The following is a 144,179-nucleotide window of genomic DNA, read 5'->3' on the forward strand; positions in this document are numbered from 1 at the left end:
ACCCCTTAATCACTGTAGCATTTAATAACCACTATAGTAATTAAGGGGTTTACCCCCATAACTCGCTACCCACCCGGGTGGCCTAACCACCAACCCTGGACCCACTATACCCACCCTGTACCCATTGATTGACACAGTTCTATATCATATCCATATACCCTATTTCCTCGATTCTAAGACGCAACATTTTTCTGATTTTCACATCTGAAATCAATGTGCATCTTAGAATCGATGTATTAAAAAAATAAAAAATAATTTAAAAAAAAAGTGTCTACAGTACTAACCCCCTCTTTTCACTTACCATGTTTCAGGAGAGGTCCCAATGTCAGCGGAGGATGAAGCGGGTGGAGGCGGCAGGAGAGGTCCCACATCTGCAGATAGTTGAAGATGGACAGCAGGCAGGAGTGCAGCAGCAGGACATGTCCCAAGTCTGCAAGTGAATGAAGATAAGAAGACAACAGGCGGGCGGGCATGCAGTAACGGCGGCGACAGGAGATCATATTAGCAGGAGAGCTAAGCAGGAGCAGAGCGGCATAGGGGAACGGCTTGGTTGGTGCACACTGTAACACCAGAAGTTGACCGGTGTCTGTTTTCCAGTTACAGTGTGCATCTCCCTAGCCGTTCCCCTATGCCACTCTGCTCCTGCTCAACTCTCCTGCTATTATGATGTCCTGCCGCCACTGCACACCCATCTGCTGTCTTCTTATCTTCAAACACCTGCAGACTTGGGACCTGTACTGCTGCTACACTCCCACCCGCTGTCCATCTTCAATGATCTGCAGACGTGGGACCTCTCCTGCCGCCGCCACCCAGTTCATTCTCCACTGACATGAGACCTCTCCTGAAACAAAGTAAGTGAAAAAAGTAATTTTCCTCGATTGTAAGGGCCACATTGATGGTGCGTCTTACAATCGATTGCGTCTTACAATCGAGGAAATATGGTAATATGGAAATGATAGACCACTATATCACTAAATGGTTAACCTAATAAAAAAGCATGAAGGCCAAACATACACACTAATAAAATATATACTGTACACAAACACTTAAACACTCCAATTCAAGAAATAAAAGCACTAGCCAACCAATTAAATAAATAACAGCATTAGCCAACCAATAAATAAATAACAGCACTAGCCAACCAATTACATACATAAATAAAAGCACTAACCAACCAATTAAATACATAAAAAAAAGCACTAACCAACCAATAAATTAATTAATTATGCCACTAGCCAACACATCAATTAATTAATAAAACAACTAGGCATCAATTAAAACCAGTAGCCAACAAAAGAAATCATTAATTAAAAACGCTAAAAAATCGCAAAATTAAATAAAAACAAGCCATCAAAATTAAAAACAATTTAAGCCAAAGAATAAACTGATAAATAAAAAACACCAATCAATAGAAAAAACACTTTTGCCAAAAAATGGATTGGCTATCACTGTATTTATCTGTACCCTAAAGGTAAACTTTATTTATGCTGACTGGCTAATGTTTTATTTAATAATGGGCAAATTAGCTATTTTTCATATCTGGATAATAGTTATTTTGCCCATTACTGTACTGTATGTGTTGGGGGTGGGGGGGAGGGCATAATTATTTTAATGTATTGCAAAAACAATTTTTGCCACAGGACTGGTACCGCAGGCCAGCGGGTATCAGCAGGAACAACCTGAGGACCCACGGACACCTGCAGGGACCACATGAGGGCCCCCAGACACACGCTGGGGTCACACGATGACCCTCGGACACCTGCAGGTACCACCCGAGGGCCCACATACACCCATGGGACCACCTGAGAACCCCGCAGGGACCACCCGAAGGCCCACATACACCCATGAAGACCACCTGAGGAACCCGGACACCCACGGGAACCGCCTGAGTTCCCCTGGACACCGACGGCTTTTGGTATAAATCATGTGGGGGTAGAGGAGGTGGGTATTAGTGTTTATTGTGGGTAGTGGGGGTGGTGAAGGGGGTATTTGGCCATTGTGGGTAGCAGGACGGTTTAACCCCTTCGTTGTCATAGCTGTTTGCTTCTAAAGTAATGAAGTTGCCTGTAAATGCATTTGTATTGCATAGGATTCATGCCGGGGTCTCCGATGCTGATATTAATGGATATCAGGAAACGGAGGGCGGTGCACAGCCAAAGAAAACTCCCCCAGGGAAGGTAAGTGCAGTCAAACTTCTATTTATTGGCACATATGGGTTAAAAAACACTCTAACGAGTTTCGCCTGGGAGGCACTTTATCAAAGAGACTATGGATCCTAATGTTCTTTCCCTGCTTTAGTAGTGTGTCCTCTCCGTCTCGCCCCCCCCCCTCAGACCAATCTCTGTTCACCCCACTCAGCTGTAGCCTTGTGTGTATCATGATCATGACTCCTTGATGCAGAGAGCAAGTACTACCATAATGCATAGAACAGATGTGCATACCCTAAACAAATGTAAGGCACTACCGTAATGCATAGAACAAATGTGCATACCCTAAACAAATGTAAGGCACTACCGTAATGCATAGAACAGATGTGCATACCCTAAACAAATGTAAGGCACTACCGTAATGCATAGAACAAATGTGCATACCCTAAACAAATGTAAGGCACTACCGTAATGCATAGAACAGATGCACATACCCTAAACAAATGTGACAGGCAGCATAAATAAACACAAGCAGAAAGGAAGGGAACAGGGAAAAAAAACATTATACTGATGTAGCCGTGACCCCTGATTCACCCCGAGAAATGGGAGGTTGCGCTTGCAAAGAGTAGTTGCAGAGCCCGCGAAGGGGGAGAGTACAATTTGGCAGGAGAGGAGCAGTCCCTTGACCCAGCAGCCCTACAGGGAAGGTCAGGTGAGAGCGGTTAGCCTATGGGAGGAGGAGTTGCCAGACATATAGGCAGGGGTTGCGCGCACGTGGAGTTAGAGCTTCGTGGAGAGACGAGGTGATGGAGATACTGCGCTGGGAGGTTGTACTCCCAGGCGCAGGCCAGGTGCCCCTGGCCCAGTTAGCCCTGAGTCACCGTAGAGACAAGCTGAGCTAGGGACACCCTGGTTAGGGTTTTACCCCCTAACTATTAGTATTGTTCGGGACTATTCTGTCGAGAAGGAAATCAGGCTCAGACCTCCGTAGAGTGACCAGAGTTCGAGAGGAAGCGCCCCGGATCCTAGTGAGGGCAAGAGCGTGGTACCTTCAGAGACACTTTTCGTAGCAGTTCTGAGCACCGAAGGGCTCGGCAGGTATTTCATCAAGTGCACCAACTCTACTGTACCATTCAATCACCTGAGACATAGTGGCTGCGCAGTCACCCCTACACATACATAGACCTGTGGGAACGGGAGAACTGACTAGCGTATTTGGACACGGGGTGGGATCACCCAGTGGCGGGATTGGGGAAAGTGTTGTTGGCGTCCGCCGAGGCGCAAGTTATTGTTGGCGTCCGCCGAGGCGCAAGTATCTTGACGTCCTCCGTGGCGTGTTAAATGATGTGTACCAGCATACCGGAATGCCATGGCATGTAACGTATCGTAAGGTTGATCTATCAGTAAACGAGATTGGTTTTAGAACATGGTCGTGTAAGAGTAATTCTTGTATAAACGTCCTGCGAAGACTAACTCCCCCTTTTGCGGGATCTGTCACAGGTGTATGCACCCAAGGCTCTCCGTGGCAGAGGCTCGGGCCCTGTGAGCCAGCAGGTAACACAGCACAGAGTAACAGCTTGCCAAGCAATAGGAAGCAGGGTTACATTTGGAGGCGCTGCTGAGATTTTAGGTGCCCCCGAACCTAAATTGTGATCACCATGTCTTTGCCCACCCGTCAAGAGATACGAGACTGGGCCCGTTAAGTATGCACTCCCACTCGTCGCGCCATAGCGCTGTCCCAAGTACCCATGGCCTTGCCCCTAGAGACTTTACAGACGGCCTTGCGACAACTCCCGGGGTTTGCCAAAGCTCGCCTGGTAGATGTAATGATAGACCACGACTTCAAGTGGAATACTTTACTTGTAGACTGTCGGCGTAACCTGTTGGTGTTGGAAACTGCCGTTACACAATCCTTGGTCTTGCCCGATACACCTCCCGGCGGTAGTCCTTTCGTTTACCCCATTCGGAACCCCTTCGTATGTTCGTTGGGGGAGGACGATCCCACCCTCCCATTGATCCACTATGCCGAGAGTGAGGTCGGAAGCTTCCGTTCCATGTCCAGTAACCCGGAATCCAGCGCATCTATGGAAGCGGGAGTGAGTAGTAACCTGCTAAATAAACTGAATGACAAAATAGACCTGCTATCTAGCCCCCCCAGTTTGCCGCCGCTAGTCGAAGCGCTTACCTTAGCCACCCATGCTCAGAACTACCGGAAGCTAAAAGCCTTCTCGGGGACCCTCCTGGTGCCTGCCGGGGCAGATGGGGTAGAGACGTGGAAAGAGCACACGCGGAGAGTAATGGAGGAGAGGTCATGCACAGATGTAGTAAAACACCAGCGGCTCATGGAGTGTCTGCGGCCCCCGGCTGCCACGCTGATCGGAATACACCGTGAACAGTACCCCGATCTAACCTCTCGCTTGATGATAGAATTCCGGGCCGAAGCCTATAGTGCGAAGGAGGATGACGGGGCCTTGTGGGCCAAGTACTATGCCGTAAACCAGAAGGAAGGAGAAGAGCTATCCGCTTATATACACTGTGTGCACATATCTCTTGGCCTGCTGCTGCATTATAAATACGTACTACCCTCCCAGATGGATGAGTATCTTCGGAAGCAGTACCTCCGCGGATCCTGTCCTTCTCACCCAATAGCCACCATGATTCGTGATCACCTCACTCGGCCCCCCCCCCCCCCTCATTCATCCAACTGCTGCAACAGGTGAAGGAAGACGAGACGCATCTAATGCTACACTCTCCTCAGAGACCAAAAGTTAGCAGCGGCGCTAAATCCAGAGGAAGTACAGAGAAGAAAGAGGAACCATCGGACCAGCCTGGTTCCGAGAAATCGCTTTCCGCGGGACGGTCGTCCCCTCCGCCGGATCGCCAGGCTATCCCCAGAGATATGTCCTGCTACAAGTACGGGAAGCAGGGACATCTATCCTACGATTGCCGCCTGGGCACTTCTCTACCCCAGAGCCCTTCACCCCCGAAGTTCCCGTCCCAGACTATGGTCTGCGGGGTGTATGCGGCAGAGGCTGATACAGACGCCACCCCGTCTGGAGGGGCCAAATCAATAGAAGATGGGAATCGAGTGGGACCGGTGGCGCTGATCTGAGTTTTAGTGGATGGAATCTCTTCTTCTTCCCTGCTAGACACCGGATCCCAAGTCACCCTCATATACCGAGGGTTCTATGATCGTCATCTTCAGTAGCGTCCGCTGTGACCGGCGGATCACATCAAGGTACGCGGGTTTAGCAATGACAACTATCCCATCGATGGGTTAGTGACCATGGATCTGGAAATCCAACAGCTCAACACGGGAAGGTCTCACCCCATGAAGGTGGATGTCTTGGTATGTCCGGAACCCTGAGACACCCCCAAGTACCCTATTATCCTCGGCACCAATACCGATATTGTACAAGCGGTCATCCGGGCTTATATACATGAAACTAAAGAGCTCCCTATGTCAAGTCTGCAGCTGCAATTGGTTCAAACCGATCCAGCCCAGCCTTCCCCCCATCCAGATGACTACGGACTGCTGTTCTGTGGGCGAAAGGGGTGTACAAAGCTGTTTCCCGGAGAAACGCAAAGAATTAGCGCCTGGTGTGCTTATGCAGAGCGTCAAGCCGAAGACCAACAATTCTCACTTGAAAGTACTCCCGGAGAAGATGTGAGGCGAGGGTATTGGCTCGTACGCGAATTTCGCTATTGGCGGGGCGCCCTCCTGGAAGGATTGATGTGATGGTGCAGAATCTATCACCCTTCTCCCTGGTCATTGATGTGGGCCAGCAAATAGGAAGAATCTATCCGGTTAGTTCAGTGGAAGAGGCAGTGCAAGCAAATACGACCCGAGTGAAAGAAACAGGGACGGTCCTGGACTTCGATTTCGGCTCGGCCGAATTGCCGGGAACCTGGAAGAACCGGTTACGGGCGCAACTAGAGAAAAGACGTTCCGTATTCTCTACCGAGGAAATGGATGTGGGGTGCAGCCGCAACGCCCAGCACACCATCCGCATGATGGATGAGAAGCCCTTCAGAGAACGTTCGCGCCGGCTCGCTCCCCGGGATGTGGAGGATGTGAGAGCCGCTATCCATGACATGGAGGCCGCCGGGATTGTCACTGAATCCCGAAGCACCTATGTCTCTCCCATTGTGGTGGTGAGAAAAATAAATGGAAATGTGAGGCTGTGTGTAGATTACCGGACGCTGAACAATCGGACGGTACCGGATCAGTATAACCTCCCTCGTATAGAAGAGATCCTGGATGCCCTACACGGGAGCCAATGGTTCAGCGTACTGGACCTACGGTCTGGATACTATCATGTCCCGATGAGCCCGGAGGATCAAGAAAAGACTGCCTTCGTCTGCCCCCTTGGGTTTTATCAGTTCACTCTCATGCCTCAAGGCATATGCGGAGCGCCCGCCACCTTCCAGCGATTAATGGAGAAAACATTGGGTGACCTCAACCCCCGAGAATGCTTGGTATACTGCTGCGGCCAAGTTTATTCGAGCATTTGCCCGTTCTTGGCCGCAGCAGTAGCCTGGCGCGCGCCCGAGAGTGACGGGCGCGCGCCGAAGCAGCGGAAGAGCGCCCTCCGATCGGGGCGCTCTCCCTACCGCTGCCGGGTCCGCCGGGTCCCCCGGAACCCCCTGCCGCCGTCCCGCAATCGCGGGACACCAGGGCTCCCTCGGGGAGCCCTGGACGTGCGTGCAGGGGGCGCACGCTCCCGAAGAAGCGTGACCGCGCGTCTATGACGCGCGGCACGCCGAGGGGAGGCCACTAGCAAGCCGGGAAATCTCCCGGCTTGCGGATCTGGACGCAGTGCGATAAACTGTGTCGCCACTGTACTTAGATGACATCATAGTCTTCGGGAAAACTTTGGAGGAGCATGAGAGTCGTCTCGTGAAGGTACTGGATAGGCTGTCCGCAGAAGGCCTCAAACTCTCTCTGGACAAATGTCGGTTCTGTCGGACCTCAGTAACGTATGTAGGACACACCTTGTCCGGTGCCGGAATCGCCACTGATCCCGCTAAGATAGAAGCTGTCGTTAACTGGCCTCGTCCCGAGAATGTGGGGGAGCTACGCTTGTTCCTGGGTTTCTGCGACTACTATCGGTGCTTTGTGGAGGGGTATTCACGAAGGGCCAAAGCCCTCAACAGTCTGCTCCGCATATACCCGTCTGAAATGGGCCAGAAGACCCACTCTGCCAAACAGGCCTTCGGGGATAAATGGACCCCCGAGTGTGACCAAGCCTTCCACGACCTGAAGCAGAGTCTGACGGCTGCCCCGGTCCTGGCCTACGCCAACCCCGACCAACCCTACATCCTGCACGTGGACGCCAGCCTGAGCGGTTTAGGAGCCGTCTTGCATCAGAAATATCCTGAAGGGTTACGGCCCGTAGCGTACATCAGCCGCAGTCTCACCACTAGTGAACAGAACTATCCGGTACATAAGCTCGAATTCTTGGCCCTTAAGTGCGCCATAGTGGATAAACTTCGGGACTACCTGTACGGGGTGTCATTCGAAGTACGTACTGACAATAAACCTCTAACCTACATCATGACCTCCGCCAAACTGGATGCGACCGGACATCGTATGTTGGCCGCGCTTTTCAATTACAACTTCACCTTAAAATACAAACCTGGGCCTTTAAACATTGGAGCGGACGCTTGTCGAGGCGACCGGGGTTGATCCCTACCAACGATGAAGATCAGTGGGAAGAGATCCCCGGACCGGGAATAAGAGCCCTCTGCGGCACGGCAGCCATCATAGATGAGCAAGTAGCCTTTTCGGAGTTAAGGGTGGCTGACTCCCTAGGGTGTGCAACCACCGCTATACCGGCAGCCTATCGAGACCCGAGTGGAATGCATGTTGCCCCCGATCAGATAATTGCTTGGGAAGATATGGTACGTTATCAAGAACAGGATCCGGTTGCAGGAACTATCCGGGATGCCCTTCGACAAAAGCGACGGGGACTGCTTCGCCAGACTCCCGAGGATGTCGAAGGTATACTAATGTGGGAGGCGTACAAATTTGAAATTCAAGATCGGTTGTTATACCGAGTGGTGAAGTATCATGACCACCCGGATCGCCGCCAACTAGTGTTGCGAAAACGACTACAATACTTAGTGCTGAAAGCTCTCCATGATGAACACGGGCATCTGGGGGTGGACAAAACTTTCGGACTAGTAAGAGATAGATTTTTTTGGCCAAAAATGAGAGAATCCATAGAGCATCACTGTCATAGGTGTGTGCGGTGTATCCAGTGCAAGACTCTGCCCACCCGAGCTGCCCCCATGGGTCATCTAAAGAGTACGGGACCTATGGATTTAGTCTGCATGGACTTCTTGTGCATCGAACCCGACACCCATGGTATAGAGAACGTGCTGGTCATCACTGATCATTATACCCTCTATGCCCAGGCATTTCCGACCAAGGATCAAAAAGCTATTACGGTGGCTAAAGTCCTCTGGGAGAAATATTTCATGCATTATGGGCTACCTCAACGTCTGCACTCCGACCAGGGACGGGACTTTGAAAGTAGACTAATAAAAGAATTGCTGAACCTCTTGCACATTAACAAGTCCCGTACTACTCCTTACCACCGAGAAGGGGATGCTTTGCCTGAACGTTTCAATCGCACTCTGCTGGACATGCTGGGCACACTAACAGGTGTCGAGAAGACTAAGTGGAGTCGCCATGTGGAAGCTCTAGTTCATGCTTATAATTGCACCCGACACGAATCTACCGGGTTCTCCCCCTACTTTCTTATGTTTGGCCGTGAAGCCCGCCTACCAGTGGATATACAGTTAAGATTCTCCACCAATGGGGTGCGCAATTCCAATCATTTTCGCTACGTACAAAGATTGCAAGAGAATTTGCAGAAGGCCTATGGGCAAGCCGAGAGATCCACTGAAAAATTGAATGCCGGGAACAAAAGGCGCTATGATCACAAAGTAAAACATAGAGACATTAAAACTGGCGATGCCGTACTGCTCCGCAACCTGGGAGTACTGAGAATGCATAAATTGGCTGACCGCTGGCGAGAAGGGGTATACGAAGTGGTTTCTCAAATGCCTGGCCTTCCTGTCTACCGGATAAAAGACTCGGAGGGTCGGATAAAGACGTGGCATCGAAATCATCTGCTCCCCATTCCCCAAATAGAAGAAGGAGTGGTAGAGTGGCTTACATCTCCCCTGAGTGGGGAACTGTCATCAGGATATGAAAGTCTGGACGATCCAAAGGAAGGAACCTCTCAAAGGGGCCTTCTGGCCGCGGGGGCATCTCCCGAAGGAGCTACGGGCAAAGAACCCCTTGGCCCCATGACAGAGACACTGACTCCAGTGAGTCCGCCACTAAATCCCCAAAGCCTGTGCTTTGTATCACAAAGAGACTTTACAGACCTACCCTGCCCCTCAAGGGTCGAGTTGGAGACACCCGATGAGCATTGCTACTCCCCCAAGGAGGTAGCGTAAAAGCCAATTCGCAGAAGCCAAAGAACCAGCCACCCTCCCACGAGGTTGGCTTATGATCAGTTCGGGGCACCTCATTACGAGTCTCAGCAGTGGGCAAGCAGCCGGGTGCAATCAGTGATTATCATGTTCAGTGAAATGTACAAGTTGATAGGGGACCCAATGTATTAGTGTTTTTCATTATATAATGGCTGTGTTGTTGTCATTTTCAAAGCGGGGCCGTTGGAATCCACAGGGGGGAGGATGTAGCCGTGACCCCTGATTCACCCTGAGAAATGGGAGGTTGTGCTTGCAAAGAGTAGTTGCAGAGCCCGCGAAGGAGGAGAGTACAATTTAGCGGGAGAGGAGCAGTCCCTTGACCCAGCAACCCTACGGGGAAGGTCAGGTGAGAGCGGTTAGCCTATGAGAGGAGGAGTTGCCAGACATATAGGCAGGGGTTGCGCGCATGTGGAGTTAGATTTTCGTGGAGAGACGAGGAGACAGAGATACTGCGCTGGGAGGTTGTACTCCCAGGCGCAGGCCAGGTGCCCCCGGCCCAGTTAGCCCTGAGTCACCGTAGAGACAAGCTGAGCTAGGGACACCTTTAGTAAGGGTTTTACCCCCTAACTATTAGTATTGTTTGGGACTATTCTGTCAAGAAGGAAATCGGGCTCAGATCTCCGTAGAGTGGCCAGAGTTCGAGAGGAAGCGCCCCGGATCCTAGTGAGGGCAAGAGCGTGGTACCTTCAGAGACTCTTTTCGAAGAATCGTAGCAGTTTTGCAGGTATTTCATCAAGTGCACCAACTCTACCTTTCAATCACCTGAGACATAGTGGCTGCGCAGTCACCCATACACATACATAGACCTGTGGGAACGGGAGAACTGACTAGCGTATTTGGACACGGAGTGAGATCACCCGGTGGCGGGATTGGGGAAAGTGTTGTTGGCATCCGCCGAGGCGGAAGTTATTGTTGGCGTCCGCCGAGGCGCAAGTATGATGACAACCTCCGTGGCGTGTTAAATGATGTGTACCAGCATACAGGAATGTCATGGCATGTAACGTATCGTAAGGTTGATCTATCAGTAAACGAGATTGGTTTTAGAACATGGTCGTGTAAGAGTAATTCTTGTATAAACGTCCTGCGAAGACTAACTCCCCCTTTGGCGGGATCTGTCGCAGGTGGAGGCGCTGCACCGAACCTATATATTGTATGCACCCCAGGCTCTCCGTGGCAGAGGCTCGGGCCCTGTGAGCCAGCAGGTAACACAGCACAGAGTAACAGCTTGCCAAGCGATAGGAAGCAGGGTTACACTAATAAAAAAATACATAAATAGATCTCATATGTTTAGTAAAAAGTCTTCATCTTTGTGCATTTAACTCTGTTATGTTATGGATAAATAACTAGTTATTTCAACTTGAACTTTCAATTTCAATGCACTATTATCTTCTACTGTATATACTCCATTTGTATTCTAAATCCTATAATCAAGCAAGCTTTATGTAGTCATGTCTAACAATGCCTACTGACATCTCTCCTGCTGGCAGCAAGACCTGGTAAGTTACAGGAATGCCAGTAGTAATTATGGAGGTTTGTCCTCACACCCTGGTGAGGTGCCCTATGTATGGATGGGAGTGGCTACATGTTCTGAGTCCATTATTAGTGACCTCAGAGATGTGCCTGCCTCCTGAGGTATATAAGGCACTGCACTGCCTAAAGTTAGTGTGGAAAGTTGCAGAGTGTGGTTACTGCTAGTTGATGATGCAAGGTGAAGAAGCAAGTTAAAGGGGCCCACTAGTTCAGTAACTAGTGGCACCAAGTTATAATCAAACCAGAGAAGGCCAACTGTATCCAGGGACCTGGCACAGGGGTGATCTCCCTACGGGGAGAGGGAATCCCACTCCATTGGGAGGGCGTACCTTTTAAAGGAATCACGGCAGAATGTGCGGCTGAGACCATGATTGTGAGGGGCATCTGGCCCTTATCACCACGCACAATAAATATGGCTTGTTTACCAAGAACCCCATGGTGTGAGTCTGCAATTACTCTCCTGTGGCCCTCACCACCAAGAAGGAGTTCCTCATCAGGAACATCTACCTGCATCCGCATAGATCCTGATGAGGTGGAGGCGCTGTACATGATGTAAGTAGGACTCGTCACCCACTACCTCAGATACCTGTAGTGCTTGACATCCCCCAAAACCATCAAGCGGGAGACTCAGGAGTCCTGTTGCCTACAGGTGCACCACCATACACAGACATGTAACGGGGCTGGATAGACCACAGGAGCCAATGTGAGATTGGGTGGGTCAGACCAGACACGATTACCCGTTACATTTATATATCCAGTTACTGCTATACATTTTGTATGGACATTTACCTGTGTTGAAGGTTTAGATGCACTGTTAGGGTTTTCTGCATAGTTAACCCTGGTAATCATATTAATGGATATCAGCTCCAGAGACTCCTGACATGAATCTGATGCAGTAAAAATACTTTCCTTTTTTTTCCCTCAAAGTCCTGTCTCACCGCATCTCACAACCTTCACACCAACTTTTCCTGGTGTGAGGATTTTGGGCAAAACTCGCCATTCTAGAGCCGCTATTAGCCTCGATAACCTAATCGTGGCAACTAGAAATGCACGAGTTTCAGGACCTAAGTGCTTATCGGCGCTCACCCGGCGATTTTTTTTATGACGGCTGAAATTTTTGGTGATTCAGGCCTTTATCACCCACTTATTGAGGCTTACTGTATAGCAGTAGGCATTTTGGCCGATAAGTGCTCGATAAGTGGCTTATCGGCGCTTATATAGCATATGCCCCTATAAATCATGCCTTGCACATTACAGTAAGGTATCAATCTGTATAAAGTTATCCTTTACCTTTTTATAGGATCATATAACTTCTCAATCACAATAACACTTGTTTAATCTACAGTTAAAAGGTCTCAATATCTCAAATAGTTAATATCAAACCTGATCATCTTATTAAAGGTATCTAAACACCCACTGTACCCTGCACTTATCTCCTAAGATTCACCATCAACCATCTGCTTATAGTCTTAAGGGTCACATAATCATGCAGGAGAAACAGACCTTCAAAGACTGAGACAGCACTAGCAGGTTAAAGCCAGAGGACTTTCATAATTGACTGCTCAGCTTCCTCATTAAAGGCCTTTAAAAAGCCTAAAAAGCCTGCAGTGGTCACTGCAGGTCTCTGACACAGGACACTTACTACACCTGGACCCTGCAAGAAGGATTACCCTGCACAAGATAGTCAGACACTTTGGACCGCTGTGGCAGAGGACTACCTTTCCCTTGGACTTTCTAAACCCTAGCCTAGCAAGGAGGAAGCCAGGGGCCTGAAATTAAACCTTAATCCACACTGAATTTATGTTATTGTTGGTTTAGCCCTCCACCTCACTAAGTTCTTGTGTTAGTCAGTGCTCCACCTACAGTAAAGCTAGATATGTATCTTGGCTGCTTCTTTTTGTTTGCTGAACATAAGCTCTATTTTTGTTGTTAAAAACCCTGGCAAATAAAAGCCTGTTTCCCTTCAACACCATCTCCTCTTTAAACCCTCTTCAGGCATCTCCTACAGGTGACTGAAGAATCTTGTTGTTAGTCCTTCTGATAATTGCCAATCTGCTTTAGCTATTTACCTGTGTCCTTCAAATCATCTTCCTGTCTAAAATCATTCCAGACATCGGGTGTTTTCCATTCGGAACTTGTTATAAATAGGCTGTTTTAAAATACTTAACATAACTTTGTGTCCAGGATGTACCTGAAGATGAGAGTGAATGCTAAATGTAATTGTTGCACAAAAGGGTGATAAACTGTTGCATGCCTCGGCTCTCGTTCATATGCATGAGAGCAAAGGTCTTCTAAAGATTAGAGGCAGTTTGTGGATCAGGACCTTTATGTACAGTAGTCCTGCTAAAATGTTCTATAAATAAAGAGACGTTAAAAAATGGTGGTGTATGCAAGCCCACTCTTTCAAAGTGTGCTTATACATTCACAAGTTCTGTTTCACTGTCTTTGATTATATTATTTCACTTTTTTATGAAAGACCGTCATGCAGACAGCCCTTGCCGGAGATGGCAGAGCATGTGGAGGAAGACCAGGGTGAGGAGATCGCCCTAATACAAATCGTGTTTCCCAACTCCAGTCCTCAGAGAACCTCAACAGGTGATGTCTTAAGGATACCCCTGCTCCAGTACAGGTGGCTCAGCCACTCAATGACTGAGCCACTGATTGACCCACATTGCTGGAGCAGGGATGTCCTTAAGACCTTACCTGTTGGGGTTTCATGAGGACTGGAGTTGGGAAACACTGCCATAATACATTCTGAAGCTCCTCCTGAGGTGTATGATGCTGCCTCTCCACCTGCTCCTGCTGCAGCTCCAGCTGCCTGAGCCCCATCCCCCCTTGCCCTAGCTCCTGCAGCTCCTGCACAGCCCCAGCTCCATCTCCAGCCGACACCGCTGCTCCTCCAGCTTATCCTGCCGCTGCGCCTCCTGATGCTCCAGCTTCACCCATGTGTTCTACTACAGCACCAAGTTCAGATCCCTTCGGGAGGCCACCCTTTGGCTGCATTTCGCTGCATATGGAATGAGCTGGCGATCATGGCGCAAACATCAACATGGCAGTTCCGGATCATGCACCTGATGCATCTGTATTCGACCTACTGTATGAGCCCCTCAATTCTAATGATACCAGTAGGATCAAGTGAGTCCCAGCCCACATCAGGGGTCTCCATGGTGAGGGCCACCACCTCCCCCTCATTTCTCAGTGGAGTTGCCCACCCCACCTCAAGAGTCAGTGGCAAGATTGAGCTGTGAGAGGCCTCACAGTAGGGTACCCAGTGAGCCTGGCATTTATGTTTCCAAAAAGAGGAAGCAGTATAGTTCTTCTGCATTTATTTTTCACACTGTTTTTTATTCACTACTTTTGTTTCTTGGTAATTATTGGTATAATATGTAGACACATTATTGTACATTATACTTAATACAGTCAAGATTATACGCCATACTGTATTACAGTTACAAATATATCCTACTGTACGTATAATTTAATCACTATAAACAATAGTATTGTTTATTACAAGACACTATCAGATGCATCTCTTAATGTGTTTTAGACATTATATCATCCATAATATATACTGTTAAACAACATGTAATGAAAGGGTTAAGTCCCATACTCAGTACCTCTTTTTAGAGTGATAAACAGGGATATACTAAATACATAGGTTGAACTTGATGGACATATGTATTTTTTCAACCGCATCCTCTGAAATTCATCCTTGAAATAATTCATTATCTGAACTAACGCGCTCCATAAAATATGTGCTAGCATGAAGAAGAAAGCGTATTTTATATGTAAGAAGTACAGAACGATCTAAAGTTTCACAACTGCATATTCGGAGTTGTCTGTGTGGCTGAGCCGCTGTGGCACGCGATTGGACGGGACACGCTGAGAGTGTTGGATTGACGCATAATGAACCTCTTCTGGTTCCTCTTTCTGGTTTCTCTGAAAATGGGAGAGAGAAAAAAAGATACCAGTTTATTTGTGTCTTAATGTTAACCCCTTCAATGCTGGGCAGGCCTGCAATGCATTGCACAGCACAGATAGATACACAACTCTAGAAAGCACATTCCTCAAAAGTACCAATCAATACTGTGCAGGGTATGCACAAAGCAGTGATAAGTGTTTTTAAGTGAGATAAATGCCTTTATGGCACAATTTATGGTGAAATTTTTTTTCAATGACTGTGTTGTGGTGATAAAAAGCCTTTTAAGCGCAATACTGCAGTATTATCATTGCTTCGTGAATCACGGTGCACGCAATATTGCACCATTAAGGCATTTATCTGACTTAAAAACACTTAGGGCCTCATGCAGTAAGCACCGAAAAAGCACTCTCGGCAGGGGTTGAATATCGGCATGATTTTGGCGATTTGCCCTCGCAGTATTCAGGAAGGGCCGAATCCCTGGCGAACCACTGCGAAAGCAAAACGCAGGGTAGCCGGTTGCGAGACAGTCTGTCTGCCGATAACCTGGCGATATGCCGCCCCCTGCCGAGATGTGTTTGCAGCAGAGAGAGATCCGCCACTCTCTCTGCGCAAACAGCGGCATAATAAAAAATATTTCAAAACAATTTTCACTCATAGTGTACATGTGCAGGGGGTCTCCGGAGATGAACCGCATTGGTTTCAGGTCCGGGACACCCTAATTCCCGAGATACAGGCGGTATTAACCGCTAAGGTCATGAAGGGGTTAAGTCCACCCGCAAACCCCCCCCCCCTCCCGCAAGCCCTAAACAGCCACCAAGGGCCAAAAACTCCCTTCACCCACCCCCGCTACCCACAATAAACCTGGCACGGCTGATAACCCCTTCATTGCCTTAGCGGTTTGCCGTTAAGGTCATGAAGTGGGCTTTAAATGCATTTTTCCTGCCTCGGATGAATGCCGGGGGCCTCCGGTGCTGGTATTAATGGGTATCAGCTCTGGAGATCCCTGGCATCAATCCCAGCCAGGAAAAAGGCCTGATTTTTTCAAAGTGTCGACCTTGCCGATGCTTCTCCCCCAGCAACTTGCCAACTTTAGTTGGCGGGCTGGATTGGCGTTAAAATCTCAATTGTAGAGTGCAGATCAGCAGCGAAAAGCAGATCGGGGCTACTAGAATTTAGCCGGTTTCAGAAAGTGCCGATAAGTGGCGAAAAGTGGCTTATCGGCACCCGGCTGCCGAACAGTTTTTTTCGGGGAAAAAAAATGCCGATTTTTAATCGCCTTATCGGCACTTTCTGAATCTGGAAGGCAATATTGGCGAGAAAATGGCGAAAAAAGCCTTTTGGGCACTTACTGCATAGAGCCCTTACAGTATCACTGCTTTGTGCATAGCCCCCATTGTGTTAGGACTATCTTCAGGATGCATGACTATATTTATTAAGAAGTGTTACTCTGTTAGAAATCTTCCAGGCTGAAAAACACATTGGGGTAGATTCTCAGAGGTTCGTTAAACCTGGAGTATAAAAGTGACGTTCCCTAAACAGCTAACGTCCGTTAGTTTTCCCCAGTTTATTGGGGATCCAAAAAGCTAATGACACCTGTATGCTAAAACAACGGCCGTTACGCCAAGTGCCTAATTACAGTATGATACAGTAGCTGTATTAATGGGGATTTTTGTTGCGCATTAACCAATACACTGGAAAAACTGAAATGTCCATTCCAATGAAGGCACATGCATTACAGACAGTTTTGTAAATAAAGAAATGAGAGGCTTTTCTGTAAATATTGTTCATGTTATTGGATCTGCCAATGTGCACATTATTGTACATTATACTTAATACAGTCAAGATTGTATACCGTATTAGGTCAGACAAACAAATCCTACATTCACTTTAATCACTAAACACCATAATACAGTATACTGTAGTTTATTACATGAACGTGAAACATTATCAGATGCATCTCCTGATGGATTTCAGACATTTCTATGTTCCATAATATAGCTATGAATGACACATGTAATGAAAGGGTTAAGGCTTATACTCAGTACGATTATTTGGATGGCAGGTAAGACCTGTCCTTTCTGCTTGTAGGCTATTCCTAGAAATAACACTCTGATAATCGTGGACTGGATGTGGGTAACGGAAGGCTTGGGTGTGACCTAATTAGTGTAACGTTACCGCATGGAAATAACATAAACAGAGTTATGGGGATCAGTGATGTTAGGTTAACGGCTCATTAGCCCATGATTTGCATAAGAGTAAGTCAGACTTGCATTAAAAATTAATGATCAGATGTTTGTCAATGCGCGGGCATCATAACACTAATCCCCTTTGTGCATTACGATTATCGATACGTTAAATGGGATAAAATCCCGAAAAAGATTTAATGGACATCTGAGGATCTACCATTTACGGCTCCATATTTAGGATATATGACTATATTTATTAAGCAGTGCTACTCCATAAGGTAACTTCAAGGCTACAAGATCCTTTATGGCTTCATTAAAGTGAATGTTACTCCATGACACACCTTCCATGAGACGTCTTACAGCCCACTCATTTTGATGTGCTGTAAAGGGCCATATTTATTAAGCAGTGTTAGGAGGCATCCCATGAAGTCACACTGTCAGTAAATATGATGGAAAATATTATATGTATTTGCTCAGAAGAAAGTCTGTTCATTTTCATAATGTTATTTATTAAATTATTTATTCAACATTTTCATATGAGATTTTCTAGTAATAAGTAGTTTGCTGTTGAGCAGGATGCTAAGAACACGAGATTAACATTGAGATAGACAGGTTTTAGAACTTGTTTGGTCTGTGTAATTGTTATAGAGGGTTGTTCCTACCAGATACCATAAATGAATGGTAACAAAGGCTTCCTAAATTCAGGCCTGCATGGGGCTGCATAGTTTCAATTGTACAGGGGTTCCTGACTTAAGAACCTTTTTCAGGATCACAGTAGCTTACGGCTGACATTCGGGTGGGAAGGTGGATACCTGTGTGACACCTCTAAGACCTGTCAGTGTTCGTGACGGCCTTTCTTCTGCATAGATGATTTTCATTAGAATGTGACATAACGTTTCTTCTAGCACCACACGGTGTCTTATCCTAACGTCACTTACTATATATGGCCCATGTGGCACATGGATAAAGTGCTGGTACGGGATAACACACCCGTTCCAACATTAACTCCCATTCAAGTCATGGGGTGTGTGACAGAAACCAGGGGATGGTAATAAATTCCGTATATAGGGCTCCCAGGATACTAGACAGTTTCTATCCTGTTTGGCCTGGGAGTGCAGCCTTATAATACATACACTCCATCCCACAGTTTGGCAAGCGCTGAAACTGAGGGATGAGAGATCCAGACCAGAGTTTGTCTGCTGCCTGATTTCTGTCACCTGTCATGCTAATTAGGAATCAGGTATGAAAGACTGATTTCCTGTTTGCTCGGGTCTCCCCACAAGAGCCAGGAGGCTGGAAGGCTGCTGAACTACAGAGGGGAGAAGCCTCTTCCCCAAACAGGTTCAATCTTTCTGTTCATTTGTGTAAGACTGCAAAAGTACCGTGTTTTGATGTTGGAAGTGGAAAAGCCACTTCCAACCCTGAATCAGGGATATCTAAGTTAAGTTATCGCTCAGGTGAGCAGCTTTTGTTTTGATCTGTTTTCTGTTGTATGCACTGTGGCAGTCTCAGTGCCTGGGACTGAATAAACCAGGCATAGCCTGTTTAAAGGAACAGTACGTGACGCCTCATCATTTAACCTACCCTAAAAGACCGTGTTCTAAACAGTCCCGGACAAACGACGGAGCCCCGGAGTAAGCCGTTTGTCACAGGTGTTATCGCCAGAATGGGGGTAATAAGCCATACAGGCACTTGATGGATGTGGCCGTATTTCGTGCATATAGATGTAGCAAGACTTACTGCTACCATTGTTACGCGAGGTTGCGACGCCAGAACGCAGCCCGGCCGGGGCTCGAACTCAAGCAAGAAAGCAGAAAGCTGCCTGGCTAGATTAACTCAGTGGGGGTCCCTGCTTCTGAATTGGACCCCAGAAGCGTGAATCATCTCAAGCCCGATGAAGGGGTCTCTCTCTCTCTCTCTGTGTCTCCCTGAGCAGCTAATACAGCGATCCAATGTTTTATTCTTTTTATTTATGAATACTGCATTGAAGCAGAGCGTCTCCTGAGGTGAACCCCATTCATTTGAACCCCTACTTCTGTTACACATGCTCCGCTCCCTGTAGTCCAAAAATAAACGATGGCTAAGATTAATGGTTAAGGAAACAGAGAATGCTTTACAATTATCTGGCAAAAACGTTGCTTCATGAAATCAGTTGACAATCGTGTATTTTCTATGTGTCAGGTAATTATTCTCACCTCTGTACAGTTAATGCATAATATGCCAGCCCCTGAGAACTAGCTATGGAATATGGGATGTTATGATCACAGCAGCATTACTTACCTGAGGCGTGCTGTAAAGTGCGTCTTCTTCCTCTCTGCTTAAGTTATTGGAGTCTCCCGCCAAAGGTTGCCTGCAATATATATAAATATGTTCCTGTTTTGGTTTCTTTTTCTGGAACTCAATTGGATTTGTACAAAATTAGGAAAAAAGACTCAAAATATACATGAATCATAAAATGTTCAAATTTTTTTAAATGTGATTTTTTTATGCAAACGTTTTATTCAATTGTTAAATAAATATTTGCCCAGTTTATAAATAAAAATAATCAGGGATGATCAATGGGTTTCTGCTTGAACAGACGAAGTGGGCCCTCCGAAGCACTTGCATGTGTTTAATATTCAATGGATCCACGTTCCAGTCCCCTTGGAACCTTGCCAAGATGATTTGATGATGATATTCATTCACATATATTCAATCCATCATCATCCATCATCATCAAAGCTAATATACTGCTGGGTGAAGGCTTCCCCAAAATCTTCCAGGTGCAGCAGTTGCAAGCCACTTCTGCATTTTGCTCCAACAAATATTCTTATTTCATCCTCCCATCTTACCTTTGGTCGTTATCTTGGTCTTTTGAAATTCTCTTGTAATTCAGTCAATACTATCTTTGTCCAATGATGGTCATGTCTCCTTGTAATACGACTGGCCCACTGCCATTTTAATTTCATCAACAATGTGATGATGTCACTGACTTTTGTTTGCTTTCAAAATGCATTCATCGTATTTCCTGTCTCTTTAGGTAATACCCAACATATTTATGTGAGTTGTCTAGAGCCTAATATTTATCTTCACATTTAAGGTTCAAGTTTCACATGCATACATATATAGATTTTTATTTCTTCTAGGTCTATTCCGTTCATTTTCATATTTGAAGAGTTGAGACCTTTGTTGAACTTCACTTTGGTCTTGCTGAGAAACATACCAGTAGAGGTCCACTTTCTTACCTGTTTTGGTGAGGTCTCTGATTAGTTGCAGGAGGTCTTCTGGGCTTCTGGCAAAAATAGCAATGTTTTCTGTAAATTATAGGTGACTCAAATATTTACTGTTGATCTTAATTCCTTTTTCATCCCCATTAAGTTTATAAAAAAAATCCTCAAGTGTTGCTGTGAACAGCTTTGGTCACATGGTGTCTCCCTGTCACTTTAATACTGATTCTTATCTTGATTGTATCGTCATGTTATCTATTGGTTGGTGTGGCACTCTCATAAAATGTTCCTTCTAATATCAATGTACAGTACACTTCTCCAACACTTTCTCTTCCTAATGCGTTTAAAATGACTGAGGTGTATACAGAATCAAATGCTTTTTTGTAAGCTGTGAACCCCAAGATAAGTTGTAGATAGTATTTATTTGGGGTAATAACTTCTTGTACATCTTGCATGCTGTCCATTTGGTTGTATCCACTGCAGAATCCCTTTTGTTCTAAAAAGTCCATGTTATATTGCAGACAATTATTGAGTATCTTAGAAATACTGATGGGGATTGGATGTTGAATCTGTGTTGGTTTTGAGGTCCGATAAGGAAGAAGATCCTGGCACTCGGGCTTGGCAAAAAGATGATTTATTACAGCCAAAAAATACAACGTTTCGACTGCCACGCAGTCTTTATCAAGGTGACGGCTAGTTTTGAGGTCCCTCTTGTTTCCTTTCTTATGGATTTGGGTAACTATTGCTTAGCTTCCTTGTTCTGGAATTATCCTGTTCCTTAAGCAGCGTGTAAAGAGTTTTGCAAGAATTTTCTCTACTTCTTCCAAGATTTTATCTTTCCTCTGGGGCCTTCCGATTTTTCATGGATTTTATTGCCTTTTGGTGCTGTTTCTGGAAGGACACATTTTAAATCATAGATCATCTTGTCTCACTCTTTCTCTGATGGGTTATGTCCTATATTATCTGTTACCTTGTAAAATCTTCAACTATCTTTATGATACATTTATTTAATTATTAATCCAAAGTCTTGTTTGAGTGCAATCATTTGCTTCTTCCCAGTCCTAAGTCACTGCTTTGTCTTTCTTAAACTTTTGTTTCTGTATCTCTCCTCACCATATCGCAGGTACATTTTCCTACATGTTCAGTTATACACTTGCGGATTATCTTGCACACCTCTGTATATTCAGTTTGTATTCCTGTTTTATTTGTTTAAGTTCCTTCTTTAACTGCTTTGTCTCATCCGATATTTTTTTCCTATTTTTAATTATTTGTTAAAGTATCCCTCCCTGTGTGTCTTGAGCTAGCTGAAGCAAATTTTCAGCTCTAATTAAAACTCTTTGTCATTATTTTAGAGGTTCTCAATGTGGATTGTTTTGGGCTTCTTTTTAATCAGTGATGACTTCTCATTGGGACATACTCTTTTATTTCAGTACCAAGTGACCTATATACCTCCCCAAACACACCTTTTATACAACACGTGGAGAGACACTGGTGCACAAAAATGAGCACACCTCAGATTCCTGGGAGATATGCTAATTAGGATAGTTAAAGTATTTTCAAATTACATAAATTAGCATATTTCCCAGGTATCTTACATGTGCTCCTTTTTGTGCACAGGTACCTCTCCATGCACAGAATTGCATAAAGGTGTGTTTGGGGAGGTTTAATAAGTCACTTGGTCCTCTATTAAAATACCACAGGTCAGATATACTTAAAGAGAGTGGTGTTATTTCCACTAATGCAAGGCTGTACTAGTTAACATTGCATTAAGAATATGATAATGAGATATACTGTACAACGGACGTTGTTTTTGCATACGTATATATAGCTTTGTGAATATGTCTTGGCCGTAGTGGAGAAAAATGATGGTTAATGAATTTTATAATGTCCATTATTAGCAGAAAGGAGATTGGATGGAGTGCGTTTTGAAGAAACAAGATAATGTTTCAAGGGAACCTTTCACTGTGTCTTAAGAGTAAAGTGTTCACCCAGTGTATGCCTATGATCACGTATGGATGTGAAACTTGGACCCTAAATGCAAAGACGGTTAAAAAGCTTCAGACAACATAATGAAGTGCGGAAATGTATATGCTGGTTATTACCAGAGGAGACAGAAGAAATAATGAATGGATTCTGAAACAAACAACATTCTGTAAAATTATCACAAGGATGGAGAAATTAAAATGTCAGTGGGTCGGTGATACCAAAAGAAGAAATGATCATCTCTGGACGAAGATGATACTTGACTGGATAACAAAGGAATTAAAAAAACCAAGGAGATTACCAAAAGTTAGATGGGATAATGAAATTAGGAACATTGTTGAAGCAACCTGGAAAAGCAAGTCTGTCAACCTGAAATCATTGTGGGGTCTTCATCCAGCAGTGGTACGAAAAGGGCTGATTATTATGATCCAGCATATGTTAACATTAATTAGGCTTCCACACGTGACATTTTACATGGTGATTTATCACCAGAGTCCTTTATTAAAGTAAAGTGTACTGTAGCAAGTAATATACTTTAACAGCGAGGATGAGGGTCTGCGTTGGTATTTTGCTGCTGCTGTTGCATGCATTGTAATTATAGTAGAGAAATGATGGGACTCAGGGTTTGCAAAATATCAAAGTTGTTTTGTTAAGTGCCATTGTTTTTCTTCTATATTTTTCGTTAATGATAGCAGTGCACACTGGCAAGTGACTACCAGCTAACATGTATTGGTCATAATAAAACAAACACATTGCATATGATGAGTGAGCTTGTCATGATCATTGTATTCAGTACATTAAAAGTATATGATTTATGGTCTAACTTCTACTCCCGTGTGATTCTGCGAGATGAGGTACCACAGTAGAAATGTATGGCACAACCTTCCACCATTTCTGTTTCCAATTAAATCCACAGTAAATAAAGCAGTAAATTACTGATGGTTATCCTTTCTCCCTATTAAACTGGTGTGTCCACCTGGGGAGGGAATTAAGATGCAAGGTCCCAGGTAAAGGCCAGCAAAAATCCTATGGCGAATTAAGATTTAGAGATCTCCATCAGATTATGAGGCTCAATCAATAAACTCAGTAGTGTCCGATCGCCCTACGAATGGCTGAAAACTTCCTTTGACTTGAATGGGAGTTTTTGGCCAACGACTACATGAATAAGCTCCTACATTATATTATAAATACTGATGCTAAAATCAACTTAGGATCTTTGGCACTCCTCATACTGTAACTTAATAAACAGATGCAGTTCATTTAAAAGTCACTGTGACTAGGGGCAACTGCAGCCCCACTCTCCAGCCACAGGACATTCAAATAACTGAGTGGGGCACCCGTAGTGTCACAAGAGACATTTAAATGGGCTGCACCTGTTTGCTGAATCATGCAGTTAAATTGTATCCAATCACATACAAACATATGGAATGGAACATGCATATAGCTCCACAAACAGTGGGAGGTCTCACTACTAAAGGAATAGTTTTAAGTCTGTATGAGCATGTTAGCATCATGCTAACTATGGACTTAATAACGACTGAAAACCAAGCTGCTGTTGTCATAGAACTCACTGTGGCCTGATGGAATTTGGAGTTGACATGTGGTTGTAATATTGCTCAGGCTGCTGGTTCTCATACAGGATCTCATCCATTGGTATCTCATCCTGGTTACTCATGTGCTGCATGGAGTAGAAACACAATGATTGGGATCATTTGAGATCAGGGAACTTGTGTAAGGTCTCAAAACCCTTTGTTCTGTTAGCTTCTTTTATTTTTGAAATCTTCAAGTACACTGTGTAATTCATTTGCATAGTATAAGATAATTTATAAGCTGAACAAACAATGTATAAAGATTTTATTTTTGAAAAACTATGCATTGCCTCTAAAAATCATTTTATCACTTAATATCCTTAGCAGCATATGTTAGTATGTGATTATTCATGTTCTTACATTTCACACACGTCTCCTTATTCTTAGTTCGGTGTGCATCATGTTCATTCAGAATATATAAATGCATTAACACTTGTTTGTGTCTGCATGCATGTGTCTTTTACCCCAAGAAAATTTGACAGACAATCTTGACAATTTCCTGGCACACAAAACTGGCCCCTACTTGCATTTTATTATACATATCAGTAACATATGGCTGACAAAGAAAACATCCAAACTCTGCCTCTAACTCAACCTTTTATCGTCAATCATTTGTTAGTGAAAATGAGTTGACGCACATTCTGCACAGCACCTCAAATCTGGATATATAGATTGGTGTTCTTCGGTGCGTCACTTTTATGGGAAAATTGCTTTTAGCAACGATTTATACATAGGCATAAATGTGATTACATGCCTTCGCAGTGCAATATGAGAAATACGGCACACCTCTACAGGTGCTCCTGGTCTAGGGATCTCTGAGTGGTATTCCAATCTACTATAGAAAGGTAGAAAGAGCAAGGCACTACGGATGTTATGTTAATGCAAATTCATTGCCAAAGATCGATATTTAGTCTTGAAAAAGGCCAATTTTAGGCCGAAACGTCGATTTATTGGCAATACATTTGCATTACATGCCTTTAACCATTTACACTTGGGTGCTATAGATAATTTATTCTTGGCCTCGATAGGTAGGAACATTGTTTTCACAGAATTACAATTAAGGACAGCGCAATATAGGATATTGTAACCACACAATATGGAAGGCTTTGTATAGGATTTATTGGTAATATTGGAAAAATGCATCACAATATATAGCATTAAAGTGGCTAATGATAAATCTCACTTTATATGATTAGACTGTTTGAAGATACATTTTAATTACTGTAGCTGGTACACTACATAATTTATATGCAAAAAAAAACATTGCATGCAGATAATTTATTTTTTTATTAAAATGATTACGTGTAACAGAATAGCCAAAATACATAAAATAAAAGGTAGCAACATTTCAATCTCTCTTAAATTTTTGAACATATTTTGGATCTTGCCTTGGGATAACATACAAATATATATTTTTTATTTTGGATGATGACTTATATATTCCCTCTTTAATATGGGAAGACCTGCAACTTTCTATTTCCTGCCAAAAAAACAATACAACATTCAACAAAATATAAAATACAGATGTAGCAAGACTTAAGGTTTCTGGCACCCAAGCCACCCAAGAAGGGGCTGGAGAATTAACACTGCAGAGGGGTCATATCCAGAACCATGAAACCCCAACAGCGCGACCATGGCAGACACTATCTCAGGTGCTGCAGACTTTCACTGTTTTGGCTCCGCCTTCAGAGACCGAAAGTCTTTCTACATCTGTTGGGACTCTAATACAAGGTACATTGGCAGAGAAATGTATAAACGTAGGTATGGATCTCACCTGAGCACTGGTTTTAATCTCGATTCTTCCACTTTCTGGAGAAGATGGAGATGTTGACTTCTGTGTATTTTTCCATCTAAAAGTTGCATAACAAGTCAGATGACGTGTAACACAAGGACATTATTAGAAAGCTGTTTATAGATCTTTAGAATGGTTGTTAGCACAGTACAATATTGAAGAGTAACATACATGGTATGTACAGATAAATCAGTAAATAATATAGAGATAATTACTACTTGTGACGTTTTGCTTTAGCTTTTTCATTGTTTTCCAGTTTGTGTTGGTTTTGCCTAAAGTGGGATGGTTTAGGGTTATGGTGTGAATACTGTGCGTGAATGTAATTACAACAAATTATTCGACTTTACCTCACACTGTTTTTGCTTTATACACAGATGTAGCCAAGCTTACCTTCCCCAAAGCTGTGAGGGGTGAGGGTGGAGCAAGCCCTTTGCTGTAGCTCCGGAGAAGGTAAGAGCAGTAAGCAACCATAGGGATGAGGCATTCTTCCCTATCCCCCACCCTGTAGTGTTAATCGCAGATGCCGGGGAATGTCAAAGTTTATTTACTGCGGCTTTCCCCAGCATTGAAGAACATAATTGTGGCTACACCTGTGAATATTATTATTTATTTATATCGGATTTAGAAAATATTCATATACAGTACACCAGGGCTACTTTGTTATTTACTATTGTACACATTATTATGTGCCATTTATGCAGTATTGGGACTGGAGGCCCTTTAGACCAATTAGGATTTTGCTTGTTTAGCCCTCCGGGGTGAGCTCCCATTTGTTTTTTCCACTTATGCCATTTCTTAGGTTTACATTATTCTTCTGATTTTGCTTTTGGTCCTGTCTAATAGCAAACATATACTATTCTTTCTGGAATATTATTTACATTAATTTCAGTTGTTGCTTGTGTCTTTCATGGCACCCAGAGTTCTGTGTCTGCCAGCGTGCGGCAGTATCTCTCTCTGGCATCTGCTGCAAGGTATTGATAGAACTAATGAAATGGAAACCAGAGCAACAGTATCTTGAAAAAAGTCCCAAACTGATCTGAAACGCCAATATTTAAGTAAAGGACTTCACTGAACATCAAGTCTTGTGAGTGCCTGCCTTACAATTATTTCTTATATATACCTGTACATATATATTTATATATAATAAACCCCTCTTTGGATATATAGATTATTATTTAAATTTTATTTCAATAACAGATGTAACATAGGTTGTTGCTCCCACTGCTGTGTTATGATGGGAATCCTATGGAAACTTTGGTATATTCTGGTTATAGTGATATACATTTAGCCCCCACTGTGATGAGCTCCTCATACTCACAGTGCCCCCTGACAGGTTCCTCTCCAATGTGCTTTGGATGTGTGACTTTAATGGACATGAGAGCAGCTAATGATAAAGGCCTTTAAAAGCGGTCATGTGGAATCAGATCTGTGTGGACCTGAGGGTTATCAGGCTCGATCAAAGATTGCAGAGTGTGCACAAGGCAGCAGGAGCAGAGATATACAGTCCGGACGTGATCGAGAGTTCAAAGGAGGGGACCCTCAATGGCTATAAAGCCCAGAAATACAGAAGCATCCTTTTCGTAGTAAAGGTCTACAACAGTTAGTGCCATGAGCTCCCAAGGTGTACTGGCACCATCATATAGTAAGTCAACATTCCCAGGATTGAGTGGCTAATACCCCCCTGACACTGATTCACACCCATGCAGCATCATTGGGGACTGTGTTACATTGTATACTGTCTAAATAAACAATACAGACCGGCGCCTTAAAGTCCAAATGTAGGAATATTGAAACAAAGGTAGTGTCCAAAGAGTAGCTGCAGTGTCCAAATGGAGGATGTTCAAATCTTTAGACTGCAGGCTCCACAACAGCATACATGGAATATAATGCAAGGGAGACAAAAGAACAAATCATAGTGCAACAAGGTATAAACAAAACATATAACACATAGACAAACAGACAAACCACAAAGACAGATAGGCTAACAAATAATTAAAGAGTTTTTAATATAACACGTTTAAAAGGAGTGAACCAATACAGGGCTGATGTTGGATCCGGTGTGTAAAAATCAGAATCCTACTTACAGGACCACCAAAAGGTACAGGCAGGGATAATCAGTGTCTGTGATCCGGCTGCAGCTGCTGGTGGCATACCCCCTGAAGAAGTGCGCATGCGCACGAAACGCGTTGGGCAAGTGAGTGTGGAGAGTTTGTAGTGCACGATTGAGAGCTGATCAACGCAGGAGTACAGCAGAGTACAGAAACAGGAGAAGGGATTTCGGAGAATTGTCCCGCCCTTTGTGACGTGTTTCCGGTTCCGGAGTGACGGGCAGCATCAGGAGAAGCACACCACAGCTAGGCACATCCCAGTGCAGAGCCAAGAAAGTGTTTGCAATCTCTCCCGATCGCCGCGTGTCCACCAGCAGCTGCAGCCGGATCACAGACACTGATTATCCCTGCCTGTACCTTTTGGTGGTCCTGTAAGTAGGATTCCGATTTTTACACACCGGATCCAACATCAGCCCTGTATTGGTTCACTCCTATTTAATGTGTTATATTAAATACTCTTTCATTATTTGTTAGCCTATCTGTCTTTGTGGTTTGTCTGTTTGTCTATGTGTTATATGTTTTGTTTATACCTTGTTGCACTATGATTTGTTCTTTTGTCTCCCTTGCATTATATTCCATGTATGCTGTTGTGGAGCCTGCAGTCTAAAGATTTGAACATCCTCCATTTGGACACTGCAGCTACTCTTTGGACACTACCTTTGTTTCCATATTCCTACATTTGGACTTTAAGGCTCGGGTCTGTATTTTTTATTTGTGTTTTTCACTAGCTGTGTTTGGGTTAGTTTTATCCAGGCAGCCTTTATTCACATAGGTGATTTATTTTGAGTAATATCTCTATATATATTGTTGTACACTTGCACTGAATATCAATTTATTAGGTTTTTTTTTGCGCTAAATACACCAATCTTTTTCTAGTTATTGTATACTGTCTGTAGTGATCCTCATATGAGGATCAGAGGTTACCTGAGTTAGTTAGTAGTGGCTAAGTAAACTTTTTGTATCACCGTATACGTCTCTGTATTCTTCCTGCCGTCTGACTGTAGGTACGTGTGACCCAGTAAAGTATCAATATGGACTCTGGTCCACAACTCAGCAATAGTCATAAGCCTGAGAGCTAAAAGTAGAGGGGGTTACATACGGTATGATGTCTTATCAGAAGGAGAAATGAAGTCTGATACAGAGTACATCAGAATTTTTATTATCTATATTATTGTTCAGATAATAAAGAGTCTTAATAAATAAAATTCGACTGGGTCGTTAAAAACTATTTATATTTGTTAAATATTTGTATATCTTACAGTACTTCAAATATTGGCTGATGCTATAACTGCATAATGTTATGTTATTGTTCTGTGAAGATGCATCTTTAGGCTTAACGTGACAAGTTAGGTTAACATACAGTTCTGTCACTTAAAAGAGATCTGTGAGAAAGACTAAAACTAGTGCAATACTAAATTGTAAGATGTAATGTATTATATGATTATGATAAAATTGGCAAATAAAATAATATCAAGGCAGACATGTTTTTATTTTTTGTATTTTATAAAATGAAAATAAAAATAAAACTACTGAGTAGGATAGAAGCTCAGTAACGGCAATACTGCAGAACAGCAGAAGCAGCAGTGATCACACCATGTCCGAGAAGGAAGAGGACATGGAGGGAGCAGCATGAGGATGTAAGGATAGTAAGGAATTGTGCAACAACCTACTCCACCATTCATTCAAAAAATAAATGATGGTACATCCCACCACAGTCAAAGATGAACAATTGCCAAAATGCAACCAGGGTCAGGAGCAAATACACGTGTCCTCCAGTATCTCCTGAATATCCACCACATCACTAGCACCTACTGAGGGTTCCTCTGCTGAAGGTAGAGCAGAACCAGCAGCAGTAGACGTGCTGCTAGGCATAAGGTCAGGTAGTGCAGCTGACACTAGAGACAGGGATACCAATGTAAAACCTGTGATGGGATAGAACTGGGCCCTGTTCCAATGTCCTTGTTTCCACACTGGCCTGCATCCACATGCAACACATACTGCAGCATTTCCTGTTCACGCCTCTGTCCAAACAAGAGATGTGCGTGGCAGAGGACACCCACAGACACCACCAAACAGAACCTGTAGAGGATCATAACATAAAGTGGCACAGAATCTTAATCTCTGTATATATTATATACACAGTATATAAAAAAAAGTCTCTCTAGTATCCTGCCAGCCAGTGCCGGCCAACACCCAGCTATCTTGGCAACCTGTTTGCTCCTTCCCCCTCACAACACTGACAGGGTAGAACTGCGGCAGATATGCTTATATAGCACTTTCCTCAAACTTTGTATCAAAATGTTTGAGCAAAATAAAAAAAATACATTTAATAAAGCTGTGCTGCTATTTTATTACTTTATAAAAGCAAAATAGAAAATTGTTGATGAATTTTGCTTATTTTCTCTCCAAAATTTCAATAAAAACTGTGGTGGGTTTCTGAAACTTTTGGAAAAGTTTGGTCATATCTCGGCAAGATCACACATCTGTAACATTGAATAAGGGCGTCAGACATCCAGAATCGTGTTTTTGTTAGTATCGATTGTGTTCTGGGTTACAGTATTCACATTTCTCTGGTTTGTTTTGTTTTTTTCTAACTTATCTAAATGTTTTCCGTACATACCGAATATAAATGTATATTACCAGAACCAGTAGTATGAGAACTATAACTCCAGCTACACTTGCAAGAATTACATTCATGTCTACTTTGTGGCTTCCAGCTGTAATAAAAGAAAAAGAAGACTTAATAGAGCACTTTATATCATTTATTTATTTTATTTATTTATTAAATATTTTACCAGGAAGTAATACATTGAGAGTTACATTTCGTTTTCAAGTATGTCCTGGGCATAGGAGTTAAAATGACAAATAATATATGGTTACAAATACAGTTACATAAGTTAACAGGGTATACATTATATACAGTACAAGACATTGCATGCACAGTTAAAGGTAATATATTATAGGTGTATGAAACAGTTACAGACCAGATTAAAATGTGAGACAGCTTTGGTTTTGAAAGAACTTAAACTGGTGGTGGATGTGAGAGTCTCCGGTAGGTTATTCCAGTTTTGGGGTGCACGGTAAGAGAAGGCGAAGTGGCCGGATACTTTATTGAGCCTTGGGACAATGAACTGTCTTTTGGTGTCAGATCTCAGATAAGTGCAGCATGTGGTAGGGGTGAGGAACTTGTTCAGATAGATGGGTAGCTTGCCCAGAAAGTATTTGAAGGCAAGACAGAAAAGGTGAACTTTGCGCCTAGACTCAAGTGATGACCAGTCTAGTTCTTTGAGCATTTCACTGTGATGTGTTTTGTAGTTGCATTGGAGAACAAATTGGCATATTGAATTGTAGAGGGTGTCAAGTTTGCTAAGGTGGGTTTGGGGTGCCGAGCTGTATACTATGTCTCCATAGTCGATAATTGGCATTAGCATTTGCTGTGCTATACACTTTCTGACCAGCAGGCTTAGGGAGGATTTGTTCCTGTAGAGTATACCTAGTTTGGCATAGATTTTGGATGTCAGGGTATCAATGTGCATCATGTTAAGTGGGAGTCAAACCATATGTCCAGATATTTAAAACTAGTAACATGAGTTAGGGTGGTGTTAGCGTTGGTTCTGATCTGGAGCTCAGTCACTGGAAGCTTTAAAAATGTAGTCTTGGTCCCAATACCGTTATTACAGTCGTGTCAGTGTTTAAAAACAGTTTGTTTTGGGAAATCCAGTATTCAAGTCTCAAAAAATCAGACTTAAGTATGTGTTCAAGGTCGGAGAGGCTATGGCTGTGTGCATATAGGATTGTGTCATCTGCATACATGTGTATTGAGGCTTCCTTACAAGTTGTGGGAAGATCATTGATGAACACTGAGAAGAGTAGGGGGCCCAGAACAGAGCCTTGCGGGACACCACAGGTGATATCCAAGGGGTTGGAGTTAGAGCCTGAGATGGACACATGTTGGGATCTACCTTATACTGTAGTAGGACTGAAACCAGTTTAAAGCATGCTTCTCTATTCCAGAGCAGTGGAGTTTGGTAAGCAGCATAGCATGATCAAAAATATCAAAAGCCTTTGAAAGTTCTAGGAATATTGCACCAGTGAGTAATCCCAGTTGCATTCCACACTGTATTTCATTTCAAACTTTTAGCAGGGTAGTTACGGTGGAGTGTTTGGGGCGAAAGCCAGATTGGAATTGGCTAGGGCAATTTGTCTTGGTATAGTAATTGCTTAATTGGGAGTGAACACATTTTTCCATGACTTTGGATAGTATTGGTAGAAGAGAGAATGGCTTGTAGTTTGAGACAGTGTTCCCACTTTTGAAGATTGGGACAACTCTGGCAGTTTTCCAGGTTTTAGGGATATGGCCCACAGATAGGATAGAGTTTACTATGGAAGCAATTGGTTTGGCAATGGCTGGGGCACCAAGTCTTAGGAACTTAGATTGCAGTAAGTAAGTCAGGTCCATATTGGCTGGTTAGTTTTAATTTGAGGAGCACTTGTGTAATCTCCTCTTTGGATACTGGGCCAAATTGAAAATTGTGGGCAGTATTGGGAGGGGGTGGGGCTATATGGGTACTCCCAGGATGAGATTCCTGTTTGTGGTTCGGGTTGCGTTTCGCTAATAAGTTAGTAGCCCACCCCACAAAGTAATCATTGAATGCATTTGCAATGTCAGTGGAGTTTGTCAGAGTAATAGCCCCTTTAGTGATTTTACATGGTTGTTGATAGTTAGAAGGCTGGAATATGTTGTTGATAACATTCCAGAAGTTAGCTGGGTTTGATGTATTCTGGAGGAGATTGTCAGAGTAATATTGTTCTTTTTCATGCCTTGTTTGCCTTGTGCACATGTTCCGCAGGCATCTGTAGTGATTGAGATCCTTGGTAGTGCCAGTTACTTTGAAGCTTTTCAACAAGGCATCCCTGTACTGGTAGAGTGCTGAAAGGTCAGTTGTAACCCATGGAAGGTGCCCCCCCCCCCCCGTACCCTTATTCTGCGTAGTGTATTATGTCATCTAAATCCTGTGAATATACTTTTAATTTTCAAATTAGCATATTTCACAGGTACTAGTTGGGAATCACAGATATCTCTCCACATGACATATAGAGGAGTGTTTTGCGAAGTATATACAGTAGAGTAAGACAATGGGTGCTCGTCTCCTTCCTTCCTTCCGTCCTTCCTTCCCTCCCTCCCTTATTACAGGACAGGGAAATCCATAACGTGATATTTTGGAGAGATGTGATTCAAACAAACATAATCTGCACCAAAAGTAATGGGAGAAAAGATGTTATGTTATCTGTGATCTTCTAACACATTAGCGGTTATAATAATGGGCGCAACATCACTACATCTGTACTTACTGTGTGTGAAGCAATAAAGTGCGGAGGGAATTTTAGCGTCAACTCCATATAAATAAATGAATGAAATACAACATGTAAAACTCACATTCAGTAAATGGTGCAGGATAACCTCATTTCTTCGCGGGAACTTAATTCCTGAAAAATTCATCTATTTACACTGACAGAATAACTAAAGTGCATCTATTGTAATGTACAACCTGCTGACACTAATTACACTGAGCTTGAGAAGTAAAAGATGTGTCTTTTGCCATTTTATTTTGCCAAAACGATGGAGTGTGGTGACCTGGTTACAAATGTGCAATGTTTAACCTGCTTTTAAATCTGTCTACATTGCAAAACAGCATTAACAAGTGGTAATAATTATATGAGATATGATGTTTTTAAGGAGTGTAAGGGAGTCACATATAATAAAATAATCACATCTGGTTTAAAATGCAACATTGAAATATATATGTTAGGCCCGCAATACTTTGCTGCATACTGTAGTACTGTACATTGCCAGTCTTATGTATTTTAGATACTCACATGTTGCAGTAATAGTGACACGTAAAGATGAGGAACTCCCAGCACTATTGTGTGCCGCACAGCTATAATTCCCAGATTGTATTGGTTTAACATATAGGATTTGGCCAGTCTTGTTTGTTACGGGGATCCCATCTATATACCAGGTGTAGTGTGTTGGTGCTGGTTTACTTCCTGAGAACTGGCACTCAAGTTCCATGTCGTCTTCTTGGAGATGCTCGGGTTTTTGGATGATCCGGACTCCTTTGGCAGCATCTATGGAAAGTGATTTAGGAACAACTGGCTCAGCGTGAGATTATTCATACTGTAGGTGTTGAGTAAAATACCTTTAAACCTTATTCTGTAGATGGACCGGCAATGCATTAAGATCTCCCAAGGAGCTGAAAGACTTTTGGGTCCAAAAAAGGGGAATCAGTATGTGCAAAAAGAAATCTAATTAATAATTTACAAGTAAGAGTTATAAGTAGTTAAAAATTATAAGCCATACAAACACACATTCTCCCAAAATAAATCCATTATTCTTGTATTAACTACATACTGTACTGTACTTATATATGGTACAGATGTTATAAATGCTTATAATACAATTATTTTCAAGTCTTTAAATGAACCTAAAATGACATTTCTATAATATAATGGCTCTTCTGTGCCAAAGTAATAAAGTCTAAATTGTGTGAATATATTGCTTGATTTTAGTTCTTATAAAGGCAGTGCCATGTTTAACATGTTTAATGGGGTAGACAGTAGGCAGGCAACATTATTTAAAAAAATAAAAAAACAATTATAAATAGTTTCAAATAATTGTTTAAGCTGTCAGCGTTTTAATGGAAATAAAAGGCTTATATTTTACCTAATGTGTTTATGTTAAGATGTCATGGGAGAGATTCACTAAAGATCAATATTATTGCGTAACATTATATTGTTCAATGTATAGAATGAGCTGTTCACTAAAGCTATATCGCCAGCACTAAGGCAAGGGAAAGTATATATTTTTCTTAAATTCCGTACTCCAAACAGCTCTGGCCGATGCTGCACACACAGACCACACTCCAGAACCCTGCACTTGGTATCAGCAGAATGGACCTGAGGAGACACTGTCAGCTCTTTCTTTTGCAGGGGCTCTGCCAGTTCCCCATGAGTACACTGAGCTTTCTCCAAGATAACTAGCTTGAGGCTGGGGAGAAGGAGTATATATACCCCCTGTCTCAATCAGATACGATCAGTCTCAGAGAAACAATAGTTCAGGTCTCTGCACACGGCCCTGGCCCGATTAATGGGATTAAAGGGGAAACAAGGCAATGCCCATACATGGACTTCCCCCTCCCAAGACATACAGTCCCTGATATAGCCCCAGGGTTTACAGCTCTCTGAAAGAGCAAATCCCCTCATCAAATCACGTGGTCGAATTCTCCTGCTTCCTCAACAATGGGCCTAATCCAATCACAATGTCCAGGTATAAAATGCCAAACTCTGATATAATTAACTCTGATGTTACTACAGCTCCATTTGCAAGAGGGAGTTAACCCCTGCAGGTCCATAATCTGGAACAGAGCTGTGCATCACTGTTTTAAATACTTTAAGAATACGATACCTCACAGTACATAGAATTACATTAGGATAATGCAGTACTACTGCATTCACAGACTGTAAAGGCACCAAATGCATTACAGTGCAAAAAAATATACATTAGAATCAAGCATGACCATGACTTTCATATATTGCATAACACAAGGTACAGTACATTGAAACACAAGGGCAAAATTCATGTGCATGGTTGTCGATTTCGTCACAATCATATTTACCCCTAAACATCATTTACTTACACATCACTGATATCTTCAGTATGGAGGAATCGCCTCTTCCCACGTCATTCATTGCAGAGCAGTAATATTTCTCATTCTCCCAGCTCACGTTCCTCAGAGTTATGTGCTGACCGTGGTCCTGTAACACAATCTGTGTGTCATTCCCAACTTTGTACCATGTGTAAGCATTCACATCGGGGTTAGCCTGGCTAGTACACATTAAAGTCACATCATCTCCTTCCTTTATCTCCTTGCTCTGCAGTAATGTAATTGTTGTGTTCTTAGGAGAATCTGCGGGGAGAAAAAGTATCGTATAAATATTGCTTAATGTTACAATTAATATTCAGTAATTAAATATCAATCTAATTTGACTGGAATCAGTGTGTAAGGACGGCTATTCCCACAGAAGGGGTTAAATGTAGAATTTGCCACGAGTTCCGCTTATACTATCAGAATCATTGCAGCTGGTCAGCATGTCTATGTGATAATGATCCTTCTCCCAATCCAGGGGGGTCATGGGAGAAAAATCTACAAAAAACTATATCTAAGTACAGATGTTTCTTAATAAAAACAGAAAGTACACGTGAGTCTTGGTTCCTACGAAGTGCCTACTCACAGTTTGCTGAAAATAAAAGTGCAACTACAAAAATGTGGCTAAGTCTATGCTTGTGTAGATTCTCAGGAGAGATGTACCTCAGTGCAGGAGAGAAATACAATCCATAGCACAGATCAGTAAATAAAAGTATTTTATATTAAAAGAAAATAAGAATTGCACTTACAGTGTATACGATAATAAAAGGCAGGTATCACAAATATCTGGACATCGTGAGTTGAACCTCTCACATGCACTTTCTGTTTTTATTAAGAAACATCTACAATTGAATATTTTTTGTTGTTGATTTTTCTCCTATGCTCCTCCTGGATTGTGAGAAGAATTGCAATGTTTGGGACCAGTGAAGACAGTCCCAAACAGAGATACCCATGCTCCACTACGCATAATAAGTATACAGGGGGCCCACCTTCCATGGGTTACATCAGACCTTACGGCACTCTAACAGTTCAGGTATACCTTGTGGAAAAGCTACAAAGTAACTGGCACTACGAAGGATCTCAATCACTACAGATGCCTGCGGAATATGTGCACAAGGCAAACAAGGCACGCAAAAGAACAATACAAATCTTCTCCAGAACACATCAAACCCAGCTAACTTCTGGAATGTTACAAACAGTATCCTCAGGGCTGATAGCCATCACCCCATGAATCTGATTAGGAACATTCCAGTGGGTCAATTCCTTCGAATTAGACGTAACTGTACTACACTTTCATAATTTGAAGAGCAAGCAAAGCCCATGAAAGAGAGATTCATGGCTCGTGCCTAAAGTATGAACTCTATAAAAAGGGCCTACAAGAGGGCCAAAAGTACCCCTAAGGAAATTCTCCTTAAAGATAAGGAACATGATTTTGAGCCGAAGACCATTAGATTCATTGGAACCTTCAACTCCCAATGGGAAGAATCCAGAAAGGTGTTACAAAACAACTGGCATATTTTAAGAGAAGATTCAGATTTACAAGAGATACTTAAAACTTACCCTGACATGACATCAAGAAAAGCCAAGAACCTTAGGGACATTTAGTTAGCAGTAACTATGAAGGAGCCAAAAGTCAAAATACTTGGCTACTGGATAAACCTAAAGGATGCTTTAGCTGTCACAACTGCAAGGCATGTAGGTCTATCAAAACATCAAAGACATTCCAAAATTGGGACAATACAAGAACTTTCGAAATCAAGCAATTTATTAATTGTAAATCATCAGGTGTGATATACATGGCCATCTGTAACTGCTAAAAGAAATACGTGGATAAAACTAGAAGACCATTCAGACACAGCGTGTTAGAACATCTTGGCACCATACGTAATCAAATGGACACACCAGTGACCAGACATATCCAGGAATGCCACAATGGGGACAGCAGTGTCCTTACGTTTATTGGTATTGACCAATTTTCACTTGGTCTGAGAAAAGGAGACTGGGATGAGATTCTTTTGCAAAAAGAATCCAGGGGCATCATGCAATAAGCGGCAGAAAGGCACTTTTCGCCACTTTCCCGCCAAAAAAGCCTATCCGTATTCAGTAAGGGGTGAGAAAGTGGCAAAATTCAAAAAATTCGCCTTTTTAGTTGGCGGTTTTTTTTCCCGCCGGTGGCGAGGCGAGAAGGCACTTTCCGCCAAAAAATGAAACATTTTCCGCCACACTGTATTCTAGTAGTGGCGAGTAGCTAAGCGGAGCTATTCGCCACTCTAGAATGGCGTTTTAATGGCGGATCAGCCACACAAGAAAAAGTTGGCAAGTTGATGGTGAGCGGCTACGGATGAGTTGCGGATCGGCACTTAGAAAAATTCTGGCCTTTTTCCTGGCAGGGATTGATGCCGGGGGTCTCCAGAGCTGATACCATTAATACCAGCACCGGACCCCCCCAGCATGCATCCGAGGCAGGAAAAATGCATTTAAAGCCCACTTCATTACCTTAGCGGCTAACCGCTGAGGCAATGAAGGGGTTAAACAGCCGTGCCTGGTTTATTGTGGGTAGCGGGGGTGGGTAAAGGGGGTATTTGGCCCTTGTTGTTTGTTTAGGGCTTGCGGGGGGGTTGCAGGTGCACTTAACCTCTTCACGACCGTAGCAGTTAATACCGCTACCCACCCGCAAGCCCTAAACAAACCACTGTTGGGGCTAATACCCCCTTCACCCACACCCGCTACCCACAATAAAAAGAAAACACACACACCAGCCCCACACTAACTAAAGAAATATATATATATATATATATATATAAATATATATATAAAAAAAAAAAAATATATATATATATATATATATATATATATATATATATATTTAAAACCAGAGACATAACATAAAACACAGACAAAGCTCAGTGCACATCCAGAAAATCTTATATACGGTACAGTGCCTAAATATACATGTATAAATAACTAATAAATAAAATGGTCTTTTAGTTTAACATTTTGGCCAAATTGTTGTAAGCCCTTGAGCCAAACTTCACGGCAGACCACGTTTCAAGGGTCCCTACACTAATATAAATTCTTAATAACCTGTGCATTGCCAGGAAGAATGATTTATAATAAATCTGTCAATATAAGTTGCAAAAGTTCTAAGTCTGATTGAAGCTTTTATTAACCTGTACATTACCAGGAAAAACACTCTGTAATAGATTTGTCACAATCACACTGCATGCAGGCAAGTTCCCCTGATAGTTGGAGATGCCATGGAGTGAGCTTTTAACCATTTAAATGTGGGAGGGAGTGAGCTTCAATTGGATATTGGAGCTTCAATTCAATTCAGGCGAAGAAGTTTACTTTGGTAAACGAAACGCGTCGCGACTGTTGTGGCTGGCGGTTTTACTACCCACCACCAGTACACATTCAAGTGTATCGTTTCTGCCCATTCCCGATCGTTTCTACGCTATCAATAACGGACAGGCATCCTAAGGACACCTATAGAGGGCTCCGGTTCCTGCGCATGCGCGCTATACTCCTCACCACGCTACCACACGTGGAGGATAGGAGACAGAACGGGGACAGCCCCTCCGCGCGGGTCTGATCTCCCAGAACTGAGACTGCCCATCTATTTCCTATGTGATGCACTACTCCTGTGATAGACATCAGAATCGGGGATTATTAAAGACATTTTATGTGTAAGTTACTATTATTTTTATTTGTTGCTAATACAATTTATATCTCTCATCTTGGTGCGCTTTTTTGTTTCTTCTTTTTTGCTAAAATAGCATTACATCACAAGAAGTATACTATGTAATCCAATAAAGTCACCATCAATCAATTAACATACATGAATCACATCCCAAAACAATTAAAATAGTATCCATACCAATTACACAATTAATTATAGCAACCGTTACAGAAAACAAGTTAGCATCATACAAAATAGGACACCAACAATTACAATATACTAAAGCAAGCCTCTCCATTACCTACAGTACAGCATAGAAGCCCAAACTTTACATCTCTCTAATAATAAAATACATTTAACACACATCTATGCATAGCAGCATAGCCAAAATCATTTACAATACTGCAAAGAAAGCTTTTACAACACTATCATTTCTTAACCTGTATGTATATATCTCTCTAGACATACATACATACATACAGTGGCAAGAAATGATGTACAATTAAAACACATGAAAAAGCAAAAAAAAACACAGCTACATTACATACATTTCTTTAGTTAACTTACCATTACTTGACCCACTCACCGACTCCCATTGATCAGCTTACTCACGAACCAATCCACGAACAGGAACCCATAAAATAATAAACCATAAAATAATAAACATTAAAATAATAAAACACGACAATCCAGGGGTCTTCTAGTATTAATCCATGTTCATCTGTATTCTTCTATCTTCTTCCGGGGTCTTCTTCCCATCTTCTGCCACGCCCTGGTCTTCTTCCTTCTCCGGGGGTCCTTCCTCCTCGGCGTCTGGCTTCAAAATGAGACGACATAGGCTTTTAAAGGCCTATGACGTCACATTTTCATCATGGTTCCCACGGCCCTGATTGGGCCCTGAAAACCATGTGTTTTGGCCGACAAAAAAAAAATGATGACGTCACTTAAAGGCAATGAAACAACAGCCAATCAGAATGGCTTTGCTTCAATTGCCTTTAAGATGACGTCATTAAAAGAAACATGGCTGGCCTCACATGGTACGGCAGCCAATCAGAACGTGGGAACTCAATCCCAACTCTGATTGGTTCTAGTACCATGTGACAGGCTTTCAATGACTTAATATCCGTTCTTCCCCAAGCCTCAGTCACATGGTCTACTAGAGCCAATCAGAGTTGGGATGAAGTTCCCACGCACTGATTGGCTGCCGTACCATGTGAGGCCGGCCATGTTTCTTTTAATGATATCATCTTAAAGGCAATTGAAGCAAAGCCATTCTGATTGGCTGTGCTTTCATTGCCTTTAAGTGACATCATTTTTTTTTTTGTCGGCCAAAACACATGGTTTTCACGGCCCAATCAGGGCCGTGGGAACCATGACAAAAATGTGACGTCATAGGCCTTTAAAAGCCTATGTCGTCTCATTTTGAAGCCAGACGCCGAGGAGGAAGGACCTCCGGAGAAGGAAGAAGACCAGGGCGTGGCCGAAGACGGGAAGAAGACCCCGGAAGAAGATAGAAGAATACAGATGAAGATGGATTAATACTAGAAGACCCCTGGATTGTCGTGTTTTATTATTTTAATGTTTATTATTTTATGGTTTATTATTTTATGGGTTCCTGTTCGTGGATTGGTTCATGAATAAGCTGATCAATGGGAGTCGGTGAGTGGGTCAAGTAATGGTAAGTTAACTAAAGAAATGTATTTAATGTAGCTGTGTTTTTGTTTGCTTTTTCATGTGTTTTAATTTTTTTAATTGTACATCATTTCTTGCCACTGTATGTATGTATTGTGACATAGTCCAAAGATGTTAGGCAGCTTTCTGCCCCATTTTAGAGCAGAAAGTGCAGGAATAGTTACAAATGATCCGTTCCACAGCTTCCCATTAACTCAGGCAGCTGGATGGAAAATCCAGACCACAGATTACCATGGCTCTAGTTCTCCCTCACCTGCTCTTCTAATCACATGCACAGGTATTTAGAGCAGAGAGGTTTTGCATTTCTCTCTCTCTCCTTGGAGCCTGGGGGCTGGGGGTGTCGCTACTCTCCTGCATCCAGTATCGAGGTTGACGGCCTCTCCACGTATGACAGTACCAGAGGATTTGCCTGGACACCCCAAACAGATAAGACAAACAAATGGTTACTGCTGTTGCTAAAAGACTGTGCTGTATCTTGTGACCCTAAATGAGAGAGCATTGTTTTAAGCTGGGGAACCAGTTTAGTTGGCCAGCAGCTGTTAGAGAGACTGATTCTGATGTGTAGTTAGATCCCTGAAAGGGATAGGATTTGCTTATATGATTTTGGTTTTATTTCTTGAAATAACAGTGTGGGAAATATTGTAACACTGAAATGTGTGAACTGCTGAATGAAAGTATCTGAGTACCTCTAACCTACACATGTTAAAGCTGCAGTACCTTACTTGGATGAAAATAAAGCAGGCAGAAGCCTGAGTTAAGCAGCATAATACTTTGCATGATCCTGTTTGTTGTATAATTAACCCTAGAAGACTGTGTCGGGAAGAACCCAGACAGACGTCAGCACTACAAAAGAGGGGCGTTTGTCACATATGGTGGAGAATGCGGGTCGACACTAAAAAGTCTGTGGGTTTGCAAATAAATGCGGGGGTTTAAAATGGCCGCCGAGCTGAACTAAAGTACAGATGCTATGAGTGAAGTCTGTCCCAATGTGTATATCAGTTGTGCTTCTAGCATACACAGAGAATGTGCGAAGTGTGGATGCAATAGCACCCTGAACCCAAACAGAAAACCAAAATGTTTTGCTGAAGAAGAAAAAAAAAAAAATTGCATCTAGCAAGTGCTGTTTGTAAAGCTAATGCATTTTGCTGAAGTGAGTGAATTTGCAGCTAGCAAGTGCTGTATGCAAGTTGCTGAAGGGAGTGAAATTGCAGCTAGCAAATTGTTCCTGCCGGGTTTCTAAAATGGCCGACGTGAAATGTTTATTTTGTAATGTACATAATCATGAAAAACAGTGTCCCTTCAGGCCATACGATGATGATGATGATGATGACGACTCGTATGTGGCCCCTGGAGGAGAGCTGTACCCACAGATGAATTTAGTATGCTGGGCCTGTCATAAAGTAGGTCACATGGAAGATGTGTGCCCCAAAATTTTCAAAGACAAACAGCTGCAAAAGCAAGCAACGCCCTATGTGTGCAAGCAAGATGTGGAAGCTGATACCAGTGAGCGTGTGCCCAGTACCACTGATATCTCTGGAGCTAATAAAGCAAAAAGAAAGAAGAAGAAAAAGAAAACTGTCCCTCAAGTCACAGGGGAAGTGACCGAGCCACTTGAACCTGCGCTGTCAGGACATGCGTCAGAAAGGCGCCGAGATGTGCTGCAGACCGGAGTGATCGGCAGAATTGTCACGGGAACAGTGGCAAAGGAAAAGGAGGAGCAGAGGGAAGCTGAATCCTTGAACCAGGATAAAGAGGCTTTGGTTTCTGCACTCCAAGCTGCCCGCCATAATTATGAAGTCCTGTGGCAGGATTTGGTGAAGGAGCGAGAATGTTGGAAGAAGGAGCAAGAATCTAACAATAAGGTGCGAGAAGCGAACGCCGAGTTACAGAGGTGTATACTTCCAGCTTTACAAGAGCACGAGGCTTTGAAGAAAACAGAGTCTCTCTTACGGAGTGAGCTGGAAGAGGTGACGACTAGTCTGGAAAAGGCCAACACCGTAATTGTCACCATGGATGAAAAACAGATTAAGTCTGACAAATTGATTGCTATCCTAAAACAGAAATACGGGAAGGCTCTACAAGAGGTTCATGCGCTCAGCACAGAGGTGCAACACTTGCGCCTGGAGAGCCACGGTCTGAACACAGAGCTGGGAATGTTGAAGCAAACCCATGAGATTGCCCTAAGTGATTTAGAGACTGTAAAAAGAGAGAATGTAAGTCTGACACAGAAAAATTCAGACTTGACTGACCAGATCAGTGAAGGTGATGAGAAGCTTCACCAAGCAGAAAAAGTGGAGAAGCAATTGATCCAGGAAAAGTTAGAAATGCAGGAAGCACTGCAGAATACAGAATCAGCGGTGATCCAGGCAACACAAACTGCAGAGCTCCAAAAAATGGAGGCGCTGATGCAAACCCAGAGCAAGCACCAGATAGAGGTGAAGACCCTGAGGGAGGTCTGGCACGATCAGGTTGAAGAGCTGCAGAAGCAGATGGCTGAGCGCGAGATACAGTGCGCCAAGAGAGAGGAGATCTCCGTCCGTCAGGTGGTCTGCCTGACATTGCGCTATGAAAGCGAGATGGCCGATATCTACAAGCAGCTGGACCACACGGCAAATGAGGGGGCCCGGCTGCAGCTGGAGCTGGACAAGACCCAGAAGGAGCACCTGCAGCTGCAGGTCAAGAATAAAGAAAATGAAACAGAGTTAAACCTCGCTCTGAAACAGATGACGGACATGGGAGAAGCGGCTAAAGTGGTTCAGTCGGGCTATCAATCCTACCTCCTAACCAAGCAAGCTGTACGTTCCTATACGTGTATCTTCAATGCTGTTGCAATATTACGATTTGCTATAAAGATGAAGTTGGAGAAAGAGATTCCAAGGCTAAAAGAGACACGGTCACAAAAGGAGACCAGGGAACGTAAACTCAATGCCCTCACTGATGACAAAGAGGAAGGAGAAAGAATTGACTTTGATTGTGCTGCTGTTATTCCAGAAACAGATAGGCACCCTCCTGAGAATATTCTCCCTGATCTGGGATTCAAAAATCCAGATCCTCAATTTCATTTACGTTGTCCAGAAGATTATCAAACTAGTGGACACACCCAGGACACCACAGAAGATGTTTTAGCCAAGTGGGTGGCAGTTCCTGAAAACACAAACTTGTTGACAGATCCTGATGACGTGGTTAATATGGACTACGTTTGTACAGAGGCAACTAGGTCTCCAAAACCCAAAGGCCTGGTAATGGCCACAAAAGGGAAATCAAAGATTGAAAAGAAAAAACAACGAAGGTTAACACGGCGCCTGAATAGTTCCATATCTCACCAATCTGGACCACACTGTGGAGCCAAGGAGAATCCGGTCCAAGGGTCTCATCAGAAGCTAAAGAAACAGTCCAGTCATTTGCAGGTTGCAGCGGGCTATGAAATAAAGTCAAAGAATGCAATAGACTGGAAGTCAAAAAAAAAAAAAAAAAAAAAAAAAAATATGTTTGGGGGAACTGACCGATTTATTTTTTTATTACACGTGTGGACTATGTCACGGACACTTAACTATGCAAATAAGCATTTTGTCAATATTACAATGTTATATTGGTTCTCTGTGTTGAAAATGTAGCTAAACTACAAATTAATATACAGGGTTGATGGCCCTTAAGATTACAAGGCTGTAGTATAAGGAAAAAAAAATATTGGTAGCTTACAATATGGAAAAAAAAATTTGGTTTTTGCGGTTGGTAAATTTATAATGAGGTTCATATTCTAGAGTAGAAAAACCCAGGGAGGTAATAGAAATTGTCTGGTTTTGTGAATATATTTAGCAGATCCTGGGTTGTAAGAATGTGTGCTAGACATTTATTTTTCAAAATAGTTCCCTAATAGAAAAAAAACAAAAAAAAAAAAAATATATGTTTGCCAAGTATAGTCTCTTATAACGAAACCTATTGTCCATAATTGCCATGGAAAAAGTTCATATTCGTGTCATGTGAATACTTAATGTTGTACTGAGGAGTTAGCTCAAGTATTTCAGGTAGGACGCTCACCCCAGTGAGGTCCATGGCCGCTCACCCCAGTAGGTGTGAGCTGGGGAGGGGGATATGTGACATAGTCCAAAGATGTTAGGCAGCTTTCTGCCCCATTTTAGAGCAGAAAGTGCAGGAATAGTTACAAATGATCCGTTCCACAGCTTCCCATTAACTCAGGCAGCTGGATGGAAAATCCAGACCACAGATTACCATGGCTCTAGTTCTCCCTCACCTGCTCTTCTAATCACATGCACAGGTATTTAGAGCAGAGAGGTTTTGCATTTCTCTCTCTCTCCTTGGAGCCTGGGGGCTGGGGGTGTCGCTACTCTCCTGCATCCAGTATCGAGGTTGACGGCCTCTCCACGTATGACAGTACCAGAGGATTTGCCTGGACACCCCAAACAGATAAGACAAACAAATGGTTACTGCTGTTGCTAAAAGACTGTGCTGTATCTTGTGACCCTAAATGAGAGAGCATTGTTTTAAGCTGGGGAACCAGTTTAGTTGGCCAGCAGCTGTTAGAGAGACTGATTCTGATGTGTAGTTAGATCCCTGAAAGGGATAGGATTTGCTTATATGATTTTGGTTTTATTTCTTGAAATAACAGTGTGGGAAATATTGTAACACTGAAATGTGTGAACTGCTGAATGAAAGTATCTGAGTACCTCTAACCTACACATGTTAAAGCTGCAGTACCTTACTTGGATGAAAATAAAGCAGGCAGAAGCCTGAGTTAAGCAGCATAATACTTTGCATGATCCTGTTTGTTGTATAATTAACCCTAGAAGACTGTGTCGGGAAGAACCCAGACAGACGTCAGCACTACAAAAGAGGGGCGTTTGTCACAGTATGTATGTATGTATGTATGTATGTATGTATGTATGTATGTATGTATGTATGTATGTATGTCTAGAGAGATATATACATACAGGGTAAGAAATGATAGTGTTGTAAAAGCTTTCTTTGCAGTATTGTAAATGATTTTGGCTATGCTGCTATGCATAGATGTGTGTTAAATGTATTTTATTATTAGAGAGATGTAAAGTTTGGGCTTCTATGCTGTACTGTAGGTAATGGAGAGGCTTGCTTTAGTATATTGTAATTGTTGGTGTCCTATTTTGTATGATGCTAACTTGTTTTCTGTAACGGTTGCTATAGTTAATTGTGTAATTGGTATGGATACTATTTTAATTGTTTTGGGATGTAATTCATGTATGTTAATTGATTGATGGTGACTTTATTGGATTACATAGTATACTTCTTGTGATGTAATGCTATTTTAGTTGGAATATTGTATTGTTAACATTGATTTGTTGCGTCTACATGCAGCTTACATTTTAGGCAGCATGTATACAATGTAAATGCAAAGTTTTAAGTGGCATTTGAGAATATGGATTGGCATTTGATGCTTTAGATTGAATAATTACATTAGATTTGTTTAGGAAATTGCATTTTAATTCATTGAGGATGTTATGGATAAGTGGTGTTGCCATTGCAGGATGGCTTAACCCCTTAATTACCTTTGAGGTTAGTATTCGTTAAGGTGATTAAGGGGTTCATTGATATGTGAATGTCATTGAAATGTATTGGCTATTTATTATTTTGGCAACGTAACACAATGATGATGCTGGCGACGGGGCCTTCTTATTGAAGAGGTTAGTAGATTTTTCTTTATTTTACTATGGTATTTAATGTGTTTAATAATGGCCAAATAATGTATTATCCCTATGTGGATAATAGTTATTTGGCACATTATTGTACTGTATGTGCTGGGGGGAGGGGGTATTGGCCCCAAGGATATGTGGTAGGACTCCATCGTGGGTAGTGGGTGAGGGTGGTTAGGCCTCAGGGGGTGGGGGGTTAGTGGGGGAGGGTATGTGGGTGATGGTGGGTTAACCCCTTAATGACTGTAGCGGTTAATAACCGCTATGGTGATTAAGGGGTTAGGGGACATTACATGGGATGTTTTTATTCTTGTGTCTGTTTTGCAGAAGCAGATGGGGCATGGGCAGGATGAAGATGAGGGTGGCCTTCATCGTGGCAGCCGGACATGGGTGAGTGCTATATGTATTTAATGTCTTTATTGTTCTGTATGTATTTTAAATGGACAACTGCACTATTATCCATTTGTGGATAATAGTAATATTGCCCATTACTGTATTGTATGGTGTGTATTGCTGCTATGTTTATTGGGGGCAATTGTCCGCAATAAACATACTATTATGCGTTAACCCCTTCATTGCCTTAGCGGCTATCCGCTATGGTAATGAAGCAGCATTTATGTATTTTTAATAATATTGTGCGGAAGCAGGGGGTCCCTTGAGCTGAACCGCATTGATTTGTGGCTCAGGGACCCCCTGCTTCCCGAGTTACAGGCCCCGGTTTGGGGCATCGGTTACAGTGTCGCCACCATCTTTATTGCGGGCACGTAGTGTATGGGACGCGATAAAGATGGCGGCGACACTGCCCACCCGATCACACATTCCGGGGCCTGTAACTCGGGATGCAGGGGGTCCCTGGTCCACAAAGCAACGCGGTTCAGCTCAGGGACCCCCTGCTCACTGTACAGTATTATTAAAAAAATATTCATGCTGCTTCGCTACCATAGCACATAGCCGCAAAGGTAAGGAACGAGTCATTATTGATATGTGTGTTTTATTCATAGTGCAGATGTGCAGAGGGTCTCCGGAGCTGAACCGCTTTGGTTTTAGGTCCGGGGACCCCCTGCTTCCCGAGACACAGGCCCTTTTAGGGGGTGCCGGTATCCCTCTGCTTTGTTTACATTCCGCGGTCACGTGATCAGGACCTTTAAATGCAGAGGGATACCGGCACCTCATAAAGAAAGCAGGGGGTCCCCGGACCTGAAACCAATGCGGTCCAGCTCCGGAGACCCCCTGCACATGTACACTATGAATAAAAATGGTTTTCAAAATAATTTTTAATGTGCCCATGTTTGCGCCGAGAGAGCAGCGGATCTCTCTCTGCTGCAAACACAACTCGGCAGGGGACGGCTTCTCTGCAGTTTCTCGCCAGGCAGCCGTCCCGCCACTGGGTACTCGCCATTTTAGCAAATGGTGGTGGCATATTCATTCGCCAGGGATTCGGCCCTTACAGTATACAGCGAGTTTAACAGGCCAAAAACATGGCGAATTGCAAAATTGGCGAATGCATTTTTTTGCCCCTTACTGCATGATGCCCCAGGTGGATTTACACCTTAGGCACGCTCTCACCTCAGGGTTTAAATGAGGGTTTTGTTTTCCACCCATTCATTTAATATCTGTTGAGACTTTGACAATATATGTCATTTATTTTCTGCTCTTATGCTTACCAGCAACCATTATCATGTTGGACCACTAGATGCCCCCAGAGACTAAGGTCTTATAGGTTCCTGCAGTGTTTATTCATCTAACAGCAAACACTATCACTTTTGACCACCAGATGCCCTCAGAGGCCAACAGGAATTGACTGGTGATTGGCCAACCAATAGGAAACCTTCTTATTGCCTTTAAATATCCAGGGTTGCAGGAAGCTCTTCCAGCCTTGACAAAGCCAGTAGCGAAATGTACGTAGGCAATTGGACGTGCTGACGTCATTGGGAGAGGTGCAGAGACTGCCTGCCCTCCACCCATAGCACCGCTGTAACTTTTATACGAACTTAGCTCCGCTAGTTTTATCATAGGGAAGGGGTATAGCTGATCATGGGATTTATGTTCATAAATGTTGCTATAATAGTTTGTTGCTACACCACAGTTACCACCATGACATGGAGACATTGTGTCAGACATTACTAGTCTGTCACTCTGTTCAGTCACACAGTTTTTTCAAGCTACCTAATTTGTGCAAGAATCTAGAGTTTTATCCAGATATATTCTTCATATGGGTTAACTTAGAGACATTTTGTCAGACATATTCAGCCTGTCATTTTGTCCATGTTACCCAGCTTTGAAACTGATAAAACTGAGCTAATTGGTTACATAGAATATACTGCTTTGTACCTGTGAGGTTTATTGTATCATACCTCCCAATTTTAATTGGTTTGTTGCTACACCACAGTTACTATTGTGACAAGGAGACACTGCGTCAGACACTACAAGTCTGTCACTCTGTCCAGTCATATATTCTCTGTTAACTACCAAGTTTATGCAGCAGTCAAAAGCTTTTATCTGGATATATTTACTATATTGGCTAACTAAGAGACATTTTGTCAGACATATTGAGTCTGTCATTTTGTCCAGCTATATAGCTCTGAGACTGAAATATGTGCTTACATGAGGTTTAAATTACACAGGAGCTACAATGTTTCATCATCTGTGTGATACTATATGAGCTTAACTACAAAGAATGCTTACACTATGAGTGATATTAACGCTCCAGCTTATATGTTCATTTAACAAGGATCTAGGCATTTATTGAAGTGTGGACTAAAGTGTTCACACTATTCTGCACTATCTGCTAGGTGGGAGGCCAGAGTTGATATACTGTCCCGGCACAGCTTATTCTAACAAAAGACGTGAGCTGGCCAGGATCGCAGCGGGATCGCAGCGAGTCTATTCTCCGGTTTAAAACCGGAGTTTCCCGCGCTTTCCTGCGCTTCAATAGATAAGCGCTATGGCGCTTACTATTGAAAGCGCCCGAGGCGCAGGAAAAACTGGGCGAAACCCAGCCAGGTTTCGGCTGGAGACTGCCGCGCGGCGCGCGCGCTTTTTGAAAACTGCAGTGGCGGCCGCATTAGAATAAACTCTGCCGCCACTGTAAGTGTTACATATTGATATTCATTTATGTATTTGGCCACAGGCATTGTACCCCCAGAGTGCAGCAATCACTGAGACTCTCTATGACAGTAGATCCTTTCATTTCTCTGTATAGGTTATTCATTAACCATTCAGAGTCTGGTGTTTAGCTACACTTATTTAGATGTGATTTTGCATCCAAACGTGATGGCTTTATAGTCCTATTTATACGTTATATTGGGGCTTTACCCCAGTCTATACCCACTCCATTTTAAATTCGCACTTTAGATTAGGAAAGCCTCAGAGAAGGCATAGGTTCACTTACCTGCAATATTTTAATTTTGAGGTATCTCCTAATAAAGATTATTTTAAATAATTCATCAACTCATTACATCATTAGATTCCTCTGGTGTTATCAGTGTACATATCTGTTTAGAGTGCTCTCATTATAGGGGTTTTATTTTTCTATTGTTGCTATTCCACATCGCCCCTGATTGTAGCACCTCCAGCCAGGCTGTAGCGAGGGTGTTCTTTCCCTTCCCTCCTTCCCCCCCTTCCCCTGAAGTGTTTGTTTTGATGTACGCAGAATAATTACCCCTTTTTTTAAAAATAATTTGGTACAAAATTTTATTATTATTTTATTTATTATTACACTACGAGTGTTGTGCGCTTTTTTTTTTAATGTATTTGTCGTGTAGGAAGTTGTGACTTTAGTCCATGCTTTCTCTCTGCTCAGCTACAGCAGGTGAATCAATTTCAGTAGAATCTCTGCCTATAAAATTCCAGATATTCCTCAGCGTGCCGCTTGCAAACTTCATGAGCTAAAATTAACTGATTTGTCTCCTCTACTGGAAAATTACTCTACCTAGAATAGGCATTACGGGATTGATGGACAACCTGCAGCCCATGGAGCACTCAACCTCCGCAGCACCAAACCTTCTCTATCACTGGTGCTTTCCATCCTTCCCTCCTTTTATCATGTAGCATAACCATATAGGGGCCTGTGCTACAAGCGTGCAGAACAAAAATCGCCGCCCATTTGATTTGCCGTTTTTTTGAGCGTTGCTATCACGGTGTTCAGAAAGCCTTGATTACCTATGATAGCAAAATTCCCAAAACGGGCGATTTCTTTCAGCTGCAGAGACAGCTGCTCAGAGAGAGCCATCTCTCCCTGCACAAATCTCACCCGAAATTAATGTTTTTTAATAAAAAATGTAATACAAGTTTAGATAAGCAGGGGGTCTCCGGAGAAGAACCGCATTGATTTCAGGTCTGGGGACCCCCTGCTTCCCGAGAACAGAACCCGGGTGCAAAAAAAGATGTGTGAGGCACTTCTTATAGAGGTCAAATAAGTGATATATAATATATTAAAACCTTATAATAAAGGTGATTAAAGTGCTCTTGTGTGTATAAGTGAATAATATAAAATATAGTGAACATCGCAGCTCAACCCTCTAAGGAGAAGATCCAATTTCTCCTGTCGTTGATTGTAGAAAAGGAGCTTGTGGGGAGCGCAGATATCACCATATGTGGGAAGATAAATAATAATACTACACTATATTATTATTTATCTTCCCACATATGGTGATATCTGCGCTCCCCACAAGCTCCCGTTATGGGGTGCCTGAATCTCTTGAAGTCGGGGGTCCCCAGGCCTCAAATCAATGCAGTTCTGCTCCGGTGGCCACCAAGTCATAAACACAAGTATTACATTTTATATTAAAACAGCTGCTACCCACAATAAATATTAAAAACACAACCCCCCTCATCTATCCCCACATGATTGATACCAGAGGCTGCAGGTGTCCGGGGTTTCTCAGGTGGTCCCTGGGGGTGTCTGGGGGCCATAGGGTGGTCCCCGCATGTCCCCGCTGGCCTGTGGTACCAATCCTGTGGCAAAAAATAAATGTGCAATACATTTAAATAAATTCATCCCCCTACCCCCCCACCCCCCAACACATGCAGTACAATTATGAGCAAAATAACTATTATCCAGATATGTATAATAGCTAATTTGCCCATTAAATGTAAAACATTCACCAGCAAGCATAAATAAATATAACTTTCTACTTACCCCTGCCATGATGAAGGGGATCCTCATTAGCATACTGCAGGTCCATGTGCTCCGTTGCCAGAAAGAATACAAGAAAAAATACAATCTAACGGCCCCTAAACCCTTAATCACCTTAAATGTCAATAACCGCTATAGTAATTAAGGTGTTAACCCAACCTCCCGCGCTACCCACCCGGGATGCCTAACCACATACTCGGGGACCACTATACCCACCCTCCAGCCATTGATTTGTAGTGGAACATCATACCCATATAATATTGGCATGATAAGCCACTATAGCAGTTAATGGTCACCCTAATAAAAAAGCATGAAGGCAAAAAATACACAATAATAAAATATATACACAAGCACCTAAACACCCAAATTAAATAAATCAAAGCACTTGCCCACAAATTAACTAAATGAAAGCACTAGCCAACCAATTAAATACTGTAAATAAAAGGACTAGCCAACCAATAAAATAAATAAATAAATAAAAGCCAACCAATCAATTTCATAAATTAAAGTACTAACCAACAAAACAATTAATTCATTTTAAACCAGTATCCAACAAAACAAATAAATAATTTAAAATACTAACGAATCCTAAAATGTACTAAAAACAAGCCATCCAAATCCCAAACAATTGAATCCAAACAATAAAAACAAATAGAAAAAAATACAATCAATTCAAAACAAGCATTTGCCAAAAATGCTTTGGCTGTCACTATATTTATCTGTACACTAAAGGAACACAGATTAATACATTATCAGTTAATGGGCAATCACAAACATACAAATAAATAAATATAATGAAAAAACCTGAAAAAATACTTTCCAGATTTTTTAACAATTACACATGTTGGGTAAAGTAGATGGAATACAGATAGCAGCATCTGATCTCACTTTACTTTCTGCTAGTATACCAGACAATTTAGCACCATCTGACATCTTTTTACTATCTCCTAGTGTGATGGATTGGATAACATGCCTATTTCTTCATCTGTAATACTTTGCTATGATTCCTTACTCATAATGGCTACCACAGCTACCCCTCCCATCAAGTATGGAAGATGGCACCGAGGAATTCCACTCCAATGATGTGTTCAAAAAACTACAAAAACAAGACCATAAATCACAACAACAAGACCATACAAGGACGAGACCTAACAAAAGAATCACTGAGCTGTCTAGCTCTTTTGCATACAAACCCCCTCCCCTACAGCCCCTGTATATGAACGCAGGCTGTGTAGGAATAAAGTCAGACATTATCATACTGAACGTGTGTCAGCGTGATCTTTTCTCAGTGCACGCATTACCTACGTAGGAAAATAATCTGGACGGGGACAGATACTCTGCAGACGATTGTTCTGATCCAAATCACTAGTATACTATAGTCGCTAATCCGAGCCCAGTGTTTTAATTCTTGTCAATTATAGTACATTGGTGTTGTGGATAGTGGGTTTAATGGTTGGCATACAAATAGCACCATCTGACCACTTTCTACTCAAGTTTAGTTGCCAATCAGTGTCTGTTGGTTACACTAGTTTTGGGTATACTGGTTGGCATACAGATAGCACCATATAACCCTCTCTCTGTGCACTATTATGAAGGTATATGCAATGTATTGTTTTTATGATTATATTCATTTGAACCAAAACTAAACAAATTGAGTTTTACAATACCAAATAAAAAAAATCAAACCACAGATATTATATAGAACCAAAAAACAATTGCAAGTGCCCACCCTTAATAAATGTCTTTACTTTACGCATGGTTACATGCAGTACGTTTAAGAATGACAGTACAGAAAGCAGTTTGTGTCAGTTACAAGGGATTGTACGCTTCATTCTGACAATCTTAAGGTAATTACTAAATTCATAGTATTTATTATGTTAGGCAAAGCAATAAAGAGTACAGGTAACATATAGTAATTACTTACATTTAATGGATAAGGTGCGTATTTTATGTATTTTTTGTCCATTTGAATAAGTAGCTGTGCATTCCAGCTGAGTTTTATCATCCTGATAGTGAGGGTAATATTTAATCTCTGATGTAACGCTCCAATATCCTCCTGTGAGATCTTCATGACGTACAGTGATCCTGTGACCAGCCTTGTTCCATTGCACAGAAGGGGGTTTGGAGGCACATGTGTGATGTACAGAGCAGGTGATGGAGACAGTTATCCCATCGGTCAGATCCCACTGTCCAGTTAATAATGGGTCATATGGGACATCTAAGGGAAATTGCAAAAGTGACTATTTTCTGTAGTATAAATGAATCAGATAAATGTCTGGAAATCTTCATAATTTGCCATGATAGTATTATTTGCTGGCATATTATCAGTATTATCACACCTGGGGTTCTTCATGTGTGTGGCTGCACAGACATACAGTAGTTATGGTTAACCTTTCATTAAAATAAAAATTTCCCCCACACATACTGTGGCATTTCCTTGTCCAAAAATGTGATGAAGCTAAAATGTAGATTCCTATGAGCTTATTAATTAAACTCTCTCTCACACTTTGCGGATTTGTTACATTGGCATATCACATGGAACCGCAAAACCAAATTGCATAAAAAGCCATTCTCCCGGGTTGGACATGCAGTAAGGACTTAAAGAATATGGTGAGATACAAATCCTTGCATTCTCACCTGGAGATGCCCTTATCTCAGAGTGATGAATAGGCCCCATACTCTTTACCTAGTATGTGACATCTAAGGAGAATCACAGAGGCCGATATGTGACCCCACATACTGTACTGTAGGGATAAAAGCAGTTTGGGGAAAATGTTTCCAACTACGTGTTGGTACAATAAAAATGTATGATACCACCTAATACCCTTTTCCTCCTTTGCTATTTCACTTAGGGCGGGTTCGGAAATTAAAGCAGTTTTGAGGAAATTATTTATTTTCTGTATTTTTTAAATAGCTTAGTTTATTCTTATGATATTGTCATATGAAATATTCCAACATTCTGATGATTCTCCCCAAAACAGTTATTGATCAAGCAGTTCTTAATACACAAGCGACTCCAATGAAAATGCAGAACAGACCATTTTGCAAAGTTAATAAACACACAGATAACAAGTGAGCTCTAAAAAAAAAAAAAAAAAAAAAAAATACTACATAATATATATGTATATGTGTCATTTGGAGTGCTACTGGGCGTGGCTAAATGTATATAACAGAAAACAAAGAAGCCCGATGCTACATCCAATATGACAAAAATATACAGGAAAATACCTATATATCTCTTTAAAAAAGTGTCATTTAGTTAAACCCTTAGGCCAAAGCATGTTAAGCCTGCAAGCCACATGACCAAATATTGCAGGTCCTAACACTAACTGATTACAATTCTTATTTACCTCTTTAGTTAGAGGAAGAATGATCACATTGGATCTGTCACAACCAGCTGCATGTCAAAGAAAGACCTGCTTACATGGAAAGTGGGGAGGGGCGAGCTTAAACCCTGGGATGGAGGAGCCACTAACCTCCAAAACAGATGAGACCAGCTAGACAAAGTTAATAAACACACAGATACCCAGCAAGCTCGATAAAACCCCGAAAATGACCACATAATTTATATATATATTTATATTATGTGGTAATTTTGGGGTGTTTTATGTGTTTGCATAATGCACTTTGCATTCCCGCCAACATTTCCCTTATTACATTGACAGTAGCTACAAATGCATCTATTACAACCCCATCCTCTCACGTAGACCCCTTATAAAACAATTAGAATATTTCCAAATGAATAACAAATAACCAGAATCTTCTACCCCCCCAACCCCCACTCCAAAGCGCAGGCAGAGCAGCATCATCAGTAAACATCTTCCCCTCGCAAGGCAGCCAATCAGCTTCACAGAAGATGTGGCCGGTACAGTATCCAGCCAAATACGGTGCAGTTGGAGAATCAGACTTTGGGATCATTATTATGGAGCAACTAATACTGCACAGTGACACCTCTATATCAAACATTATGTTATACCGATTAAAGACACATTACTGAGTATGTTACCTGTGACTTGGATCAGAACAGAATCTTTATTAAGTGTGTATGAGTTTATTTCTTCATTTATCCCAGGATAATAGGATTCACCATCACTTGTTCTAACATCATCAATCCTCAGCGAGCAGCTGTTTGTTACATTTCCCAGCAGGGAGGTGCGGCCCCGGTACTGCGGTAACACTGCAGAGAGGGTATTATTATTGAAGGCCTGTGGGTAACCAGTAATACGGTACAAGTACCAAATCACACTGATCTCTGCAATATCCTTGGGCCGGGTGAATGTGCAGGGGATCTCCACACAGGATCCCTTCAGTGCTGCGATGGATCGTGGGAATGAAAAAGACCAACGTTGACAGCCTGAGCCTGGAAAAGCCCCTGAGAAAGATAGCAGTGTTACTAGAGATATTACACCCAGCAGGCAAAATAACACCCCAACTGCAATACAGGCATCTTATCTATTACCCCTTCCCTGCAAAGCAATGAGCTGTATGCAGCATCAACACTCACACTCAGCTATGAAATACTAATAACAAATACATTTACTTTCTTGTATTTACATTAAAGGAACATAAACACACAGAAATTGATGGCAGATAGGGACTATTTCATCATCTGGCTGATTTTTGTACCTATTAAGCCACAGACCCCATTTGAACCTTTGGTATGAAAGATTGGAAGTGGTAGGAACTGTAGCCGGTGCTGTGGACGGTAATAATATGTGGTTAGTGATCAGTTAAAGTGCAATGTTATCTGCAGTTACATATTCCACAATACTGATACGTTCCTTACACAAGTTCACTGCTGTTCCCCATACTCATGTTATTTTTCTCCCCCTTTTTACACATATAGGAAGCAGGGGGTCTCTGGAGCTGATCCACGTTAATTTCAGCTCAGGGGCCACCTGCTTCTTGAGATACCAGAGAAGGTGCAACCGAAAGAATCACCTGATCAAAGCAGAGTTAGATTCCCATATAATCAGGTACAGTATGTGTGAGACCTAGCTAGGCCCAAAGAGAAACATTAGGAGGGTTATTCACTAAAGTCTCCCAACTGAAAATTGCTGTTATACCCGATCTATAAACATCACCATATCTATCAAAGAAAAGGAATCCTAAATCTGGTGCAATTCTTTAGAATTAGTTTCCCCAGTTTTAATGCTGACAGACTTTAGTTATTAGAACCTACTGTAAGTATTGTACTTATTGACTTAAAAAAATTAAAGAGTGATTTATGTACCTTACATTTTGAATGTATTTGACAAACTACTGTATATATATTTGGATATGGTATAACAATATTTAAGCTTTGTACTTCTGTCAATGTTCATAAAATGAATGAAAATGAATGAATTTTGGAAAATTAAATATTAAAGGAAATGTCCTGTATCTGAGCGCTGTCACTTTGTTGTAACTAATATATGTTGCTAAGAAGAGCTGCGGCCCCACAGATTTTATAAATGCAATAATTTATTGAAGCCAAATAAACTGCCCATCGTTTTGGCTGTCACAGCATCCTTTGTCAAGGAGTGGCATGCCACTAATGCATTTATAACATCCGTGGAACCTACTCTTCCTTCCCTGTGTATCCTGTACTTGGGTTGCAGCGGGCGTTCCCTCATCGAGTTAGAGAGCACCAGTATCAGTATCTCAGATTTATTTTGATTTTTGGTGTGCAACATTTTCCCACATTGTACTGTATTGCTCAGAAGAGCTGCACATTAAGGAATCTCTCATCTGGATTTATTTGCTTTACCTTGAAGAACAAACAGAAGAAGAATCTTCTCCCTGGGGCTGTAATGAAGTTTCATCTTCTACAGGATTATCCCACAGCGCCTTCTTCTCCTGGGTGGGTTTGTATTATCTGCCTTGGTCTCTTTGCTTCTTCTGGTTATTCCTACAGCAAGATATGAAAACATGTCAGGCAATATCCCACCCCAACTGAGATAAGATCAGCAAACGGAAAAGCTGCAGTGTTGTGGTCAGAGAGAATAGACACAAGTGTGAATAACAAGCGGCACTGACTAATACTAATATTTCTCCCAATGTAAGAGGGAGCCGGGGCATAGCCAGGATGTCTCCTTAGTTATGGTATTTTGGCTGGGTGGTGGGGCACTAATTAAGCACTGCATGCCACAGGTAAGACTTAGCACCGCACGAAGGTGCTAGAATTCCTCAATTAAATCTGGTTACTCTGTGTCAGTGTACAGTGCAGTCAGGTTACACGTTGTGTCATTGTAAAGTGTAGTTTAAAAGTAAAACTGACTGGACTATAAACTGACACTGAGTATACCGTAACTTGACTGCATTGTACACTGATATCAAGTGTAACCTGACTTCACTATACAGTGACATCAAGTATAACCAGACTGCACATACATGCTTTTTAGAGTCCATTAACATTATCTCCCCAAAAAGAAACTATTCACCACATTGTGAGAAGTAAATAATGCTGGGGCGCACACATGACATCAGGCATGGAGGTCCGGGGGGGGGGGGGGAAACTCCAGAGACCTTCATAGCTTAACTAAATAAAACCACTCAAAAACCCTATCAAACTCGCACAAAAAGGTTCCAACAGTTGTGGGAACCATCCAGGATGCCACCAAAGTATAAAAAACCGACAGCCTAAGATGTCACGTTTTGTTGGGAGAACCCAGCTAAATGCGGACCCAGACAATGGTGAATCAGAAGAGGGCGCTCCACGTGTGGCATCCAATTCTGCGGTGGAGAGAGAGAAGAGTCCAGGTGTAACACATGAGTTTATGGAAATACATCCAAAAGATGCTAAACTCCTTTCAGCCGGACCTACAGAAAGCTGTAAAAGAGAGAGTGCCTCTCTACCTAGCATATGGCTGAATTGGAAAACACAATGGAGGAGACTCTCCAGCTACAGGATAACACAGACAATGAAGTCTTTAAGCTGGCTAAAGATATGAGTTTTAAAAGACAATCGGGAAGACAAAGAGAATAGACAGAGGAGACAGAATATAAACATTATTAAATATCCCGGAGTCTGTCCCGATAGAAGAACTTCATCCTTTCCTGTATAGACTGTTCACCGCTCTTGATCCTGCCCTGATAATGGATAGGGTGCATAGAGCCCTGGGCCCAAAATCAGAGGTTCCCCGAATAGGAAATGTGATAATAAGACTCTATCACTACACAACAAAGGAGCAAATGATCTCCTGTTGCAGAGAAAGGGGTGATATTAAATTCGAGATCGCCTCTCTGCAGGTTTTCAACGACCTTTCAAGGACAGCCATCAGTCGGTGGAGAGAGCTGAAGCAGCCAATGTCCTTATTTACAGAAAAGGTATCCCCTTGTAAGGATTCGCCATCCTGGCGATCGCAGACCATCTCCTCACCTCAACAAGCCTTCCGTGACGGACACCCAGGATGTGCGGTTTCGTGGTCCCAGTATGCTCACGCGGACCTTGCGCGTCCTGATCCCCCGCCCGTGGATTTGAATCCCGTCCCAATCTCTGACGCACGATGGGTGCATTCGGCCAGCCTCCCTGCCAATTCGTGAATCAAGACCCGCCCAGCTCTGGTGAGAGTCATGATCGCCGTGGGAATGATGTGCGTTCTTGGCTCCGCCCCTCAACCTCCCTGATTGCGCTCGGGTCAGCACACAATTGATCCAGCCCAGTCTTTCCCCAAGAATCGGCGTGGGAGTGATGCATGCTCCAAGCCCCGCCCCCTGGCCTCCGTGACACGCACAGGACGGTGCATGAGCAGTTCCGCCCTCATCCCTGATTAGGCTGCATCATAGGGCACACCTGTGTGCACCAGCAGGCTATCGGCACTCACAACCTGGTTCCGTCCTGGCTGGCTCCACCTATTTATACCTTCAGTCTGCTCTCTATCCTTGCTGAGCATAGTCATTGTGACTCCGTGCCTTGCCTTGCCTTTCCTGCCTGTTAACCTCTTGTTGCCTGAACCCTGCTAGTACCTTGGATTCCACTTGTCTCCACTCCTGACTCGGCTTGTATGACCATTCTCCTGTCTTCAGTCCTGACCTTGGCTAAGTACTTCAACGATCTGATATTTTCCTATCCTGAACCTGGCTACGTACCCCGACAATCCGATACTCTCCTATCCTGAACCTGGCTACACACTATGACGATCCGCAACTCTCCGCTCATGAACCTGGCAAGTACCTTAAATATTCTCCAATCTGTAATCCTGACCTGGCCTGAATAACTACTCTACATCCTAGGCGCGCCCGCGTGGCTGTGGGTCGGCGTTATCCAATCCCCTACCTCAGCAAAGCAGTCGCGCTTCGTTTGTGGTGAGCTACTCTTTACAACCCTACAGATGGAGCTTTTCCTTTAAGCTCACTGTACTTAAAAACATCAAACAATACTCACTTCAGGTACGTGCAGAGATTGAAGGATTCCTGCCCCTTTTTTGCTTTCCTCCTCCCCCTTTACTGAACCAAGTATTCAGTTATTCCCAAAGTTAAATCCCGATCCCTCCCTATGGTGCCTATTAGCACCAGATCAATCTTACGTGGAAAAAAAAGTGCAGAGCGATGTTCAGTACCAGCCTACTTGTAAATAGAGCGCAAACTGAACTCTGTACCAAACAGACAGACTATGGCTAAGCAATTCCTGATAAAACTAATTTCACTAAATATGAAAGTACAATTCCAAAGAGCGGAATATGTTTTACTGGCATATGAACCCAACCAGTCCGAATGTCAAAGGCCTGAATAGAGTATTTAGAATCTGGATAATCTCGTCAAACAAACGAATGTCACTCTGAACTATGTTGGGTTAAAACCTTTAAAGTAGATGATTGTAAATTGTAAGAGCAATAAGATGACACTTTGAAGCATAAACTGTAGCAATATTTAAGAATAGCGTCCTTCCCCTATTCCCCCCTCATTTCTCCTTCCTCCCATTCTCCTCTTTTTGTGTTTTGACATTTTCTTTGAATATATTGTGCTTATATGAAAAAAAAACCCTAATAAAATGTAAGTTAAAAAAGACGTAAAGAATGCAATATGCAAATATATGTCAAAAGTAATTTTTTTTAGTAAACGTTTATATTTGTATATTTTTGCACATATCTCTCTCAATCTCTTATTCTCTCTCCCTTCAATTTCTTGCATAATCCAATCACTTGAAATTACCGACATCAGTGAGATTTCATTGTTTGCCTATACAGTTTGCATACCACATGGATTTGGACAGCCAAGACTGAATCACTAACTAAAAAGCCATTTTTACGTGAGAACTGTTGAATTAACACAGTGATATTGCAAGTATGTGGTACAGAAGGAGAAGTGGAAAATGGAGCAATATGCTAAATAGCAAGAAAACACTTTCTTATTTATTTAACTTATCATTTTATTTTTGTGGATTCTTTTTATAATAGAGATGTGCAAATTTTTCACCTAACTTCGCTAACCAGGCAAAATGATTCAATTTTTAGTCAAATTAAAAAAGATTGACAAAAAAAAACAGACATTGTGGCCAGACATTCAGCAAGTATATTTAATCTAGACCCCAAAACATGGCTTTTGCCTTATATCTCTCTCCCTTCATATTTCAGGGTCTGTGTATTGTTTGAATATAGACTCTGGCGAAATTCAAACCTTTCACTTGAACTTTGTGATTCACTGATGAAATTAAACAATTCTTTAGAACTATTTGGCTACAAAGTTTGAGCGAAATGTTGTAACTTTTTTGAAAAGCGTAATTTTCTTTTCTGTTGTTGAAATTCGGGTATGTTCCCATGTCTCTTACATATGAATGGTTATATTGTAAGTTATGTAGGTGGGTTGTCCTGCGTTTAAACATACTGTACATATTAACCCTTAGCATGCTGCACGGTACATTTCAGGGCTTTTTATGTTCTGCAATTTCTAGGGAAAATGTCCCATAACAATGACTTTAACCCTTTCTCTGCCAGATAGACTGTATTGCAATGTGCTGCTAGCCCCTCTGGGAGAGACCTGCATTGCAATGCGCTTCTAGCCCCTCTGGGAGAGACCTGCATTGTAATGCGCTGCTAGCTCCTCTGGGAGAGACCTGCATTCTAATGCGCTGCTGGCAATCAATGGTAACACTAATTGGTTTTCAGTTACACAGGTGTTAATTTATGAAGCTCCACATAACCACATACTGTATGTCCAAAGACTGTAGAAGGTTTGTGTTTTGTGGCACAATATACATTTATCAGAGTATTTGTTGAGACATATAGGAGAGTGATTCAATGTTACATTAATTAAAATATAGAAATAAGCTGAATAATGCTTCTTGTTAATGTAATAATAGGTGCTGAGCAATGCTATTGAGTCTGACAAGAGAAAGAAGGGAGATAACCGGATAACAACAAAAGACAGAAGTGCCCAATGCTACATCCAAAGTGACAAAACACATAGTAAAATACCTCAAAATTCTCGTGAATAAGGGTCGTGTAGATAAACCCTCTATCCAAAGCGTTATAAGCCTGCAAGTCACATCACACAATGGCCACTATGCAGGTCCTAACACTAACTTTGAAAATTCTCATTTACCTCTGCTGGAGGGAGAATGACCACAGTGGTCTGTCCAACACAGAAACATGAAAAAACCTGCTACTCTAAAACGTGTTGGGGGGGGGGGGGAAGGGGGAGGGGGAGCTTTAACCTTGGGAGGAGGGGCACTAACCTCCAAACAACTGATACCAGTGGAAATTTTAAATTAAAAATGCTTGGATTGTGTGTTTATTAAAGATAACCGGAATAGACACAAATGAGTGACTCGGAAATCCTCCCTACATTTTTCCACACAACTATTAGCTCCAAGGTCCCTCGGGTTCTGATACTTACCGGTTTAGTAACCATTGTTGCTTGAGAGGATTTAAATGGGCGTCCAATAGGAAGCTACAACTGATCTTGCTGCCACAGTTTGAATATGCAAGTTTTTATTACCACATTGTGAGTAGGAACTCTATAAGAGCCAATATACTCTTCATAATATGCTCACCAATTTGACAACACTATTTGCACTATGATGTGTTCTGTTCTATTGCGATGACTTCCCCGGCTCCCCTGGAAATTGGAGATATATGTGTAATTAAAGTGCTTTAATAAGACAAAGCACAGGTGAACTAATCACTGACACAATGGAAGATAAAATATTTCTTAGCATGTAGCACAGACATGTTTCCAGAAACAACAAAAATGACTTACAGATCTTCAGTGCCTCCTCGTCTGAATACAAACTGCATGTAAAGGAAACACCAGTTAGAATTGCTTAACATCCTGGAATTACACTTTCTGTTCATTATAGAGAAGTTACTAATATGATTCCGTTTCAGGCGGATGTGTGAATGGTTTTCAGTGCTTGAGCTCAAGCTCTGGTGTTCAAAGCTATTTCTAAATAGATACAAAATAGATACAAAATAGTAACTCACATTGGGTTATACATAAGGATTTAATTAATAATCAACATTTCAGTCCTGAATAGAGATGTGCAAAACGTTTGCCAATGGTTGTGAGCAAGGCAAAATGTTCCCTGTTTGGAGAGGAGGAGGGGGAGAGTCCTATTTAGCAGAGTACCCACTGATCTATATACCATCCTAAACACATCTCTACAACATGTGGAGAGATACCTCTGAACACACCTGAGATACCTGGTAATTAAGATAAATTGACTATACAAATCAGATAATTTGCATATATAGTAGACTGGAACTGTGAATTCTCTATGGAAATGTGCGACTATTGCAAATTGTTGCTCATATTCGAGCAATATGATATTTTGCACATTGCCAAAATTCCCGATAACAAGATTTGCAAACCACTTTGACACATTCGCACATATTTAGAGATGAACTCTTTCCATTGGCATTAGGAGTGGCCTGTAGACACAGAGTTATGGTTTGTTAAATTAGGTTGTTCAGTCAGCCTTAAATGTGATCAGTTTCAATCCAATGTGACAGGCATCAAATATGACATTGACACTTTTATCAATTATAGAAGTAGATTTTGTGTATATTTGTTGCTATGCCCCTGCGGATTGCAATATGTGGGGAGGACTGGGAGACCTCTAAAACGTAGACTAGCAGAACATATCTATAACATCAAGAGAGGTTTGGAGACACACAGTGTCTCCGACCAATTCAAAATGATGCATAATCAAAAACCCGATGGCCTTATTTGTAGAGTATTGATTGTCCGAAAGCCAGTTGGAGGGGGGGTGACAGGCTCAATTATCTGTCCAGAATAGATAGCTTCTGGATATATACATTGAAAACCCTGTCACCCAAAGGCCTCAATATAGATTATGACTTAGCCTCTTTTTTAAAGGAATAATACATAATAATATCTATGCTTTGTTTTTTCCCAAGACTAATGCTGCTGATCCCCAGGGTATCCAATACCTTGGCAGCATTATTTGATTGGTACAAACAAGTGCTCTGAAGTTTGTACCTATTTCGATACTATTTTTAAGTGGCTGAGGTACATTTTGTACATTCATGTATTTTTATGCAACGCCCCTTAAGGGTATAAATAGTATTGGCACTGAGTAACTCCACACACCACTGAGGAAGTGACAGTCTCCACATCACGAAACGCATTTGGAAGGAGGAGTTACAGTGCTTGTCGGCAGGGGGAGGTCTAGTGTCGCGTCGTGTGACATCAGCGGGACACGCCACGACCGGAACTACGAACAGTAAGAGTGCTCGGATCCGTTTGCGACACGCCGAGTACCTGTTCCCCATGCTGCGGACGGCACATTGTAAATCGTTGTAATCTAGCCCAAGCCATGTGAGTGAGCTTTTGGCTAAGGTTTTTAAATAAATGTATCTGTTTTAGCTATCTGCACAATATTTTTTCTCCATTAATTTTCTCCTTGGGGGACAAACGGGACGCCGTGAGGAACCTATTGAAGAGATTGATCGAGTGACGGCAACACGTGGGATCTGTGAAGTCAAGGAAAATAACAGATTCTTTCAATCGTATACATCAAGAACATTTCTTGTAAGTAGGCATTACCATCTGTCCATTTAGGGTTAGAGTCCAGTGCTTGATACTGCGCAATGGTGTGTTTCTCTTTGTGTATCCATTAACAGGAGAACCACCCAGTCACAATTCTGCAGCAGATTCCTTGTGTCTTTGTTGGCATTAATTGTCAAGTGGACTGTGAAACTATATGGACAATTCTATGGACAAGGGTAAAATGTTTTCATAGCGCCGGGAACCCCACTATTTTTGAATGTTTGGGTATCTATAGCAGATTTGTGAGATAATTTGCATAGAGGGTTTCCCACGGCAGCTTCACCAGTATTCACTTTATTGTTTTTTTAGTAATTCACACTTTTATTTTTCCTTTCACACACATTATTGGTAATGAGCGCTGAGATATAGGGTTTTTTAGTTAGGTTTTGTCACGCACATATTTAGAGATGAACTGTTTCCATTGGCATTAGGATTGGCCGGCAGACACCGAGTTATGGTTAATTAAATTGATGCTGGACCGTTATCTCATTCTAGATTTTACATTTAGAATCAGAGGTTTATGAAACAAATGTATAAGTGCTAAATAATGTGTTACATGGCTGAGTAGCACACAAACAAACAGTAATAAATGCCCTTTACATAGCACACAGGACGGGATTATTACTTTCACTATCTCATATAAGAAATACAATTTCATTGGTATAACTATTTATTTCATGATCTGTTAGAGTTCCTCGCATGTTAGCGAGCTCTAGAGAACCCATAGAGTATTTATATACAGATGCTGACACTTACATTATATGCAAGTCTGGTTATATTTAGTGTATTCAGATCTTGGGGAACTTTCAGTTCTACTATTTACTCCCACTGTGAGAGACTGAAAGCAGAATTCTTCTCCAAAAGAATGATGCAAACACACACACTGATAGCTCAAATCGTGGGGATAAGATTCCTTCATCTTTTTGAGAAAAATATATTTCTTAGTTTTCATTTCTTTATTAATTCACTGACACAGCTATTACCATAACAGCATTCAGTGTCCTAATGTGTGTATATGTCAGGGATCATTTTAATTTCTCTTGATGGAAAATGTTCAGTAACTACAGTGCCTCTGACTTCATATTGTGATTGATGAAAAATTCTGCCTTAAAATGAGTAAAACATTTAAAAAAAATGTGTGTGTTTTTTTGTTGCTATTTAAGTAAAATTAGACTATATGTTTGCATACAGTAGTCACGTTTGTTATACTTTCTGCATTTATATTCACATTTTGACAGTTATGTATCAAGTCTCCTTGCTGTAAAACTAGGGCAAACATATTGAAATGCAAGAGAACAAATAGTCCTATGGTGCACTAACAAGTAAAATTAATACCAGTCATTGGTTGCAAGACAGTCCTTAGATTATGATGGTAATATAAATCAGTTTGAAATGAGAAACTTGCTGGAATTTCTTGAATGTAGATTAACTATGATGTTGGATTTGAAATCCCTGCATTTTAGACTGTATTGAGAGGGTACTCGATAAAGATATGAGCCTCAAATCATATTTCAAAACCTTTATACTGGAAGGGATAAGGTATATTCTCACTCATAATTTCTTTTGTCACAACAACATCTTTTTCCTACAGATATGTGGCACTGCCATGGGTCCCAGGTTCGCACCGAGCTATGCTTACATCTTCGTGGGTATGTGGGAGGAAGATCACATCCGGTCCCACAACCCGTTCGGTGCGAGGCCTGTGCTATGGAAACATTATATTGATAGCTTGTCCAGGGTGGGAAGGGAGCGAAGATATCAGGGATTCACCAAAAAATAAGAAACATATAATAGTGCAATAAATCAAAACAATCTGGATAGAGCAAGAAACTTGGCTCTGTAGCAATGCCTACTTACAGCAGGTCAGAATTAAAACTGCATATATCTACACAACCGGTAGAAGTGGGTCAGGATCTTCCGTAACGACAGTGGTTTTCAGCAGGGAATATGGTCAAATCAGCTCTCCAACAGGAGGTGTTGTAGGATGAGTGTCATGAAAACAAATAGGTAGCGCTATATCCTAATGAGCAGGCAGCCTATGATATAACCCTGACCCCCAGTCAGGTAATGAATAGAACAAAAATTATATCAATGGCGCTCTGCACTAGTAATATGTATATAGTATGTATAAAATCACAATAAAGTAATACAACCAGTGGCGTGGATTTTCTCCCTTGGAATAGATGCTCCACATGTGGTGGGTGACCATGTAAGGAAAGAAAATCAAAACATAGTGTGATACTGTTAGACACACATACAAACATGCAACATGAGACGGACGCTGAGAATAACAGGTGACAGATTACAAACACATTTAATAAAGTATATCATTAAAAATACATAAAATTACATATAAAAACATGAATAAAGATCTGGTAGGACACTCCAACTCAAGTGGGGGTACCTGCTTACCGAATGTAAGAAGGTATCAGGCAGTGGATATTTGTAAGAGTATCCCCTCTTTGGATGGCTGCTGCTGCAACGATCTCCTGGGCTCACACGTATGGTTTCCTACGTGGATAGTACTTGCTCCCTCTGTCCGTGGCATCCACCTCCGTTCGCCATGGACACGTGATATTGGCGTGTCTGCTGGTAGCTGTAGACCCTTCCTGCCCGGCCGCTCAAAGCGTGCCAAACGGAGCAGGTTCAAACGCGGATGGATATACGCCCGGAATCATCAGCCCACGGGCAGCAGCTAGCAAGTTTCAAGGGGGACAGAAATCGCCACCGAGTATGGAGGACCTCACAGAAACACCCTACGCTTTTCGAAAGTCAGTCTTTCTTCCTCGGGGGTAAATGTGGGTCAGGATCTTCCGTAACGACAGTGGTTTTCAGCAGGGAATATGGTCAAATCAGCTCTCCAACAGGAGGTGTTGTAGGATGAGTGTCATGCAAAACAAGGGCAGACCATGGTACAGATCGCAATAAAATTTATGATGTAAAAGCAACAATAAACATAGGAATCGTACTCACAATAAGTACATTAGACATGTACACGTAATGTTTTACTTGAGGCAAAAGGAGTGCCGGACCCGTGTGGTACAGCTAACAGCTACTCTTCTCCGTGACTCGCATCAGACCGGATGGAAGATGGCGTCTGACGTCACATCCGTTGTAGGAGTGACGACATCCGGTCGAGGAGCTCTGGAGACGGGCAGTCAGGGAACACGGCAACTCAGGAGCCTTCAGTTCAAAGGCAGCTGCAGCAACTGTGACAGGCTCTACGCGTTTCGCTGTCAATGACAGCTTCCTCAGGAGCACAAATAATTATTGTACTTATTGTGAGTACGATTCCTATGTTTATTGTTGCTTTTACACCATAAATTTTATTGCGATCTGTACCATGGTATGCCATTGTTTTGCATGACACTCATCCTACAACACCTCCTGTCGGAGAGCTGATTTGACCATATTCCCTGCTGAAAACCACTGTCGTTACGGAAGATCCTGACCCACTTCTACCGGTTGTGTAGATATATGCGGTTTTAATTCTGACCTGCTGTAAGTAGGCATTGCTACAGAGCCAAGTTTCTTGCTCTATTCAGATTGTTTTGATTTATTGCACTATTATATGTTTCTTATTTTTTGGTGTATCCCTGATATCTTCGCTCCCTTCCCACCCTGGACAAGCTATCTTTGAAAGGAATTCGTACACATTCCTGGAAGGTTGAGAAATTTATTAGAGATCACCTTTTCACATATTTAATAAGTATATGCACTTTTATTCACAGATTGGGTGTGTTTTAGCGCCGTTTACAAATCACGTTAAGTTAACGTTATATTGATGACATGCTGTTTATCTGGTGGTGGGGGGGGGGGGGGGCAGCAAGGAGGATTTAGGAAAATTCCAGCAGTACCTTAATGCCAATGATTTGAACCTTACATTTACTTTCAATACTAGTCAGACATCTATCGACTTTTTAGACCTAACTCTGTTAATTGAGAAGGGAGCTATAGAAACAACAACTTTCTATAAAAAAGTAGACGCAAACACATACCTCTTGGCGTCTAGCCATCATAACCCAAGATGGATAAATATTATTCCACAGGGTCAGTTCCTAAGAAAAAAAAGGAAATGTTCACAAATCGAAGTATTTAATGCTCAGGCTGATGATTTGAAATGGAAATTTTTTGAAAGAGACTATAGTTATAGCAAGGTATCCATGGCATTGGAAACAGTAAAGAAATTCAATATGGAGGAACTCATCTCTGTGAATAGCAGTAAGAAAAATAGAACAATATCTGAAGGTTCGGAATTCATTCCGTTTATCACCAAGTATAATGACATGGCTCCCAAAATCACACACATAATCAATACATATTGGGGAATCCTACAGGGTGATAAGCAACTTGATAGAGTGCTTCCTAAGCGTCCTCAAATAATCTTTAAAAAGGCCAAAAACCTCAAACTTCAGTTGGCTCCCAGTTGCCCTATAAATGCAGGTAGAGGGAAAAATATCACTTGGTTGAAAGAGCTTAATGGTTTTTTCACATGCACCAAGTGTATAGGATGTAAATACAGTCTAAAATGCAGGGATTTCAAATCCAACATCACTGGAAAATCATTTCAAATAGAATCTTTCATTAATTGCAAGGGTTCCTTCGCGGTCTACTTGTCGGAATGACCTTGCGGGCTACAATATGTAGGACGAACAAGTAGACCTTTGAAGCGAAGATTTGCAGACCATGTTTACAATATCAAAAGAGGTCTGGAGACACATAGTGTCTACAGCCAGTTTAAAACCAAGCACAAACAAAACCCAGAGGGTTGGTGTGTAAAGGTATAGATTGCCCCAAACAGAACTGGAGAGGGGGAGATAAGATCAATGTAATATCCAGACGCGAAAGCTTCTGGATCTATACCCTTAGGACACTGACCCCAGGAGGGCTCAATTTAGATTTTAACTTGGCTTCCTTTTTGAAAGACAGTTAGATTATAACAGTTACGGTTCCCCATATATCTAGTCTGTTTTTCTGGTCCCTTTAATGTCTCCTTCTTTTTATGTCCTCACATCTTATTTTTGTGTTAACTCTTTTGATATTTACTTAGTTAATATTTTGTAAGGTATTTTCTGTCCCCTCCATATAAGTAATACAGTCATGTGTATTTTATATTATTCTTTAGTAATATTTTTTTATTGCATTGCATTTTAGTGAATTATGTATTAAATATGTTTAGTATTAATATATATATATATATATATATATATATATATATATATATATATATATATATATATATATATATATATATATATATAATTAGCCTTTAGGTTATATCCTGTATAGCTCGATTTGTTCTTTTAATGTTTATTTACCATTAAGACCTCCCAGTTTGTAACTGTCCAATGAGAGTGACAGTTATCAAGATATGTGCGCTATAAGTAGTTCACATGAACGCTAATACTCCATGCCCCTGACAAAGTGATGTAAAGAGTCACGAAACGCACATAGGGTGGAGCTAATATTGTGCGTGAACAACGTGAGCCAGCAGCAACTCTCTCTCTCTCATTTTTACCTAACTTCGCTAACATGGTCCCCGCCAGCCACCGTGGGCCTCCAGGTGGTCCATGCTGGTCACCGTTTGCTGCATAGCGGGTCCCCGGGTCAAACCCACAGGTGTTTGAGGCCCTCGGGTGGTCCTTGCAGGTCAGCCGGGTCCCCACAGCTGTGGGGCCCCCAGTTCTTCCCCGCAGGTGTCCCCCGTGGGTCCACAGTGGTACCCGTGGGCGTCTGTGGTGCCCGGGTGGTCTTCAGAGGTCCCCGCAGACATAAGTAACCAACCCTGTATGTAAAAAAATAAACATGTCATGTACATTTAAATAAATCAATTAATAGATATGGATAATAGATTATTTGTCCATTTATAAACCCAACATTAGCATGCATAAATTAAGTAAATAAATACAGTTCTACTTACCATAGCAAATATGATGGTTATCCTTCTCTTGAAACTGCAAGGTCCCTCTGTCCTCCGTTGCCAAAAAAATACATTGCAAATACCTTCTAATATCCCCTATCCCCTTAATCACCTTAGTGGTTAATAACGCAAAAGTAATTAAGGGGTTAACCCACCCTCACCCAATATCCACCCACAAGGCCTAACCAGCCTCCCCCAGGCAAGTACTCCCACCGTTCACCCATTAATTTGTACAGTGGTTATATATACTGTATGTTTGTGTGCTGGGAACCCCCCTATTTATGGGTTATACCATTTGTGTTGTAAGTAAAGCTACTTGTGCATCCCCCTCTCTCCCCCACCCTTCCTTTTTATTATTTCTGTACCCATCTAACTCCCCATCCAAACCACCTCTTAATTTTTTTGTATCTCAAAATTGTGAAAATGAAAATAAAAATGAATGTTTAAAAAAACAAACAAAATTCTGTGGTTCCAACAAATTATTTTTTACCCCCTTACCCTGTCAGCATTAGCACTTATTATTTGCACTTGGCAATAATGAAGTCGGCAAAGTTGTGCAGCACAGAGATTGCGAGACCTGGGGCCCATTTCAACCAATAAAAGGCTGACCCTATTGAGTATCTCTTTTACACATATATAATACTCGAAAGAGAACTTCAGCTGTTTTTCACCTTTATTTGTGAAAGAATGACAGAAGCGGCCTCTTTGTAGTATATAGAATGTGGCCCTAAGTCTCGTTCTGCTTCCTGTTACCTGTAGCCATAAAACCAGAAACCAGCTTACTCCTCAGGCTTCTATAAAGAAGATAAGTAAATTGTTCATCAGGTATAATGAGATTATTACAATTAGCGCTATTGTGATGCTTCCACCTAAAGGGGTAGTATGCACAGATAGGGTGTCCCAGTACATCCTCTTATAAAATTAAATGGTTAATAAATTATATAAATGCGTGGTCACAAAACCCACAAGTTGGTGAAGAAAAGTTTTATTTAAACTGATTTGCAAAGGAAAGATACATTAAAAACAGAAACAGTAATATCCACGGGTCACAAAATCAGTAACCCTCTCAGGTACATATTACCCCTTTGGGGGCAGTAACTGACACCCCCTTCCAGTGTCCATAAAAAGCAGGCCAGTGTTTGATCTGCAGGGTGTACTTAGTCTCACGAAGCTGCTGTGGGGTGAATCTGATGGCTGCTGATTCTCTAATGTACTCCCGGTAATACTGGACTGACTCAGAATGTATGTATAGCTTTATTTATATAGCGTTACAGTGTATTCAGCAATTTATAAAGATAATTCAGTACAGAGAATTATAATACAATAAGTGAAACAAAGTCAGACAATAGGAATGGAAAACCCTGCCCCAGAGAGCTTACAATCTAAGTGGTATGTTGGGAATCTTACAGGGACAGCAGGTGAGGGAATAAATGCAGCAGATGGCAGTGCTGGGAAGGAGAGACTGTGGGACAATAGCCCTGAGTCCCAGCTCTTGGGATGCTTCATTTAACAGGTGGATTTTAAGGTTTGTCTTGAAGGTGGTAAGAGAAGGTGCTTGGCGTATACTGAGTGTGAGGGAGTTCCACAGATGAGGTGCAGTGAAGGGAAAAGTGTTTAAGGCGAGACAGAGCTGTGGATGTGAAAGGTGACAGTTTTGGATAGAGCACAGGAGACAAACAGCGGCCTACTGAGAGATCAAACCTTATACCTTATGTAGGAAAGAACAGATAAGTGGAGAGCCTTAAAGATAAGGAGGAGAACTTTGTAGCTGATTCAAAATTTGATGGGAAGCCAGGAGAGGGCTTTTAAGAGGAGATAAATGGATACTGTTATGGGAGAAAGTGAAATTATTCTGAGAGACACATTTTGGATTGAGTGCAGGGGAGAAAGTTGTGAGGCCCGGAGACCGGTTAGCAGTAGGTTATGATAGCCCAGATGGGTGAGGATAAGGACATGCATTAGAGGTTTAGCAGTAAATTGTCAGAGGAAAGAGCAGATCTTCGCAATATTACAGAGGAAGAAGCGAAAAATGTTGGTAATGCTGTGAATGGAAAAAGAAAGGGAAGAGTCAAATGTCACAAACAGCATTGTGCTTTGGTGACAGGATAGATGGTAGTACCATTTCATTTGATGGAAAAGGGGGTTATTAGGCCAGTGTTACCCAGATTAATTTTAAGGCAGTGGAGTGCCAACAACGAGGATAGAGCAAGGAGGCAATCTGAGACTTGGGACTGGATTGCAGGAGTGAGGGTAAGGATTAATTTATCTGCGTATCATCTGCATAAATATAATACCCAAGGCCAAATGAGTGGATGAGGTCACCAAGTGATAGTGTGTAGAGCGAGAAAAGGAGAAGTCCCAGAAAAGAGCTCTGGGGTACACCAACAAACAGATTAACAGGAGATGAAGACATGTTAGCAACAGAGAAAGAACATGTGTGACGAGAGACATAAGATGAGAATCAGGATAGAGCTTTGTTGCAGATACCAAGATAATTCAGAATATGCAGAAGAAGAGAGGGTTCGACAGCATTTAAAGCAGCAAAGAGGTTGAGTAGTATTAATAGGGAAAAGTGACCTTGGGATTTAGCTTCATGTAGATCATTAGCTACTTTAGAAGTCTGAGTGTACTGTATGAAAGCAAAATTGTAAAGGGTCCAGGAGGGTATGGGAATTAAGAAAGTTGATCAATGCGAGAAGTTCTGGCAATTTGTAAGAAAACAGCAGGACGGAAACAGGGTGGTAATGAGTAAGGGACGTAGGGTCTAGGTTGTTTGAGGATAGGTGTAACCCCTGCATGCTTAATGGTAGAAGGGAAAGTGTCAGAAAGGGAGGAATTGGAGATTTGGGTGAGAGTCGGGACTAAGATAGTTGTGAGAGATCTCAGCATATTTCAGGGGATGGGATTGAGAGGTTATGTGGTAAAAGAAGAAGAGAAGACCATCTTAGATACTTCTAAATCTATAACTGGAGCAAGGGAGTCAAGAGTGGAATGGAGGTTTTAGGTAGAAGCAGAGAAGAAGGGGAAGGAACAGCAGGAATCTCCTTGTGGATAGCATCTACCTTGCCTTTAAGGCCAGGTCCCCGCTGGCAACAGCAGCGCCCGCTGTTGGGGATGCTGCAGGGACCGGGGAATTGGCTGCACGCGCCGCCCGCCTCACGGGCGCGCGTGAAGAAGGGGCACTGGGACCTTAGCCTAAAGTAGTTGTTGAGTGCTTGAGGAGACGTTATGGAAAGATGGGAAGTGGAAGGAGATGATGGAGAATAAAGCTTCTACTATTCAGCTCAGCCTGTGACTTTCTCTAGCTAATTAGTCCATGAACAGCTTTTAAGAGACAAAGGGTTAAGATTTTTATTGACTTTTTTTCAGCCAAAACTCCCCATTGAAGCCTTTTGGGCTGAAAAATGGCCACATTGGAGTGAATAGGATTTACCGCTAAGCAGGGATTAAATACTCCATCTTCTCTAACTAACTGTCCTCCATTTTCTCTCACCTCTTTAGCTTCTGAGATGTCCAAATACCTGGGCTTCATCTCCATCCCCTACGGACATGCAGAGGCTGGGATTGGTTACTCATCCTGCCCCAAAGTAGGCAGCTTTGTATCCATGTAACATTATCCTGTGCAGTTTCTGGCTTCTGCCTGACTCAGCAATAACAGCTGCAGGTTATTAGGGGACAGTGTCTGTGTGGAGCTCACATAATGCAGAGTCAGAAGTTACATTATACCCTCAGATATACTGTATTAGTCCCAAGAGTGTCAGGGCACTTGATGAAACCCACAAGGGGATATACAGGCTTATCTAATTTGTGGGCTGTTGAACACGCCACTAGTCCACTTTTGTACAGAAGATTGTCACTTTCAAATGAAGTCTTAGTAAATAAAGAGCAAACAAGACGGCCTCTAAATGAAGGATCATAAAATCCTAACATGAGTTAAAGTTATGCAAAGTGCTCCATGTGCTCAATTCCCCGTCTATTGCTGTGATTATGGTATGTCTGCTTTTATTTTTATGTTTCTGCTAAAACTATATAAGAATGTTTCCTTTTTTCCATATCCCTCTGTCCGTATATACTTATTCTCTGATGGACGGCATTCATGGCTGGTATTATATAAAGAGCAATAACATATAATATAATTTCTACACAGAACACACACAGGAAGAGATCTTAAAGGTTTTGAATTTACAACTAAATATACAGTATGAAGAATTATAATGTTGGTTAATTAATAGGTATCTCAACATGTAATACATCTGGTTTGAATGAAAATAAATATAAATGTATTTAAGTTCACTTTGGTTTTCTATTTTGACCCAACATTATATTTCAAGTGACTGCTGATTCGACTGAATCCAAGCTGTTGAAATGAACATTGAACGTTTTTCTTGTATGAGAACTAGTGGGGTTTTGTAGGATTTACACCTTTCCCTATTTAATAGACCTCTACATACTCAGGTAAATCAATTACATCTTCTCCCTTGACATGTCCTGGGTGATTGGGTGTGGGCTGAAAAACAGAGAGAGGCACATGAATAATGGAGGCTGCACAATATTCACTGGAAAATCAAGTAAATGTAGCAACTTTATGATCATTTAAACATTAAAATAACTGCAAAATGTTCCAAAGAAAATCCCCTACATGAAAAAGTAATAACTCCAGGTTTTATTATAACGTCATAAATTGGCAGAGAAGCATCAACATATTACCATCAAATCAGGGACAAGAGTCAATTCATTCCATTTACATTTTGATGGCAATTTTGCATGATTCTTGCTGGAAACCCAGAAATTAATTAAAATAGTGAAGCACAATGTTTGCACATCTCTAATCACATGTGTAATTGTTTATTGTGTTCACAACAAAGTCTCTCTTTGGGCCTATTCTAGTAGCATCGTTAAAATCACTGCCATATGGAACGGTTTGGCATGACCTACCAATCGGTTTGACGTTTGTGCTATCAAGGTATTCAGAAAAAGTTATCGCAAGTCCCATACAGCTCTGTAGGAAAATGCCATACCACTCGCGATAGCAGTGTCTTTAGCTCTGTCCGTCCAACCTCCCTTCAGTCTGTAAGAACTGCACAGACAGAGAGAGCCGCAACTAACTGCACAGCTGTTACAGGCGATTCCGCTGTCTTAGTTTTATTAACACAATATTGAAGCAGGGGTTCTCCGGAGCTGAACCGCATTCATTTCAGCCCCAGGGAACCTCTGTTTCCTGAGTTACAGGCACCGGTATGGGGTGCTGGTATCTCTGCAAAGTTTAAATGTCCCTGTCACGTGACGAGGGAGATTTAAACAATGCAGGGAGTTTGTGGATGTGTAGGTGAAGGGGGTAATTGTGCCAGGGTGGGTGTTTAGGCCTACTGGATGGGTAGTGGGAGTGGTTAACACCTTCATTACCTTAGCAGTAGTAACCACTAAGGTAATGAATGGGTGAAACCATCAAGGTAGACCTAAACACCGACCCTGGGGAAGGTACCCCCTTCACCACTCCCTCTACCCCCAACAAACTGTGCACTGGTATTTAACCCCTTCATTACTTTAGCAGTTAGTCGCTAAGGTAATGAAGCCGGGCTGTACATTTATTTTTTATTACATTGGATTGAAGGAGACTGACTCTGGAGCTGGTATTTATGTGGGGCAGCTCTGGAGATCCCCGGCTTTATTCCGATGTAGTAAGACACATTTTGTTACTATAAGAGTCACATTGTGAATCCAATTTTGCCACCCTTCAGTGGGTGAGATCAGAACCTGCGTGTTACAGCCGCAATGTGATTCTCGGAGCTACCAGAATAGCTCATTTTTTTTTAAAAATGCGAGCTTGAGCTTTTTTTATGCTATTGTTTGGTTTGACATACAGTAGCACTGTCGCAATTGATTGAGAAGAAGTAGGTTTCCGGGGATTTTGGCATGTTATCAGATTTTTCTGAATAGCTACACATGCAAACTCACTCGAAAAGTGCTCAAAACTGTTGGTAAGTCACTTATCAAAGTTTCCTGAATAGGCCCCTATATCTTGTATCTTTAACATGACTCAGGACTTGCTCAAACCAGTTCAATGTATATTTCCTGGGACCTTGACAAAGCGCTTAGCTTTGTGTCTGCCTCCGTCTTAGATTGAAAACATTTTCTTATTTTTGGAGTCACCCTCTCTCTTTTCTTGGATTGGTTTTGAATCACATTTTTTTCTACCTTTGTCTACGCACCTTGGCTGACTGCACAGAATTCCCATTACGGTCTTGACCACATGGAGTAGAGGAATATACAAGAAGCAAGAGTGAGTTCCTCTGATTATTGCAATGAACTCATTTGCTGTGGGCGGCTGATGCATACAACTACTGAGGCTTTTGAAAGAATACACTGCACTATTGTGATTTCCTGGAGGTTGCATGCTCTCACAGAGAGGAAAGCAAGCGCTGTCTTCATTATTTTGCCTGTGATCAAGCCCCATACCGCGTAATTAGACCTCATATGGACATGTATGGGATACTTCACTGAGAATCCTTAAGAAAATGATTTAGAAAACTTGATTTTTACATTTTTGCTTTCTTTTTGCTGTTACAACACTCTGCAGCCCCAGAATCTGGACTTTCAAATGTATATTTTCTGGAAAAGTATTTTCAACAAATAATAAACAAAATAATGGGTCAGTTGGTTTACCTTCATTTCATCATATACTGAGGAGTCTCTCTTCATAAGGTTCATGTATATTCTGTCAGAATATTGTCCCTCCTGGCAAAAATCATAAACATGTTTACTTTGTGCTCTCAATTTTCAATAACAAAATATAGATTTTTTGGGGGGGTACACTGAATAAAGCAGGTGGACTGAAGTAGAAGGGGTTAAACATGTGGTTATCTGCTATCACACAAAGCTTTTGTCCCTTCTAATTAGAAGAAAGAAATTAGGTGCACTCAATGGATTAATATACAGATCAGCGGCCGTTATTCGAACACTTCATATGTCACTTACATCTTGACATCCGCCAAGCTGGATGCTTCCGGTCACTGATGGCTGGCAGCGTTGTCAAATTACAACTTCACCCTAAAGTATAAGCCAGGGCCCCTGAACATTGGCGCAGGTGCCCTATCTCGAAGACCAGGGTTAAGTGCCACTCCCGATGATGATCAATGGGAAGAGATTCCGGGGCCAGAGATGTGACCTATGTGCAGTACGGCTGCCATTATCAATGACCCAGTGGCCTTTTCAGAGTTAAGAGTGGCAGATTCTTTAAGGTGTCATTCCAAAGCCATCCCTGCCGCTTACTGTGACCCCAGTGGGATGCACATCACCCCAGATAAGATCATATCATTGAAAGATATGGTCCAATATCAGAGCTGGGACCCTATAGCCGGTGTCATCCGCCAGGCCGTTCAGAAAAAATGGCCTTCCCTGTTAAAGCGTGCCCCTAGTGACGTGGTCGCCAATCTTATGCGTGAAGCTGACACGTTCGAGATAAACAACGTACTACTCTATAGGGTGGTGCGATACCACAATCACCCAGACAGATGACAACTGGTTCTCCCCAGGAACTTGCAACATATGGTCCTGAAGGCGCTACACGATGAGCACGGACATCTCAGGGTCGACAAGACGTTCGGACTCGTCTGAAACCGGTTCTTCTGGCCGAAAATGTTCAAGGCGGTGGAACGGCATTGTTGACGATGCTCCGGGTGCATTCAGTGGAAGACCCCCCCGACCCAAGCAGTGCCCATGGCCCATCTGAAGAGCTCAGGCCCTATGGACTTAGTGTGCATGGACTTCCTGTGCATTGAGCCTGATGCGTGAGGGATATGCAACATGTTGGTCATCACGGACCATTACACACGATACGCTCAAGCCTTCTCGACTAAAGACCAGAAGGCCATTACGGTGGCGAAGATCCTCTGGGAGAAATATTTTATGCATTATGGCATACCCAATCGTCTGCATTCTGATCAAGGTTGGGACTTTGAGAGCAGTTTAATTCGGGAGTTGCTAAAAATTCTGAATATCACTAAGTCCCGGACAACCCCATACCATCCAGAGGGCGACGCTTTGCCAGAGCGGCTTAACCGGATGTTACTGGACATGCTGGGCACATTAAGCGGGGCGCAGAAGACAGCGTCGAGTGGGAATGTGGAAACCTTGGTACATGCATATAACTGCACCTGCCATGAGTCCACAGGCTTCTCCCCCTACATCCTTATGTTCGGGCGAGAAGACAGGCTACCAGTGGTTGTACAGTATGTCCAAGGGTATCCACGAATGGAATACACAATTCCATTAATTTTCAATACGTAAGGAGACTGCAAGAATGTCTACAACAGGCTTATCAACAGGCCGAAAAGTCTACTGAAAAACTTAATGCTAGCAAAAAAAGACGCTATGACCATAAGGTCAAACACCGGGAAATTTGCCCAGGAGACAACATGCTCCTCTGCAACTTGGGAATCCCAGGAAAGCACAAACTAGCCAATCGTTGGTGGGATGGCGTCTACGAAGTGGAGTCACAGATGCCTGGTCTCCCAGTCTACCGCATAAAAGACACGGACAGACGGGTAAAGGTATGACACGGAATCATCTGCTTCCCATCCCACAAGTGAGAGATGAGCCTGAAACACCGGCTACACCACTTGATGGTGAATCGAACACATCAGAGGTTGGTCAAGAGACTGTAACTGACACCACCTCTGAGGACCCTATGGGGTGACCCTCTCAAAGGGGCCCCCGAACACAACAGGCATCTCCCGGAGGAGCTACGGGTAAAGGGCCCTGTAGACAAGCACCTAATAGTGTGGCTCCAGCGAGCCAGCTCCTGGATTCATAGAGCCTGTGCTCTGTGTCTCAAAGAGACTGTCCAGTGACATTACTCCCCTCAAGGGAATAGTCTGAACCTCAGGACTATGCTGGTTACCCCCCAGAGGGAGTGGCTGAAGAGCAGCTCCGTCAGAACCAAAGAGTTGGTCAGCCTCCAATGGGGATGACCTACGATCAATTTGGGGCACCCCATTATGAAGCTCAGCAATGGGCCCGCAGTAAAGTGAGATCCGTCATAGTGATGTTCAGTGAAATGTAAAATATCATGTAAAGCTGATATGACGTGATAAGTTTATATATGATATCTGCATTTTTATTATATAAGTCGTGTGATAATATTGTGTGACGCTGTTCCCAAGTGGGTACGTTGGTTTTTTTCACTGCGGGGAGGATGTAGTCAGGTCCCCAATGGCTCCCCGGTCCTCTGTTCCCCTCTTACATTTGATGCCATGGGGGATGTTGCATGAGGCACGTGTGGTGGCGGGCTCGTCGACGGCTCCCTCTGGAGGGCGCTACCATCTTGCGCAAGATTCACACATGAGGAGTAACTGCCCGGATTCGCGATGGCCCTTACACATCTCGCGCATGTGCAGGAGATTGGTCGTGGCTTCACGCACTATCAGGCTCTTAGCAGCGACTTCAAGTCCCATGAGCCTTAGGAAGGTACCACCTGACCCGAGGCAGCCAATAAGTCTCTAGGATCCTCCTGTGAGGGGAACTAGGATATTGCGAAATCAGACCATAGTGAAAAAATATGATTGTAACGGCGCTTACTTATAACAATGTCCTAAAAAAGTGAAATATGTATAACAATGTGTTTAAAAGCAAATGACAGAAATAATATCTATAACTTCAATTGCAATGTGAACTGTGATCTATTAGTTAATTATGTGATAAATCCACCACCCAGTGTAAAAGGTGCTAATAGAAAAGCTACTCAAAACCCTTATAAAGACTGTTCTCTTAGCCTTTTTGATTGCAGAATTCCTCAAAGATACAGGGGAGCGCCAATGTTCAGTTTTGATCAAATATATTATACTTACTGGTTGAACTGTGGTACACCTTATATATTATAAACAGGGTACCACAGGAATTATACCAGCTACTGTAAATCAAACCGTTTTACTTATTACATTTTGGTTCATCAGTATGTCTGCTGATTGATTTACAGCACATTATATCTTGTTCACGAGAATTCCCTGAACGTCTTTACCGACTTACAGATCCTCTACAGGGACTGTTATTTAGTGGAGTATTAGCAATGGTCTATTGACACACTATTTATCTTAGGATCTTGAGCCAATACGGTAATCAGCATTTGGATCCATTATACCTTCAGCCCGTCGTTTTAACACCCATTATTTTAACCTATTGTTGCTTAATAAAGATTACGTTTTATTTACTACATTTACCACCAGAGGGTGAGCTTGAGTGCCACACATGGGTTACTTCTCTATCAGCCTTATCTACATTATTGCCCAAGAGTACCGCTCACAATCACTAGCGTGGCAGCAGCCGGGGCTCTCCTATTATACTCCTGCACTAGGCCAGACATTCCCATAGGCCCCGACTCATGCACTAAGATTGTGGCTGCTACAGGGACAGACCCTTAGGTATTAGATAAGCCAGGGACACAGCTGCAAGCTGCGCGGCCCTGACAAATGTGGTCTGGGACCAGATCACGCTGCAAGGAAGAGAGACTGTCTTCGTGTGGGACATTCCAGCGGGATACCACCCCACGCGGAAGTGGACTCGTCATGAGGACATCGCTGGATCGGCGGATCCTCCCTATTGTTCTATCAGCGCTCCGGGTGCTGGAGCACCCGGCAGGTACCTATATCCTAAGTGCACCAACAGAATACATAAACCATAGTGGCAGCACTGACCACATACAAGGGTGGAGCTGTTATCCTTGTGGACACCAAAGTGGTGGGTGCCCGTGGGCCCCTCAGGTATGCTGGACATGATGTGGGTTACACGGTGGTGGGATAAGGCCCTTTAAGGCGAAGGGGTAGCTATAGCCAGTAGAGTTGTTATCCGGTTATCACTGTTTATTACATGTTCTTCAGTAAATGTTATTCTTATCACATACTTTGTGTGTATATCAGTGTTGTGGTTCCTGTGAGGGGCTACTCCCACTACGTTGGGATCCCTCTCAGGTGGAGGCGCTGTACTAATTTGTATTGGGGTATCACCCGGGCTCCCAGTGGTGGAGGTTTGGGATGTCTGTGAGCCAACAGGTAAAGCCAGCACCCGTAGACTTCTTACCCTAGGGCTACACTTAGTATCTATAAATATATACATACAGTAGTGAATAATTAGACAACTATAATCTCATCAGCACTACTTTTGTGTTTTTCATAATAAATGTTTAAATAATATCTCTAAGGCCTATTGATGCTACTAAACCCCAGAACGAAACTCTCCAAACTAAGTCCCTCTATAGATCCTCGTCCAAACAAGGGAACACAATCTGAATAAAACATAAAAAAAAAAGGAAAACATATAGTTTAGTAATCTGAGACAGTAGCAGATAAAATATAGAGGTTCTAATATTATGCACTCAAAAATTATCAATAGTGTTACAGGTTTAAGGACTCCCCTTAGATCTACAGCTTTATAAATCTTCTCATAATATTTGAATCGATATCCAAAATGGGGTTAATACAAAAAATGTATTAGAATCCATACATTATGCATGCCTTAATTGTCACTGAGGTGGTCAAGTGGTTAATGCAAACACCCTATTCACCATACTGCCCATTATATGGCATAGAGGTACAACAACTATGACATACAAGGGTTCCATAATCTCCCAGAGACTACCTCCTTCCTGGGTCACCTATACCCATAACCCAGCCCCTCTACCTTCAAATCCCCAACAAACCTAACCCCTCATCTTTACACTCCTGGCCATTTCCCCTTCTAGACAGAAAAAGTGTCTAATAGGTTTAATAGCCAATATAATCACAATATACAATAACACTAATAACAACCAAATATAACAAAATACAGCTACACATTATATAAATTTACAAAGCAAACATTTAAAATGTTAAAAATAACTGATTGTACCTTTATGCCATGTAATTGGTAGCAAGCTAATTGGGGTGTTTGTATTAACCCCTTGGCTATCTGTGACCATTAACGCATGAATGTTTTCCTTCATGGTCACTATGGCTTCTAAGTGATTAATACATAGATCTGGGATACTTTTTGTTGCACAATCCAATGGTATTCACTTTGGTTTTCTATATTGCTTAGGAATATAGTTAACTGATTTGGGAACCTTCAGCACCCTGGACAAGGCCAACACAATTGCAGCATCCTGGCATTAGGTGCTAGAAGCAACCATCTGTACTAACATCAGGTTTAGCTATGACATAAAAAATGTGAATTATTTCCCATGTTAACTTTATAGTTCACCTGTGAATATGCATTGAGTATTTCCACACCTACCTAGGTATCATTAACATTAATGGCTCTTAAAGTTAAACGCAGGCCATCTAAGCAATATGTCAGTCCTTAAAATAATTTTTGGGAGCTTTGAAGATCCCACTTAGCACTTAATGATGCATTAATTTAAGTTAAATCATCCTTACATGTCACTAACAGAGCTTAGTGCATCTGGACCATTCTTTCTTAAAAGCTAGTTTATTAAATGAACCCATGAAAGTGGAAGATCTGCTTGATCTTGTTCATGTTCACTCACCATGGGCAGGCATCTTTCCTCTCTGATCTTGTTCCCATCATCTGAAGCCCTGCAAGATTTTCTCTTTCTAAAACACAAAGAGAAATAAAGTCAGCTTATACATTTTAGATCGAGATTTCTTCCGCATCCGCTGATCTGGAGACCAGGGGATAGAGGCGGAAAAGAGGTATGTGCTGAACCTTCTGAAAATTCATTTAGCTGAAATGGTCTTGTTAAAGACACATAGGTTGTACAGGGCCATGACTCTTGTAATTGGAAGTATTCGATCTGCACATTTAAAGATCCCCACAAACTCCCCTGGCCACATGGATTTTTCTAATGAACAGTAATACTGTTGGGGTCTGTAATAGATATTTTGCATGAGAACATCCAAAGACTAGAGAAAACTACCCTTACTAAAATCTTGTGATGACGCAGTCTCCCAGGGTAAACTCTCTACTGAAATTGAGGTCATTTTTTAAAATGTCCTTTCATGGCTTTCTGGAGTTCTGCTTGCTTTATTGGTTGGGAAATGTGAGGAAGGTATTTGTGAGGGGTTTCCAAGGAGTTCACCAAAAAATTCATGTAATGGCAGATCCCAGGCTATAAGCAATAGTATTATGAGTAACCAATAACATTCATTAAATAGGGTTATGTGTAAAAAAAATTGGAACAAGGGGTGCACAATGTAAAAGGTTGGGAACCACTAGTCCATAAGAAGTTTAGATTCATTATGGGTGAGTTACCTTTACTTAATGACATTGTGTGTATGTATGAAGAATTTTCAAACTTTGAAGACATCCGAACAAAAATGTTTGCGTGCATCTGATGGAGACTTGTGAATTTCCATGAAAAATGCAGCTTTAAAAAAAAAATGTCCATCTTATCACTATCTTCTTACCAAATGTTCTATTTATTGCCCCACAAAATCACATTTAGCCCAGTTGAATCTTCTTTAGACCTACTGTAGTTTACCATGACAGCTGGTGATGCTATTTCTTTACAGTTCTAAGCATATTGGAGAACGTGGATTTTTTTTTAAAATTAGTTCAGTACATTGTCCTAATGAGAGAATCCAAGATTCAGCCTTTACTACCCTAGTAAAGCAAAATTGTGGAGAATGACTTTAAGGTATACAATGGTAAAATTACTATACCTCAAACACAAGTAGATGATCAGTAGCAGTAGGACAAGACTGATGATTACAGACACCGCAAATACAGGAACATATATGTAGGTCCGAGCTATGAATGGAAAAACAAAAAAACATTTATACAATAAAATTCCTGCAGCAGAGTTTATCATTGAATCTTTGGTGCATGAGGTACATGGGAATAAAGTGAGTAGCTGAAGGTACTGTAACAAGTAACTGTTACTGGTCTCAAACCAGGGTCACCCTACTTAAGAAGCTAGTGCCTTTCTACCCTAAGACTATTCACATTTAACTCCTTGTACAAAAATAATTAGGATATAGATGGAACAACATAAAAAAATTGAATGAACTCTCTCGCCCCGCCTTATGTAATTTATATAGAGGTGCTAGGTTCCTTCTAGAGATGGGCAGGATTGTCAAAACCTGTTTTCCAGAATGTTCTGGGTTTCTTATTCAAAGTCCATTCTCGCCATAAAATCCGCTGATGAATTGTTCCCGTTTCAATCCATACGGATTAATCCAAAACCGCCATTGGATACAATCCACAATGTGACTGTGAATTTAAGAATCCAACCACTGATTAATCCACCATGTGGATTGTCAGTGATATTAAAAAAAAAAAAAAAAAAAAAAAAACCAGACGACAAGGCAGATCGCTCATTCTGAGGCTGATCCACAAAATTCCGGACCAAAGGAACCGGCCAATCCGAGGTCAATGCAAATCCACAAAAATTATTTGTTCATCTCTAGTCCCTGCTTCATTACCACTGGTGTATACAACTAGAGATGTGTGAAACTGTCAAAATCTGTTTAGCGGAGTTTCCTGATCTTTCCAATCAAAATCCGATCTGTGGTCTAAAATCTGTCGGCGGAATGTTCCAGTTTCAATCCATGCAGATCCAAAGGGCCATTGGGTAAGATCCATTGGTGGATTTTACAAATCCAATATAAAAAAATAGAATGAATTTGAACTCACCCTGTTTTATATCATTTATATACCTATAAATATATAATTTATATAGAGGTGCTAGGATCCTGCATCCATACCGCTGGTGCATCCAACTATATGTATTGGATGAGCACTCAAAAAATAAAATAAGATAAAATGATAAACTCACATTTTCCTTTTCATCTCTCCAAGTTTCTTCTTTAATGTATCAAAAAACCCAGCAACAATACAAGAAATATCAGAACACACATGGGAAGGTAATCCAGCAGACACACTGTTTCATGTGCAAACTAGAGTAGTTTCCTGGCCTGACGAATGGGTCGGGAGGATCCATGTGAAATGGGAAAAAAATGTAAAAATTCTGCAGTAGTCTTTCTTAGTTTTCCTTTAATAACGATGTTTCATTCCTAAAAGTTTTTGCACTGACCTTATGGATGATAAGAGCTAACTTTACCTTGACGGGACCTTAACCGAAGCTCATATCCCAGCTTTTAGCCAGTTCTACAATGTATCCATTAGAGTCCTGAAGGCTACATGACGGCCCTACTAATCTGGGAGGATAATGTGGAACTGTATTATGGAATATGTCTCTACAGTAGGTATAATTGAGACTCAAAGACCCCAAGTCAATTTCCATGTTGCACTCACTGTCATTGATGTGTTGGGATGCGAAGAACTCTGAACATTTAGGTTCTATGTCACATATATTCAGAATGTTGTAACGCTCTTCCAGGTCCCTTTTCCTGCTCACATTTAGCAGACACGCATGGTATCACATTGTTTCCTGCAGTAGGGACATTCTGCTTCTTTGAATCCACATGTAGAGAATTGCTGCTGCAGCCTCCACTGCTTTAACAGAATGTGCAATGGTTGTACGTTTGCCAGGACAGAGTTTAGGTTACATTTTCATTGCTGTCACGATTGCTGGGCTATTGCATTCCCTTCTCTCTGTCCTCAATAATAGCAGGATCCCATCCTCTTCACAACATATGTGTTGAGTATTGTGGGCAGAGTGGCCTTGGTCAAAATCAGGCAGTGGTAATCATGTAAAGTGGTAACTCTACACTTTATTCTGCTCAGCAACATAATGTACAGTACAGCAATTTGTTATTGGCTCTGATTAAAAGGACCCACCGACTATAATTGTGGACAAAAATAAACAAGGCAGAGCAAGATCTGTTCTAATAAGACCCACATTCACTCTGCATGTTTCAGTACCTATGCAAACCCTACAAATGGCAGAATTTCTCGCAAACATTCAACTTTACATACGCTGTTTCCTCTCAGGCGTGGATATTTGTGGCTCAGTCTCCGATTGAAACTGTCACCTTTTTTTTTCTTTGAAAAAGTGAAAAATGTATGCACATTCACAAATAAAACGAATATTTGTTTAGACATTTGCTTTGGGAGGAGTAGAAATAGGGGTGTAGTCTCAGGATGAGCCTTTGTGTTCTTGGGTTGTGCTTTGTGCGGATGATTGGTTGTTGACTCAAATATTTTATTATGTACTGTAATAATATTTACAAACATATGCAATAAATATTTACAATTTACAGGCTTAAAATACTTTTGGACAAAGAATTTATTTAAATGATCGTTGCTTATGAGAAGATAAATACATCTGTCTAACTATTTAATTTGTTATATTGGATGTTGCATTGGGGATTTTTGTCTTTGTTGTATAATATTGCTTGTAGTGATGGACCTCTGTCTGGGTATACTCCTTGGGCTGGAGCCTGGCAAGGACTCTACTGTTTGTGTCTATCTTACACTATATTAAAGCAGTATATCAATAATACCAACAACATAGTCATTTCAGTTCGAGGATGGTTAAAGCTATATTATTTAGTTTTTGCTCTCAGTGCCTCAGCCAGTTCCACAAGTTCCACAAGTACCAGCAGCAGCAATACACCCAGTAACAGCACAAGCAGCACACCTAGTAACAGCACAAACAGCACACCAAGTAACAGCACAAGCAGCACACCCAGTAACAGCACAAGCAGCAATACACCCACTAACAGCACAAGCAGCACACCCAGTAACAGCACAAGCAGCACACCCAGTAACAGCACAAGCAGCACACCCAGTAACAGCACAAGCAGCACACCCAGTAACAGCACAAGCAGCACACCCAGTAACAGCACAAGCAGCACACCCAGTAACAGCACAAGCAGCACATCCAGTAACAGCACAAGTACAGTAGCACACCCAGTAACAGCACAAGCAGCACACCCAGTAACAGCACAAGCAGCACACCCAGTAACAGCACAAGCAGCACGGCCAGTAACACCACAAACAGCACACCCAGTAACAGCACAAGCAGCACACCCAGTAACAGCACAAGCAGCACACCCAGTAACAGCATAAGCAGCACACCCAGTAACAGCACAAGCAGCACACCCAGTAACAGCACAAGCAGCACACCCAGTAACAGCACAAGCAACACACCCAGTAACAGCACAAGCAGCACACCCAGTAACAGCACAAGCAGCACACCCAGTAACAGCACAAGCAGCAATACACCCAGTAACAGCACCAGCAGCACACCCAGTAACAGCAGAAACAGCACACAGAGTAACAGCACAAGCAGCACGGCCAGTAACAGCACAAGCAGCAATACACCCAGTAACAGCACCAGCAGCACACCCAGTAACAGCACAAACAGCACACAGAGTAACAGCACAAGCAGCACGGCCAGTAACAGCACAAGCAGCACGCCCAGTAACAGCACAAGCAGCACACCCATTAACAGCACGAGCAGCACACCCATTAACAGCACAAGCAGCACACCCAGTAAGGCCGTGATTATAACTAAAATCCCCTGTGGCGTCGCATAGCGCGATGCTGTGAGGCCGAATAATAAACCAAAAAAAACAATGAAAGTATCATACCTGCAGCGGTTTGCGCACCTGGAGCTGCAGAGGGGCTGGCACCTGATGAGACTTTGGAATTTGTTTCTGTCTGGTGACGGCCTTGTCACATGAGTGGTTCAGACAATGAGGGCAAACCATTCACGGCCACGCCTCCGCCATGCCTCCAAGCCACCTCTGCTACTCTTCTCTCTTGTCTCCCCTGTATAAATCAAGATGCCGCGCGGCGGCAGCGCAGGGTGACGTCACCGGATCGCGCGGCCACTCAGCGACATCTGGTATAATCATTGCCTTACAGTAGCAGCAGCAGCAGCAGCAGCATGCCCAGTAAGATAGGAGGAACATTGTGCAAAAGCAGCAAGAGTGACGTATATTATATTCCCTTCACTTCTCTCGATATCTCTTTCTCTCTCTCCCGTATCTCACACGCTCTAAATATATTGTACGTAACCAGGTCCCCTCTGTTCCGCAGTGCTTTTCACTTCCCTCCGTAGACAGCATTGCGGGAGAGGTGAGTGGGCGACGGTCTCGCCGGAGGCTACGGTTGTTCCCAACATAGGGTGCCGCCATATTGAAAATGTGAGTGCATGCGCAGTGTGATCGTGCATGCCCGGTATATCTCAAAGTGCGGAGGCCATTAGTAGAAGGCTTTGCGCATGTGCAGTAGCAGCATAAGCGGCAGCAAGTACTGAAGGGCCCCGCGGGAACTAAAATTCCCATCACGCATGGATACATCAGGATACAGCCATTAGGGCTGCTGCATTAACAGAGGACTGCAGATTGATACATTTGGCGCGCTAGGGACCACGTCAGTCGGAGCTGGGAGGCCAACAGGGTATGGTGTATGTGTGCAGGGATCTGTGACTCCTGTACTAGGCCAGATTAACCCCAGTAGGCCCCAGCTACGCCCCGACTAACCTCAGCTTGTGGTTACTACAGGGACAGGCCCATAAGATAGGGACACTGCCTCTGTAGCATTAGAGCAAGGGAGACAGTCAGGACGCAGCTGCATCCTGATTACAGGTGGTCTGGGATCAGTCACCTGCTGCACAGAGACTGTGGGACACTTGGTGGGACACTCCAACTGGATACCACCCTACGTGGAGGCAGACTCATCGCTGGATCAGTGGATCCAATCTACCCAGTTGTCGGCGCGCCCGGGTGCTGGAACACCAAACAGGTACCTAACTACACTAAGTGCACCAACTCTACACCTATTCTTGTGGGCAGCGCTGTCTCACACATTGGGGTGGGTGTGGGACTCTAAGGACATGGTGTTGGGTACACGGTGATGGGTTACGGCTGTGTGAGGCTTGGCTGGTAGCTGTATCTTATTAGCAATTATAAAAACCGGTAATCTATACATGTGTTACAATAAAAGTTATTATAATCTGTGTGTTATCCTTATTGGTTCCTGTGAGGGGCTCCTCCCACTACGTTGGGATCCCTCTGTGGAGGCGCTGCACTGAGACTATTATTATATCACTCCGGGCTCCCAGTGGCGGAGGCTTAGGCTCTCTGTGAGCAAACAGGTAGTGGCAGCACCAGTAGCCTTATTGTTTAGGGGGAAACAGGGCTACATGTATATACATAGAGACATTAATTAAGAGGATATACAGTATACAGACTGAGATAGGAGATTTTCCTTCTGTGTATATACCACAGTTTGCTAGTATTATTTAGTATGTAAATACTGTTAAGTAACTGTCTGTCTGTTACTGTATTTATTACTAAAATTACTGTACCACCGTCCAGTGTCCTCAGTTTACCCCTCCCCCCTCACCCATTAGGTAATATAGGCGTATAATAGTAACTGTATATCACTAGTAGTAATATAATTTATAATAATGTGCATATCTTACCTGATTGTAAAGCTGTCTACATTGAAATACAGCACTAAACATCTGTAATAAGTTCATGAGATTTTTTTTACTTTAATAGGAGTATATAGAAGTCACATATAATAAAATAATCACATGACACAATGCAACGTTCAAATATATATTTTTAATTAAGTCAGCGGTACTTTGCTGCATACTGTAGTACTGTACATTGCCAGTCTGAGGTATTTAAGATACTCACATGTTGCAGTAATAGTGACAGGTAAAGATGAGGAACTCCCAGCACTATTGTGTGCCACACAGCTATATTTCACAGCGTGTGTAGATGTAACTGTAATGGTGTTTCCCCCCCCTCCCCCCCCAATCTCATATTGGCCCCTATGTGAGGAAACTGCCCCATGTTACATGTAATGTAGTGTGGTGCCCCTGCTGGCTTACAGGACTCCTGAGTCTCCCGCTTGATGGTATAGGGGAATACATCAGGACTGGCTCGTGATGTAATGCTGAGAACTACTCACTTCTGGTACAGCGCCTCCATCTCTTCCAGGTCCCCACGACAGCAGGGAGGAGTCTCTGGAAGAGAACCCCTGGGTGCAGCTTCTCCCTGAATGACTCCACTCTCATGCAAGAAGGTTCCTTCATTCAAGGCAATCTTTATTGGCATCTTGACTGGCAGACTGCCCATCATTGCGGCCGGTCTCAAGCCGCACATATTCAAGGTTGCCCACCCCAAGGAAGTCCCTGGACACCACTCATAGTCAGGGCCCTAGAAGCTGTCCTTGCTCTTCCCTTACTCTCTAATAGAGTAAGGGGAATAGTCTGCCCACCTCTCCCCTAAGGGAGGGCCACAATCCTTGCTAGAGCCCTGGCACTGTGTTGGGTCAGACAGTCACACTCTGCAACTTCAACACACTGAACACCTTCTAAATTCAGGAAGTGATGCATATTATATAGCTCCAGTAGGCACAGCCCCTGTGTCACTGTAAGTGGACACAGAGCATGCTGTCACTTCCTTTGCTGCACACTACATATCACAGGGGATGAGGGCAAACAGGAGGAGAGAGGCATGTAGCCCCCAAATTACACAGGACTACATAACATATAGCCTCAGGATTTGGACTCCTTTGGCAGCATCTATGGAATGTGGTTTAGGAACAACTGGCTCAGATCTACTTACTTTAATGTAATGTTAAAAATTATAGTGGCCATCGGTTGTTGATAGTGATACATTTTCTTGGAATCAGCATGTTATTTTTCCTAGATTTTGAATAAAATGCATTTAACCATTTTGCTTCCAAATGGGTTTTGGTTTTAAACATATATATATATGTCGGTCATATAAAAAGGAGACTATAGGTGCAACAATAAATCTAATTCAGAACTTATAAGTGTTATAAGTAGTTATATATTTCAAGCAATGCAAACACACATTCTCATTCTATATAATAACTACATAAAGTACTGTATTATGTTTTATGGAGACTTTATAGTAAGGTTCTTAAACTGGGGGCCCCACGGGCAAAATGAGGACCATGAATGACCCTGATGAGGCCCTTGCCTCTCTGTTCCTGCTAATTTTATACTTGTTGCTTGTTTGCTCTCTTTGCATTCCATTGCTTTGTGTTTGCCCTCTGTCAGTGTCACAGCTGTGTTTGAGCGCTGCAGCTACTCTTTTATTTTTCACCTGTAAATTAAAGTAATATAAATATATATGGTGCAGATTTTATAAATGCTTCAGCAGAATTAAATAATTCCTGATAAAGAGTAACAGTGCCCCCTGCTGATGAATGCCCTCTCCTAATGAAGCACACCCTGGGCTACATACAACGTTACATTTATAGCATACTATTAAAGTGACGGCCAACACAGTGGAATAATAATAAATGACAGACATGTGATGACAAACAATGGTGCTCAGAGTAGTGCTCCGATTCATTTACTTTACTTTGTACACCAATAATGACAGAAAAGGATAAAGGAAAATTAATCTTGGGTCAATACCAGAGGTAACAATTCTCCCCCCCCCCCCCCCTCTGCTGTGCCTAAGCGTCCTATTTTTTAGTCATGGTGTTATATAGCTGAGGGTGTGCTCTGTTATGGTATTCATCATTAGAGGGCGATGTTACTCTTTAGCAACTCTCTGGGGTTTATTCTAGTACAGTAGCTCTGAAGTTGTCAGACTTGTTCAGAAGTAGCAGAATGAAATGTGAGAAAACCCCTATTCTATATTGCAAACCGCTTCAATAACAAGTGATCAGCTGCACGATTTAACAGCCAAACCGCATGGTTTAACAGCCAATACTCCTGGATTATACTTTCGGCACAGTATGACACCTAATGTTACCAAGGGGATGTGATTACGTCCTGCTGGGCAGTGTTATTCTCTACTACTAATCTTGTTATAAATGTTTATAATACAAATATTTTCAAGACTTTAAATTAATCTAAAATGACATTACAATAAGATAGTGGCTCTTTTACTCCTAAATGTTTCCCGATCTGGCCCCTATGGAGAACGTGTGGAAGAGCCGGCGATACAGGGCGTTGCACATTGTATGGGAATGCAACAATGCACAAGTAATGAAGTCTAACTTGTGGGAATATATTGGAGGATTTGGGTTCTTATAAATGCAGCTCCGGTTATTAAATTGCAGCAGAATTGTCATTTTGTGGTGGCAGCACCAAATGTACATTCTTTAGTAAATTGTCGTCAAAACAGCAGCTGTCAGTGTGTGCAGGTAACTGGACATTAATGTTTAGCTTGTGGGCGTTTCCCACTTTGTAATTGGTGTGACTCTCAATGTTTGTGTCACTGGCGGTGTGTGTGCCAGTCAGAAAATACACTTTTCTAAATTGTCCTTCCTTAGTCCATTGATAATATAAAATAATTCTTACATCAATACATAGATAATGTTTTTTTATATAATCCTATTTACCACTAAACATTGTGTTTCTTACAGAATTTACTTACACATCACCGGTATCTCCAGTATGGAGGAATCCCCTCTTCCCACGTCATTCATTGCAGAGCAGTAATATTTCTCATTCTCCCGGCTCACGTTCCTCAGAGTTATGTGCTGATTATGGTTATGGTCCTGTAACACAACCTGTGTGTCATCCCCAACTTTGTACCATGTGTAATTATTTACATTGGGGTTAGCCTGGCTAGTACACATTAAAGTCACATCATCTCCTTCCTTTATCTCCTTGCTCTGCAGTAATGTGATCAATGTGTTCTTAGGAGAATCTGTGAGGAGAAAAAAGTATCTTATAAATACAGCTCAACTTCGTTATAGTGCGATCCGCTACAACGCGGATCCGCATTTTACTGTAGTCGCCAATCCGAGCCAAGTGGTTTAACACTTTTCAATTACAGTACGTTGGTGTTGGGGATAGTGGGTATACTTGTTGGCATACAAATAGCACCATCTGACCACTTTCTACTCTAGTTTAGTTGCCAATCAGAGACTGTTGGTTACATTAGTTTGGGGTATACTAGGTGTGTGGCGATGAGAGGGTTAATCAGGCAATTAATAAAGGCATTATACCCGGCTGATTAACCCTAACTCGCATTGGGAATGAAGGGGTTAAAAGTATATGCATTACCCTGATGTATTTGCCCCTGTCCCAGTCTTGTTGTCCCCATTTTGCAGCCTGTTCCCTGCCTGCAGTAATAGGAATGCATACAAACTGTACAAGATGGCGTTGTGAGCATGGAACCAAGCGCTGATTGAAGAAGCGTGGCTTTTTATGGGAGGTCTTCTTTGAAGAATGGGTATTCATTTCTAAACCCTAGACCTCGTAACCGCGATGTCAATTGAATAAGTGGCTTGCAGTTAAATCTGAAGTGGATGCTGTCAAAATGTATCTCTCATCTTGTTAACAAATTGTTCTTAACTTGAATGGGGGAAGTCTATTGCCGTGAGAACTTGGTTAACCAGGGAAACCACAATAGAAGCCTTTCAATTAAGTACACTAACTTGAGAACCAAGGGGGCTAGCACTCTGATTTTTGGAGTGCAGCCCAGAATGAAGAAACCATGCACCCACATGCAAAATCAAATTTATTAAAGTGGCATAAGCAGAACACATTGTTTTAAAAAATTGTCATATACTGTTAGTTTTAAATGTACAGTCGGGTAAAAACTTTCTGTAAGCCCGGGAAAAATCCTTTAGTATGTAAATATGCTAAGGGTGAATGAGCTGAGGGTATTTCTCTCCCTGCACTTCAAAGAGCCCCTGCTAAGTGGGAGACTCTGAGTGTAGTGAAGTACAGGGTTGAAAAGCCTCAGAGATTCCAAGTGTGAAAATGACCGGGAAGTTGCTGAGTGCCAGATCCCGGTATCAGCATGAGCCATTGACACCTTGGGACCAAACCCTAGACTGAGGGTTGCCAAGTTAAGGGTGGACCCCCGGTACGGTGAACCGCATAGGTGTCAGGCTGACACATGCACTTTTCAAACTGGAAAGCTCTTTTTGGCCGTTCTGCAAACTCCGGGCAAATCGGGGATTTGGTGGGTTAAATGTTCCCACGGAGGGGATTGGGCGTGCATGTTAGAGATAGGTCTGTGAACCCTATAAACCTGCCTGCCGAGCTATCCACTGCGTGATTCATGACTTATCCAAGCTCTGCTCAAGATTCCGTTCAAGTACAGCGGTAGCGTTTCCAGGACGCAAGGGGTTAACAACATCGTAACTAAGGATTTACCCCAACTTTAGGAATTCGTGAGCCCTGGAGTCTCCCTAACAAATTCTAATGAACTAACACAAAATTCTTTCATTTGGCAGAGATATTAGGTCAGCAACTTGCGACCTAGCCAGGAGGACTTTAAACCAGAGACTTTTTTTCTTCCGCTTTCGTGCAAAGGACAATTTATTTCATTTCCCCATCCCAGTAAGTGTTGTATTAAGGGTATTCTGAGGTTGTTGTGTGTTTGTCTATTAAGGAAATACTGCACCGACACACTTTATTCGAGCAAATACCCGGTATGTACCTGGCAGATACCTGGAATGCGCCGCTCCTCACCTCTGACAAGCCCCGTTGTGTTTGCCTTCCCAGCCTGGGTTCATGCCTGGCTGATGGGCGGCTGATCTGTTAAATGATAATGATTAGGATTTAATAGGCTGCAATGCTTCGCGTGTCTACCAGATGGCATAAATTCATGAATTGTAATGCAGTATATATATATATACTGTGCAGTATTGCAGCCAGCGGGAATAAAATGCTTCAATCCCTGCCGGAAAATAACTCAATGCACTCGGGCAGAAAACAGTCACAAACCTCAATACACCCGGGTATACCCGAATTCGTGGGACTAGCCGAGCTCGAATAAAGTGTGTCGCCAGTGTAAATGACAATTTATTTTGCCCTCCTTGTTGTGTTCAATCGAGAATCCCAAAACTATTAACACTTTTATAAGTACTGGTCCACCGTGACAGGGTGGCATACAGATAGCAGCATCTAACCCTCTCTCTGTGCACTATTATGAAGATATGCACAATGTACAGTAAACTACACTTGTTAGTTTCCTAATTGTTTTTATAATTTTTTAATTTTAACCAAAACTTAACAAATCGAGTTTTTCCAATACCAAATAAAACAATAAAACCACAGATATTATATAGAACCAAAACACAATTGCAAGTGCCCACCCTTAATAAATGTCTTCACTTTAAGCATGGTTACATGCAGTACCTTTAAGTAAGACAGTACAGAAAGCAGTTTGTGTCAGTAACAAGGGATTGTACACTTCATTCTGACAATCTTAAGATAATTACTAAATTCATAGCATTTATTATGTTAGGCAAAGCAATAAAGAATACAGGTAACATATAGTAGTTACTTACATTTAATGGATAAGGTGCATATTTTGTGTATTTGTTGTCCATTTGGATATGTAGCTGTGCATTCCAGCTGTGTTTTATCATCCTGATAGTGAGAGTAATATTTAATTTCTGATATAACTGTCCAAAGTCCTCCTGTGAGGTCTTCATGACGTACACTGATACTGTGACCTGCCTTGTTCCATTGCATAGAAGGGGGATTGGAGGCACAAGTGTGTCTTACAGAGCAGGTGATGGAGACAGTTTTCCCTTCGGCCAAATCCCACTGTCCAGTTAATAATGGCTCCTCTGGGGCGTCTGAGGGAAACATTGCAAAAATGATTCTTTTCAATATTATAAATGAATAAGACAAATGTCTGGAAATCTTCATCATTTGCCATGATAATATTATTTGCAGGCATAATATCAGTATTATCACACATGGGGTTCTTCATGTGTTTAGTTACACAGACATAGTTATGGTTAATATTTCTTTAAAATAATAATTTCCCCCACACATACTGTGGCATTTCCGTGTTCAAAAATGTCATGAAGCTAAAATGTCAGATTCCTAGGAGTTTATTCATTAAACTGTCTCTCCCACTTTGCGGATTTGTTACATTGGCATATCACATGGAACCGCAAAACCAAATGGCATAAAAAGCCATTCTCCCGGGTTGGAGATGCAGTAAGGATTTAAAGAATATGGTGAGATGCAAATCCTTGCATTCTCACCTGGAGATGCCCTTATCTCAGAGTGATGAATAGGCCCCATACTGTTTACCTAGTATGTGACATCTGCGGAGAATCACAGAGGCAGACGTGTGACCCCACATACTGTACTGTAGGGATAAAAGCAGTTTGGGTCAAATATTATCAACTACAATAAAAAGGTATGATACCACTTAATACCCTTTCCCTCCTTTGCTATTTTACTTAGGGTGGGTTTGGAATAAAAGCAGTTTTGAGGAAATTATTTATTTTCTATTTTTTTTTAAATAGTTAGCTTAGTTTATCTTATGATATTGTCATATGAAATATTCTAACATTCTGATTATTCTCCCCAAAACAGTTATTGATCACGCAGTTCTTAATACACAAGCTACTCCCCTAAAAATGCAGAACAGACAATTTTGCAAATGTGTCTTAATATAATCTATGAACATCAACCAATCAACCAAAACAGTCAGTTACATTAGTTTGCATTGGTGTGTGATAATCTCTGCAAATCACAGTTGTAAATCCATTGCTAAAAAAAATACAGTTTATAGGGAACTAAGTAAATCCATGTTGAAAAAAAAAGAATGAATACTGCAGACAGTCGGTTATCAAGGACTCAGTCTCCGACTCTTGGGAACGGGACACATGGTATCTGACTTTCTCTATTTCAACAAAACAAGTGGAACCGGTTTATAGAATTAAAAGGACTTTTTAAATTGACCAGGTGGTTAAAAATCCATACCCAGGGCTGTCGAGGGGGGGAGGGGGGTGAAGACGGAACAAGGGTCCCGGACTCTGCTACAAATTGGGCCCGACCTCTGCCCGCCGGTCCTCTAGTTGACATCGGGCCAGGGAGGAATGACTGATGAGGGGGGAGTGAGTGAGTGGGCTAATTGATGGAGGGGGGAGAGTGAGAGGTGGGTGTAAGAGAGGGGGGAGTGAGGAAAAGAGGGTGTAGGGGTGAGTGAGGAAAAATGGGCAAATGAGTGAGACACACGGGAGAAATAAATGCGAGGTGGGGAGGGATTGAGTGAAAGTGGGGTAATTGATGGAGGGGGGGAGAGTGAGAGGAGAGAGTTGGTGTAAGAGAGGGGGTGAGTGAGTGTGGAAAAGAGGGAGTAAGAGTGAGGTGCGAGGGAGAGAAATACATGTGAGGGGGGAGGAGGGATTGAGTGAGAGTGGGGTAATTGATGGAGAGGGTGATTGAGGATGAGAAGGAATGAGACAGAGGGGAGATAAATATATACTGACACCTTATATTATACTGATTAAAGACACATTACTGAGTATTTTACCTGTGACTTGGATGTGAACAGAATCTCCATTAAGTCTGAATGAGTTTATTTCTTCATTTATCCCGGGAAAATATGATTCACCATCACTTGTTCTAAAATCTTCAATCCTCAGCGAACAGCTGTTTGTTGCATTTCCCACCAGAGAGGTGCGGCCCCGGTACTGCGATGCCACTGCAGAGGGGTTATTATTATTGAAAGCCTGTGGGTAACTACGTCTACGGTAAAAGTACCAAATCACACTGATCTCTGCAGTGTCCTTGGGCCGGGTGAATGTGCAGGGGATCTCCACACAGGATCCCTTCAGTGCTGTAATGGATCGTCGTGGGAATGAAAAAGACCAACGTTGACAGCCTGAGCCTGGAAAAGCCCATGAGAAAGACACAGCAGTGTAATTAGAGATATTACACCCAGCAGGCAAGATAACACCCCAGCTGCAATACAGGCATCTTATATATTACCCCTTCCCTGCAATGCAATGAGCTGTATGCAGCATCAACACTCACACTCAGCTATGAAATACTAATAACAAATAAATGTACTTTCTTGTATTTACATGACAGGCACATACTGCAGAGTAAATACATAGAAATTGATGGCAGATAGGGACTATTTGACTATCTCGCTGATTTTTTGCACCTATTATGCCCCAGACCCAATTTGAGACCCTGGTATGAAAGATTAGAAGTGTTTGGAATTGCAGATGGTGCTGGGACCGGTAATAATATCCTGTGGTTAGTGATCAGTTAAAGTGCAATGTTATCTGCAGTTACATATTCCACAATACTGATATAGCCATGTTTAAAAATGGTATACAGTTCTTTCTAATGCTGGCAGTAAGCCTGGTAAATATACAGGATTGCCAGCATCAATCATGGAGGTTTTCCCTCACACCCTGGTGAGGTGTAATATGTACACCAGGGGAGTGTTAACATACTCTGTGTCCACTGTTAGTGACACAGGGGGTGTGGCTATTCTCTGAGATATATAAGACACAGCACTGCCCAAAGTTGTTCAAGTTCAAGAGTGTTGTTCACTAGTAAGCAGTTGATGTAATCAAGGTCTGCAGAAGTAAGGCTGGTAGGCCCAGAGAGAGTAGCTACACTGTGTCCAGGGACCTGGCACAGGTGGTGATCTCCCGGAGGGGAGAGGTGATCCAACTCCATTGGGAGGGCAGATTCTTCTGAAAGACAGGGCTGTGGAAAGATGAGCGGCTGAGCTGACCGCTGCAAAGGGCAGTCTGCCTGAACCGTCAATAAAGATGCCCTTATTCATCAAAACCCTCATGTGTGAGTGTGGAGTTACTCAGCAGCGAAAGGCACCACCGCGGAGGTCCTCATCAGAACCATCTCCCTGGTGACGCAGAGATCCTGATGAGGTGGAGGTGCTTTATCGTATGTAGGTAGGACTCACACACAATACCTCAGCTGCCTGTCTGGGCTGACAATCCCCTACACCATCATGCGGGAGACTCAGGAGTCCTGTAGCCAACAGGTGCACCACCAGACACAACCATGTAATGGGGACCGGTTAGACCACAGGGGCCAATCTTAGATTGGGTGGGTCAGGAGAGTCCAGAAACACCATTACACTGATATGCTCCTTCCTCAACTTTACTGCTGCTCCCCATTCTCATGTTATTTTTCTCCCCGCTTTTTACATGTGTACCCAGGTCCCTTCTGGCACCCCGGTCCTCTGTTTCCCCCCCTTACCTCCGCTGCTGTGGGATACTGTTGCCGGTGGCAGCGGTGGCTCCCTCTGCAGGGTGCCACCATGTTTGTTATGCACGCTTACGCGCATGCGCAGATGCGCGGGAGGGCTCGCGTCGGCCATGTTGTGATTTGCCGCGCATGCGAAGTAGGTGACGCATGCGCAGAGAAGTGCAGGTGCGGCGGCCATTACAGGAAAGGCTCCGCGCAGGGACTAAAAGACACATGAACCTCAGGGGAAAGTCACTTGCGGCGGCTTAACCAGTAGGGTGGCTGCATTTGCAGTTAAGGCAGTTTGAAGCGAGGGAGAGCTCGCGCTGACATTTTAAAAAAAAGGGACAGTTTATGCAGTAATCAGTTGAGGAGAGGGACAGGGAGGACAGTGAGGAGAGGCAGTTGTAGGAGAGGGAAAGGGAGGACAGTGATGAGAGGCACTTGTAGGAGATAGATAAGTCCCCTTACTTTTTCCATGGGAGTATGTCACAGCTTCAGTCTGCAGTTAACATGTTGCTAGGCAACCAGTGAGGCTGTGAGAAGTATGACAGTTAAGATTAAGACAGTTGAGAGGGACAGTTTAGGCCAGAGCTTTCCAAACTGTGTGTCGCGACACGTTAGTGTGTTGGCTGCAGTGTGTAGGTGAGTCGCGCAAAACCTCTGAGCGGTGCGCAAACTGGGGCCCTGGGGGGGAGCAGGATTATTTAAGGGGGGCGCGGGCGGTCAGAGCCACCAACAGGGGGTCTGCCAGGCACTGAGGGAAAATAAATAAATAAATAAAAACGCCCCCACCTGATTGGTTGGCGTGCAGCCAATCTCTATGTAAGCTGCAAAGTGAAGAGGCACCTTTTCCTGCATTGAGCGAGTAAGGTGAGAATGGCTCCATGCCTCCCTTAGCTCTGATTTCCCCCCCCCCCATTGTCCAATTTGCCCTCCCATGTCCGATTTGCCCCCCCCTGGTCCGATTTGCCCCCCCTGATCCGATTTGGCCTCCCCGGTCCAATTTGCCACCCCACCAGGTTCAATTTGGCCCCCCATGTCCAATTTGGACCCCTCATGTACAATTTGGCCCTCCCTGCTCTGTTTTTGCCCCCCCCTGCTCCAATTTCCGCCCACTGCTCCGATTTTGCCCCCCCCCGCTTCGATTGGCCCCCCTTGTGTCTGATCACCGTTTGTGTGTGTGTGTGTGTGTCTGTGAGAGTGTAAAAGTGTGTATGTGTGTGAGAGAGAGTGTGTAAGAGTGTGTGTGTTTGTGTGTGTGTGTGTGTGTGTGTGTATGTGTGTGTTTGAGTGTAAGTGTGAGAGTGTGTGAGTGTGTGTGCGAGAGTGTGTGTAAAAGTGTGTGTTTTGTGGCTGGATGACCGTAGTTAGTGAGAAGACAACACAATTCTTCTTGTGAAATAATATTCTGGTGGATTTATTTGTCCAAAAGTATAACAAAACAAATGTTGTTCTGTCCCTTTAAGTAAAATAAACATAAACAAAAACCTATCCCCGGTCAGGTAACTAACTAAAAAATAGTGCAGCCTATCTACCTGGCTGGCTAGCTAGCCTAGACCAGACCAACAATGTTCAATAACCTCAGTTGGCTCCTTACCTGGGAGCTTTATTTCCCCTTGAACATAATCAATATGAGCAGCCTGTGCCTGTTTGTCTGTCTGTCTGTCAGCACTACTCTGTCCTCTCTCAGTGCCTGAGAGAGACTTCCGCCCAAGAGGCATTTCCTTTTCCTGTTTTTAAAGCAGGTGAGCTAGCTTAACTAGGAGTACCTGTGGATTGTTAATCAGCTGGTTATCTCCTCGTCTACCGGAAAGCAGGCATACTGCCATCACCTGCTAATGTATACAGAGACAATTATGTGTGTGTGTGTGAGAGAGAGATTGTGTAAGAGTGTGTGTGAGAGTGTGTAAGAGTGTGTGAGAGTGTGTAAGTGTGTGTAAGAGTGTGTGAGAGTATGTAAAAGTGTGTAAGAGTGTGTGTGTGTGTGTGTATTCTCTTTTGTTATGGTACAAATTGATGTTTTGGTGGCTGATTCCCATACATCTTCCCAGTCATCAATATCCATTTGTACATTTAGATCAGCACTCCACTTATGCATATAGGCGTGCAACGGGGTACTCTGTGTCGACTCCATCCCCCTGTAGATCTCGGAGATCAATCCTCTATGATATGTACCTTTGATACAGAAAGATTCCAATTTGGTTAGGGCAGGAAATTTGGAGTTTTGAGAGAGCTAAATGAAAATGTCTGATTTGTAGAAATTGAAATAGGTGGAGGTCACGTGACTGGTACTTGTCTTGAAGCTCTTAGAAGGACAGAATTTCCTCCTTCTTCAGCATGTCTGCAACCATCCCAATGTTTAATTCCTGAAATTGACCAAATTGTTTGCATGAACACCCAGGCGGGAACTCTGGGTTTCCGAAGATAGGGGTGAGTTGAGAGGGGGATGATGGAAGGCCGTACTTCCATTTGTTTTTAAGCCAGATAGACCATGTGCATCTCATTGCTCTCAGATCAAATTTCCATGGTCCTCTTTCTTTATTTACTTGGGAACATAGGACAGCTGGGAGTGGGGAGGGGGACATGTGATGATAGTCTATCACCAGCCAGCAGGAAGAGGTCGGGTCATTATTCCAGACCACCGCCTGATGCAGCTGAGCTGCTTGGTAGTGTTTGACCATGTCGGTGCCCCCAATCCGCCCCACCCCTTTGAAGATAACATGACTGACCTCGGGACCCTAGGTTTGCGACCTCCACAGATGAACCGGAATATTTGAGATTGCATATTTTTTAATTCCGATAGTGGCATCATAACAGGGAGGTTTTGGAAAAAGTATAATAATCTAGGGAGGACATTCATTTTGGAGGATAGGATTCTTCCGAACCAAGAGATTTGGTGGTTAGTCCAGGAGTCTAAATCTTTTTTGATTTGGTCAAATAAAGGGGGGAAATTAAATTGGTAAAGGGATTTGTAAGAGCTGGTTATTTTAACTCCTAGATATTTTATGTGGGAAGAATTCCACCTATAATTGTACTTAGATTGGAGTAATTTCCACATTGGTTCTGGTAGGGAGAGATTGAGAGCTTCCAATTTGTCCATATTAATCTTGTAATCAGAAACTTGGATAAATTGATCTAGTAATTTCTGAAGATTGGGGAGGGATATAAGGGGGTCGGCGAGGGTCAGAATCACGTCATCCACAAATAAGGATATTTTCTATTCCGTTCCAGCAATCGGAATACCTTTTATGCTCGGTTCGGTTTTGATTTTGGCCGCTAAGGGTTCAATTGTGATTGCGAATAGTAATGGGGACAGGGGGCTACCCTGTCTGGTCCCATTTTTAATAGGGATTGGGTTTAGTTGTCTGCCCGGTAGTTAAATGTATGCTGTGGGGTTTTGGTAGAGAGCACGGACTCCCTCTAAAAAGGGACCCATAAAGCCAAATTTTAAATTGTGCCTGGGATCGGTTCGCCTTCCATAAAGGAGTTGAACATATCCAGGAGATAGGGGGATAGTCGGCACAAAGGACTTATAATAAATATTGGAGAAGCCATCTGGACCAGGGGTCTTGGCCAGTTTAAGGGAACTTACGGCTTCCGCTAGCTCGTCTTGTGAGATTTTTTGTTTAATTTCTCTAACTCTTCCCCTGTGAAGGAGGGCAGATTGCATTGTGCAAGATATTGTGAGACTTTTTTGCACTGTTATGTTCCTGTCCTGGAAGATGAAGGTTATAAAGTTCCTCATAACAATTAGCAAATTCCTGAGCAATTTCTTTCTCCACAAAGGAGATCTGCCCGCCTTTGGTGCGTATCTAAGAAATTTGGGATTTAACTTTTATACCTCTTAGCTTTGCCACCAAAAGTCTGTCTGCTTTATTGCCCCTGTCATAGAACCTTTGATTGGTCCATTTTAACGCACTCTCCACCTCTTCGAGCTGTGATAGTTTTAGTTCTGCTCTCGTTTTGTTAAGTATTTTGAATAATTTTTTGGAAGGTTTACTTTAATGTTGTTTTTCCAGATATAGGATCTTATATTTTAGCTCTTTTTGTATTTTGAGTTTCATTTTTTTCTTATACGAGGCTAAAGAGATAAGATCCCCTCTTATTGAAGCTTTATGTGCTTCCCACAGCATTGCTGATGCTGAAACTGATCCTTTATTTATTTTTAAAAAAGTGGAGAGTTTTTGACTAACTGTCTGGACTATTTTCAGATCATTTAGAAGGGAATCATTGAGCTTCCATTTATATGTGTTGCTTTTAACGAAAGGTAGAGAGAGGGTTAGTTCGACAGGGATGTGATCAGACCATGTAATTGTACCTATATTAGACTGGGTAGATGCCTGGAAAACATTATTGATACCTAGAAAAAAGTCAATCCTCGAGTAAGACTGATGTGGGGGCTGAGAGAAACGTGTAGTCCCAATTCCCTTGGTGCTGGGCCCTCCATATATCGACTAGAGAGAAACTTTCTAAAATTTCTCTAAATATTTAGCTTTTTTTTGAGTTTGGGTAGTATGGGGGGTGGCCAGTGAGGTGGATTTAATATGATCTGGTAAAAGGACCATGTTTAAGTCTCCGGCTATGAGTAATGAGGCCAGAGAGGACTGGTCTAGAGAGTCAAATAAGTTTTTGATGAATGAAACATGGTTTTCTTTGGGGGCATATACATTGACGAGGGAGATGGGGGAGCCCGATAGGGTGCCCTGTGAGATCAGGAACCTCCCATCTGTGCTCTGTTACGGTATTCATCATTAGAGGGCGATGTTACTCTTTATCAGCAACTCGCTGGGGCTTATTCTAGTACAGTAGCTCCGAAGTTGTCAGACTTGTTCAGAAGTAGCAGAATGAAATGTGAAAAAAAACCCTATTCTATATTGCAAACCGCTTCAATAAAAAGTGATCAGCTGCACGATTTACCAGTCAAACCGCATGGTTTAACAGCCAATACACCTGGAAGATACTTTCGGCACAGTATGACACCTTTATTACCAAGGGGATGTGATGAAGTCCTGCTGGGCAGTGTTATTCTCTACTACTATTGTTATAAATGCTTATAATACCATTATTTTCAAGACTTTAAATTAATCTAAAATGACATTACAATAAGATAGTGGCTCTTTTACTCCTAAATGTTTCCTGATCTGGCCGCTATGGAGAACGTGTGGAAGAGCCGGCGATACAGGGCGTTGCACATTGTATGGGAATGCAACAATGCCCAAGTATTGAAGTCTAACCTGTGGGAATATATTGGAGGATTTGGGTTCTTATAAATGCAGCTCCGGTTATTAAATTGCAGCGGAATTGTCATTTTGTGGTGGCAGCACCAAATGTACATTCTTTAGTAAATTGTCGTCAAAACAGCAGCTGTCATTGTGTGCAGATAACTGGACATTAATGTTTAGCTTGTGGGAGTTTCCCACTTTGTAATCAGTGTGACTCTCAGTGTGAGTGTCACTGGCGGTGTGTGTGCCAGTCAGAAATTACACTTTTTAAACTATCCTTCCTTAGTCCATTGATAATATAAAATAATTCTTACATCAATACATAGATAATAGTAAGAAGGATCCGAAGATTCCAGCGGTGCACAGCTTGTAGAGATGAGAGACCAGCAAGGTGTAGATTAAAAATGAAATTTTATTGAAAAAACATATGGTATGGGGGACACACTCTGACGCGTTTCGGACCTGCGTGGTCCTTAATCATAGAGCTGATTCGCGTCTCCATTACCCCCTGTCTTATAGTGTAAAACCCCTCCCCCTTGCGTCATTGCGCTGTGTGTTTTGGCGCGAAAAATCGATAACTAGTCTATACCTAACAGCTGTGTATGCGCGCGTGTTGGAGGGTGCAGTGAATATTAATTAGCCATGTGTTGTTCTCTACTATCAACACACCGCACGCACGCTGTGGGTTGCTAAGTGACCGCAGTAAACACTGCCTACGTCATGCTAATTTATATTCACTGCACATTCTCACACGCTGGACAGGGTTACGCTGATAAACGCAATGTCATGACGTAGGCAGTGTTTACTGCGGTCACTTAGCAACCCACAGCGTGCGTGCGGTGTGTTGATAGTAGAGAACAACACATGGCTAATTAATATTCACTGCACCCTCCAACACGCGCGCATACACAGCTGTTAGGTATAGACTAGTTATCGATTTTTCGCGCCAAAACACACAGCGCAATGACGCAAGGGGGAGGGGTTTTACACTATAAGACAGGGGGTAATGGAGACGCGAATCAGCTCTATGATTAAGGACCACGCAGGTCCGAAACGCGTCAGAGTGTGTCCCCCATACCATATGTTTTTTCAATAAAATTTCATTTTTAATCTACACCTTGCTGGTCTCTCATCTCTACAAGCTGTGCACCGCTGGAATCTTCGGATCCTTCCTACTGTTATATTGCAAACAGAGCGTGGATGCACGCACAGGAGAACAGCCATATGTGAGTATTGTATGTCTCCCTTCATTGAGACTGGATGACCGGTAACAGTGCGGCAACACAAGGGTCATGTAGGGCGCAATCCTACAAAGTAACGGTACGTTAACCCTCATTCATGTTATTTGTCATATGTGATAGATTCATGTGAAAAGCACTGGGTCCAATACCTAAAAAGTTATGGTTATAGGCTGACTCCACAACAAAATAAGGATTTTTATTATCTACTGAAGTTCTGAACGAGATTGAGCACTGTTTTTGGGACTCTTGCCCCATAACTACATAATACATAGATAATGTTTACTTATATAATCCTATTTACCACTAAACATTGTGTTTCTTACAGCATTTACTTACACATCACCGGTATCTCCAGTATGGAGGAATTCCCTCTTCCCAGGTCATTCATTACAGAGCAGTAATATTTCTCATTCTCCCGGCTCACGTTCCTCAGAGTTATGTGCTGACCGTGGTCCTGTAACACAGCCTGTGTGTCATCCCCAACTTTGTACCATGTGTAAGCATTCACATCGGGGTTAGCCTGGCTTGTACAAATTAAAGTCACATCGTCTCCTTCCTTTATCTCCTTGCTCTGCAGTAATGTGATAGTTGTGTTCTTAGGAGAATCTGTTAGGAGAAAAAGGTATCTTTTAAATATTGCTTCATGTTACAATTAATATTCAGTAATTAAGTATCAATCTAATTTGACAGGAAGCAGTGTGTAAGGACGGCTAATCACACAGAGCGGGTTAAATGTAGAATTTGCCACCGAGTTCTGCTTATACTATCAGAATCATTGCAGCTGGTCAGCATGTCTGTGTGATAATGATCCTTCTCGCAATCCAGTGGGATCATGGCAGAAACATCTACAAAAAACTATATCTAAGTGCAGATGTTTCTTAATAAAAAACAGAAAGTACATGTGAGTCTTGGCTCCTATGGAGTGCCTACTCACAGTGTGCTGAAAATAAAAGTGCTACTCCAAAACTGTGACTAAGTCTGTGCTTGTGTAGATTCTCAGGAGAGATGTACGTCAGTGCAGGATAGAAATACAATCCATAGCGCAGATCAGTAAATAAAAGTATATTATATTAAAAGAAAAGAAAAATTGCACTTAGTATGTACGATAATAAAATGCAGTTATCACAAATATTAGGACATCTTGAGTTGAACCGCTCACTGCCTCCGTCTCCTCTGTGATGCCAGTAGCCTGGGGAACCCTTCCCAGCTCTTGGCCTCCTTGCTGGCGTTGATCGCCGGTTTCGCTACGTCACTTCCGATGGATACCGCGTGTATTTCTTTCCTGCACTGAAGTACATCTCTCCTGAGTATCTACACAAGAAGACACATTTTTGGAATTGCGCTTTTTTTTTCAGCACACTGTGTGTAGGCACTCCATAGGAGCCAAGACTCACATGTACTTTGTTTTATTAAGAAACATCTGCACTTAGATATTGTTTTTTGTTGCTTTTTCTCCTATGCTCCTCCTGGATGGTGAGAAGAATTGCAATGTTTGGGACCAGTGAAGACAGTCCCTACCAAAGTGTCTGACCAGGGAGTTACAACTTTATTTTTTGTCTCACTGGCCATTTTTTGCACAATATATGTATCTATAGCATTTATTGGCATTATCGCACTAATTGTTCACTTTGCATTTTTTGCACTTATCTTTGTCACTATGGTTAGTGACTACTCTCTGTGGGAGTGTCTAATTAATCACTTTTCTGTGTGATATGTGATAATTTTCACATTCTATTGCCTCTCCTGCTATGTTGATTATAGAGTATTATCACGTGAAGATGTTAACAATGTTGTTATATTTGGCACAGATTCTTAATTCCCGTACCTGATTCTCTTCTCGACTATTTCCAATCCGAGTTCTTAAAACTCTGTGATACCCATGCTCCACTATGTAGAATAAGAGTACAGGGGGCCCACCTTCCATAGATTACAACTGACCTTATAACACTCTACCAGTTCAGTGATGCCTTGTGGAAAAGCTACAAAGTAACTGGCACTACCAAGGATCTCAATCACTACCGATGCCTGCGGAACATGTGCACAAGGCAAACAAGACATGCATGTGTTGAAGAATAAATTCAATAGAGTCGTGAATAAAGTGATGTTGAGTGAGTGGAAGTGTATCGTGAAGTGCTAAATAAAAATCTATAGCCTCCAGTCCACCCTGATGTGGTATAGATGTATAGAGTGCCTGGACATCTAAGGTGGCCAATAAATATGTGTTAACCCAAGGAAAATCAGTAAGTAAAGTGAGAACCGAAGTAGTGTCTAATTTATGTGAAGGGAGTGTGGGCACAAGTGGTTGTAAAAATATGTCCACATATTGAGAAATGTTAGCTGTAAGAGAATTGATACCAGAAATAATAGGACGCCCAGGTGAATCTGTAAGTGACTTGTGAATTTTAGGTAAGTGATAAAGAATGGGGATGGTGGGAGCAGTACAAAGGAGATAATCATATTCTCCTTTGTTCAAGACCCCTGACTTTCGTGCCCCATCCAAGAACAATTTTAGATCTACTTGATAATGTGTGGTTGGATCTTTTAATAATTTGCAATATGATTTGCTATCAGATAGCAATCCCATAGCTTCCTTACAATAATCAGTCCTATTTTGAAGGACGATGGCCCCACCTTTATCTGCCTCTCGTAAAATGACATCCTGGTTGGTATTTAATTGTCGTAATGCCTGTTTTTCTTGAGCAGTTACGTTATTGGTATATCTATAGCTCCCTTCATGTGATAAACATAGTTCCCCAAAGTCCTTCTCTACCAATTTGTTAAAGATCTCGATAAAGTGACCCCGAGAATGGTATGGGTAAAAAACTGATCGAGGCTTATAGCTGGTATGATTCACTGGAAACTCAATATGGGCATCCATATAGCCTTCATCAGCTAAGTTGGTAAGGTCAACTAAGGCAGCTTGTTCTTCAATGGTAAATTATCCAATATTGGAGCATAGATTAGAAAATGCTGATTCTGATGTACTTGGTACAGTAGAGAAGTGTCTGCCCAAAACTTTCTACTTACCCCTGCCATGTTGAGGGGGACCTCATTAGCATTCTGCAGGTCCATGTCCTCTGTTGCCAGAAATAATACAAGAAAAAATACAATCTAATGGCCCCTAACCCTTTAATCACCTTAAAGATTAATAACCGCTATAGTAATTAAGGGGTTAACCCAACCTCCCCCGCTACCCACCCGGGAGGCCTAACCACCCACCTTGGGACCACTATACCCACCCTCCAGCCATTGATTTGCAGTGGTACATCATACCCATATAATATTGCCATGATAAGACACTATAGCAGTCAATGGTCAGTCTAATAAAAAAGCATGAAGGCCAAAAATACACAATAATAAAAGATATACACAAGCACCTAAATACCCCAATTAAATAAATCAAAGCACTAGCCAACCAATTAACTAAATAAAAGCACTAGCCAACCAATTAAATACTGTAAATAAAAGGACTAGCCAAATAATAAAATAAATACATAAAAGCACTAGCCAACCAATCAATCAATAAAATTACTAACCAACAAAACAATTAAATCATTTTAAACACTAGCCAACAAAAAAATTAATGAATTTAAAATGCTAACAAATCCTAAAACGTACTAAAAACAAGCAATCCAAATCCCAAACAATTGAATCCAAACAATAAAAACAAATAGAAAATAAATACAATCAATTCAAAATAAGCATTTGCCAAAAAATGCATTGGTTGTCACTGTAATTATCTGTACCCTAAAGGGGCACAGATGAATACATTATCAGTCAATGGGCAATCACAAACATAAAAATAAATAAAAACAATGAAAAAATACTTTCCAGTTTTTTTAACAGTTACACATGGGAAAGTAGTTGGAATACAGATAGCAGCATCTGATCTCGCTTTACTTTCTGATAGTATACCAGACAATTTAGCACCATCTGACATCTTTTTACTATATCCTAGTACAGTATACTGTAGTCGCCAATCCGAACCCAAAGGGTTTAACACTTTTCAATTACAGTACATTGGTGTTGGAGATAGTGGTATACTGGTTGACATACAAATAGCACCATCTGACCACTTTCTACTCTAGTTTAGTTGCCAGAGTCTGTTGGTTACACTAGTTTTGGGTATACTGGTTGGCATACAGATAACACCATCTAACCCTCTCTCTGTGCACTATTATGAAGGTATATGCAATGTATCAAACTACACTTGTTAGTTTCCTAATTGTTTTTATGATTTTATTCATTTTAACCAAAACTAAACAAATCGAGTTTTTGCAATACCAAATAAAAAAATCAAACCACAGATATTATATAGAACTAAAAAACAATTGCAAGTGCCCATCCTTAATAAATGTCTTTACTTTACGCATGGTTACATGCAGTACGTTTAAGGAAGACAGTACAGAAAGCAGTTTGTGTCAGTTACAAGGGATTGTACGCTTCCTTCTGACAATCTTGAAGTAATTACTAAATTCATAGCATTTATTATGTTAGGCAAAGCAATAAAGAGTATAGGTAACATATAGTAATTACTTACATTTAATGGATAAGGTGTGTATTTTGTGTATTTGTTGACCATTTGGATATGTAGCTGTGCATTCCAGCTGTGTTTTATCATCCTGATAGTGAGGGAAATATTTAATTTTTGATATAACTGTCCAATTTCCTCCAGTGAGGTCTTCATGATGTACAGTGATACTGTGACCAGCCTTGTTCCATTGCACAGAAGGGGGATTGGAGGCACAGGTATGTTCTACAGAGCAGGTGATGGAGACAGTTTTCCCTTCGATCAGATCCCACTGTCCAGTTAATAATGGCTCATACGGGGCATCTGAGGGAAATTGCAAAATTGACTATTTACAATATTATAAATGAATCAGACAAATGTCTGAAAATCTTCATTATTTGCCATGATAGTATTATTTGCAGGCATATTATCAGTATTATTACACATGGGGTTCTTCGTGTGTGGCTGCACAGACATAGTTATGCTTAACATTTCATTACAATAATAATTTCCCCCACACATACTGTGGCATTTCCTTGTTCAGAAATGTGATGAAGCTAAAATGTCAGAGCTTATTCATTTAACTCTCTCCCACTTTGTGGATTTGTTACATTGGCATATCACATGGAACCGCAAAACCAAATGGCATAAAAAGCCATTCTCCCGGGTTGGAGAAGCAGTAAGGACTTAAAGAATATGGTGAGATATAAATCCTTGCATTCTCACCTGGAGATGCCTTTATCGCAGATTGATGAATAGGCCCCATACTGTTTACCTAGTATGTGACATCTGCGGAGAATCACAGAGGCAGATATGTGACCCCACATACTGAACTGGAGGGATAAAAGCAGTTTGGGGCAACTATTACCAACTACTTGTTGGTACAATAAAAAGGTATGATACTACCTAATACCCTTTCCCTCCTTCGCTATTTCACTTAGGGCGGGTTCGGAATAAAAGCAGTTTTGAGGAAATGATTTATTTTCTATTTTTTTTTAAATAGTTAGCTTAGTTTATTCTTATGATATTGTCATATGAAATATTCTAACATTCTGATTATTCTCCCCAAAAGAGTTATTGATCACGCAGTTCTAAATACACAAGATACTCCCCTAAAAATGCAGAACATACAATTTTGCAAATGCGTTTTAAAAAAAATCTACAGTATGAACATCAACCAATCAACCAAATCAGTCAGTTACATTAGTTTGTATTGGTGTGTGATAATCTCTGCAAATTACTGTTGTAAAGCCATTGCTAAAAAAAAATACAGTTTACAGTGAAATAAGTAAATCCATGTTGAAAAAAAAAGAATGAATACTGCAGACAGTCGGTTATCAAGGACTCAGTCTCCGACTCTTGGGAACGGGACACATGGTATCTGACTTTCTCTATTGCAACAAAACAAGTGGAACCGGTTTATAGAATTAAAAGAACTTTATAAATTGACCACAATATACTTCTTAGATAGGAAGGGCAGGTTCAGGTGGTCAAAAATCCAAACCCAGGGCTGTCGAGGGGGGGAGGCGATTGAAGACGGAACAAGGGTCCCGGACTCTGCTACAAATTGGGCCCAACCTCTGGCCGGACCTGTCCGCCAGTCCTCTAGTTGACATCGGGCCAGGGAGGAAGAACTGATGAGGGGGGATTGAGTGAGTGGGCTAATTGATGGAGGGGGAGAGTGAGAGGTGGGGTGTAAGAGAGGGGGGGGAGTGAGGAAAAGATGGTGTAAGGTTGAGTGAGGAAAAATGGGCATATGAGTGAGACGCACTGGAGAAATAGATGTGAGGCGGGGAGGGATTGAGTGAGAGTGGGGTAATTGATGGAGGGGGGGAGAGTGAGAGCAGAGAGTTGGTGTAAGAGAGGGGGTGAGTGAGTGAGTGAGGAAAAGAGGGAGTAAGAGTGAGATGCAGGGGAGAGAAATACATGTGAGGCGGGGAGGGATTGAGTGAGAGTGGGGTAATTGATGGAGAGGGTGATTGATGATGAGAAGGAATGAGACAGAGGAGAGAGAAATATTTGTGAAGATGGGGAGAAATAGAGGGGGTTCTCAAGGTGTGAAATTGGGGGGGGGGGGTTTGCAAGACCACAGAGACAGGGGGAGCCAGGTTGTAACTCTAGCCCTGATAAATCTGGCCAACGCCCACAGATCTGGGGTAATGTACTGTAGTGCCAACGAATATTCTAAAACAAATCTGGGGCAATCACCAACAAGACCCAGGTACATGCTGGGTACATGCTGGGTACATGCTGGGTACATGCTGGGTACATGCTGCACCATTTCAGTGACATTTCTGCAGACAGACTAATGGCCCTTCGGATTAACAGCGGGGGTCCCTGGCAGTCCCATTCAAATTGACCTGTATGGGATGTCTACTGCTGGCCTTCTCCCACTACGGGGATTACATCATTAAAAGAGACGGGCCGGCATTAGAGAGGCACCTCTGGTGGGCAGTTACCACCTGAGACAGCTGCACCCGAATTATATAAAAAAAAACTATAAACACAAATAAATTTTTGATCTAAAAACAAAACACAGAAAGAGTTACCATTGCTTTGTAGTTTATATGTGTTTGCATAACGCACTTTGCATTCCCGCCAAAATGTCCCTTATTACATTGACAGTAGCTACAAATGTATCTATTACAACCCCATTCTCTCACATACAACCCTTATAAGACACTTAGAATATTTCCAAATTAATAACAAATAACCAGCATCTTAGCCCGCACACCCCCCCCCCCCCCTCCAATTCCAAACTGCAGGCAGAGCAGGGTCATCAGTAAACACCCTCCCCTCGCACGGCAGCCAATCAGCTTCACAGAAGATGTGGCCAATACAGTATCCACCCAAATACGGTACAGATGGAGAGTCAGACTTTGGGGTCATTATTAGGGAGCAACTAATACTGCCCAGTAACAGTGACCCCTCTACTGACACCTTATGTTATACTGATTAAAGACACATTACTGAGTATTTTACCTTCGACTAGGATCAGAGCATAATCTCCATTAAGTTTGTCGGAGTTTATTTCTTCATTAATCCCGGGAAAATATAATTCACCATCACTTGTTCTAACATCTTCAATCCTCAGCGAGCAGCTGTTTGTTGCATTTCCCACCAGAGAGGTGCGGCCCCGGTACTGCGGTGCCACTGCAGAGGGGTTATTATTATTGAAAGCCTGTGAGTAAAAAAGTCTACGGTAAAAGTACCAAATCACACTGATCTCTGCAATATCCTTGGGCCGGGTGAATGTGCAGGGGATCTCCACACAGGATCCCTTCAGTGCTGTAATGGATCGTCGTGGGAATGAAAAAGACCAACGTTGACAGCCTGAGCCTGGAAAAGCCCCTGAGAAAGACACAGCGGTGTTATTAGAGATATTAACCCCAGCAGGCAAGATAAGACCCCAGCTGCATTACAGGTATCTTATCTATTACCCCTTCCCTGCAAAGCAATGTATGCAGCATCAACACTCACACTCAGCTATGAAATACTAATAACAAATAAATGGACTTTCTTGTATTTACATGACAGGAACATACTGTACAGTAAATACATATACTTCTCACAGCCTCACTGGTTGCCTAGCAACATGTGAACTGCAGACTGAAGCGGTGACATACTCCTATGGAAAAAGTAAGGGGACTACAACTGCCTCTCATCACTGTCCTCCCTGTCCCTCTCCTCAACTGATTACTGAATAAACTGTCCCTTTTTTTTTAAATGTCAGCGCGAGCTCCCCCTCGCTTCAAACTGCCTTAACTGAAAATGCAGCCGCCCTACTGGCTAAGCCGCAGCAAGTGACATTCCCCTGAGGTTCATGTGACTTGTAGTCCCTGCGCGGAGCCTTTCCTGTAATGCCCACAACACCTGCACTTCTCTGCGCATGCGCAACCTACTTCGCATGCGCGGCAAATCACAACATGTCCACCGCAAGTCCTCCCGCGCATCTGCGCATGCGCGAGCCCTGCGCGCGTGCGCGTGCATAACAAACATGGTGGCACCCTGCAGAGGGAGCCGCCGGCAAGCCCGTTGCCACCCGCAACAGCCTCCCACAGCAGCGGAGGTAAGGGGGGGAAACAGAGGACCGGGGTGCCAGAAGGGACCTGACTACACATGTAAAAAGCGGGGAGAAAAATAACATGAGTATGGGGAACAGCAGTAAAGTTGTGGAAAGAGCATATCAGTATTGTGGAATATGTAACTGCAGATAACATTGCACTTTAACTGATCAGGATTATATAAAGGGGGCGTGGGCGGTCAGAGTCACCAACAGGGGGTTAGCCAGGCCGTGCGCCGTCCCCTCGACAAAACTGGTCACCAAAGGGTGACAGGCGCGCGCTGGGGGAAAATAAATAAATAAAAACGCCCCCACCTGATTGGTTGGCGTGCAGCCAATCTCTATCTGAGCTGCACAGTGAAGAGGCGCCTTTTCCTGCCTGGAGCAAATAAGGTAAGAATGGCTCCATGCCTCCATTAGCTCTGATTTGCCCCCCCCCATGGTCCAATTTGCCCCCCTATGCCCGATTTGCTCCCCCCCATGTCCGATTTCCCCCCCCCTGATCCGATTTGGCCACCAAGGTCCAATTTGCCACCCCCCCGAATTCAATTTGGCCCCCCCATGTCCAATTTGGCCACCCATGTCCAATTTGTCCCTCCTTGCTCCGTTTTTGCCCCCCCCCACTCCGATTTTGGCCCCCCTGCTTCGATTTTGCCCCCCGCTGCTCCGATTTTGCCCCCCCTGCTCCGATTTTGCCCCCCTGCTTCGATTGGCCCCCCTTGTGTCCGATCACCGTTTGTGTGTGTGTGTCTGTGAGAGTGTAAAAGTGTGTGTGTGTGTGTGTGTGTGTGTGTGTGTGTGTGTGTGTGTGTGTGTGTGTGTGTGTGTGTGTGTGTGTGTGTGTGTGTGTGTGTGTGTAAGAGTGTGTGTGTTGTGGCTGGATGACCGTGGTTAGTGAGAAGACAACACAATTCTTCTTGTGAAATAATATTTTGGTGGATTTATTTGTCCAAAAGAATAACAAAACAATGGGTGTTCTGTCCCTTTAAGTGAAATAAACATAAACAATAACCTATCCCCGGTCAGGGAACTAAATAAAAAAAGTGCAGCCTATCTACCTGGCTGGCTAGCTAACCTAGACCAGACCAACAATTTTCAATAACCTCAGTTGGCTCCGTACCTGGGAGCTTAATTTCCCCTTGGGACAGGATCAATATGAGCAGCCGGTGCCTGTCTGTCTGTCTTTCTGTCAGCGCTACTCTGTCCTCTCTCAGTGCCTGAGAGAGACTGCCGCTCAAGAGGCATTTCCTTTTCCTGTTTTTAAAGCAGGTGAACTAGCTTAACTAGGAGCACCTGTGGATTGTTAATCAGCTGGGTTATCTCCTCGTCTACTGGAAAGCAGGCATACTGCCATCTCCTGCTAATGTATACAGAGACAATTACTCTGTCACAGTGTATGTGTGTGTGTGTGTGTGTGTGTGTGTGTGTGTGTGTGTGTGTGTGTGTGTATGTGTATGTGTGTGAGAGAGAGATTGTGTAAGAGTGTGTGAGAGTGTGTAAGAGTGTGTGAGAGTGTGTGAGAGTGTGTAAGTGTGTGTGTGTGTGTGTGTATTCTCTTTTGTTATGGTACAAATTGATGTTTTGGTGGCTGATTCCCATACATCTTCCCAGTCATCGATATCCATTTGTACATTTAGATCAGCACTCCACTTATGCATATAGGCGTGCAACGGGGTACTCTGTGTCGACTCCATCCCCCTGTAGATCTCGGAGATCAATCCTCTCTGATATGTACCTTTGATACAGAGTGATTTAAATTTGGTTAGGGCAGGAAATTTGGAGTTTTGAGAGAGTTAAAAGAAAATGTCTGATTTGTAGAAATTGAAATAGGTGGAGGTCACGTGACTGGTACTTGTCGTGAAGCTCTTGGAAGGACAGAATTTCCTCCTTCTTCTGCAAGTCTGCAACCATCCTAAAGTTTAAGTCCTGAAATTGACCAAATTGTTTGCGTGAACACCCAGGCGGGAACTCTGGTTTTCCGAAGATAGGGGTGAGTTGAGAGGGGGATGATGAAAGGCCGTACTTCAATTTGTTTTTAAGCCAGATAGACCATGTGCATCTCATTGCTCTCAGATCAAATTTCCGTGGTCCTCTTTCTTTATTTACTTGGGACCATAGGATAGCTGGGAGTGGGGAGGGCGACACATGATGATATTCTATCGCTAGCCAGCAGGAAGAGGTCGGGTCATTATTCCAGACCACCACCTGACGCAGCTGAGCTGCTTGGTAGTACTTGACCACATCAGGTGCCCCCAGTCCCCCCCCACCCCCTTGAAGATAACATGACTGACTTCGGGACCCTAGGTTTGCGACCTCCCCAGATGAACCGGAATATATGGGATTGCATATTTTTTAATTCCGATACTGGTATCATAACCGGGAGGTTTTGTAAAAAGTATAATAATCTAGGGAGGACATTCATTTTGGTGGATAGGATTCTTCCGAACCAAGAGATTTGGTGGTTATTCGAAGAGTCTAAATCTTTTTTGATTTGGTCAAATAATGGGGGGAAATTAATTTTGTAAAGGGATTTGTAAGAGCTGTTTTTTTTAACTCCTTGATATTTTATGGTGGAAGAGTTCCACCTATATTTGTAGTTAGATTGGAGTAATTTCCACATTGGTTCTGGTAGGGAGAGATTGAGAGTTTCCGATTTTTCCATATTAATCTTGTAATCAGAAACTTGGCTAAATTGATCTAGTAATTTCTGAAGATTGGGGAGGGATATAAAGGGGGTCGGCGATGGTCAGAATCACGTCATCCGCAAATAAGGATATTTTATATTCCTTTCCAGCAATCGGAATTCTTTTATGCTTGGTTCGGCTCTGATTTTAGCCGCTAAGGGTTCAAATGTGATTGCGAATAGTAATGGGGACAGGGGGCAACCCGGTCTGGTCCCATTTTTAAAAGGGATTGGGTTTAGCTGTCCGCCCGGTAGTTTAATGTATGCTGTGGGGTTTTGGTAGAGAGCACGGACTCCCTCTAAAAAGGGACCCATAAAGCCAAATTTTAAATTGTGCCTGGGATCGGTTTGCCTTCCAGAAAGGAGTTGAACATATCCAGGAGATAGGGGGATAGAGTCGGCACAAAGGTCTTATAATAAATATTGGAGAAGCCATCTGGACCAGGGGTCTTGGCCAGTTTAAGGGAGCTTACGGCTTCCGCTAGCTCCTCTTTTTTTCTCCGATTTTTTTGTTTAATTTCTCTAACTCTTACTCTGTGAAGGAGGGCAGATTGCATTGTGCGAGATATTGTTAGGCTATTTTGGCACTGTTCTGTTCCTGTCCTGGATGATGAAGGTTATAAAGTTCCTCATAACAATTAGCAAATTCCTGAGCAATTTCTTTCTCCACAAAGGAGATCTGGCCGCCTTTGGTGCGTATCTAAGAAATTTGGGATTTAACTTTTATACCTCTCAGCTTTGCGGCCAATAGTCTGTCTGCTTTATTGCCCCTGTCATAGAACCTTTGATTGGTCCATTTTAACGCACTCTGCACCTCTTCGAGCTGTGTTAGTTTTAGTTCTGCTCTCGTTTTGTTAAGTACTGTATTTTGAATAATCTTTTAGAAGGATTACTTTTATGTTGTTGTTCCAGATTCAGGATCTTATCTGTTAGCTCTTTTTGTATTTTGAGTTTCGTTTTTTTCTAATACGAGGCTAAAGAGATAAGATCCCCTCTTATTGAAGCTTTATATGCTCCTCATAGCATTGCTGATGCCGAAACTGATCTATTATGTATTTTTAAAAAAGTGGAGAGTTTTTGTCTAACTGTCTGGACTATTTTCGAATCGTTTAGAAGGGAATCATTGTGCTTCCATTTGTATGTGTTGCTTTTAACGAAAGGTAGAAAGAGGGTTAATTCGACAGGGGTGTGATCAGACCATGTAATTGTGCCTATATTAGACTGGGTAGATGCCTGGAGAACATTATTGATACCTAGAAAAAAGTCAATCCTCGAGTAAGACTGATGGGGTGTTGAGAAAACGTGTAGTCCCAATTCCCTTGGTGCTGGGCCCTCCATATATGGACTAGAGAGAAACTTTCTAAAATTGCTCTAAAGGTTTTAGCTTTCTTTTGAGTTTGGGTAGTATGGGGGGGTGGCCAGTGAGATGGATTTAATATGATCTGGTAAAAGGACCATGTTGAAGTCTCCGGCTATGAGTAATGAGGCCAGAGAGGACTGGTCTAGAGAGTCTTGAAAGGTCCGAGATGACACCGTTTATAGACAACGTAGAGGGAGGGGGATATATATGTGGAGGGGGAGACCCGTTAGCAATTTGAGCATACATGAAATTTGCACTAGTAGCACACTTACTCTAATGCGGAAAAATTTCAGACTTTATATGTAGTATCATGGTGGGGGAAGGAAGGGGGAGGGGAAAGGAAGGGGTGGGGTAGGAGGGGAAAGGAAGGGGTGGGGGAGGAGGGGAAGGGACGAGATGGGGGAGGAGGGGAAGGGGGGGAAGGGGTGGGGGGAGGAGGGGAGGCAAAGGGGGGAGGGAAAAAAGGGGTGGATCTGGGGAGGGGGGCAGGGAGAGAGTGTCATAACATTAATACTGGAAAGAGATGGGAGTGCTTTTCTCTGTGATTTTTTATGAGGAGGCTTCATGGATTTCATAGGAGGGTGCCGGGAGCTCTTTCCCTAGTCAGCCATCCACGGTGACATCACCAGAAGTCTGACAGATCACAGTTTTAATGCTGACAGACTTTAGTTATTAGCACCTAAATGTTGTACTTATTGACTTAAAAAAATTAAGAGTGATTTATGTACCTTACATTTTTAATGTATTTGACTAACTACTGTGACAAACAGCTTACTCCGGGGCTCCGCTGTCTGTCCGGGACGGTTAGAACACGGTCTTTTGGGGTAGGTTAAATGAGTACTGTTCCTTTAAATAGGCTGTGCCTGGTTTATTCAGTCCCAGGCACTGGGACTGCCACAGTGCATACAACAAAACACATCAAAACAAAAGCTGCTCACCTGAGCGATAACTTAACTTAGATTTCCCTAACTCAGGGTGGAAGTGGCTTTTCCACTTTCCAACAACAAAACAAGGTACTTTTGCAGAGTTAGCCAAATGAATAGAACAATTGAACCTGTGTGGGGAAGGGGCTTCTCCCCACTGTGTTCAGCAGCCTTCCAGGCTCTGGAGAAGAGACCAGAGCAAACAGGAAATCAGTCTTACATACCTGATTTCTAATTAGCATGACAGGTGACAGAAATCCCTCAGTTCCAGCGCTTGCCCAAAACTGTGGGATGGAGTGCATGTATTATAAGGCTGCACTCCCAGGCCAGACAGGATAGAAACTGTTCAGTATCCTGGGAGCCCTATATATGGAATTTATTACCATCCCCTGGTTTCTGTCACATATCCTCCCCCCCAGCTCAGACCCTGAGGGATGAGCGACCATGGATATTAGGGAGTGCATCCTTGACAACCCGTCAGCATTGCCATGTTTGTGCCCTGACCTGTGTTCCACAGAAAATTTAAAGGGTTGTAGGCTTAGGAACCACCTGGTCACTCTAGCATTCTTTTCCCTGTTTTGACACATCCAGGTAAGGGGTGCATGATCTGTGACCAACCGGAATTTTCTCCCCAACAGGTAGTATTTGAGCGTCTCTACAGCCCACTTTATTGCGAGACACTCTTTCTCTACTATGGAGTAATTTTTCTCCTGGGGATTTAGTTTCCTACTTAAATAAAGGATGGGGTGTTCCTCACCTTGAGACTCCTGGGAGAGTACCGCCCCCAGCCCTACCTCAGATGCGTCGGTTTGGACTACGAACTCTTTGGAGAAGTCAGGTGTGACCAACACTGGTTGGGCACAGAGAGCTTCTTTCAGGCTTCTAAAGGCCTGTTCGGTTTCGGGGGACCACTTTACCATAAGTGGTCCTCTTGCTTTTGTGAGGTCGGTTAGTGGGGTTGCCTTAGTCGCAAAATTGGGAATAAACCTTCTATAGTACCCAATTAACCCAAAAAAGGTCCTTACTTGTTTTTTTGTAACTGGCCTTGGCCAACCTTGTATCGCCTCCACTTTGAGTGTTTGGGGTTTGAGTAAACCTCTGCCAATAGAATACCCCAGATACTTGGCCTCCTCCAGACCAATGGTGCATTTAGCGGGGTTAGCAGTTAGTCCAGCAGACCGAACTGCGTCGAGCACAGCTTGGACCTTTGGAAGGTGGGATTGCCAATCTTCACTATGGATTACCACATCATCCAGGTAGGCAGCAGCATACCGAGCATGTGGTTTTAAAATTTTATCCATCATTCTTTGGAATGTGGCGGGAGCTCCATGTAAGCCAAAAGGCAGCACCCTATACTGAAAGAGGCCGTCTGGGGTTGAGAAGGCTGTCTTTTCTTTTGCCCTTTCTGTGAGGGGAACCTGCCAGTACCCTTTTGTTAGGTCTAGGGTTGTGAGATATCGGGCTTTGCCCAGTCTCTCTACAAGTTCATCTACCCTGGGCATAGGGTAAGTATCAAATTTTGACACCGCGTTTAGTTTCCGGTAGTCATTACAAAACCTTGTTGTACCATCTGGCTTTGGGACTAAGACTATAGGGCTGTTCCACCCACTTTGGGATTCCTCAATTACGCCTAGTTTTAGCATTTTTTTAACCTCTAAACTTATAGCCTCTCTTTTGGCCTCTGGGATTCGGTACGGTTTAAGGTTAACTCGGACCCCCGGTTCAGAGACTAGGTCATGTTCAATTACGCTAGTTCTACCTGGCTGTGTAGAGAAGATTTCTTTGTTTCTGCTCACTAAATTCTGAACCTCTTGTTTCTGATGAACGGACAGGGTTTCAGCTATGCTAACCTCTGGGTCAGTTTCTTGACTCTCTGACGGACCTGGGGTTACTAGGGTTGACAAGACTTCTCTATCTTTCCAGGGCTTGAGTAGGTTTATATGGTAAATTTGCTCAGGTTTCCTCCTACCTGGCTGTCTTACCTTATAATTTACTTCTCCCACTCTTTCCAAGACCTCATATGGCCCATGCCATTTAGCAAGGAATTTACTTTCCACGGTGGGAACCAGAACTAGTACCCTATCACCTGGAAAAAAAATTCTGACCCTAGCACCCTTATTATACGTATTCCTCTGTGCTTCTTGAGCTTTCTCCATGTGTTCCCTCACTATGGGTAGGACTGCAGCAATGCGGTCCTGCATCTGGGCAACATGCTCTATTACACTTCTGTAAGGGGTAACCTCGTGTTCCCAAGTCTCTTTGGCTATATCCAGTAAGCCCCTTGGGTGTCGGCCATACAATAGTTCAAACGGGGAGAAGCCTGTGGATGATTGGGGAACTTCCCTAATGGCAAATAACAGGTACGGTAACAAACAATCCCAGTTTTTCCCATGTTTATCGACCGCCCGCCGTAACATGCTCTTTAAGGTTTTATTGAACCTTTCCACTAAACCATCTGTTTGTGGATGATAGACTGAGGTTCTGAGATGCTTGATTTTTAGGAGTTTACATAACTCTTTTGTTACTTGGGACATAAATGGTGTTCCCTGGTCAGATAGAATCTCTTTAGGAATTCCAACCCGGGAAAACAGAACTACTAACTCTTTTGCTATGTTTTTGGCAGAGGTGCTACGTAGGGGAACTGCCTCCGGATATCGGGTGGCATAATCTAATATTACCAATATATGCTGATGTCCCCTAGCAGACTTTATTAGGGGTCCTACTAGATCCATAGCAATCCGGTCAAATGGTACCTCTATTATGGGAAGGTACCAATGGGCTGCGGTACGCCTTGAACGGGGCGGTGATCTGACATGCTGGGCATGAGGAACAATAATTCGTAATTTCTGCCAGAACCCCAGGCCAATAGAAGCTTCGGAGAACCTTTTCTTTTGTCTTTTCCACCCCTAGGTGTCCCCCCAATGGATGACTATGTGCGAGGTGTAACACTACATTACGGAATGTCCGTGGTACCAACAATTGTTTAGTTGTAACTGATTTTCTTTTATCAACCCGATATACTAGGTCGTTCTCTACCTCGAAGTAGGGGTAAGCAAGCGACCTATCTGGTTGGCCAAGAGTACTATTCAGGTCCCGTATATTTCCCCTTGCTACCTCTAATGTGGGGTCCTCCCACTGGGCCTTCTTAAAACTCCCAGGACTGACCTCTAGGTCAGCGAGGGTCTTATCCGGTTCTGGGGTGGTAAGGGTCTGATCAACATCCTGATTTGGGGTATTCCCTACCAAAGTAGTGATGGGGAAGGGAATTTTACAGCACTCCTCCTTTTCCCCCTTCTTATTTGGGCCCTCGTCAACCTCCATTTCTGAAAACGGGAAAGGATTTATTTCTTCTAATACTTCGTTATGGTCCGCTATTGAACTCTGGGCGCTATTCTGAGCGGGGGACCACATTTTTAGAAAATGGGGAAAGTCGGTCCCTATTAACACATCATGTGCCAGTTTGGGTACAATACCCACCTTGAAATCTAAAGAACCAAACTCTGTTTCAAAAAAAACATCAACAGTGGAATATTCATGATTATCCCCATGTATACAACAAATTGCCATTCTTTGTGAACTGTTTCCCTGTTTCTTCTTAATGGGCAAGAGGTATTCGGACACTAGTGTGACCATGCTCCCAGAGTCCAGAAGTGCCCGAACCCTCCTACCATTAACCTTTACAAATGCCCACAGATGGTTATTCAAGGGGTCCTCTGGGCTAGGGCGCATACATTGGGACAACAGCGAATAAGGTTCCACGCTGTTGCATTGCATGGGCTCATCATTTAGTGGGCAGATTTTTGCTGTGTGGCCCCTCTCATGACAATTTACACATTTAGGTACATAGTCTGTGTCCCACTTAGAGCCTTTTCCCGGCTCCCCATGTTGGCTATTGCCCTTAGTGTGCGAACCACTGTTGCTGGTGCTGCGTGAAGGTGGTCGCCGCTCTTCAGCTCCCCTTAACCCCGGTACCCTTTTACCGTCTCTGGAAGAGTCCTGGAACCTCGGGTAGTGGGGTTGCTCCACGACTGTGGGTTGCGGGTGCTCTCCTGCTGCATTGTACCTTTCTACGAGGGCCACAAGCTCATCCGCATTGTGGGGGTCACTCCGACTGACCCAATGGCGTAAGGCAGAGGGAAGTTTCCTCAAGAACTGGTCCATGACGAACCGTTCCACGATGTGGCTTGCTGAGTTGATCTCGGGTTGTAGCCACTTCCGGGCGAGGTGGATGAGGTCATACATCTGGCTTCGGGTGGCTTTATCCATCGTGAAGGACCATGCGTGAAACCTTTGGGCGCGAACAGCCGTGGTTACGCCGAGGCGGGCGAGGATCTCGAACTTCAATTTTGCATAGACGTTAGCTTCGGCTGGCTCTAGATCAAAGTAAGCCTTCTGGGGTTCGCTGCTTAGGAAGGGTGCGATTAGACCAGCCCACTCAGCTTCTGGCCATCCCTCTCTCTGTGCCGTGCGTTCAAACGTGAGAAGATAGGCTTCCACATCATCCGAGGGTCCCATCTTCTGAAGGTAGTGGCTTGCCCTGGTCATTTTCGGAACTGGGGCTGCCGCTGCCAGTGGAAGGTTACGGATAGTCCCCCTCAGGATCTCGAGTTCCTGCTGTAAGCCCTGAGCGAACCGCTGTTGCTCCTCTCTCAGCAAGCGGTTTGTCTCTTGCTGGTTTGCATTAGTCTCTTGCTGGGCTATTAACAGCTGTCGCTGGGTTTCACTCGCCTGTTGCTGGGCTTCATTCGCGTCTTTCTGGACAGCGACATTGCGTACCAGCGCACTCACCACGTCTTCCATCTTGTTTGGAGAGAGAGAAAAAAAACTTTTTTTTTTTTTTTTTTTAAAGTTCTTTAACCCCCAGACCTTTTAGTGTTCTGCCCGCATTCTCCACCATATGTGACAAACAGCTTACTCCGGGGCTCCGTCGTCTGTCCGGGACGGTTAGAACACGGTCTTTTGGGGTAGGTTAAATGAGGAGGCGTCACGTACTGTTCCTTTAAATAGGCTGTGCCTGGTTTATTCAGTCCCAGGCACTGGGACTGCCACAGTGCATACAACAAAACACATCAAAACAAAAGCTGCTCACCTGAGCGATAACTTAACTTAGATTTCCCTAACTCAGGGTGGAAGTGGCTTTTCCACTTTCCAACAACAAAACAAGGTACTTTTGCAGAGTTAGCCAAATGAATAGAACAATTGAACCTGTGTGGGGAAGGGGCTTCTCCCCACTGTGTTCAGCAGCCTTCCAGGCTCTGGAGAAGAGACCAGAGCAAACAGGAAATCAGTCTTACATACCTGATTTCTAATTAGCATGACAGGTGACAGAAATCCCTCAGTTCCAGCGCTTGCCCAAAACTGTGGGATGGAGTGCATGTATTATAAGGCTGCACTCCCAGGCCAGACAGGATAGAAACTGTTCAGTATCCTGGGAGCCCTATATATGGAATTTATTACCATCCCCTGGTTTCTGTCACACTACATATATTTAATATGGTATTACAATATGTAACCTTTGTACTTCTGTCAAGGTTTATAAAATGAATGAAAGCCAATAAAAACATCTTTGGAAAATTAAATGTTAAAGGAAATGTCCTGTACCTGAGCGCTGTCACATTGCTGTAACTATTATATGTTTCTAAGAAGAGCTGCGGCCCCACGGATTTTATAAATGCAATAATTTATTGAAGCCAAATAAACTGCCCATCGTTTCGGCTGTCACAGCATCCTTTGTCAAGGAGTGGCATGCCACTACTGCATTTATAACATCCGTGGAACCTACTCTTCCTTCCCTGTATATCCTGTACTTGGGTTGCAGCGGGCGTTCCCTCATCGAGTTAGAGTGTCAGTATCTCAGATTTATTTTGGTTTTTGGTGTGCAACATTTTCCCACATTACATTGCTAAGAAGAGCTGCACATTAAGGAATCTCTCATCTGGTTGTATTTGCTTCTTTACCTTGAAGAACAAACAGGAGAAGAATCTTCTCCCCGGGGCTGTAATGAAGTTTCATCTTCTACAGGATTCTCCCACACCGCCTTCTTCTCCTGGGTGGGTTTGTATTATCTGCCTGTGTCTGTATGCTTCTGCTGGTTATTCCTACAGCAAGACGTGAAAACATGTCAGGCAATATCCCACCCCAACTGAGATAAGAGCTGCAAACGGAAAGGCTGCAGTGCTGTGGCCAGAGAGAATAGACACGAGTGTGAATAACAAGAGGCACTGACTAATACTTTGTATTTCTCCCTATGTAAGAAGGAGCCGGGGCATAGCCAGGATGTCTCCTTAGTTAGGGCATTTTGGCTTGGTGGTGGGGCACTAATTTAGTGCCGCGTGAAACAGGTAAGACTTAGCACCGCAGGAAGGGCCTAACATTCCCCAATGAAATACGGTTATACTTAGTGTCAGTGTATAGTGCAGTCAGGTTACACGTTGCATCATTGTATAGTGTAGTCTAATAGTAAAACTGACTGCACTATACACTGACACTGAGTATATCGTAACTTGACTGCATTATTCACTGATTTCAAGTGTAACCTGTCTGCACTATACACTGACACTGAGTATAACTTGACTGCATTATACACTGATAACAAGTGCAACCTGACTGCACTATACAGTGACACCAAGTATAACCTGACTTCACATACATGCTTTTTAGAGTCCATTTACGTTATCTCCCCAAAACAAAACTATTCACCACATTGTGAGAAGTAAATAATTAGGGGCGCACATATGACATCAGGCACGGAGGTCTGGAGGGGAACTTAACTAAATAAAACAACTCAAAAACCCTATCAAACTCACACAAAATGGTTCCTACAGGTGTGGGGACCATCCAGAATGCCACCAAAGTATAAAAAACCGACAGCCTAAGATGTCAGAGAGGAGAGTCCAGGTGTAACACGGGAGTTTATGGAAACACATCCAAAAGATGCTAAACGCCTTTCAGTCGGACATACAGAAAGCTGTAAAAGAGAGAGTGCCTCCCTACCTAAGGACAATGCTGAATTGGAGAACACAATGGAGGAGTCTCTCCAGCTACAGGACATCCCAGACGATGAAGTCTTTAAGCTGGCTGAAGAAATAAGTGTGTTAAAGGACATTCAGGAAGACCAAGAGACCAAGAGAATAGACTGTTCACTGCACTTGATCCTGCCCTGGAGGAACGGAATCTGAAAATGGACATGGTGCATAGAGCCCTGGGCCCAAGATCAGAGGTTCCCTGAACAGGAGACGTAATAATAAGACTTCATCACTACACAACAAAGGAGCAAATGATCTCCTGTTACAGAGAAAAGGGTGATATTAAATTCGAGATCTCCTCTCTGCAGGTTTTCAACACCATTTCAAGGACAGCTGCTGATGTCCTTAGTTAGAGAAAAGGGCATCATCAACAGATAGGGCTTTCCCTTTATGCTCACTGTACTTAAAAACTGCAAACAATACTCACTTCGGGTACCTGTGAAGATTGAAGGCTTCCTGACCCTTTTGAGCCACGCCCATCCCTACCTTTATTTTTGAACCTTGTGTTCAGTTATTCCCAAAGTTAAATCCCCATCCCTCCCTATGGTGCTTATTAGCAGCAGATCAATCTTACTTGGAAACATATGCAGAGCGATGGTCAGTACCAGCCTACTTGTAAATAAAGTGCAAACTGAGCTCAATATCAAGCAGACAGACTATGGCTGAGCAATTCCTGATAACAACTAATTTCACTAAATATGAAAGTACAATTCCAAAGTGCAGTGAAACAATGTCAGGGGAGCCGAATCCTGCATGAGCAGCCATCACAACACAGACAAACAATTTCTTCAAAGAACAGGACTCTACTAAGACAGAGATACAAAGCAGAGCCCTACTCACAAGTTCATAATGCAAATCTCCATTTAAAGTGACAGCCAAGAACAGTGGAAAGACAATGTTTCAGGTCCCATATGGAGGCCTCCACTCTAATAATAAGAGAAAACTTGCCCTGTCTAAATTTAAAAGATTAAAGGGCAATATTATATTCCTACAGGAAACACACTTTAATAAGCAGAACTCCTCAAATACATTTAAAAGAACCTGCCCCACAGCCTATTTCTCTTCCAACACTAGTAATAAATGGGGAGAAGCTATTCTATTTAAATATGGGGTCCCATTCAAGGCATTGGAAATCCAGAGAGTAGATATTTAATCTTATGTGGGCTCCTATCTGGAATTGAAATGACACTGATTAATACTAGTGTACATGAGCAGGGGGTCTCCGGAGCAGAACCGTATTGATTAAAGGTCCGGGGACACCCTGCTTCCTGAGATACAGGCCCAAATATGGGGTGCGGTATCGCCTATGAATTTAAATGTCCCGGTCACGTGACACGGGACATTTAGACATTGCATATTTGGCAAGGAGCCAGAAATCGTGAAAAAGTGCTGCACCATTATCATAATTTGATGCAGGACGGAGACAGAGAAACTGTAACGCTGAACTGTCCGCAGAGCAGACCAGTCCCCAGTACTGAGGTTGGAAGGTAGTGTACCACACACCCACAGCAGTGAGGGCATGCCCGGAGTGTGGTAGGGTGCGTTGCCAGGTCTGGTGAGAGAAGAATGGTTAAGTACTTGCCGAGTCCGGGGCGCCAGAGGTCCGAGTAGTGAGTCCGTAAGCCAAGGGTCGAGGAAGGGAGAAAACAGTGAAGTCGTAGTCCGTAGCCAAGTCCAAGGTTAAGAGTACACGTGGTCAGAGAGAAGCCGGGGTCCAGATCCAGAGAGGGTTCGCAGACAAGCCGAGGCAGCAACATGAACTAGAAGAGAGCAGAGAGCCAAGCACAGTACTCCAAACAGCACAGGGCTACAAAGAGTTATGCAGAGCGAGGAAGAAGAGGAAGGACTGAGGTAATAAAGGCAGGTAGACCAATGGAGAGCAGGGGAGGAATGGAGGTGTGTCTGTGTTGCCTCATGGATAGGCTTAGGGGCACAGAGGAGGAGGAAGCCAGGTGAGTGGATGGAACATGGAGCAGAGCGTTCCGCGATGAGCGGGGGGCGGGGCCAGGAGTACAGGGTAGGGACATAGAAGGCTGGTTGCTCTCACGCCCTGTAAGATCTGCGCTGCGCACGCACGACCCGGAAGTGTAGCAGCGCTTTGCTGCAGGAGGAGGAGGCAGCGGCGCACAGCCACCGAGAGTGGAGGCCCGATGGGGCAATGCGGGGTTGACCGCTTTGGGCATCCGTCCAGGTAGGGGAGGGACACGCCGTGAGAGACGTGCCCCCTGGTTCCTTACAGAAACTTCAAGGGCTTATTCCCCTCAACAAACTTAACTTTTTGGCGTCTTGACTCCTATACTGCAGTCCTCAGCTGATCTGTATATGCAAAGCATGGGTCTTGAATCTGTAAAACTCTGTCATGATTGTCTCTGTATTTTCTAGACAGATTCTGTTACTCACATATTTATAGCCTCCTTCTTTGTGTCATTAGGGTGCTTTTTTGTTGGGGTAATTTGCTCTTTTTATAACCCACTGAGGCCATCGTTGGACTGTTCCTGTAGGAGCCCACTATCCTTCAGTTTATAATCATAGGTGCTGTACCTCTCATTTTGGCTTATACCCTGTTGACACATACAGGGTGTGTTCTCTTGAAACACTGAATCTGTAATTGGTTCACTTTTATTAGGATTTTTTTTGAAACAGGGCAAAAGGGAAGTACCATTGGTCATTTTGACCTTTGGAATGGGCATGAAGAAGGTGCTCACCCCCCAAAATGTTTCCCCCCTATTCACCTTTTTTTTCTCTTGTCTTTCATTTCCCTCTCCTTCCCTTTCCCTGTGTTTTCCCTCCCTTCACGTCGTCATGTACAGTACTGTGTAGTGTTATGGATGTACGTATACTCACAATAATCATCACTATTATTGTTGCACATACAGATGCAGCAGCCGTTATTTTAAGGAATCACAGCACCATTTTTGTGTGCGCTGCTGTACTCCACTCGGCATGAATGTGGCCAATCGCACCAGGCACCCGTGTTTATCGTGGTTGCTTTGTTTGCATTTGGTGGATTGTATGCAATTATATGCAATGAAATGAATGAATTGTAATGTGTACAGTACTGTGCTACTGTGTCAATTTCAGGTGTTTAAAAGCCAGAACACTTAAATGCCATTTTATGCATTCGTCTGCACTCACGTTTTAAGGTGGTATGGTTGGAAGTAATCCCGCACCAGAACATGGGTCATCCGAGGCATAAACCACGTGATTTCGTAAAATTATGGCTGCTGCATCTGTACCCTACACTACTGACTCTACCTCCTTTGTGGAGGACTGGAAGGCTTTGTTTGTACCATAGAGCACTATGTCATCTAAGCAATTATGTATCCGGTTGTTGCAAGGTATTTAAAGCATAACACCATTACCTTTGATAGTGCTTCCTCAAAGAGTATCCTATCTCAGAACGAAATATGTCAGAGGTACATCCCCTGTGCCACCATGCTGTGCACCCCCAATAAATAATCATTTTAATTCATTCGCTTAGCCCCGGATTGTTTTCTTCTTGGATCGGCTGTGCTTCACTTTTTCCACGAGGATTCCTGTCTGCATTGTATACCAGCTGGACGCACGCCTCTGGGACGCAAACAAACAACACTCATGTGAGTAAGAACTACATCAGTATATCACTGGATATTCATACCTTGCTCTAGGGTTGCTGCCAGATAGAGACCTGCTGTTCATAGACACCGGTTAGTTCAGATTAGGTTTTTGTCACGCCATTGGCAGCAGGTAACCTTTTAATGAGCTCTGCAATCAAGACACTCCTAGTTGTTTGTGGTTACTTACCTATCCCAGGGTCCGCCTAAGCTTGCTTATTCACTTATGACTATCAGATCTCACACTTTGATGCACTTGGTTTGGAGGACATTCCTCCTACAGTTTCTATTATATTAATTATTGTTCTACCTTTTCATATATTAAAATCAATTGGTTTATTCCTATTGTTCAGTAGTTCATACATGTGTGCTGGGAACATATGTATGTATGAATGTCTTTATATAGTGCCATTAATGTACATAGCGCTTCACAGCAGTAATAGTTACAATTATATAAATAATAAGATATAAATAACACAAAGGGAAGACGTGTTCAGACATAAAAGTAACATTTAGGAAAAGCAGTCCCTGCTCCAAAGAGCGTACAATCTAATTGGTAGGTAAGAAGAACGTACAGAGACAGTAGGAGGGCATTCTGGTAAGTGCATCTGCAAGGGGCCAAGGTTTATGTATGAGGTGTTAATTATCAGCCATGGAGCTAATCATATGCTTCCTTAAGCATGTGTGTTTTAAGGTGGGTCTTAAAGGTGGATAGAGAGGGTGCTTGTAGAGAGCAGAGGATTAATCACGCCTAAAATAAAGGTTATACCGGGATGATTAATCCTAACTCGCATCAGGGATGAAGAGGTTAAAAGTCTGTGCACTACACTACTGTATTTGCCCTGTCCAAGCCCTTTTAAACCCCATTTACAGACTATTCCCTGAATGCAGTAATGAAAGAAAATGCATTGCCTGCTATACCCTTTTTCAGTCACACGATGGAGTAGTGAGCGCCAAAGCTAGCACTGATTGAAGAAGCGTGGCAAAAGTTTAAAAGGCCGTCTATAGAATGGGTATCCATTTCTATCAGTTTGACCCAGTTACCAGAAGTCAATTGAGTAAGTGGCTGCGGTTAAGTTCTGAAGAGTTTACCGGTAGAATGTATCTGTACCTTGTTAACTTTGTAACTTGAAAGGCAGAAAGTCTATTGCCATGGGAAGTGGGTCAATTGACATGAGAAGTACAGGAACTTCGCTTCCACTGGCAAGCCTTTTCAATTACAAAGGGTAAACCTGGAACTAAACCACCCAGCACTCTGATTTTTGGAGTGCAAGTACAAATAAATAAAACACGCACATTCAAATAAGAATTACAGTTGGGGTACACCCAGAACATGATGTTTTATTAAAGTGTGTAAAAACTGTGAATTTAAAATGTACAGGCAGGATCTGTTTCTGCAAGCCCGGAAAATTCCTCTGACCTGCAAATGGGCTGGGGGTGAATGAGCTGGGGGTGAATGAGCTGGGGGTATTTTCTTTCTTGTACTTCAAAGGGGTCCCGCTGAGCCAGCGACCCTCAGTCTAAAGAAGTAACAGGGATGAAAAGCCCCAGAGTCCCATAATGTATACATGGCCGGACTCCTGATAAGGGCAGATCCCTGACCATTGACACCTTCGGGCCAAACCTCAGATGCGTCAACATATGGGTGTATCCCCGGTATGCTAAGTTGCATGGGTGTCAAATTGACACGCGCTTTGCACACCGGATATAACTGTGCCCACCGAGCTATCCCCAGTGTTCTTCTTTCCTTTTTATGATGTAATAACGCTCCAGCTGGACTTCGTTCGCCAAGCATAGTGGTCACGGTTCCTGTACACAAGGGGTTAATACCATCGGAACTAAGAATTTACCCCAAATTACGGAATTCGTTAGCCCTGGTGACTCTCAAACGAATTCCTACGAACTACAACAAAATACTTTGCTTTGGTCAAGATATCAGATCGGCAAGTTGCAATCTAGCCACGGGACCTTTAAACCAAGATTGCATTTCTTGCGCTTTTGTGAAAAGGGCAATTTATTTAATTCCCTCATTCCAGTAAGTGTTGTTTTAAGTATATTCTGAAGTTGTTGTGTGTTTGTCAATCCAGGGAATAAATCACAATTTATTTTGCTCCTTGTTGTGTTCAATCTAGTGCCCAAAAATATAAATGCGTTGGTAAAGTTGTGTCCACCGTGACAGGCTTTATAATAACTGGTGGCAGCGTGTGGGATACTGATTGAACCTATCCTAGAGTCTCCTGCGGGATTCTGTACTATAGTGATGACCTCATAGCGTGCGAGCTATTCAGACAAGTAGCAACTGACACACACTTCTAAAGAGCACGAGCGACTTCACTGTCCCTTTACCCATACACCGAAGGCACCATGAGTAATCGCTCAGGAAGGTTCAGGTCAAGGACCAGAGAGAAAATCGTGGAGAGATGTAAGGGATATGGCTTACCGACAGATAGGCGTCAAATGTACAACTGGAGGAGGATTTGGAGCATCATGAGGTCCGCATGGTCCTGCCAGAGGGCAAGTCCCTGTAGCTGCTGTGGCGGCGAGCGCTATTCAGGCCGGAGTGCAGGAGGTCCCTCCAGCTCCGGGGCTGCAAGGACATGAGGAGAATGCTTGTGACCCCACGGTTGTGGGTGGCTTGGCGCCAGGGAGTGCGGACGAAGTAGCGGCTGTCGAATGGGCTATCCCTGGGCTCACTGCACTTCTTGCTACATGGGGAACGGGGTTAGCACTGCGGAGCGGGTACAGCTTCTGCCGGCAGTGCTCGGAAATAGCCACCAATCTCACCTTGTAAACGGGGAATAGTGAGAAGGGTTTAAGGTGGGAGAGGGCTTTAGATACCTGTAACGTACATGCTTGCCACAAACTGGTACCGGACCGCGGGGCTGAGGTGGGGATGTATAAGCACCGACCTTAGGCGATGGAGTCAGGTCCGGAGTGCGGATTCCATAGTCAGACATAGCCAGGTTAGGATTGGAGAAAGTAGAGTTAAAGTTATCCACGCAGGTGTCAAGGCAGGCGGCACAGGAGCGGTGATCGAGGAAACAAGCTGAGGTCATTAACAGGAAATCTTGGGTGAAGGTACTTAAGAATAGGAGGCTAGAACCTTGAGAGAAGCCACTGCAGCGGAGATGCTTCAGCGAAGGTGCTGCAGCGCGCCAGGAAAAAGCCAGGAGTAAACTCCACTTGGAGGAAGCAGGAACCAGAGGTGCAGACACACCACAGGAAACGCTGGGGAAACCAGCGTAGCCGCTTCAGTGCGGCGAAGGCGAAGTCTGCCAGGAACAAGGAAGCAGCGCCGAGGCTACAATGCAAGAAGCCCTAAGCAGCAGGGGACTAGGCGCAGGATACAAGGCACAAGGAGGCCTAGCAGGCCAAACAGAGGTCTGTGAAAAGCACAGTTACTTGCAACTTGGATTGCAAAGTCTATGTCCAGCAACTTCCTGAGGGCGGGCAGGAGCTAAATAGCACAGGAGGCCAATCAGGCCAGAGCCAATCAGGCCAGAGCTGCACAGGAGGCAGCAAGAGGCAGGTGAGGAGGAGCAGAGAGAGAAGTGGGAGACAACGGAGATAGGTCAGGGAGAGAAGAGGAGGAGACAGAAGGGGCAGTCAAGGGAACGACCTGTAGGGATTTTGAGGCGGAGTCAGGATCGTGACAGGCCAGGTAAGAACAGGCTGAGGTGGCAAGTCTCGAATGGACGATTGGGGATCCTGGATAAAGGGTTTCATAAGAGAAATGTGAAAAGCGGAAGGAATCTTCATGGTTGCCGGCAATTTAAGCCGGTAGGTGACAGGATTGACCCTCTCCGTAATGACGAATTGAGACGAATATTCTTCGTTGAAAGCAAGACCTTTTGTCCAGGAGTAAAAGATGGAACCTCCCGACGGTGATGATTGGCTTGTTTCTTCTGCATACTGATGGCTTGTTTCAAGTTCCCCTGAATCTTCTCCCAAGAGTCCTGGAGGCACTGGATTCTGTTCTCAGCGGCGGGAACTCCCGAACTGGAGACTGTGGAAGGAAAGGCCGAGGGATGAAATCCATAATTCGTGAAAAAGGGGGACTGTTGAGTGGACTCATTTCTAAGATTATTATGTGAAAATTCTGCCCATGGGAGGAGATCAGACCAATTGTCCTGTGAATCCAAGACAAAACAGCGAATGAACTGTTCTAAAGACTGATTGGTCCTTTCCGTTTGTCCATTCGTTTGTGGGTGGTACCCAGAGGAGAAATGAAGTGAAATGCCCAGAAGAAGGCAGAAGGCTTTCCAGAATATGGAGATAAATTGCGAGCCTTGATCCGAGACTATGACTTGTGGAGTACCGTGGAGTCTGAAAATCTCCTTGACGAAGACTTCTGAGAGTTTAGGCGCGCTGGGCAAACTTTTAAGTGGGATGAAATGTGCCTGTTTAGAAAAGCGATCCACAACCACCAGTATGGTGTTCATCCCTTTAGAGCTGGGTAACTCCACGATAAAATCCATGGAGAGATGTGTCCATGAACGATCTGGAATTGGTAGTGGTTGAAGAAGGCCTGCCGGCCTATTGCGAGGCGTCTTATTCTGAGCGCATATGGGACATGAAGCAACAAATTTTTTAATGTCTTTGCGCATGCCTGGCCACCAGAAGGTGCACTCCAACAAGTCGATTGTTCTCCTGGTGCCAGGATGACCAGCGGTCCTGGAAGCATGACCCCATTCCATCACTTTCCTATGAAGTTCGTGGGACTGAACAGACGTCCTTCTGGAACTTTGAGGCTAACAGGGATGTTACGTTGAGCCCTGGTAATGTGTGGTAAGGCGTCAAAGGTGTTGGCAGACAAATTACATGCGGGAGGAAGTATAGTCTGTTGATGATCCTCTGCTCTGTCCTCGACCAGGAATTGTCTGGATAGTGCATCGGCTTTTACGTTTATGGAAGCAGGAATATACGATATAAGAAAGTTAAAACGGGTGAAGAATATTGACCACCGTGCCTGTCGTGACCCCAAGCAATGCGCACCTTCAATGTAGAGTAGATTCTTGTGGTCAGTCAGGATAGTGACCAGTGTCTCAGTACCCTCGAGAAGGTGTCGCCATTCTTCTAAGGCCATCTTTCTTGCGAGGAGTTCGCGGTTTCCTACATCGTAGTTTCTCACCGCAGAAGAAATTTTTTTGAAAAAAAAACGCACATGGATGAAGGCGGGCCTGTGGGTTTTTCCTCTGAGACAGTATTGCCCCAACTCCTAAGTCGGAGGCGTCCACTTCCAGTGTAAAAGGTAACCCTGGATCTGAGTGTACCAAGATGGGAGCAGAAGAAAAGGCTTTCTTTAATTTTTCAAATGCTGTGGAGGCTTCAGGAGACCAGTGTGTTGGATCCGCCCCTTTTTGGGTTAAAGCCGTAATGGGTGCCACTATAGAGGAGAAGTTTTGAATAAACCACCGATAATAATTTGCGAACCCAAGAAATCTTTGTACGGCTTTAAGAGATAATGGACACGGCCAGTCCGTAACTGCTTTGACCTTGTCGGGATCCATGGCGAGTCCGGTGTCCGAAATAATGTAACCGAGGAAGGAGTTTGAAGACTGATGAAAGTGGCATTTCTCCAGTTTGGCAAAGAGCTTATTCCGCCAGTAGCCTTTGAAGAACTTGTTTGACATGTACTGGATGTTCCTGAATGTTTTTGGAGTAGATCAAAATGTCATCCAGGTACACGATTACATGTTGGTCTAACAGGTCCCTGAAGATTTCATTAACGAAGTCTTGAAATACAGCTGGCGCATTGCAAAGACCAAACGGCATCACTAGGTACTCGTAGTGCCCATCACGAGTATTGAAGGCCGTCTTCCACTCGTCCCCCTGACGAATCCTTACCAAGTTGTAGGCCCCTCGTAGATCCAACTTGGTAAAGATGTTGGCGCCCTGTAGCCTATCGAACAGTCCGGAGATTAACGGGAGAGGATAACGATTCTTTACGATAATCTTGTAGAGGCCGCAATAGTCAATACAAGGGCGGAGCGAGCCATCCTTCTTTTTTACAAAAAAGAAGACTGCGCCAGCAGGTGAGGAAGATTTTCGAATAAAACCCCTCTGAAGATTCTCCTGAATGTAGTCTTTCATAGTTTAGTCTCAGGCAGAGACAGTGGATAGGAGCAACCTCTAGGCGGAATGGCACCGGGCAACAAATCGATGGGGCAGTCATATGGGCGATGCGGTGGAAGTTCCTCTGCTTGCTGTTTGTTGAACACATCCCGGAAGTCTTCGTATTCTGCTGGAAGTTGTACTCTGTCTGAATCAGATACAGATACTCCCACCAAAGCCTTTCAAGGGGGTAAGCAATGCTACTGACATTGAGGGCTCCAGCGGATAGGCAAAGACTCCGTCCAATCGATTAGGGGGTTGTGAGTCTGCAGCCACGGAAGCCCCAGTATGATGTCTGCCGAGGGGGCATGGATGGCGTCCAATTGTAAAGTCTCGGAGTGAGACTCCCCGGTCAAAATCTGGATGGGTACAGTCTGAAGGGAGATGAACGCAGGTTGCAGCGGATGGCCATCTATCGGTTCGAGACCCACGGGACGATCCTTAAGTACCAAGGGTATTCGGTGTCTCTCCGCGAATCCTTGGTCAATAAAGTTTCCCCCCGACCCGGAGTCCAAAAAGCCCTGTGTCGTGACTCGGAAGATCTATCCGGAAATGGTGATGGGGAGGTTGATCCTAGTGGAAGGTTGCAAGGGTGGTAAGGATGCGGTGCCCAGCGTGATCCTCCTGACGTTTACTGGGTTGTGGAGTTTTCCCGGTCTCAGCGGGCAGGTAGCCAGTAGGTGCCCATTGTTCCCGCAGTATAGGCATAGACCTGCGCGTCGTCTGCGCTGCCTCTCACCAAACGAAAGCCTGGTCCCTCCTAGTTGCCTAGGTTCATCTAGCGTTGGTGCTTTAAGAGGAACAAAGTCAGCTTGGTAATTACCAGGAGAAGGAGGTAAGTCCAGGGGTTTAGCAACAGGACTGGTAGCGCAGGGAAGCAGTCCTAAAACAGCGTCGCAGGCGAGGATAGGATCCTGATCTCTTATGTACTGGTCCAAAGACAGGGATAATTCATGAAAGGTATCTTGATTCTGCGCCAGTTTCACAGGATTTACATTTTCCCAGGTCACAGGGGAGCCAGGGGCAGGAACATAAGAAATCATAGTCTGTTTTAACTCTCTAAGGCACTGGGCCTTAATCAGGAGTTCTTTACGGAGCTCTTTCCCAGACCGGGTTAGGCCAAAAAACAGGGACTGGGTTTCAGGCGGAGGTAGTCTCTCAAATATATACTGATCGTCAGACAGGGGCTGATTTACAGACTGGGACCGGTTTTCACAGAGGACCAAGTTTTCAGAGGGGAACCGGCCTAACCCCACCTCAGCGGGGACCGAGTTTGTGTTTGCTGGACATAGTGTCACGCTGCGCTCACCACAAACAGGACTAGACCGCGGGGCTGAGGTGGGTGTATATAACCACTGCCCTACAACCACAGAGCCAGGTCCGGAATGCGTTGTCGGAGTCGTGGAGCTGGGTCGGGGCAGGAGAGTTCGGGGAAGCCGTGGTACTTGCCGTGATCCGGGGTTGGAGAGAGAAGAATCGTCGTATCCGAAGCCGTGATCGAGGAGAGGAGAGAGAAGAATCGTCGTTATCCAAAGCCGTGATCGAGGAGAGGAGAGAGCGGAGGTCCAATAACAAGCCGAAGTCCAGGGGTAGAGAAGAGACAGGTCCAGGTACAAGCAGGGGTCACAACACGAGTCAGGCAAGGCACAGGAACAGACAAGATCCAAGAAGCAGCAAGCACAGCACAACAGTGTTTATATCCAGCCAAGTGAAAGTGAAACAGGAAGGCATTTAAAGGGGAAAGCACCAATCAGGAACTAGCAGATGATGACCTCACACATAGGCCACGAGCCGATAGGGTAATGCAGGATTGGCTGCTGGTATAACACAGCTGATGCTGCTAGTGTTCGTTGGCGTGCGGCCTGCGCCCGTACAAGGAGTACGACGCAGAGTGGGTGCTGTGGTGATACTGCGGTAGCGCGCCTCCGCGGATGAAGCATTGCGCAGCTGCGTGCACACCGATAGCGGTCTGTGAATGTCAGAGGTACAGCCGTGTGATGCGTGCTGGGGGCGGAGCCTGGCGGCGATCCTGACAATACGGTAGACGGGGTCAATAGATTGGAAGAAACTGAATCCAGGCCGGCGAGCACAGCAACAGGGGACCCCGCAGGAACAGCATCTGCGGACAAGGGTCACTGGAGAGGCAGAGTACCGGACCAATCAATGCGCGGATTGTGGAGTTGAAGCTAAGGCAATCCTAAAATAATTTGCACTGAGGGAGATTGAAAAACATCGAAGATAATTACTTTCTTATGACCATCAGCCAGGGTCAACGTAAGAGTAATAGACACCCAAATGATGAATGCCGGCTGGAACGGTCGTCCGTCGATGGCCTCAAGACCAATGGGGCTTTTCCTTCTGACCATGGGAATTTGATTCTCAATGCGAACTTCTGGTCCAGGAAATTACCACCCGATCCTGAATCGACGAAAGCTTCAACCTTTACGAAAAGTTTCGGACCCTCCAATGTGGTTGGAAGTAGAAACTTCTTTGGGAGAGCTTGGGGAGGAGAGGGGTTAGGAGAGACAGTACTCAGTAGAAGCCCCTCTACCTTTACTGGGTGTGTCCGTTTCTCGGCTTCAAAGGACAATTCTGGAGACGATGTTCCGAAGAGGCACAGTAGAAGCACAGTCTGTTCACAGTCTGTTGACTGCCGACCTGCATCGGTTCCGGCGACTCCAAAGCCAGGAGAAATGTTGTAGGTGACCTGTGAGAAACATGAGAAGAAGGAGGACGAGAACAGTGCCTTTCGTGCCATCGCTCCTGCGTAAGCTGATCCATGCGTACGCTCAGGGTGATCAACTCCTCCAGGGACGTTGGCCGGGCATGCGTAGCAAGATCGTCTTTCAACGTATCTGAGAGTCCGTGCCAGTACGCGGCGGTGAGAGCCTCATCATTCCATTGGACCTCGGCGGCCAGCGTACGGAACTCGATGGCGTATTTGGCAGCTGATCTCCGACCCTGAGAAATGTGAAAAGGGGAGAATGCGGCTGTCTCGCGCCGTGTGGGAGTATCAAACACAAGTTGAAATTCACGTCTGAATAATGAGTAGTCTTGCGTTACTTCGCTCTTGCGCTCCCATAGGGGGAGGCCCAAGCGAGAGCATCCCCAGTGAGCAAGGCGTATACATATGCTACTTTAGCACGACCAGTGGGAAACTGGGAGGGGAACATCTCAAACTGCACCTCACATTGGTTTAAGAAACCGCGGAAGGCGAGAGGGTCCCCATCATAGCGGTTAGGAGAGGGAATCCGAGGGCCAGGGCTGGCGTAGGTAGTAGCCGTCAGAGGCGTAGAAGCCATGGGACTCTCCTGAAGGGAAAAGTTAGCCAATTGCTGGGAGACAGTGGACAGCTGATTGCTAACGAATTGTAAGGCCTCTATGGAAATACTTGTACCCACCTCAGGGAGGTCTGCATTTGTTGGGCTCTGCATAATGTCACGCCTGTATGCCCGCAGACCTGCCAAGACCCCAGTACTGAGGTGGGAACGGTATTACACCACACACCACAGCAGTGGGAGCACGCCCGGAGTGTGGTATAGCGTTGCTGGGCCTGTTGAGGAAGTGGTTAAAGATACTTGCAACGTCCGCTGGAGTAAGAGTAAGAGTGGTCGTGTCTGTGTGCCAATGTCCAGGGGTCCAGAGAGTAAAGTCGTCAGGGTATAAAGCCAGGTTCAAGGATTCCAGAGAGCAGCAAGGTAGAGGTCGTAGCTAGGTTCAAGGGGTACAGAGAGCAGGGTAGTCCAGGACAAGCAGGGGTCAAAAGCAAGGGAAATCCACAGTAAACACAGGAGCAGGATACAGCAGGGACACAGAGGGAGCACAGCATAGGTCAGCACACACAGCAAAACAGGAACTATGCAGAGCGAGGAAGAAGAGGACAGACAGGGATTATAAAGGAAGACACACCAATAGGAGGGAGGGGAGGAGCAGAGAGAGAAGTGTGAGACAACGGAGATAGGTCAGGGAGAGAAGAGGAGGAGACAGAAGGGGCAGTCAGGGGAACGACCTGTAGGGATTGGGAGGCGGAGTCAGGATCGTGACAGGCCAGGTAAGAGGAGCGTGTGTGCGCACTCTCTGTAAGTTGAGGGTGCGCGCGCATAGGCTGTTACAGAGAGATGGACCGCAGGAACTGAGAGGGGGGAGCTGAAGGGCGACAGAGCCCCGAGGAGGAGCGTGTGCGCGCACCCTCCGTGAGCTGAGGGGGCGCGCGCACAGGCCGCGTCACCAGGCGCGCGGAGCACCACGCCGCAGGCACCCCGCTGGAGGAAGGCAGAGGAGCGGATGGAGCAGCCAGGGAAGGTAAGTTGCTGGCCGCAGGCACAGGAGGGGTAAGGGAATGGGAAGCAACACTGCAGGGGCTCGGGGACCGTGCGGGCGCGTGAGACCTGCGGGGCATGCGCTAAGGTAGTGGGAGAGAGGTAGACGAACGGGACAGGAGTGGGAAAGGGTAGAGGGTTTGGCAGGAGATGGGACAGAGGGAAAGGAAGGGGAAGGAATCCCCTGAATCGTCACAACGGGAGAAAATGAGGGCCTGATTCAAAGTTTTAGCAGTCGAGCAACAGAGGAAAGGGCGTATCTTTGTAATATTGCGGAGGAAAAAGCAACAGGTTTTTTAAACGTTTTGAATGTGAGCAAAGAATGTGAGAGAGGAGTCGAGTGTGACCCCTAGGCAGCGTGCTTGGGATCCTGGGTGAATGATGGTAATTCCAACAGTAATGTAGAAGGAGGGAATAGGGCGATGTTTGGGAGGAATTATGAGGAGCTCTGTTTTTGTCATATTTAGTTTAAGTCGACGGAGGGCCATCCAGGATGATATAGCCGACAGACATTCAGAAACTTTAGTCTGTACCGCAGGTGTAAGGTCAAGGGTAGAAAAGTAAATGTGTGTCGTCAGCATAGAGGTGATATTTGAACCCAAGAGATGTGATTATGTCACCTAGAGAAAGTGGGTAAAGAGAAAAGAGAAGGGGTCCCGGGACAGAGCCCTGGGGTACCCCCAAAGATAAATCTATAGAGCAGGTGTTTACAAAAGAGACACTAAAAGTACGATGTGAGAGGTAAGAGAATATCTAGGAAAGAGCTTTGTTATGAAAGCAAAGAGTATGGAGAATGTGAAGGAGAAGAGGGTGGTACACAGTATCAAATGCTGCAGAGAGGTCGAGTAATATCCACTTTGTAGATTTTATGCGGAGGAAATAAGGTTCCTCCCTGTTCCCATTTGCACCTCTTAGTTTCCTTTATTATTCAAATTTGTGTGCTGTCTATCTTGTATATTTTGTAAAAATGAATATACTCTTCAGATGCCTTTACTATTTCCAAACCCTCCTGTTTCAGATCCCATCCAAGAAGCTAAAAATTGTATGGAATCATTTTTTCCAATTTATATGGAGAGGAAAGAGACCAAGGATGGCCAGATCAAAATATGTTACCAAAACTGGGGGCGGAGGGTGTCCCAGATATTAAACGATATTACAAAGTGGCACGTCTATACCAAATCGTAATGTGGAATGCTGTTCCGAGTCAATTCTGTTGGGTTACAATAGAAACCCGTCAGGTTACCACCAGTCCTTCCCAACTCAACTCTGGACAGCAAAAGATTGGGACACTACAATGAGAAAGTACCCAGAACCCAATGTAGTGAAATTAACTGTCGATATTTGGAATAGAGCAAGACTGAAGTATGGATTGTCCCCATCTCCCTCACACCTCTTCCCCATAATTAATAACCGAAATGTCATTCCGGGATACAATACAGGATCATTTGACCCATGTAAAAGTAAAAATATCAGAAGTGACATGCTTCTACAAGAGAAGAGATTGAAGTACGAGGAGTTCTGCTCTAAATATTAAATCCAAGAGTTGAGCCTATTCAAATATTTACAATTTAGACATTTTCTCCAAAGGATTATGCCAGGGCCGACTCCCCCAGCTTTGACAAACTTTGAAAATGTATGTAAATATACGAAATATCATAAAGGGTTGATCTCCAAAATATTCTTAGATCTAGAAACATGTGGAGAGGTGCCTGACCACATCTACGCAAGGAAATGGGCAGAGGACCTGAATCTAGACATAGATAGGGAGGATTGGGAGGATATATGAGACAATTTGTCGAAAAACATTGATATGTACAACAACTCTGAGGAACATTTATAAAATCTTATTTAGATGGTATTTGACCCACCAAAGATTAAAACAAATTTACCCCAAATCCTTTGGCCTCTGCTGGAGAAATTGAGGTGCAAGAGGGGGATATGGCCCATATATAGTGGAAGTGTTCAGTGATCCAAAAATACTGGATTCTAATCCAAGGAATAAAATTGAGGATACGGTGAAAATCAAGATACCTCTTGACCCCTTCATTTTTACATTGACAAAACCAGTGGTGAATGGCTGTTATACCACGAGACGTTTAATCTCCCATATTTTTACAGCAGTTATCTGTGCAGTTGTGGCTGCCTGGAAGAGTCAATTAGCCCTTTCTAGTAGAATGGTTGAAAAAAGAACAAAGGAAATTATTCTTACAGAGAAATGTACCTCCATTCTCAGACATACAACAAAAAGATTCTATAGGACACGAGAACCCTAGATAGGGAGGTGAGGATCAAGACTATATTAAAATATTAAAAAGAATGTTCTCACTTGCTGTTAAAATGTGTTCTACTGGCATATAAACCCAACTAGTCCGAATGTCAAAGGCCTGAATAGAGTATTTGGAAACTGGAAAATCTCATCAAACAAAGGAGTGTCACTTTGAATTACGTTGGGTTTAAACCTGTAAAGTAGATGATTGTAAATTGTAACAGCAATTGTAACAGCATTAAGATGACACTCTGAAACATAAACTGTAGCAATATTTAAGAACAGGGCCCTTCCCCTATCACCCCCTCCCTTCCCCTTCCTCCCAATCGCCTCTTTTTGTGTTTTGACAATTTCCTTGAATGTATTGTTCTTTATAAGAAAAAACCCTAATAAAATGTAAGTTAAAAAAGAAGTAAAGAATGCAATATGCAAAAATATGTCAAACGTCAAAAAATGTATTAAATGTTTATATTTGTATATTTTTGCACATATCTCTCTCAATCTCTTATTCTCTCTCCCTTCATCTTGCAAAATCCAATCACTTGAAAATACCGACATTAGTAAGATTTCATTATTTGCATACACAGTTTGCATACCACATGGATTTGGACACAACCTAAAATGCGATCACGAAAACACCTTCTTATTTATTTAATTTATCATTTTATTTTGGTGGATTCTTTTTCTTTTTATAATAGTGATGTGCAAATGTTTCACCTAACTTCGCTAACCAGGCAAAATAATTCAATTTTCAGTCAAATTAAAAATGATTGAAACCAGACATAGTGTCCAGACTTTCCGCAAGTATATTTAATCTAGACTGCAAAACATGGCTTTTGCCTTATATCTCTCCCTTCATATTTCAGGGTCTTTGTATTGTTTGAATATAGACTCTGGTAAAATTCAAACCCTTCACTTGAACTTTGTGATTCGCTGGCGAAATGAAACAATTCTTTAGAACTATTTGGCTACAAAGTTTGAGCAAAATTTAACTTTTTTGAAAGTCGGAAAAAAACATTTATATGGCCCAAATTTGGGTATGTTCCAATGTCTCTTAAATATGAACGGTTACATAGTTACATACTGTAGTTACAGTACCTACTGATGTAGCCACCAGTATTAGAACACTTACTTGAGAAATTCCTGGGAGATTCTGGGGCAGTCTCACAGTAAATGCCTCAACGTTTCTGTAAAATTCTTAATGGCCCATCGGATTAACACAGCAAGCGGTCCCTGC

General features: G+C 43.2%; 2 protein-coding genes across 3 annotated transcripts; both read right to left on the reverse strand.

Moving 5' to 3' along the window:
* Window positions 1-14,511: 14,511 nt before the first annotated feature.
* LOC142497892 (B-cell receptor CD22-like) lies at window positions 14,512-63,102 on the reverse strand. Of its 2 annotated transcripts, XM_075606294.1 has the most exons (11): window positions 63,049-63,102; window positions 57,620-57,760; window positions 55,877-56,242; window positions 53,795-54,088; window positions 35,670-35,939; window positions 33,850-34,101; window positions 30,593-30,689; window positions 25,847-25,922; window positions 24,055-24,161; window positions 19,575-19,644; window positions 14,512-15,125 (listed from the first exon to the last, which is right to left on the reverse strand). In XM_075606294.1, the coding sequence occupies exons 2-11, from the start codon at window positions 57,672-57,674 to the stop codon at window positions 14,994-14,996; spliced, it is 1,719 nt and encodes a 572-aa protein (XP_075462409.1). In that variant the 5' UTR covers window positions 57,675-57,760; window positions 63,049-63,102; the 3' UTR covers window positions 14,512-14,993. The 2 variants fall into 2 exon arrangements, with proteins under 2 accessions (XP_075462409.1, XP_075462410.1); XM_075606295.1 differs by lacking the exon at window positions 53,795-54,088.
* A 494-nt stretch (window positions 63,103-63,596) lies between these two features.
* On the reverse strand, window positions 63,597-111,362 carry LOC142498163 (B-cell receptor CD22-like). The gene is made up of 13 exons (XM_075606672.1): window positions 111,323-111,362; window positions 110,627-110,920; window positions 106,423-106,692; window positions 97,924-98,280; window positions 95,933-96,226; window positions 93,058-93,333; window positions 84,430-84,517; window positions 83,295-83,361; window positions 77,444-77,515; window positions 75,232-75,287; window positions 70,474-70,645; window positions 68,859-68,918; window positions 63,597-63,719 (listed from the first exon to the last, which is right to left on the reverse strand). The coding sequence occupies exons 1-13, from the start codon at window positions 111,360-111,362 to the stop codon at window positions 63,597-63,599; spliced, it is 2,169 nt and encodes a 722-aa protein (XP_075462787.1).
* Between the last annotated feature and the right edge of the window lie 32,817 nt (window positions 111,363-144,179).

Source organism: Ascaphus truei, chromosome 6, assembly GCF_040206685.1.
Source record: "Ascaphus truei isolate aAscTru1 chromosome 6, aAscTru1.hap1, whole genome shotgun sequence".
NCBI classification, from domain to species: domain Eukaryota; kingdom Metazoa; phylum Chordata; class Amphibia; order Anura; family Ascaphidae; genus Ascaphus; species Ascaphus truei.

Coding starts and splice junctions, on each gene's coding strand:
- LOC142498163 (XM_075606672.1), bottom strand. CDS start 111,362: ATGGGGCCTATTCATCAATCTGCGATAAAGGCATCTCCAG. Junction 83,362..84,429: donor ATCATCTACTTGTGTTTGAG/GTATAGTAATTT, acceptor TTTGTGTTTTAG/AAAGAGAAAATCTTGCAGGG. Junction 68,919..70,473: donor AGGGCCTCAAACACCTGTGG/GTTTGACCCGGG, acceptor TTTTTTTCTTAG/GAACTGACCCTGTGGAATAA.
- LOC142497892 (XM_075606294.1), bottom strand. CDS start 57,674: ATGAAACTTCATTACAGCCCCAGGGAGAAGATTCTTCTTCTGTTTGTT. Junction 54,089..55,876: donor TGTTCTGATCCAAGTCACAG/GTAACATACTCA, acceptor AATTTCCCTTAG/ATGTCCCATATGACCCATTA. Junction 25,923..30,592: donor GTAATATACATTTATATTCG/GTATGTACGGAA, acceptor TGCAACTTTTAG/ATGGAAAAATACACAGAAGT.